Source organism: Megascapheus bottae, chromosome X (genome assembly GCF_031878675.1).
Source record: "Megascapheus bottae isolate mThoBot1 chromosome X, mThoBot2.hap1, whole genome shotgun sequence".
NCBI lineage: Eukaryota > Metazoa > Chordata > Mammalia > Rodentia > Geomyidae > Megascapheus > Megascapheus bottae.
In genome coordinates, this window is record NC_143547.1 from 47,609,267 (window position 1) to 47,738,627 (window position 129,361).

At 39.7% G+C, this 129,361-nt stretch overlaps 1 protein-coding gene across 2 annotated transcripts; it reads left to right on the plus strand.

The window, feature by feature from the left end:
- Positions 1 to 13,429: 13,429 nt before the first annotated feature.
- Positions 13,430 to 113,150, plus strand: Zdhhc15 (zDHHC palmitoyltransferase 15). Of its 2 annotated transcripts, XM_090327025.1 has the most exons (12): positions 13,430 to 13,565; positions 33,695 to 33,721; positions 51,717 to 51,811; positions 58,515 to 58,635; positions 66,925 to 66,994; positions 69,015 to 69,047; positions 69,726 to 69,846; positions 74,321 to 74,453; positions 77,252 to 77,378; positions 80,365 to 80,468; positions 100,114 to 100,192; positions 109,633 to 113,150. In XM_090327025.1, the coding sequence occupies exons 1-11, from the start codon at positions 13,430 to 13,432 to the stop codon at positions 100,158 to 100,160; spliced, it is 1,014 nt and encodes a 337-aa protein (XP_090183151.1). In that variant the 3' UTR covers positions 100,161 to 100,192; positions 109,633 to 113,150. The 2 variants fall into 2 exon arrangements, with proteins under 2 accessions (XP_090183151.1, XP_090183153.1); XM_090327027.1 differs by lacking the exon at positions 33,695 to 33,721.
- The last annotated feature ends 16,211 nt before the right edge of the window (positions 113,151 to 129,361 follow it).

Consider the following 129,361-nt stretch of genomic DNA (forward strand, 5'->3'; position numbering starts at 1 on the left):
GGCTGGGAACAAGCCACGAGACACTCAAATTATTACTCTAGCCCCTCCTAACCATTAAATTCTTCATGAAGAACCATTTCATTGGACTTCAGGAAAATCTTTTTAGTGGATCATTGTCCTTGCTAAGGGTATGCCATTCTATTGGAAGTGATAGAACCCCCATTAAAGGGCTGGGAGTTTGGCCTAGTGGTAGAGTGCTTGCCTAGCATGCATGAAGACCTAGGTTCAATTCCTCAGTACCACATACAAAGAAAAAAGCCAGAAATTGTGCTGTGGTTCAAGTGGTAGAGATCTAGTTTTGAGAAAACCCAAGGTCAGTGCTCAGGCCCTGAGCTCAAGCCCAGAAGTGGCAAAAAAAAGAACCCCCATTAAGATAAAATATTTAGGGCCAGGAGTATAGCTCAACAGTGGAACACTTGCCACTTTGCCTAGCTGTGAGTTCTATCCCCAGCAACACAAAAGAATATGTTTATCCTATTGTCTAGGCTGTCAATCAATTAGTACTGCCACTATTGTTTCCATGAAGTTCATAACTTGAAATAGATTACTGAAAATCCTGATTTTGTAAAGCACCATTGAGGGCCCTCTATTTTGTTGTTGTTGTTGTTGGTTGTGGGACTTGAACTCTGGGCCTGGGCGTTGTCCCTGAGCTCTTCTGCTCAAGGCTACCACCCTGCCCCTTGAGCCACAGTGCCACTTCTGGTTTTCTGGCAGTTAATTGGAGATGCGTCTCATTGACTTTAGTACCCAGGCTGGCTTTGAACTGTGATCCTCAGATCTCAGCCTCCTGAGTAGCTGGGATTACAGGCGTGAGCCACCGGCACCCGGCTAGGACCCTCTATTTTTACCTATATAGAGATCAACTCTATATAGTTTTTTTTTTTTGCCAGTCCTGGGCTTGAGCTCAGGGCCTGAGCACTGTCCTTGGACTTTCTCAAGACTAGAGCTCTACCACTTGAGCCTCAGCACCACTTCTGGCTTTTTTCTATGTATGTGGTACCGAGAAATCGAACCCGGGTCTTCGTGCATGCTAGGGAAGCACTTTAACCACTAGGCCAAACTCCCGGCCATCTCTATATAGTTTTATACATGTGGACTAACAGATAAAGGAACAAACATGTTTGATCCAAATGTATCTGTACTGTTATTTATTCTGAAAGAATATGGCTAGTTCTACCTTACCACACTGACTTCTTCAGAACAACTCACAACACTATTTACCCAAATACTCATTCACAGTAAGGGCTTTCACCTCCATATTTTCCCGCACACTACTGAGCAATACTACAATCCTGGCAGGCCTCATAATACTCAGAAAGACACATGCAAGTCAAGAAGATCTACAAGGTAGTGTGATGAATAGCTTCAGGGGAGATATAAAAGTGTGACATGCTGTCTTCCCTCTTTTAGATTCGTCACCATTATCCAACCCTGCCGTTAATGTCTGTGTCTACTGGAGACCATGACAAGCCTTTCAAGTTCCAATTGCTTCCCATTCAAACAGTTTTAATATCTCTTCCACCACTCGCTGCCATATCATATGCATTAAAGACACCCCATGCTTCTCAACTTGTCGGGAAAACTTCCTATGAGGAATGAGAATACAAAGTGAAGCAGTATTTGACTTACACTGATACAAATCAGTTATAATACTTGGTGTGACTGGATGAGTATTACTAGAAGGACATTTATTGTAGCTTTCCTGAGGCAACAAAACACTCTAGAATAGGCCAGAATTTTCCTCAGGTGACTCCAAGGACAGTGTGCCCCACCCCAGAAAAGGGTAATGTCTATTCTGCCACTGTTGCATTGATGAATCTGACCTTTCTAAGTGTGATACATTGGCTTCCTTATCAAACCAAGGTACAAACACTAACAAGGGGCTGGGAATGTGGCTTAGTGGTAGAGTGCTTGGCTAGCATACATGAAGCCCTGAGTTTGATTTCTTAGTACCACATACACAGAAAAAGTCAGAAGTGGCATTGTGGCTCAAGTGGTAGAGCACTAGCCTTGAGGAAGGGAAACTTGGGGACAGTAATCAGGCCCTAAGTTCAAGCAACAGGAATGGTAAAAATAAACAACCCAAACACTAACAAGTATCACCTCAGACCTCCAACTCCTTCTGCAAGCACACTCATTCTCATATTGCTTTGCCACTACCCCTACTGACTATTCCAACTGCTGCTGACATTGATTCCAACTCATATGGGTTTCATCTTTCATCTTTTAGTTTCCTGGTATGGAGTGTCTACTTTTGTGTCTTAGGTACAAATTTCTGCACTTAACCTCCTTTGATTCTGAATAACCACTGCTAATTTCCCTTCCTTCTTAGCGATTATTTTTCCTACATTGCTTTCAGCTCAGCTTGTTCTCTAGTTTGGGTATCCTAAGGTACACTGGATAGAAAACTGCTTCTAGGGCCGGGAGTGTAGCTTAGTGGTAGAATACTCAACCGGCATGCACAAAGCTCTAGGTTCGATTCCTTGGTACCACATACACGGAAAAAGCTGGAAGTGGCACTGTGGCTCTAGTGGCAGAGCACTAGCCTTGGGCAAAACGTGTCCAAGGACAGTGGCCATGCCCTGAGTCCATGATTCAGACCTGATAAAAAAAGAAAGAAAGAAAGAAAAGAAAACTGCTTCTACCTTGGGCACAATGTAACCAAGTAGGATTTATCAGTGGATGAATAACTGGTTCAACATATCCACATCAATGAATATGGCACACAAAATTAACAGGATTAAGAGTAAAATTCATATGATATGCTGTGCACTGGTAGTTCATTTTTTTTTTTTTGCCAGTCCTGGGCTTGACGCCTAAGCACTGTCCTTGGATTTTCTCAAGGCTAGAGCTCTACCACTTGAGCCTCAGCACCACTTCTGGCTTTTTTTACATACTTGGTGCTGAAGAATCAAACCTGGGTCTTCGTGCATGCTAGGCAAAGCACTCTACCACTAGGCCAAACTCCCAGCCCCCCCTGGTGGTTCATTTCTTTCTGTCATCCTAGTTACTCAGAAGGCTAATATTGGAGGATTGCAGCTCTAAGACAGCCCAGGCAGGAAAATTCCTAACTCTTATCTACAATTTACCACTAAAAAGCCAAAAGTGGGGCTGTGGCTCAAGTGGTAGAGCATTAACCTTGAGCCAACACACACACACACACACACACACACACACACACACAATCATGGAAATCTTGATAGATGAAGAAAAGACATTTAAAGCATTCTACATTCATTCCTGATTTAAATGCCTTTACAAAGGACCTCAACATAAAGGCTGCACATGACTGAGCCCAGAGCTGAAATCACACCCAATGGTAAAAATCCTTTTTTTTGGGTGGGTCATGGGGCTTGAACTTGACCTGAACTCTTCAGCTCAAGGCTACTGCCCTACCCTTGAGCCAAGCCCCACTTCTTATTTTCTAGAGGTTAATTGCAGATAAGAGTCTCAGGTCCTTTTGTGCCCAGGCTGACTTTGAACCTTGATCCTCAGATCTCAGCCTCCTGAGTAGCTAGGGTTACAGGCATGAACCACCTTGCCTGGCAAAACAATAAAATCTTTACCATTAAAGCTAACAATAAGTGATAATTGCTTACTTTCATTATTGTTCACATGGTATCTGATGGACAAGGAAAAGAAGACACATCCGAAGTGCAAAGGAAGAAACAGAATTTTCTATATACACATGGCATGATTCCACATGTTAAAACCTCTAAAGAATGCACAAAAAACCCCTGTTGGAACTAGCAACTAAATTCAGTAAAATCACAGGATAGGAAATCAACATAAAGAATCACTTATGTTTATATATAATAATGAAGTATCTAAACAAATAGAATACTTAAAATAACCAAGCAAATGGGGGAGGGTATGAAAATATACAAAGAAATAAGAGATTATGTGTTCAAGAATTAGAATAATTGATATTATTAAGATGCCCATACTACCCTAAGGGATTTAAAGATTTATGTAATATCTATCTAATTGCCAATACATTTGTTTTCCAGATTAGGGATGTTCAACTAGCAAAGTTGTACAGATGTTCTAAAATGTGAAAACTCCAAAATCTGAAATACTTCTGATCCTAAGCATTTTGGACTAGGGATACTAAGCCTGTATAAAGGCATCAAACTGAAGATTTAGGGGATGGCTCAGGTGCCGAAGTCCTTGGTAGAAAGTGTAAGGCTGTGAATTCAAACCCTAGTACCTCCAAAAAATGACGTCAAATTGTACAACTGAATAACACACTATTTTCTTTTTTTTTTTTTTTGCCAGTCCTGGAGTTTGAGCTCAGGGCCTGACAACTGTCCTTGGACTTTCTCAAGGCTAGTGCTCTACCACTTGAGTCACAGCACCATTTCTGGCTTCTTTCTCTGTATATGGTACCAAGGAATCGAAACCCAGGGCTTTGTGCATGCTAGGCAAACCCTCTACCACTAGGCCACAATCTAGGCCCTGAATTCACTACTGTGCAACATTGTTTCCACCTACACAGTGATGTGCATTTTTTTAAAAGGTAACACATTGAACGTTTTATCAGAAAGATTTTAGAAGAATTATTCAAACCATCAGTATTCCTACAACTAAACATTATTATTAATCTTGGGGCAAATCTCTTCCTTGAACAGTAATTTTTCAGCATAGATTTAAAAATACACCGATGTTTTATTTTAGTGTTAATAACGAAATTATTTCCTAAGAGACAATTTCAAATGTTAGAAAAGAGTATTTTAGGTTTAAATATCTACAAAATTCCCTGTCGTAAGTAAACAGCATTTTATGCAATAAAGAAATGAACAGATTCAGTAAGCAGAAAATCAGTAAAGACATAGCTGAACTAAATATTATCACTCAGTTAGACATCAGTAGACTATCTTCAGTACTGGAGAATATACTTTTGTGTTAAACTGACATGGAACACTCACCAAGATAGAGGAAACGAGATATTTTTAGTTATCATTGTTGCTGTTTTATTTTTCCTTTTGTAACAAGAATATATTCTGGACCATAAAACACATCTTAAATTTTTTTTTTTTTGTCGGTTGTGGGTCTTTGAACTCTGGGCTTGAGCGCCGTCCCTGAGCTCTTCAGCTCAAGGATACTGCTCTACCACTTGATCCACAGTGCCATTTCTAGTTTTCTGGTAGTTAACTGGAGATAAGAGTCTCACAGACTTTAGTGCCCAGGCTGGCTTTGAATCATGATCCTTATATCTCAGCCTTCTGAGTACCTAGGATTATAGGCATGAACCATTGTTGCTTGGCTAACACCTTAAATTTTTTTTTTGCCAGTCCTGTGATTGAGCTCAGGGCCTAAGCACTGTTCTTGGACTTTCTCAAGGCTAGAGCTCTACCACTTGAGCCTCAGCACCACTTCCAGCTTTTTCCTATATATGTGGTACTGAGGAATCGAACCTGGGTCTTTGTGCATGCTAGGCAAGCACTCTACTATTAGGCCAAACTCCCGGCCCCTCACACCTTAAATTTTAAATGAGTAGAAGTAATAATTGTACCGCTTCTGCTCTGAGATCACAATAGAATTAAATTAAATTAAGAAATCAGGGGGCCGGGAGTTTGACCTAGTGGTAGAGCACTTGCTTCACATGCATGGAGACCTTGGTTTGATTCCCTGGTACCACATTCATAGAAAAAGCCAGAAGTGGTGCTATGGCTCAAGTGGTATACCTCTAGCCTTGAGAAAGTCCAAGGACAGTGCTCAGATCCTGAGTTCAAGCCCCAGGACTGGAAAAAATTTAAAAAAATCAGTAACAGAGTATATGGTTAGTGTGCATGCCTATAGTCCCAGCTCCTCAAGATACTTAGGCAGGAGGGTGACTTGAGCTCAAGGGCTCCGGGTCAATATAAACAACAAAGCACAATTTTGTCTCTTAATGAAAAAAATAAAACAGTGACAGAAAAGCAGAAAATTTCCATAGGTGTGTATAAAATAACTCATATATCAAAGAAGAAATCACAACAAAAAAATTAAATCTTGGTCTGGGAGTTTAGCCTAGTGTTAGAGTGCTTGCCTAGCATTTCACAAAGACTCGGGTTCGATTCCTTGGTACCATATACATAGCAAAAAGCCAAAAATGGTGCTGTGGCTCAAGTGGTAGAGCTCTAGCCTTGAGAAAGCCCAAGGACAGTGCTCAGGCCCTTAGTTCAAGGCCCAGGACTGGCAAAAAAAAATTAAATCTTTTGAACCAAATGGATCACAGACCCAAATGTTAAACATCAAACTATAAAATTCCTAGAAGATAACACATAAAAATGTAGATGACAGGGCCGGGAGTTTGGCCTAGTGGTAGAGTGCTTGCCTAGCATTCACGAAGACCTGGATTGGATTCCTCGGTACCACATACATAGAAAAAAGCTGGAAGTGGTGCTGAAGCTCAAGTGGTCAAGTTCTAGCCTTGAGAAAATCCAAGGACAGTGCTCAGGCCCTGAGCTCAAGCCGAGGACTTGCAAAAAAAATTTAGATGGCCTTTTCTTTGGTGATAGATTTTTTAAGATAGCACAACAAGACACAAACCATAAGAAAGACAAAAAATTAGAATGTTGTTGACATTAAAATTTTCTGTTTTACAACAAGGTAAGGATGAAAAAATAAGTAAGAAAATAAAGAGAAACCACAAAATATTACAATAAGATCATTTCATACAGCCGGTGCAGGTGGCTCATACCTGTAATTCTAGCTATTCAGAAAGCCGAGATCTGAGGATCATGATTTAAAGCCAGCATGGGCACAAAAAGTACAAGAGACACTTATCTACAATTCACTGCCAGAAAACTAGAAGTGGCACTGTGACTTAAGTGGTAGAGAGCTAGCCTTGAGCTGAAGAGCTTAGGGACAGTGCCCAGGCCCAGAGTTCAAGCCCCAGGATGGACCCCCAAAAATATATTTCATATAATTAATACATGTTCATTTTCTAAAAAGTGAGTTAACAAGGGAGCCAAAAAAATGGAATGGAAGAAAGACAGCCTCTTCAACAAGTGGTGCTGGCAGAACTGGTTAAGCACCTGCAGAAAACTTTGTTAATAAGGACCAAGAATCACAACAAATCAGAGAAAGGCTGGATAAGTGGGACTGAATTAAACTGCAGAGCTTCTTTATGGCAAAGGACATAGCTAGTAAATTAATTAGGAAGCCTACAGAATGGGAGAAGATCTTCACCAACCATACAACGGACAAAGGCCTCATATCTAAAATATATCAACAACTCAAAAAATTGAATCACTCCAAAACTAATCTCCAAAGTAACAACCATCCCATTAAAAGATGGGCCAAAGACTTAAAGAGAGTCTTCTCTGAAGAAGAAACAAAAATGGCCTATAGACATATGAAGAAATGCTCAACATCTCTGGCCATGAAAGAAATGCAAATCAAAACAACTCTAAGATTCCACCTCACTCCAGTTAGAATGGCCAGGATCAAGAAAACTAATAACAACAGATGCTGGAGGGGATGTGGCCAGGAGGGATCACTACTACACTGTTGGTGGGAGTGCAAACTCGTTCAACCACTATGGAAAGCAGTGTGGCAGTTCCTCAAAAGACTAAACATAGAGCTCCCCTATGACCCAGCAATTCTACTACTTGGCATTTACCCAATTGTCCAGAAACAAGGACATACTAAATCCACTAGCACAACAATGTTCATTGCAGCACTATTTACCATAGCAAAGATATGGAACCAACCCAGATGCCCCTCAGTTGATGAGTGGATCAACAAGATGTGGTATTTATACACAATGGAATTCTATGCTGCTGTCAGAAAGAATGACATCGCCCCATTTGTTAGGAAATGGAAAGACTTAGAAAAAATCATATTAAGTGAAGTAAGCCAGACTCAAAGGAACTTAGGCTCAATGGTTTCCCTCATTTGTCATAATCAGTAGAAACCTTGGGCTCTCCTAGCAGAGATCTGCAATAGAGCAAAACCTTGATACATAAGGCCATATAGCATGACGCTAAATGAAAGGACTTCCAGGATAGTGAAACAAAAGCCATATAATGAATGATTGTTGTCCTTAATGTACTATGTTATCTCTCATCTCTTTTGCTGTCCCTTGGTTATATCATATTATTACAGTATGTCACTTTGTTATCTGATATATCGGATATATTTGTATTTGGTTATTTGAAATTGGATAGGGAAGGGAGAAAACAAGATGAGGGGTGGGGATGGGGGGGAGGGAAATGGGTACCAAGACATGAGAAAGGGTATCAATGTATGTGAATTAATGCACCACCTATCTGGTGAACATAATGTAACCCTTCTATTAATTACAATAAAAAATATATGGAAAAAAGTGAGCTACTCAGGATATGAGATCCAAGGATTGTGGTTCAAGGCCAGCCCTGCCAGGAAAGCCCATGAGATTCTTATCTCCAATTAATCAACCAAAAAGCCAGAGGTGGAGCTGTGGCTCAAGTGGTAGAATGCTAGACTGAGCAGCATAGTTTAGGGATAGTGCCCAGACGCTAAGTTCAAGCCCAGGATTAACCCAAATAAAAGAAAATAAAAGAAAAGACAAACCAGAGACTATGGGAAAATACTTGCAAAGAACAAAGACACATGCTAGCTGGGTGCAATTGGCTCACTCTTGTAATTCTAGGTACTCAGGAGGCTGAGATCTGAGGACTGAAGTTTGAAGCCAGTTCAAACAGGAAAATCCATGAGAGTCTTATTTCAAATTAACCAGCAAAAGCCAAAAGTGGAACCAAGTGGTACAGTAGTACCCTTGACCAAAAAAAATATCTCAGAAACAGTTCCTAGATCCTGAGTTCAAGTCCTAAAACTGGCACACAAACACAAAGCAAGCCTGAGCAGAAAAACATAACAGACATCTTAGCAAAACAGATATGTACAGATCATATACATGATTATGAAAAATCCTATTATTATACTCCATCAGAAAAAAAGGAAATTAAAAAATAATGGCTTAATGGTTTACTACTGTAAACCTCACAAAATGGCCAAGAATCAGAAGGCTGACTATACCAAATGTTGGCAAGGATATGAAGCAGCAGGAACTCTCATTCATTACTGATGGCAATGTAAAATGGTTCAAAGTAAATGGCAGATACTTTGGGAAATATACAAAATGAAACATTCTTGCCATATGATCCAACAATCTGATTATTTGGCATTTATCCAGATGAACTGAAAATATATGTTCACACAATGAATGTTTAAAGAATCATTATTAATAACTTTCTAAACTTAGATGTAACCAAGATATCACTCAATATGTGAGTGGATCAAGTGAGGTGCATCAGGACAGTGGAAGAAAAGAAGTACCGGATGAATCATTTTAAATGCATAATATTCAATAAAGGAAGCCAATCTGCAGCCAGATGCCAGGGGCTCATACTTATAATCCTAACCTCATGAGGTTGAGATCTGAGTATTGGCAGATCAGGCAGGAAAGCCTGTGAGAGTCTTATCTTCAATAAACTATCAAAAATCTAAGAGTGGAGCTGTGGCTCAAAGTGGTAGAGCACTAGCCTTGAGCAAAAAAACCAGGGACAGTGGCCTGGCTCTAAGTTCGAGCCTCCGGACCAGCATTCGTGCACGCGTGCACACACACACCCCAATTTGAAAAAGTTACCTCCTATAATATGACAACAGTATGACATTCTGGAAAAGGTAAAACTACAGAGACAACAAAAGCATCAGTATTGCTGGGCAACTTGTGGCTCACACCTATAATCCTAGCTACTTGGAGCTTTTGAGTTGAGGATCACAGTTTGAAGCCAGTCTGGACAGAAAAGTCTGAGAGACTCTTATCTCCAATAAACTACACAGAAAAAGCCAGAAGTTGAGGGCTGTGGCTCACGTGGTAGAGGGCTAGCCTTAAGTACAAAAGGGCTCAGGGATAGTGCTCAGGCCATGAGTTCAAGTGCCAGGACCACCACTGCCCCCCTCGAAAGAAAAGCATCAGTAGGGCCAGGAGTTTGGCCTAGTGGTAGAGTACTTGCCTAGCATGTTTGAAGCCTGGGTTCGATTCCTCGTTACCACATACATAGAAAAAAGCTGGAAATGGTGCTGTGGCTCAAGTGGTAGAGCTCTAGCCTTGAGGAAAGTTCAAGGACAGTGCTCAGGCCCTGAGCTCAAGCCCCACGACTGGAAAAAAAAACATCAGTATTTCCTAGTGTTGGAGAAGGGGAGAAATGAGATGATGGAACATAAATGATTTTAAGGGCAGTGAATAAACTATGATACTGTATGATGTGATATATACATCGTACATTTATTTAAATCTATAGACTGCCCACCACCAAGCTTGGATGAAAATCTCCACACTGAGCTTTGGATGATTATGATGTATCAGTGTAGGCTCCTTAACTGTAACAAATGTAGCACTCTAATAGAAGATGTTGATAAATGAAGTTGTTACACATTTGTTGTGGCTGCAGAGACATGTGAAATCTCTGACCATTTTAGCTATCTATTTAAAACCACTGTAAAAGCCAGGTGTCAGTGGCTCACACCTGTAATCCTAGCTACTCATGAGGATGAGATCTCAGGATTGCCATTTGAAGCTGGGAGGGTGGGGGAGGTGAGGGCTGGGCAGAAAAGTCCCTGTGAGATACTCATCTACAATCATCCAGTCAAAAACCAGAAGTGTGCTGTGGTTCAAGTGGTAAAACGCTAACCTTGGGCACAAAGAGGCTAAGGAACAGTGCCCAGGCTCTGAGTTCAAGTCCTACAACCTACCCTCCCCCTCAAAAACATTGTGAAGAATAAAGTCTGAGAGTTTTTGAAGTCTAAGCTTTGCCTTATGTATGTCACGACCATTCAACTCAGCTACCATATTGAGAAACATCCACAGATTATAGACAATAGATGAAGAGGAATTTGCTCTTCTCTACAATTTCATTCAGAAAAAAAAAAATCAGTAGCTAGACAAAGCTCATGGATGCAGCTTGCTAAACTTTGTGTTTATCTCTCTACTTCTTGCCCTCCATGCTAGTCTCTCCCCACACCTCACTCCAGACTACCCAATTGGAGCCCAGTGTATCCTAGAAGAGAGAAATTTAGGCAAAATTCACCATGTCCAAAACATTTTATTTTCACCATATTTCCCCAAGGTGTTGATATATAAAATTTTTCCTGTATGCATCTAAGTTAGAAATTTGGTGATATATCTCACTCTTAGTCATTTGTTGTTTTTCTGCTTCAAATACCATTATACGTGCTCCCTCTCCTCCCCTCTCCTCCCCTGACTTGGGTCCAGAGCCTTGCTATCTCTTGACTACTGTAGCACCTTGCAGCAAGATCAGATTACTGCAGTCCTGAAATCCTCCAAATACCTTTGCCGTACAATTTTCCTTTTGTCAGGAATTCCTACTCCCTTAACTCCTACTCCCACTTCCTATCTTATTAGCCATTTCCAGGCATTATTTAAATCCAGCTCAGATGGTCTAGTCTACAATTAATCAGTGACTCCTCAAAGCTACTTGGTTTTAAACAGAATCCCCTTGAAAGAAGAGTGAAGATGGTCATAATGTGAAATGATACGTATGTGAAAATGAAACATGGAAACTTATTGAGATTGGCTTGGAAAGTAGTGAGATGAGGAAGAGTGACAGTGTGGTGAATGTGGTCAAGATTCTTTCTATGCACAAATGGACATGTCGAGTGAAATCTCCTTGTACAACTAATTGATACTAATGAAAATGTGGGGAGAAAAAGACCCCCCCCTTCAAATCTCATCATACCTTTCACAAAGCCAGAATTTCTGAGAGCCCCAAATTCATGACTAATGGGCAATTTAAGTGTCTACAATGGAATTTTAGAGCTCAAATAATTAGTTATTAAATATTGTAATTAAATTGAAATGTATTTAATTGCATTATTACTTCGGCAACTTAATGTGAGGATAAACTCTTCATATAATGTGCTTATCACTTTAGGAAAAGTGCATTACAGATATTATACATATTCTTCATGTATAGCCATAAAGAACAGAGAACAAAATAATAGAAATGGTCCCTCCCACCTAGCAGTCACAAAGAATGTGAATCAAACCTAGGTCCCAGCAAAATTGTACCTCTTCATGTAATAAACATTTAAAAATCGTTAAAACAGTAAGTGTTAAATCATGAAAGCCTGTGCCTGCTATACTTCTATAATTGCACTTATATAAAAAGTCCATGTATCATCCTGATAAGAACCATACTAGTCCTCTGTTTTGTCATTCTTTTTTTTTAATACCAAGTTTGACCTAAAGCAGCTAGTTTAAAAGAAAAAAAAACATTTTTTTGAATCAAGTTGGTCTGTAATGGATTTTTCTATTTCCAGATCATTTTCCTTTCCAAAATCCTGCCTGTAGGTTTACGGAAGTGTATCTGTGATGCCAAACTTTCCATGGCTGTTCTTTATCTGCTTTAAAGGATTATGGCCCCAGGCCCTGGCCTTCACAGCCTGACCTCGGTGTATATCTCCAGTATCTTTTCTAGCCTCTCCTTTTCACACATTGCTCTCTCCAAGGCACACTAGCTGTTCCTGGACTGTTGTTTTTGGACTTTCATTACTTCATGCATTTTGCATAGTGCTGTTTCCTCTACTGGGAAAGGTCCCCCCCCCACCTTCTATCCATTTGCCTGCAAAACTCATTAAGAAAAAGCTCAGCTTAAATATCACTACCTTTGTAGCTTTCCCAGAATCATTGGCTCCCTCATTTGTTTCTCCATACCATTGGGTTGTGTGGGAAAATGTAATCTAATTGTGGAGGGAGGGAATGGGGGGGGTACCCTGTCCAGCCTTCCGGAGGCAGAGTGACTGCGGCACTACGTGGGAAGCATATTGTATATGCAGCAGTGAAGGATGGGGATGGATGACCTTTAAGTTACGACACGTTACTGTGTGCATCTTTTGCACTGTGCCTACGAGTGCACTCCTGTGTGTGTGTGTGTGTGTGTGTGTGTGTGTGTGTGTGTGTGTGCGCGCGGGGTGAGAAAGAAATGAAATTGGAGAGGAGAAGGTGGACGCAGTGCAGTAGGAGCAAGCAGATGGGAGGACTCACGTTTCTTCCGTTTTTACAGTTTTGCAGATGTCCAGCCCTGCAGCGCAGGGGTGGGGGAGGTGAGGGGTAGGGGTTGGGGGGGGAAGGGGACCGGGCGGAAGGGGGAGGGGCTGAACTCCTTCACAGGGTGCCCAACCTCGATTGCCGGGAGCGATCACCTTCCTCTGCCACTGGGATTTGTTTGTCCATGCCGGTGACTCACGCCGATTGTGGCCTGCAGGGCGCGCTCGGCCACGTAGCCCCACAGGTGGCATTGGCTTCAGCTGGGCCAGTGGGTTCCCGCCAGGCTAGGCAGTGGAGCGCCGCACAGCGCGCCTTCCCGCCTCCCAGCCGCCGCCCCAGCAGCTCCTAGCCGGCGCCAGCAGGCCTGCTCGGTCGATCTTCGAGCCCAAGATGCGGCGGGGCTGGAAAATGGCTCTGTCTGGGGGGCTGCGGTGCTGCCGCCGGGTACTCTCCTGGGTACCAGTGCTGGTGATTGTCCTGGTCGTGCTCTGGTCCTACTATGCGTACGTCTTTGAACTCTGCCTGGGTAAGTGGAGGCTGGTCACATAAGGTGGGGGACGTTCTGCCAAGCAGAAATCATCCTGCCCTCCCCCTGTACACACGGGTGATCCCTGAGGTATCCCCCCACCCCCAACACTGCGGTTTCCTTTGGCTCCCACTAAAAACTCTGTCCCTGACTGCAACCTCTGGCTTTTCACCACGTCTCCCACACCCTCCCACGAGGGTCCCACCACGTCGCCATGGCCTCCCACCTAGGGCTTCAAAAATCCCATATCTTTTTGGCTCTTCTCACCAGGGCCCCCTTTTCTTCTACAGTAACCACTTGGTGCTTTCTTTCGGGGGAGGGGACCCCCTTTCCTCCCGAACGGACAAAACACTCTGTGTCCTTAAACTCTCCACTCCCACTGCGAACCCCACCAATGTACGCAGCCCCCACCATTTTTTCCTCCTGCTAGGATACCGTACTAGGAATTCCCTACTAGGAATCAAAAAATATTTCCTGGGTTCTCTTACTAGTTCTTGCTCCTACTCTGGGATTCATTTCTGTGTCCTGCTCCTCACACTAGCCTAAGTGCTTCATCGCCATCCACTTGTGACCGCCCTCCCCCCACTACACCCTATTTCAGCCCCCCCCCCACAGCTCCCCCTTCTCTTTTCCGTGCTTCTCTAACGGGATGGGGTTCTATGCAAAGCCCTCTCCTCTAACACCAGACCCCTGATTTCATCGCATTGGGGTTCCCTACAGCCTCCTGCCTTCCTACTTTTGGGAGCATTCACCTCCTTTCATTCATGGGCCCCGCATTTTTTTTTCTTCTTGTTCTGATACCTCCTAGTAGCTAATGACCCTGTTTTTGTCCTAAGAAGATCCTGCTTCCCCCCCACCCGGCCCCCAACATACACTCACCAATCTTCTCGCCCTGGCATGTTTTCTTTCCCCTTCCCAAAGAGTTCTCACAGTCTCGACTATGTCCTTCCTAAAGGGTCACTATTTTTCTTACCAGAATTCCTCCTTGTTCACTTTTCCGGGAAACTCTTACCCCACCTCCTGCCCATATCCGGTTCTCCCCTTCCTCTGGTATTTGCCATTGTTAGTTCATCTGGAATTACATTTATCTTTGTCTTTTCAGAGTGGGGAAGTCCTATCTCCTACTGGAATTTTCAGTATTTGCCACCCCTCCTAAAGACTTCTTTCTTGTTCCCTCTTGTTCTTCTCTGTCCCATTCCCTGCTTTGTGGTGTGTGTGCACCAGTACTGGAGTTTGAACTCAGGGCTTGGGTGTTGTCCTCAGTGAGCTTTTTTCCCTAGGGGTAGTATTCTACCACAGGAAGCACAGCTCCACTTCCAGTTTTTTGGTAGTTAATTGGTGATAAATGTCTCACAGACTTTTATGCCCTGGGCTAGTTTCGAACTGTAGCCCTTAGATATCAGTCTCCTGTGCAGCTCGGATTACAAAAATGAGCCACCAGCATATAGCCATTTCCTGCTTACTCAGAATATAGTTCCTACAGGATTTCTCATATTTTCAACTCCAAATTCCACAAGTCACTCCTTGTTTTGTTTTTTTCCTCTTAGATTCCCCTAATTGTCTAGCAACATTACAGATGGTTTTTAGTGGTCTCATAAATTCAAACTAGTTTTCATATTTTCCGCTGAAGAGCTCCACTTTCCTTTGACTGAACTCCTGTGAATCCTATCTTCTCACAAGGAATACATCCTTTTCTCAAAAAGGACTTCTTTGTTGTTTTGCCTGTTTTTCTCTCTCAAGGCTAGCACTTTACCACTTGAGCCATAGTTTTATGTCTTGCTCTTTTGGTAATTAATTAGACATGAGGATCTCAAAGACTTTCCTGCTTCACTTAGCTTCAAAACTGAATCCTCACATCTCAGCCTCCTGAGTAGCTGGAAGTACAGGTGTAAACCTCCTTCGTCCAGCTTTATTATTATTCTTTCTTCTATTTTTTAAAATCAGTTGTGGGGCTAGAACTCAGAGTCTACCACTTGAGCTACAGCACCACTTTCAATTTTTTTTCTTTTTTTTTCCAGTCCTGGGCTTGAGCTCAGGGCCTGAGCACTGTCCTTGGACACTCTCAAGGTTAGAGCTCTACCACTTCAGCCTCAGCACCACTTCCAGATTTTTTTCTGTGTATGTGGTACCGAGGAATCGAACCTGGGTCTTCATGCTAGGCAAACACTACCACTAGGCCAAACTCCCGGCCCCACTTTCAGTTTTTGAGTGGTTAATGGGAGATAGTCTCACTGGGACTTTTCTGCCTACCCTGACTTTGAACCACCATCCTCAGTTTTCAGTCTCTTGGCCCACTAGGATTCCATGTCTTGGGTAACTGGGATTACAGTCTTTGAAATTATTTTCTACCATCTCTTCAACACTAGAATCTCATGGCCAGCACTGGTAAACTCATGTCAATGCTTTCTACTTAGCGTGCAGTTTCCACTCCCACACTGCTACAATTCCTAACATCCTTTTAAACCTACATAGTATGGACTCCTTTATTCCTCATACCAGAACTTCTCATCTTACTGAGAAAAATTCCAGTAAGGTGAGAATTAGAATCATTAGGGTTGGGGTGCCACTTCTCAACCACAGGACCTGACCACTCATTACCCCTTTCTCTTACGTATTCAATAATACACCATTCTCTCTGGATGGATTGGGATAAACTGGGGAGGCAGAAGATAGCTCTCTTTTTCTGAGATACAACTCTGTACAACAGCCTTTGAATTTTCCTCACCTCCTTGGACACATTATGAAAAATACAGTGCCAGTCTTGCAGCTTGAGTGCCTTGTCACTGCCCCCTCACCCTTTTTTTTTTTTTTTTGCTCAAGTCTACCGCTATACCACCTGAGCCACAGCTCTACTTCTGGTGTTTTAGTGGCTAATTGGAGATAAGAATCTCAGCTACTTTCCTGCATGGGCTAGTTTCAAACCACAATCCTCAAATGTCAGTCTGCTATGTAACTAGGATTATAGGCGTGAGCCACTGGTGCCTGGCTAGGCTGTTTCTCTTTTTGATTTCCATCTGGTACTGAGGCACAGCATGCACACTATGCAGGAACTGGATGTTTTTCTATCCTCAGACCTTACCACTTTAGCTTTTTTTTGAATGATTGACTAAAAAAAAATCAAAACTTCAGCTCCATTATTATGGTATGGCTTGTTGCTCCCAGGATCAATGCCACATTGTAAGCACTATTAAACATACTTTGGAGCTGTTCAGTACTTATTTGCCAAGAAATCTCTTTCAAAAATTAGTAATAATGTCTAACTTATTTTGTGCCACAAAAATGTCTGAAGAATCATCCAGATACTAACTCATTATTATTGAGTCCATTATTAAGCCCATCATGCTGATGTATAAACTGAGGTACAGACCATGTTAGAATCTGTGCAAATAATTAGCTTTTTATAATTCTTTACTTATCCATATAGTATTAAAAAAGAAAAGCATTGTTTTGTTTACAGACGGTATGACACTTGCTACATATGCACTGTTTCTAAGTAACTACATGCACATGTGCATGTGCGCACACACACACACACACACAATTCTCTTAACCTTATAAAGTTCATACTCTCATTACGTGCAGTCTACAGATAAGTAAACTGAGGCAGGGACACATTGAAATAGCTTAAGATCACAAACTAGCAAATGGCAAAAATTGCAGGCAGATTTGTTCTACTATTCATGATTGTTTTTGGGTTTTTTTGGTGGTATTGTTCTTTTTTTTTTTTTAACTTAGGGCCTTGAGCTTGCTAGGCAGGCTCTACTAGTTGAGCCACACCCAAACTTTCTATTTTTGCTTCAGTTATGTTTTGTATAGGGTTTTGTGTTTTGCTTATGGACAACCTCAAACTGATCCTTTAACCTGTGTCACTAATGTACCTGGAAATACTGACACAAGTCACTATGCCAGACTGTTGGTAGAGATGAGGTCTTGTGAACTCCCCCTCCCCTGGGGCTGGCCTCAAACTGAGTAGCTGAAATTACATGTGTATGCCATCACACCCAGTCCATAGTCCATGCTTTTAACCCCAATACTGTCTTAACATCTTGTCTCACAGAGGTCAACTTGTGACTCACAGGCCAGGTACAGCCTGCAAGTGTATTTATTTTCTTTGGTTTATAGCATTTTCTTAATATTTGCATAAGTTAGTATATTTAAAAAATCAAGATATTATCCATATGTTGTCAAATACTTGTAGTCCAAGCACTTGGGAGGCTAAGGTGGGAGAATCTCTAGAGCCCAGTTGTTTAAGACCAGCTTGGACAACAGAGTGAGAATTGATTTAAAATAATATATAATATAGACCAGCCTTGACTTCAAATCTGGCTCCAATATACTTTCTTGTCACCTTCCTTTTAATGTCTATTTATAAATCAGTAGCATGGAATTCAGAACAGTTAGGGCAAATTTTCCTAAAGTCACAATATTTAGTAATGAGTACAGAATTGAAATCAAAGCTGCCTGATTAAAAGGTCGTACTTTCTCCAATGCAACCAAAATTAGTGACTCATACAAATCAAAAAGAAAAAAAATGTCACAAGTGCTAGTGGATCACACCTGTAAGCCCAGCTACAGGAGGTTGAGATCTGAGGATCTTAGTTCAAAGCCAGCCCAGGCAGGAAAGTCCATGAGACTCATCTCCAGTGAACCAGAAAACTGTGCGTGGCACTGTGACTCAAAGTGGTGGAACATTAGCTTGAGCAAAAGAATTTAGGGACAGTGCCCAGGTCCCAAGATCAAGCCCCATGACCCAAAAAGCAGAAACAAAACCAAAAACCTAACTTCTTTGATATGGTGGTATGGTTCAAATTGTAGAGTTCTTGCCTAATAAATACAAGACTTTGAATTTCAACTCCAGATCTGAAAAAAAAAGGAATTTGTTTCTAGGAATAGAACTTGGTCTCTTTCTCTTTAGTACAGGTTAGAATGGAAGTCAAAAGTGATATTTCTATACTATAGTATTCAGAATTTGAATTCCACTAGTTACTAGCCAGGAGGCCTGAGGCAAAGTAACTAAATTTCTCTCAATCTTAGTTGCGTGTCACCTTTCATTTATGTAGCTCAGGCTGGCTTTGAATTCATAATTCTGCCTTAGCCTCTCAAGTGCTAGATTTAAAGGCATGGGCCATCATGCCTGGCACCATAATACAGAAGGAAAAAGTGACAGTATCTATTTTATAGGGTGAAGTTTATATATTAAAGTAGCAATTTTAAAGTATTCAATTCTATGCTCTTTAGTACAATTCTTAGTGTTGTGCAGCTCTCACATTTATATAGTTATTGTCACCTCAAAAGCAAAGCTCAAATGGGGCAATTTGAGGCCAGCTGGGCAAAATGTTAACAAGACCCCATCTCAAACACTGGACATGGTAGGGCATGCTTATCATCTCAGCTAGATGGGAGTTTGAGATGGGGAGGCTCTTGATTCTAGGCTTGTGCAGGCCAAGAAAAATATTTACAAGACTCCTTCTTAGCCTAAAGAGCTGGGTGTAGTGATATGCCTCTATCATAAAAGAAGGAAGTATGAATGGAAAGATCACAGTCTAACCCAGCTGAAGCAAAAAAAAAGACCCTAATTTCAAAATAACCAAAACAGGAAAGGCTAGACAAGTAGCTTAAGTGATATGGTATACCTGCCTAGCAAGTACAAAGCCGTGGGTTTAAACTCAAACTGCTGAGAAAAAAAGGATACCTCATAGGCATTAAACAGTCCCTAGTTCTGCACTCTGCCCCCAAGCGCTGTCAATCATTAACCTAAATTCTATCTCTGTATCTTTGCCTATATGTTGTTTGGCTGGCATTTTTCTTTAGGACAAGGTTTTTCTGTATAGCTCAGACTGGATTCAAACCCACAATTCTCCTGCCTCAGCCTACAAAGTGCTGAAATTACAGGTGTGCTATCACCATGCCTTGTTTTGTGTATTTCTATTAGCATAATATTTCGAAGTTAGATCTATCTTGTAGCATTTAACACTAATTCATTCATTTTATGACTAAATAATATTCTGTGTGTGTGTGTGTGTGTGTGTATGTATAAGTTAATCCATTCTTTTATCTGTCTGTTGATGTAGTAGTTTTGGACTATTTGCCCTTTTATTTTCAATAGTGTTGTTATGAATATATGTGCACAAGTATTTGAATATCTGTTAATTCTTGAGTATATGCCAGGGAGGAAGAACAGTGGGATTTATTGGGTATATAATCATTTATGTTCAACAATTTGAGGATACCCTTACACTATTTTGAAAAGTGGCTGCGCATTTTATATTCCCACCCACAGTGCAGGGGGAGAGGGATCTACAGCCTTACTGACCCACCCACCCACCCACCATTTTCCATTTGTTAAAAGACATTTTAGTGAGTGCAGAGATTGAGCAGCTTTTTATGAAACCTCTTTCTTCCTTTCTGAAAAAAATATCTATTCAAGCTATTGATCATTTAAAAAATCTGAGATTTTTAGCTGGTCTAAAAAAAAAAGAAAAATAGTCTGTATCATCGAAATTTATTTTGCCTTTAATTTTTTTTTCTGGTTGTGGAGCTTGAACTCTGGGCCTGGGTGCTGTCCCTGAGCTCTTCAGATCAAGGCTACTGCCCTATCCTTGAGCCACAGTGCCACATCTGACTTTCTAGTGGTTAATTGGAGATAAGAGTCTCACGGACTTTAGTGCCAGGGCTGGCTTTGAACCACGATCCTCAGATTTCAGCATCTTGAGTAGCTAAGATTGCAGGCGTGAACCACCACACCCTGGCTGCAGGCTCCGATTGCAGAGGGAGGTACCATCAGGAGGATTTTTGGATTGCCAGAGGGTGAATGAGAGTGCACATGCCATAGTTTATTTGCATGTGTGAAACTAGAACAGTAAAACCTGCTCGATTTGTTTTCAGAAGGGGCAGAGGAATAGATAGGGTTACATCGTATGCTCATATGGAAATGCCACAATGATATTCCCCTTGTGCAACTAATACATGCCAATAAAAATGATAAAAGACTATCTGGGCCGGGGATTTGGCCTAGTGGTTAAAGTGCTTGCCTAGCATGCACGAAGACCCGGGTTCAATTCCTTGGTACCACATACATAGAAAAACCCGGAAGTGGTGCTGAGGCTCAAGTGGTAGAGATCTAGCCTTGAGAAAGTCCAAGGACAGTGCTCAGGCCCTGAGCTCAAGCCCACGACTGGCCAAAAAAAATAAATAAATAAAAAATAAAAAGTGTAAAGTTTAAAAAAAAAAGACTATCTGGAGCTAAAGAAAAAAATTGTATTTGGAGCTGGAGCATGGGGTAGAACACAAGGCCCTGAATTCAAACCCTAGTGCCACCAAAAAGTTAGGATTGTTTTGGCTATTCAGAGTTACCTGTTCTTTCATTTGAATTGTAGGTTCAGTTTGTCCATTGACACAAATATGATAAACAAGGTTTTGTGAAGAATGACATTTAACCTATATATTGCTTTGGAGACTCCCAGTCTTAATCTCAGGTCTTCCAATCCACATACATGTGACCTTTTTCTTTCCATTTACTTAGGTTCTTCCGTTACTTTTCAGTGTTTTGTAATTTTTTTTGTGGGTCATGGGACTTGAACTCGGCCTGGGCGCTGTCCTTGAGCTCTCTCAAGGCTTCCACTCTACCCCTGGACCGGGGTGTTGTCCCTGAGCTCTACAGCGCAAGGGTAGGGCAGTAGCCTTCAGCCAAACCTCACTTCCCATTTTCTAGAGGTTAGAGTCTCAGGTTCTTTTGTGCCCCGGTTGGCTTTGAACCTTGATCCTCAGATCTCAGCCTCCTGAGTAGCTAGGATTACAGGATGAGCTACTGCGCCCTTCTTGTAATTGTTTTTAATTATCTTTAAGCAGCTGCATAAATGAGTTACCATTTAACAAAGCAGTTGATCTTCATCAATGTCATCCCTTCCAACATTCTCACCCATCCCTTCTCTACTTACCCTTCCCACACTTTTAATTTTGAGGGATATACCTTGGATTCGATCTACAGCCTTCTTAAAATTATTCTTTTTTAAATTTATGGTAAATGGAAGTGATTTCTTCATTTTCTTTTCTAATTGTTCCTAGAGAATAGAAATTGAACTGATTTGGAGTTCTGATATTATGTTCTGCAACTTTGCTGAATTTGTTAATTAGTTCTAAAGGTAATTGCAATTATGGATACATAGGATCATGCTATTTGCTAGTAAATATAATTTTCCTTCTTCATCCAATTTGGATGCCTTGTATTTATTTTTCTTGACTAATTGCACTGGCTTCAACTTCTGGTACAATTTTACAAAATAGAAATGATGAAAGCCGGGACCTTAGCCTGGCTCCTGATCCATTCTAAGGAGAAATTGTTAAGATCTTCCACTATTAAGTATACTGTCAGATGTGACTCTTCCATATATGCCTTTTATTAAGCTGAGAAAGTTTCCTTCTTTTAGTGATATCTTGATCATTTTTTATTAATGTGTGCAGTATGTTGTTACATATATCACTTGAGATGACCATGTGAAGTTTTTCTTAAATTCTACTGATACAGTGTATTACACATTTGGTCGTGTGTGTGTGTGTTAGTGTGTGTGTGTGTGTGTGTGTGTCACTATTAGGGTTTGAACTCAGGGTCAGGGCATTTGGTTTTTATATTTTGGGCTCAAGGCTGACATTCTAGAGCCACAGCTTCACTGCCAGCTTTTTGGTGGCTAATTGGAGGTAAGTCTCACAGACTTTTCTGCCCAGATTGGCTTTGAACTATGATCCTTAAATCTTAGCCTCCTGAGTAGTTTGCATTCCAGATGTGAGTCACTGGCATCTTTTTTATGTTGAACAACCTTATAGTTCTTGAATATATTCTATTAAAATCTCACTTTTTCCTTGTCATGGAATTATGTTAAGGAATTTTACATCTCTGATTTAATATCTATGTTTATAGTATATATTTGTTCATGGTTTCTCTCTCTCTCTCTTCTCTCTCTCTCTCTCTCACTCTCTCTCTCATCCTAGGGTGTGAACTCAGGGCCTGAGCACTGTCCTTGGGCTTTCTCAAGGCTATAGTACTACCACTTGAGCCACAGTACCACTTCTGGCTTTTTTCTATGTATGTGGTACCAAGGAATCGAACCCAGGTCTTCATGCATGCTAGGCAAGAGCTCTACCACTAGGCCAAACTCCCAGCCCCACACGGTTCTCTTTCTGTGCTTTTATCTAGCTTGGGTTATCAGATGATACTGGCCTCCAAGAGTGTGTTAGGAAGTGTTGTGCTATCTTCTTTTGAATGTATTCCAAGAGCTTGAGAATCTCTCTCTCTCTCTCTCTCTCTCTCTCTCTCTCTCTCTCTCTCTCTCTCTCTCTCTCTCTTTTCTTTCTTTCACTAGTCCTAGGGCATGAACTCAGAGCCTGAGTGCTCTACCACTTGAGCCACAGCATCACTTCTAGCTTTTTCTATGTATGTGATACTGAGGAATAGAACCCAGGGCTTTGTGCATGCTAGGTAAGCACTCTACCACTATAGGCCATGATCTTGACCTGATATTCTTTTTTTAATGTTATGGTAGATTTTGTCATTGAAAGCTATGTGGTTCTGGGATTTTATTTCTTTTTTTTTATTCTGGAGGTTGAGCTCAGGGCCTGGGCACTGTCCCTCTGCTTTTTCACTCAAGGCCAGTGGTCTACTGCTTGGAGCCACAGCACCATTTCCAGTTTTCTGGTGTTTAATTGATGATATGAGTCTCATGGACTTTCTTGCCAGGGCTAGCTTCAAACCATGATCCTCAGATGCCAGCCTCCTGAGTAGTTAAATTACAGGTTTGAGATACTTGAGCCCTACTTTGCTGGAAAGTTTTGATCATACATTTCACCTTTGTTATTTATCTATTCAGATTTTTTTTTGTTTCTTCTTAATTCTGTGTTGGTATGTTGTGTCTTGAAACAAGTATTTCTTCAAGATTATCCAATTGTTAGGTGTATTTTTTTCACAGTTGTTATTAATGACACTTTCGTATTTTTGTGGAAAAAAAGTGACAGCTCAAAAGTTGACATAGATCTACCCTCTTAGCAAATGTAAAATATACCATATATTACTATTGACCTTTATCATAGATGCAATGTTTATAGCAGATCGGCATAGTTCATTCTTGTTTAAGTTTCATGCCCATTAATTGGTAATTTCCTGTGTCCCTCCTTCTATCCCTTGGCAATATTCCTGAGTCAGTTTGGATAGTTTCTTTTTTTTTTTTTTGCTTGCCAGTCCTGGGCTTGAGCTCAGGGCCTGAGCCCTGTCCTTGGGATTTCTCAAGGCTAGAGCTCTACCACTTGAGCCACAACACCACTTCCAGCTTTTTTCTATGCATGTGGTACCGAGGAATCGAATCCGGGTCTTCGTGCATGCTAGGCAGGCACTCTACCACTAGGCCAACTCCTGGCCCTGGATAGTTTATTTTTAAGAATGTTTATTTCATCTAGGTTATCTTATTTTATGGTATACAATTGTTCCTAGAATTCTATATTTTATTTTATTTTGTTTGTGACAGAATATTGCTATATAGTTGAGCTTGAGCTAGAACTCATAATTCTCCCATCCCTACTTCCCAACTGCTGAGATTACAGCAGCTGTGTACCACCAGGTCTAGGTCTAAAATTCCATTATAGTCCATTCTACTCCTGTAGATTGTCATCTTTCATTTATGGTTTAAATCATGCATCACTATTTCTTGTACAGTCTAGTTAAAAGTCTGTGAATTTTGTTGATCTCTTCAAATTCCTCCAATGTTTGGGTTCATTAACTGTGTTTTGTGTTTACTATTTCATTGTTCTCCATTACAATCTTTAAAAGATGCTTTCTTTCTTAGTTTTGAGTTTAGTTTGTTATTCTCTCTTAGTTTCTCGGAATGTATTTAGAGGCTCAATTTGAGATATTTGTTCTTTTTTTAGTGTAGGCATTTACAGCCATAAACATCATGCTTTCGTTACATCCCATACTATGATTTGGTATATTGTTTTTGCTTTCATTTGTCTCTAGGTGCTTTCTTTGCTTCTACATAATTTCACATGATTTATTCTTTAGCTAGTTATTCATCTATAACATATTTGACTATCAGTTTAGTTAGTCAAACTCCTCTGTAGAGTTTCTTATACTTGAATTATTTTCCTTTTCTTTACTGTCAATTTTAGAAGTATCCAGAAATTATAATCTTTTAAATAATCTTTCTGATTTCATTATCCTTCCAACCCCTTGAGCCAAGCCCCACTTACCGCTTTCTAGAGGTTAATTGGAAATAGTCTCAGGTCCTTTTGTGCTCCAGCTGGCTTTGAACCTTGAACCTCAGATCTCAGCCTCCTGAGTAGCTAGGATTACAGGTGTGAGACACTGTGCCAGCCTATATGAATTATTTGCTTCTTTAGTGTGTGTGTGTGTGTGTGTGTGTGTGTGTGTGTGTGTGTGTGTGTGTGTGTGTTTGCGTGGCGGGGGGTTTTGGTGCTTGAACTCAGGGCCTGGGTACTGTCCCTAAGCTCTTGTGTTCAAGGCTAGTGCTCTACCACTTTGAGCCATAGCACCATTTCAGGCTTTTTGGTAGTTAATTGGACGTAAGATTTTAATGGACTTCTCTGCCCGGGTTGCCTTTGAACCATGATCTTCAGACCCCAGCCTCCTGAGCAGGATTACTGGGATTACAGGTGTGAGCCACTGATACCAAGTAGCTTTTTTTTGTGGTCAGTCATGGAGCTTGAACTTTGTGCTTGGGCACTGTTCCTGAGCTCAAGGCTTATGCTCTACCGCTTGAACCATGGCACCGCTTCTGGTTTTCTGGCAGTTAATTGGAGATAAGTATCTCTCAGACTTTTTGTGCCTGTGCTGGCTTTGAACTGCAATCCTCAGATCTCAGCTTTCTGAGTAGCTAAGATTACAGGCATGAGCCACCGGTGCCCTGCTATCCAGTGACTTTTCAAACACACACACACACGCACTCAAATGAGTGACAGTGACATGGGTTGAACTCAGGGCCTGGCACTAGCTCAGCTTCCTTGCTTATGTCTGGTGCTCTGCTACTTGAGAGGCTCCATATCTCCAGCCTGACTCTTTACTAGTTACTTTGGAAATAGAGTCACATAGACCTTCCTGCTTTGGCTAGTTTAGAGTGTTCATTTCCTACTGTGCATTATCTTCAGTCCAAATAGAGATGAAAGCTTGTGTCTTCTCAGCCCTTTCCTGAGCATGTAGTCCACTGTAGGTGTCATGTACCTTAGCAGTAGTTAAATACCTTTATTTCTACACTTGTCAATCTCTTTGCAATCTCTTTGCCAGATTTTGTGGTCAGGCATCTATTGATGGGTGATGTCCCTTACCCAAAGCTACTGCACTTAGTACTTATGCCTTTAAATGCTCCTGGAAGAAGCCACCTAGGAGCTGGCTCAACCTGGGGAATATACTATGTAGACAAAACACGAGGCAGACTTTATATTGGCTTTAAAGGAATCACAAGATGGCCAGGAGTTTGGCCTAGTGGGAGAGTGCTTGCCTAGCATGCATGAAGACCCGGGTTCGATTCCTCGGTACCACATACATAGAAAAAAGCCAGAAATGGTGCTGAGGCTCAAGTGGTAGAGCTCTAACCTTGAGAAAGTCCAAGGACAGTGCTCAGGCCCTGAACTCAAGCCCACGACTGGCAAAAAAAAAAAAAGGAATTACAAGACAATGGAGGTTTACTGCAACTACAATTTTTGCGAATAAGAACCCTGTCATTTTCTCCGGCATTAGAAATGCACCAGTGAGCCTCTGTCCACATGGGATATAGATAATGGTATGCAGCCCATTTAAAGAGCATTTGCTTACTATAAAGCAACAGTAAGTTTTCCTTCTGAGGGGTTTAGGTATTTTACTAAACTCCAAAATTCTACACAAGTAGATTATGATGGTGTGACCTCCCTATTTGTTTTGGGGGCAAGGTAAATTATGGAATTGCCTACATTTCTATTTTTGGTGACAATACTATTCATTTAGGGGTTAAAAAATTAAAACTGTTGATTGTCAAGTGAGAATGTTGAAAGAGGTATCATTGATCAAGAGATATTGTATTCACAAACTGCTTTGTTAAATGGCAATTCCTTTGTACAACTATTTAAAAATAACAAAAATGAAATAAATAAAATTATTTTAGGAACTAATTCTACCCAAAAAGTCGAAATTTTAAGCTGGATACCGGTGGCTCACGCCCGTAATCTTAGCAACTCAGGAGGCTGAGATCTGGATCGCAGTTCAAAGCCAGCCTGGGCACTCCAGTCTGTCTGTGAGTCTCTTATCTCCAATGAACCACCAGAAAACCAGAAGTAGCGCTGTGGCCCAAGTGGTATAGTGCTACCCTTAATAGCTCAGAGACAGCATTCAGGCCCAGAGTTCAAGCCCTACGACCGACCGAAAAAATAAAATAAAAATGTAAAAATTTTGGGCTGGGTGTGTGGGTACACACCTGGGTGGAGATAGTAGGATCATGCCCCAAGATTGGCCCTGAGGGAAAAAAATCCCAAAGTCAATCTGAAAAATATACTAAAAAAGGGCTGCGCAGTATGGCTCAAGTGGTAAGAGTACTTGCTTAGCAAATAAGTTCTGCTTTCCGAACCTCAATACTACCAAAAAAAAAAAAAAGATAAAATCTCTTGAGAGTCAAGAGAAATGAAAAGTGGTAAGATGAAAGCTACACAATTTTCTAGAACCAAAGTTTCTCCTTCCTTCCTTCCTTCCTTCCTTCCTTCCTTCCTTCCTTCCTTCCTTCCTTCCTTCCTCCTTCTCCTCCTCCTCATCCTTCTTCTCTCAGTCTTCAATGAACTACCTCCCCAAAAGCCGAAATTGGAGCTGTGGCTCAAGTGATAGAGCTCCAGCTTTAGCAAAAGTGTTCATGGGTAGCCCCAGGCTCTGAATTCAAGTTCCAGAACCATATCAAAACAAAACCAAATAAAAAAAAACCACTGATATGTATCATACCTAACTAGTAAGATAAACCAACTGGTAAAACAACTTTAGTAGTTCTTAAACCAGTTGATAATTAGGATCATGTGGTGAAACTTTTAAATATAAATTCTGACTCCTACACCTAGACATTTGTGTGAAGGAGGCCCTGGAATCTGTATGTTTATACTGTGTCCTGTGTAATTATTAAAATCCTACAGACTTGTGAATAGTTGCCTCACAAAGTCAACGAGTAGCTAGCATGATTAACTTTTTCACAGGGATAATTGAAATCTGGCATGATTAGCTTGCTTTCTACAAGCAGAAAAGTAAAAATGTATCTCAATATCCTATTTCAAATTCTATGCCTCTCCTAACCTAGTATCTAAGAAACATCTCAAAGAAAAAGTGGGAATAAAAGATATTAATTTTGACATTGCATAAATTAAAACCATCACAACTTTGAGTGTCTATAGTTTTTTTTTGTAAATCACACTTATTTTATCTTGAACTTACAGTAAACCCAATCTCATTTTATCAATTCACTTTTCTCAGAAAGATGATAATGAGTAGCTAACAGTAATTAAATACTGATTGTTTGACGAGCGCCAAAGTACTTTATATTTATTTTTATTATTTAATCCTTATAACAACCTGCTAATATAAAGAATTTTATGGTATTTTATAGATGAAAAAACTGAAGCACAAAATGATTAAAACTTATTATGTAACAGACCCAGAATATAAATAAATACCAAAGCATATTCTGAACTCTAGTAAACTCTCTCCCTAAATGTGTCATCAGTTCAAAGAAAACTTCATGTTGGAAATGAGGACTCTTTAGTTACCTCAGTGAATTCCAAATTCTTTCCAACTTCAGGCTCTCCATTCATAGGTCCATTTGGTGTGCGTGTGTGTATGTGTGTGTGTGTGTGCGAGTGTGTGTGTGTGTGTGTGTGTGTGTGTGCAAGCGTGCCACACGGGACCTAAGGCTTGAACTCAGGGCTTGGACACTGGCCCTGAGCTCTTTAGCTCAAGGCTAGGGCTTTACCAATTGAGCCATAGTTCCATTGCTGGTTATTTTGCTGATTGATTGTAGATAAAGGGTCTCATGGAAGATCCTTCCTGACTTCGAAGGGCAATCTTCAGATCTCAGCTTCTAGAATAACTAGGATTATAGGCGTGAGTCACTGATGCCTAGCTATAGGTCCTTTTAAACTGCTCTCATTAAGCCACAGGTATCTAGCAAATGTTTCAGATGTGGCATTTGAATTGAAATGTTCAGGCAGCATGAAATATACTTTCTTTCTACTTCATACAAAAAAGAACAAAGAACCAAAACCATGTCATCAATTTTCTGGAGGTGACAAGTTGAAATGAAAATAATGACATCTATTGCATTAAATAAATTATAGTATTGAAATTAATTTCACCAATTTTGAAGCTTTTTAGACTGTTCTGCCTAAAAAACTTTAAACCACATGGCTCATGTTATGTGTCAACTTGACAGAATTTTCATGGAGTTTCTTCATGTTCTTTTTATTATTGTTGTTGTTGTTGTACTGGTACTGGGATATTTGAACATAGGGTCTCATATTCTTGCTTGATTGTTTTTTTTTTGCTCGTTTGTTTTGCTAGTCCTGGGGCTTGAACTCAGGGCCTGAGAACTGACCTTGGACTTTCTCAAGGCTAGAGCTCTACCACTTGAGCCACAGCACCACTTCCAGCTTTTTCTATGTATGTGATACCAAGGAATCAAACCCCTGTCTTTGTGCGTGCTAAGCCAGTACTCTACCATTAGGCCACACTCCTGGCCCAATTTTTTTTTCTCAAGGATGGCCCTCTACCACTTGAAGCACAGCTCCACTTCCTCCCATGTTAGGCTTATGTTTCTCATACCCTTCTGTGATCTTGCACTGTGCATCTATTTTTAAAAAATCTTGAGATATGCTCAAGTTTTAGTGTCAGTTCTATGATGAGAAGCCATGTCATGTTCTCCACCTCGGCAAAGTTGTGTCCATACCATATTGCAAAAGAAATCTGAATAAATGGAAAAAAGAAGAAAGTCTGTACAAAAAAGCCATTTGGTGATAACTCCAGTAATTGAACTCTCCAGTGGTGAACTAAACTTTAAAGAAACAGCAGAGCCATAATTACCAATATAACCACATTATCCTATAATCATGTGTGACAAGATACCTGTGGCATTGGCTAAATGTCCCCTTACCCAAATGATTTGTGGGAAGCAACTTACATCATAAAAGTTTAGTGTGACTCGTGATATTTTCATTTTAAATATGATTGAATACGTTTCCCTCTTTAACAGTGTAAAAGGCAGTATTAGAAATATGAGAGTGGGGCTGGGAGTTTGGCCAGTGGTAGAGTGCTTGCCTAGCATGAATGAAGACCTGGGTTCGATCCCTTGGTATCACATACATAGAAAAAGCTGGAAGTGTGCTATGGCTCAAGTGGTAGAGCTCTAGCCTAGAAGAAAGCCCAAGTACAGTGCTCAGGCCCTGAGTTCAAGCCCCAGGACTGGCAAAAAAAAAGAAATATGAGAGAAAAGCAGAACTACTGAGATAACTTCCATGATTTAGAATAAAGCTCTTTGTCATCTCAGAAATATGTAACTTCCATTGGGAAATTTTACAAGAAAATATTAGACTTATTGACAACTTGCTGAATTTCAGGAGTGAAAGATTTTGAAAGTCAAGTGCACTGCCAGATTAATAATGTCTGAATGGCATCTAACAACATTTCCAAATGTTTGTTCGTGCCTTTCAAAGGCTTATGGTCATTGAAACACTTTTTAATTTAGGTAGGTAGTTAAATTTATTCATTGAATACCATTTTGATTTTCATCTTATATTTCTGGTGTATTGGAAAAGTTTTTATTTTTTATTATTATAAAGGTGTTATACAGAGGGGTTATAGTTTCTTCACAAGTCAGGTAATTAGTACATTTCTTCTGGGATAATGTCATTCCTTTCTTCACGATGACAGTCATTATCTTCCTCTTTCACCTTCTCCCCTTCACTTTTTTTTCCTATTTTTCTAGTTATCCTTGAGATAGGACCTAACTTCCTGCCCAGGAGTACACCTGGACCAAAATCCACCTATTTTAGGTTTTCTATTGTAGCTGGGACGACAGGAACATGCCACTATATCCATCTTTCTTTCATTGAGATGGAATCTCAAAGAGGATTTTCCTCTGGCTTGCCTGGAACTGTGATCTTGATATCAGCCTCTCACATAGATGTACTGAATGACAGATGTGCACTACAGTGCCCAGCTATGTGTTCCATATGGGGCCTTAGGAACTTTTGTGCCCAGGCTGTCCGCAGACCACAATCCATCTATTCTTAGCCTCCTAGGCAGCTATAATTATAGGTGTGAACCTGCATATTTTTTATTCTGTGCTAAATATGTTATCCTACAGTTTATACACATTCATTCTAGTCTTCCCTCTGCTCTTGGATTATATAAGTCAATCTCAGTCATAAGGGTTTTGTAACTACTTAAAGATAGCTGTCCACTATATAGAGAACATACTGGTTCTCTTGTTTTCTTCCATACACACATTGTCTCATTCTAATATCTGCAAGTACAAGGTGATCTTTCTTCACCCACAGAGCTGGAGCAAGTGACCAAGCAAATAGAAAGTCAGAGCCCCACTTGTTTCAAAGCAGGTATTTAGAATGAATACAAAAGAAGCATTGTCCAAAGAGACAATACGAATACCTTCAGCCTAATTTAAATATTATGCAATATTTGCACACATCAGACATTTTATAGTCCCCCATTACTCTGTATAGCTTTTATGTTTTTGTATTATCAGTTAGAAATGTTCAGCCTGAGGTAGAAGAGAGAGTCTATTGGTCTCTAAGAAAATCTATTTTCTCCCACTCCATTTTAAAGAGATGTAATTAGCTCAATTCAAGGTCTGGTGGAACTAGTGCAGCCATGCATGTGCAAAATCACAAAGTCTCAGGTTGACCCATCAGGGCTTCTTGTTCACACTTCCATATGCATAGTCACAGTATGTACCTCTTTCATACATTCTTAATCAAGATTCTTTAATTGGCAAATAAAAGAACTTGTTATCAGTCTCCAGGCTGTTGTGTTAGAAAAAAAATCATTTTGTCATATTTTTAGCACAGGCAAAATTAATAGTTTAATGGAAAAATTAATAGTTTAATGATCCTTTAAAAGATAATGTTTATTAGCATAAATTAATTGTGTAAAAGGGTTTCGTTGTGATAGTTTCATAGATGTATTTAATGTACTCTGATCAAATTCACCTCTCCACTACTCTTTCATAATCTTCCACCTCTGTCGCCCCCAAATGAGACTTGTTTTTAAAGGTCACTAGACCTGTATATCAAGGGAAATGGTATGACAATAAAGAAGTAGCACCCAGATCATTGTCTTATTCTGTTTGAATCTCCCCATTTCTCTGTCCCTTATTTGTTATTATCATTATGTATAATAAATGTCTTAATTTGACAGCTTCTCAGCATTGAGGGCTGTGTCATGTAATCTGTTTACCTTAGCATTTAGTATAGGAACACACAGCTGGGAGTGGTGAGTAAAGAGGGATAGGCCTCATTTTGAACAAATAGCATTCTAAACAGAAGTGATATATGAAAGACCAGCAAGAAATAATTGAGGAGGGTGGACACAGTGTGTGGAAAAAGCTAAGTTTAGAATCTGGTCCTGATTGTACTTGCTCTGTGCTTAGGCAAATCATCTGGTAACTACAGCATATTTTTCTCCATTTGTGAAAGGAGAGAGATAAACCAGATAGTCACTAAAGTTTCTCTACTTCTAAAATCCTGTGAACTCTTGATTCGCAGATAATCATCATAAATATTCATTCGGCACTTACCTTTTGTTAAATACTATGCTAAGCAGCATTGCATTAACACAATTCATTCTCAAGTAACATTAAGAGGCAGGTAATTGTAGAGAAGCAAAGAAATTGTCTAGGATAACCTAATAGTACAAGAGAATTTCTGCCCTAGTCTGATAATACCTATATTGTAATACTTCCAAATAGACAAAAGAAGTTGGTTTTTAAAGATAATCATACAGTGACCACTTTGGGAAACTAAATACAGATGGATCGACATAAGATTTTTCAACATTATAATACTGTGAACATAGAATCATACACCCATTGTTATCCACTCAGTGTAGTATTCAAGAAATCACAGGAGATATTCAGCATTTGATTATAAATAGGCTATTTATAGATGGTTTTATACAATAGCAGGCTGATGTAAGTGGTCTGAGCTTAAACCACTTACATTATGCTTATGCTAGGATGTTCAATAAGGTAGGTGAGTTTTTGATTTAATATTGTTTTTTTTGTTACTTAAATAATGTGTTCATTGAGACATAATGCCATCATCATTCAGGGGACATCTGTAATTACATTTTTTGTTGTTGTTCTCAGTTGTGGGGCTTGAACGCAGGGCCTGGACACTGTCCCTGAACTCTTCGGCTCAAGGCTAGCACTCTACCACTTTGAGCCACAGCTACACTTCTGTTTTTGAGTGGTTAATTGGAGATAAGAGTCTCATGGGGACTTTTCTTCCTGGATTGGGTTCGAACCACAATACTCAGACCTCAGGCTCCTAAGTAGCTAGGATTACAGGTGTGAACCACTGGCATCCGGCTCTGTAATCTTCTTTTAATTTATCATTTTTAATGCCATGTTACAAGCTTACATGCTTCTATTTACATTTTTAATATTATATTATGCCTGTATATACTGAATAAGTGGTAATTCTTAATTACTGATGTTTTAAGGTGAGGATGATAGCATAGGATGGAATTTAATCATCTTTGCCTTCCTTCATTTTAGCTGGTGGATTTCTAAAGTATTATTGTATAAATTGCTCAAAAAATAATGATCTAGAAAAAGGAATTTGAAAATATATTTTGAATTTTTCTTATGTTTTCATCTTCAAGCAGTTGTAAAAAGGAGTTTCAATTCAATGTGTTAATTTATGAGTACAATGCATATTGGTCAATGTCACCATTTTTGTAATTCTCTTCCGTCCCACCCCCGTCTATTCCAAGCCCACCAGTCCCCTCAAGTTACCTGGTATAAATGCTATTAATTCTGATTCTCTCTCTCTCTCTCTCTCTCTCTCTCTCTCTCTCTCTCTCTCTCTCTCTCTCTCTCTCTGTCTTTTCACAGTGACTGTTATGAGCCCAGCAGAGAAAGGTAAGTAGATGTTGTGAACTGTTTTGGTCAACACATAACATACTTAGGAGAACATATTATTTTTGACAGACATATTAACATATTTTCTTTGGGCTATTGGACAAGGCATAGAATGGGAGTAATAGTAACTGAGTAACTGTCATGTCTGCCATAGTGGCTCTGGGCTGTCTTGTTTCATCACTGTTGTCCTTAGGCACCTGGCCTTTTCCCCCAATCCATCTCCCTAACTAAAGGGATAGAGTAAGATCCCACAGAAGGCCACATAGGCTAAATCCTTCACCATCCCATTTTCCATATACCTACCATACTCTTCTTTAACATGACTTGACGGACTTGACTGCAATTTAACGACCTTTCTAAAGATACCATGTTATCTTCCATTTTCAAAAATGTCAGCATAAGCCTGGGGTCATGGCTCATTGCCTTAATCCTAGCTACTCAGGAGGCTGAGATCTGAGGATCGTTGTTCAAAGCCAGCCTGGGCACTCAAAAATGGGTGACTCTTATCTCCAATTAACCACCAGAAAACTGGAAGTGGTGGTGTTGCTCAAGGGGTAGGGCGGTAGTCTTGAGCTGAAGAGCTCGGGGACAGTGCCCAGGCCCAGAGTCCAAACCCCATGACTGACAAAAAAAAGTCAGCATGAACCTTAAACTCATTACTGTCATATGATTCTTATCAGTTATAGCTGAAATATTTATATAGTCACTTTCTATGGTCACTTTAAATTCTTATTTCATGGGAATTGAATGTTAAAACATATTAATCCATTGAGCATTTGTATTGTACTGCTTTAAAGTTTTACTTTGTGATGTCTCATTTAAAACAGGCCTTTGCTACAGAGGTAACAGTGGTATGATGGGGAGACTATAGGACCATAGAAGCTAGTTGGACTGATTTTGAATCCAGGCTCTGCTACTTCCTAACAAACTATTTTACCCCTGTTTTCACATTATTGTATATAGGAAAAAATAATGCTACCTAATTCATAGAACTGTTATGAAAAACTGAGTTGATTACATCAGGCACACAGAACCAAGGTAGAAATAGCATGTTATGGTGACTCAGTGAACATTTTCTATTGTTGTAGCATTATAGCAAGTTTTTGTTGTTTGGGGGATCGTGGTTAGTAGAGGGGTTTGAACTCTGGGTGTACTCTCCCTGAGCATTTCATCTCAAGGCTAGCTCTCTACCACGTTGAGCCACAGCACCACTTCTGGCTTTTTGGTGGTTAATTGGAGATAAGAGTCTCACAAACCTTTGTGCCCAGAGTGGCTTTGAACAGCGATCCTGAGATCTCAGCCTCCTAAGTAGCTAGGATTACAGGTGTGAGCCACTGGCGCCCAGCTCATTATGGCAAGTTTCACATTGCCTCTTATTCTATGAATGGCTTCTTCAGGTCAGAAACTATTTTCTGTATACAGATATGAAATAATTAGAAATAATTATTTTCCACAATAAGCATTCAAGACAAATTGGATGAGGATTAAGATAGTATTTGAATCTAAAAGGAATAATGACAATAATATTCTTTTTTATTGAAAACTACAATTTTTATGCTGGGGTATGTTTCTAATTATGTGTGTATGTATTTCATTCTTCAAAATGTAGATCAATATAACATTGCACATGTCCTTATAGCGAAGGAAACAAATTTAAAGAGACAGAATCATCTGTCCCATTTAGTGTTAGCGTCAGTATTTAAACCCTCAAAGCCCATAATCTCAACCAAATCTACATTTGTATTTTCCCCTTCAGTCTGTGACTTGTATGTTTGCTTAGATGAATCTATACTCAGGAACTGAAAACTAAGTTGTTTCCCCCCAGTGTCCATAGTACCATGAACTTCATTTCTCCCTATTACCAATGAACTTGGCTTTCCCAGTGTGAAGAGTGATTTGTAAACCCAACTCAGTTCAATACCTCCCTGGTAATATTAATCTGGGATTTGAGTTCCCTAAGCAATCATTACAAAAAATATGATTGTTGTCTTTAGGATTCTAGGATTTCAAACTACTTCTTTCTCCAATAGTTCTTAAGTTCATCAACATGGTGAAGAACAAGAGCAGATTTTGCCTATTCATTTTGTAATGATGTCTAATGGGGATAGGATTTAGGAGGCAGAGTTAGATTTATAGCTCAGTCATTTGCTAGCTCTTTGACTTTGGAAAGCATCGCAACTTCTCTAGATCTCAATTTTTATCAAATGAAGCTAGTTTAATAAAATCATGTAAACCAGTCCAGATACGCTGTAGTTTTCTTTATAAGTGTTAAGAAGGAACAACCTTAGTTACTGATTTTCACCCTCTTTTTTTTTCTTTTTTCTTTTGTTGGTCATGGGGCTTGAACTTTGGACCTGGGCACTGTCCCTGAGCTCTTAAGCTCAAGACTCTCGCCCTACCCCTGAGCCACCACCCCACTTCCCATTTTCTAGTGATTAATTGGAGATAAGAGTCTCTGGTTCTTTAGGACCCCTGCTGGCTTTGAACTGCAATCCTCAGATCTCAGCCTCCTGAGTAGCTATCATCCTCTTATTTTTTTTTGCCAGTCCTGGGCTTGAGCTCAGGGCCTGAGCACTGTCCTTGGACTTTCTCAAGGCTAGAGCACCACCACTTGAGCCTCAGCACCACTTCTGGCTTTTTTTCTATGCATGTGGTACTGAGGAATTGAACCCGGGTCAAAATTCTCAAAGAGGGCTGGAAATTTGGCCTAATGGTAGAATGTTTGCCTAGCATTCATGAAGACCTTGTTACTATATTTGACTTTGTTACCTGGTATATTCTATATTCGTTTATTTGTTTATTTGAACTAGGAAAGGGAAAGGGGGAGAACAAGATGATTGGGCCGGGGTTGGGGGGAGAGAAATGGGGACAAAACGTGAGAAGGGGTATCACTGTGTGAGAAGTAATGCACCTACTACCTGACCAATGTAACTGTAACCCCTATATACATTATCCCGACCCCCCCCAAAAAAAAGATTCTCAAAGAGAATGTAATCCATGAAATAAAATAGAATTCGATGATAACTCAGGAGTCAAAGGTTCACTTGTAAAGAACTTCTGAACACTGAGACATGTTTCTAAGGAATGCTGTGAAAAATATCCTTTTTGTAAGTTCCAGGCACCCAACTATCAGTCATAAGTCATTGAGCTTTGCTTCAAAACAAGCCAACAGACGAATGAATATCTTATCTCCCTACTAACCCTTTGAATCTCTGACTTGTTTCATATTTACTACACGGAACTACTAAAGTACAAGTAATTACATAACTCGTAGCGGGAATATTGTTTGCCATTGGCAAAGAAAACATATCAAAGAAATGGAAACCTAAAATCCCATTCATCTCAAAAAATTAAGAAAAACATAGTGAAACATACTGCAAAAATGTCTATGTAGTGGCTCCTGTGCTGGGTTGAATATTTCTCTACCAACATAAACATTCATCTGGAAGTAGAATATGACCTTACTTGGAAATAAATCTTTTCTGATATATTCAAATTACTATGATGTCATATTAGATTAGACTGAGCCCTAATGCAGTAATTGATATTCCTATATAAAAAAGGATAGAAATTTGAATATGTGGATGCAGAGAGAAGACAGCAAGATGAAGATGGAGGCAGAGATACATTCTCACAAAGAAAGGAACACTAAGGGTTGCCAGCAACCACTAGAAGCTAGGAAGAGGCAAGAAAGTATCCAACTCTGGAGTTTTCAATGAGAGCATATCCCTGCTTCCAACTCATGTCAGTCTTCTAGCCAATGAAACTGTCTACGAGGGTAGTACATTGCCTTACAGATTTTGCTCTCTGCACTGTTCAGAAAATTATAACTACCAAATGAGCAAATACGTTTTTGACAGTCCTGGGGCTTGAACTCAGGACCTGGGCACTGTCCTTGGACACTTTTTGCTCAAGGCTAGCACTCTGCCACTTGAGCCACAGCACCACTTCCAGTTTTGTCTGTGTATGTGGTACCGAGGAATTGACCTCAAGGCTTTGTGCAAGCTGGGTGAACACTCTACTATTAGGCTATACTCCCAGCCCAGGCAAATACTTTTTGGTGTCAGATCTATATGGGAACAAGTCGACTTGCTATTTACCATGTATAATCTAAATTTTGCTGTCCACTCTGTCCTCTTTCATAGAAATGAGGGTTCCATTCCATTGTTATTGAACGTGAATAAGATGATTTGTGTAAGTATCATAGTAAAGTGTCTGGTACCCAAGTATAAAATACTGAATTTTATCACTGTGTTATTATTTACTACTATCAGTGATATAAATATTGGCTGGGACTTGAAAGACATATCTTCTATGAAGCATAATGTAGTTTAGGACTGTAATTCCTTATTACTGCCCTTGTCAAATTTCATGCATTCATACTCTTGGTACTGGACTTAGTCTGTGGTCCACACATCTGTATCTTCTATCTCTCCATTTCCCAACTTATTTCCACCTTAGTGCAATGTTTTGGGTTGTGCATTTTGTTACAAGATTAAAGAATTTAGCTGGGTGTCGGTGGCTCATGCCTGTAATTTCAGCTACTCAGGAGGCCGAGAGCTGAAGATCATGGTTTGAAGCCAGCTGAGGCAGAAAAGTTGCCATGAGATTCTTATCTTTAGTAAACTACTCAAAAGATCTGGAAATGGCACCATGGCGCAAGTGGTAGAGTGCTAGCCTTGAGCACAGAGAGGCTCAGGGACAGTACCCAGTCCTGAGTTCAAGCCCCAGAATGGGCCAAAAAATAATTAAAGAATTTATGAGTTGGCTTCAACAAGTTTAACTTCATTTTTAAATGTCTTAGAATAAATATATGAATCTAAAAATTTCTGTGCATTCATATTACGAAGGGAGAACAGTGTGATCTAAAAATGTAAAATAGATTGATCCAGTTATACTGATGCTTTTTTTCATATATTTTTAAATGTAATTAATAGAAGGGTTACATTATATTCACCAGAGGGTACATTACTTCACATACATTGATACCCTTTCTCATGTCTTAGACCCCATTTCCCTCCCACCACCCCCCATCTTGTTTTCCCCCTTCCCTATCTGATTACAAATAACCAAATAAGCATATATGCAATATATCAGATAACAAGGTGAAATACTGTAACAATATGAGATAACCAAGGGACAGCAAAAGAGATGAGAGACAACATAGTACATTAAGGACAACAATCATTCATTATATGGCTTTTGTTTCACTATCCTGGAGGTCCTTTCAATTAGCTTCACATTATATGGCCTTATGTATCTAGGTTTTGCTCTATTGCAGATCTCTGCTAGTAGAGCCCAAGGTTTCTACTGATAATGACAAATGAGGGAAACCATTAAGCCTAAGTTCCTTTGAGTCTGGCTTACTTCACTTAATATGATTTTTTCTGTCTTTCCATTTCCTTACAAATGAGGCAATGTCATTCTTCCTGACTGCAGCATAGAATTCCATTGTGTACAAATACCACATATTGTTGATCCACTCATCAACTGAGTGGCATCTAGGTTGGTTCCATATCTTTGCTATGGTAAATAGTGCTGCAATGAACATCGTTGTGCTAGTGGATTTAGTATGTCTTTGTTTCTGGATGGTTGGGTAAATGCCAAGTAGTGGAATTACTGGGTCATAGGGGAGTTCTATGTTTAGTCTTTTGAGAAACTGCCATACTGCTTTCCATAGTGGTTGAACGAGTTTGCACTCCCACCAACAGTGTAGTAGTGATCCCTCCTGGCCACATCCCCTCCAGCATCTGTTGTTATTCGTTTTCCTGATCCTGGCCATTCTAACTGGAGTGAGGTGGAATCTTAGAGTTGTTTTGTTTTGCATTTCTTTTATGGCCAGAAATGTCGAGCATTTCTTCATGTGTCCATAGGATATTCTTATTTCTTCTTCAGAGAAGACTCTAAGTCTTGGGCCCATCTTTTAATGGCATGGTTGTTTCTTTGGAGATTAGTTTTGGAGTGATTCAATTTTTTGAGCTGTTGATATATTTTAGATATGAGGCCTTTGTCTGTTGTATGGTTAGTGAAGATCTTCTCCCACTCTGTAGGCTTTCTAGTTAATTTGCTACAGTTATGCTGATACTTATGCAGAAAAAGGAACTAAAGCCCAGGCCATCGTGAATCACAGCATTGCTTATATTGGTATTATTAAAGATATAACTCCCTATTTTCTTTTATAGGTCATATTAAAGCATGATCATGTTCGTAAATGTATTGCAAAGATGAGTTCTTTAGCATAGTTCTGTCCATACTTTTAAGATCTTGACCAGAAAAAAATTTTCCTTCCTCTACCCCTGAAATGAGTTTCTATGATAAAATTGAGATTATAAATTTAGTATGGACCCAAGATGGAGTGAGAGATGAACTTAAGAATGAGATGGATATTAGGCACCATCTATCACGTCTTTCAAATATAATTAACAGTAATGTATTACTCACCTTCAAAGAGGCCATTAATCATTTTAAACAAAAGTTCAACTCATTCTTTGTGAATTCATTTGCATTGTATGGCTTGCATACTAAACGTTTTGGTTTCTCTTCTAAAGCTTCATGTCTATAATTATTTACCCTCTCACATACTGATATATTTACTCTTTAATAAAACTGTCTTGAGCCTATTAAATACTCCCAGAATTCACATGTGAAGTCTTATCTCCTAGTACTTCAGAATGTGGCCTTATTTTGATATAGTGTCTTTAAAGAGACATATTGGGTTAAAATGAGATCACTGAGGGCAGAGACTAACCCAGTATGATGGATGCCCTTGCAAGAGAAGAAAATTTGGACACATATACGGAAGGAATACCATATAAAGACAGAGGAACAATTGGCATGCCAATGAGAGGCCTCAGAAGGAAGGAATGCTGCTGACCCCTCCATCTTGAATTTTTGGGGGGATGTTTACTGTCTCACTGTTACATGTTCACATCCCACCCCCTCTATCATTCTTTGTTTTTTTTTTTTAATTTACTTTACCATTGTTTTAGAGGTGATATACAGTAGAGTTACCTTCACATACATCAGGTCATAAGTACATATTCTTTCTCATAGCGTCATCTGTTCACTCATTCTCTCCCATTCCCTCCTTTCTATCTCCACCCCACCAGTTACATAGTTCATTCTTGATCTTGGAGCTTCCAACTTCCAGAATTGTGAGAAAATACATTTCTGTCATTAAGGTACCCAGTCTATGGTAGTTTATTGGGGCCTAAACTAGTTGAAGAGCTTAGTCAGATTTTCATTTGAATATCCAGATCATAATAATATCTGCTTCGTGTCTGCTTTTTACTACTAATCTTAATTTTGGGGTGATACATTAAGCACCAAAAGGTTGAGAGAGCACTTGGAGGAAAAACTTGGGGCCACAGTGGGGGGGAGGGAAACGGGTACCAAGACATGTGAAAGGGTATCAATGTATGTGAATTAATGCACCTTCTATCTGGCAAATATCATGTAATCCTTTTACTAATTACAATAAAAAAAAGAATTCCATTGTGTATATACAGCACATTTTATTTTATCTATTTGACCAATGATAGGCATATAAGCTATTTCCATAGCTTTTGGTGGTGACGGGGGCTACAGTGAACATAGGGGAGCAAGTGGCCACTGTCTCCTGATTGTTCATTGCTTTACTAGGGATGGTAAGAATATACAAAACAGCAGTGAATGCCTGCAATCCATGCTCACACTCCTGGTAGAGGCCTAGAGTTTATACAAAATATGAATATTTTATGCAGATGATAGAAATGATATTAAAGAGAAACAAGAGCATTTAGTCACCATAGCTGTTTTTCTTATTACATTGCATGTGTGCTGAAACTTAAGTCATTCTTAATGTTCATCTCTATTTTTATATCAATTAGAAAAGGATGAAGAGATTGTATTTGATGTTTTCATATGATATGAAAAAGAGTTTGAAAGCTTTTTGGATGTTTCCCAAATAAGTTATTTTCAACAGGGTGTAACAATTTTTTATTTTGTTTGTAACATAGATAAAAGTTATATAGCCAGAACTGATGAGTCAAGGGTAAAATTTAGCTTAATAAGGCCAGTTGTTTCCATTAATATAAAGGTTATATTTCTATATTTATTCTAAGGATATCTTTTTTACAAGGCAGGCTCATAAATTAGTATTAATTTTAAGGAAATCATCAACCTTTGAAAATATGTTTTAAGTGATGGGTACCAAGACATGTGAAAGGGTATCAATGTATGTGAATTAATGCACCTTCTATCTGGCAAATATCATGTAACCTTTTTATTAATTACAATTAAAAAAAAACTCATGATAATGTATGCTAAAAAAAAGAAAATATGTTTTAATAATATAACTTACCCTTATTTTTGAGATAGTTTCTAAATTTCCAAATTGTTATTCTAATTTAACAGTCTTCTCAATAAAACCTCAATGAATATGCAAAATTCTCTAATTGTAACATATAATGATTAATATGATATATTGCATATTACATATGTTACATATGATACATGGTATAAAAGAGAAGGAAAAGCGATAACTCATGAACAAATAATTTGTAACAATGTCAATCATTGTTTTCTTAATAATAAAATTGCTTTTTTTTATAAAAAAAAAAAAAACTTGGGGCCACAATGTGGTATTATATACCTTTATTGTTTAGGAAATCTTCAGTTCCATTTTCTGTTGTTATCTCAGTGTTCTTAATAATACCCTATTTTTTGTCAGTTATGGGAGTTGAACTCTTGGCCTGGGTGTTGTCCCTGAGCTCTTCAGCCTGTAGATACTGCCCTACCCCTTGAGCCACAGCACCACTTCCAGTTTTCTGGTGGTTAATTGGAGGTAAGAGTCTTACAGACTTAGAGTACCCAGGCTGGCTTTGAACTGAGATCCTTAGATCTCATCCTTCTGAGTAGCTAGGATTACAGGGGTGAGCCACAGTGCACAGCTAATAATATCCTATTTTTGACAACACAAACTACGAAGTCCAAGCTGTGCATTTGACAAAGGCTGATATTGAGGAGCTCTAAAAATTCACTTGCAAAAATCAAAGAACCCAGTTAAGAAATGGGGAACAGATCTAAGTAAACACATTGAAGGAGAAAGCATACAAGTGGCTAACAACACAACAAGGCTCTGCACTACTAGTTATCAGGGAAATGTTCAACTACAATGAGATATTAGTTTACTGTAATGAGAATGGCTGTTTGCAATAAAAAGTTAAACAAATGTTGGTGAATATGTGGATAAAGGGAAACCCTTGTAGTGTTATGGTGACAATGTAAAGTAGTATAGCCAATATAGCAGCCAGAAAGGAGATTTCTCAAAAGTCAAAAATGGAATCATTGCACGATCTAGCAATCCTATTTGTGTGGCTAAATAGCCAAAAGAAATTCAGTCTCTGTGTTAAGACATCTATACCGACATCCTCATGTTTACTGCAGCATTGTTCTCCACAATGAGAAAATAGAAATAGCCTAAGGGATCCTCAGCTGATGAATGAATAAGAAAAATGTATGTTAACAATGGGACACCATTCACTCATGCACTCATTTAAAAAAAATGGACTAAGCTGGGTACAGTGGCTCACACCTGTAATCCTAGTTCCTTGAGGCTGAGATCAGAGGATCAAGGTTCAAAGCCAGCCCAGGCACAAAAGGACCTGAGATTCTTATCTCCAATTAACCTCTAGAAAATGGGAAGTGAGGCTTGACTCAAGGGTAGGGTGGTAGCCTTGAGCTGAAGAGCTCAGGGACAGCGCCCAGGCCCAGTTCAAGCCCCATGACCCACAAAAATAATGGACTAGTGTCATTTTCAACAACATGTGTGAAACTGCAGGTCAATATGTTAGATTAAATAATCCAGGCAGAAAAAGACAGATATCACAAATTTCCACCATATGCCTGGCTGTTCCCTTACTCTTTTTTTTTTTTTGCCAATCCTGGGCTTGAGCTGAGGGCCTGAGCACTGTCCTTGGACTTTTTTTTTTCTCAAGGCTAGAGCTCTACCACTTGAGCCTCAGCACCACTTCCAGCTTTTTTCTATGTATGTGGTACCAAGGAATCGAACCTGGGTCTTCGTACATGCTAAGCAAGCATTGTACCACTAGGCCAAACTCCCAGTCCCAGTACATACTCTTTTGTATTTGGCTTCTTTCTCCAGCATTTGTCTACATTGCTGTAACTATGCATAGTTTGTTCTATACATTTCTGAGTAGTATTCCATATTATAGACATGACACAATTTTTCATTTATTAGTTTAGAAACATTTAGGTTGTCATTTCCAGTTTGGAGCTATTTTGAATGAAGCTAATTAGAACATGCATGTATTATCTTTATAGGAATCTTCTCATTTCTCTTGAGTAAATACTTAGGAGTGGGAGTTTTGGTTCATATGGTGTGTTTAATTTGGTAAGTAACTTTCAAAGGATTTTCCAATGTAGCTCTACCATAGTATATCCCCAGCAGTGATATGTGGCTATTCAACTTGCTCAGATCTTTTCTCTTACCTAATTTTTAAAACCAATTTGTTGTTTGATGTTTTTAAAGCATTCTTTTGACCATGATGGCATCTCCTCATGGTTTTCATTTACACTTCTATGACTAATGATGTCAAATATCTTCACAAGCTTCTTTGGCATCTAAATCTTCTCTTGTGAACTCTGTGGCTAAGTCTTTGGATTTTATTTATTTTTTGGTGCCAGTCCTTTGGTTGAACTCAGGGCTTGGGTGTTGTCCTTGAGCTTTTGTGCTCAAGGCTTTTGAGCTCTACCACTCCAGCCACTGCTTTTTGGTGGTTAATTAGAGATAAGAGTTTTTCAGACTTTTCCTGCTCAGGCTGGCTTTGAACTGTAATCCTCAATCTTTGGCCTCTTGAGTAGGTAGGATTACAGGCATGAGGCTCAGGCTCCCATCTTCTTTTGCCTATTTTTTTAATTGAGTTGTTTCTGTTATTGAGTTGTAAGATATCTTTAAATGTCTGGCACAAGTCTCTGTCTTTAAGCAAATCTGATTTCCTCCCTGAAGATAAAATTAGGATGAATGGGTGGAAGTTACTGGGAGGCGACCATAATATAAGGAAAAAAATATGTCTAATCGAGTTTTCCAACTATAATTGAATGGGCTGCCCCAGGAGTTGGTAACTTCCTCATTACTCAAACAAAGGCTGGGTGACTAGTTGTTAGCGTTAATAATGTAAAACAGACTTATGCTTCTTTAGACCATTGTACCAAATAACATCTAAAGTCTGTTAAACTCTGAAATGTTATAATGTTAAAATAAATAAAGTCAACATCATGCTAATGATATAGATTTATTAGTTGCATCAACAAAAGATAATATATTTTAAGAGAACCAACCTGTAGTTGGTAGAATTCCTACCACTTTTCCAGCCAATAAATCCTGGTTCATAAATCCCATGCAGATAACACAGAATCTCTATTCCCCTTTAGAATCTGCTGTGAATATTTCTGACATGGTCAAAATAATGGATCTACTTAATCTAAATTACACGTACAAATAATTATTCTGAGCTAGGGAAGAAGCCAAAGATTATTCCCCAGGGGTCGGGAGTGTAGCCTAGTGGTGGGAAGAGTGCTCGCCTAGCATGCAAAAGCCATGGGTTCAATTCCTGGGTACCACATACACAGAAAATGCTGTAAGTGGTGCTATGGCTCAAATGGCAGAGTGCTAACTTTGAGCAAAATTGTCTAAGGACAATGCTCAGGCCCTGAGTTCAAGCCCCAGGACTGGCAAAAAGAAAGATTATTCCCCAAAAGATTAGCTCTACATACTTTTTTAGATACCCCCCAAAAGGCCAGAAACAAACCAGTGCTCTCCTTTTATGAAGCCATGAAATGCATGCCCCATAAGTCTGTGTAAATTTTATTACTATAATAAAAATAAACCAGAAAATCAAAAAATAGGCCAGTAAGTGTTAAGAAGAATGAGAAAGGGAAAAACATTCCTGGTGTTTAACTCCTGGGAAAGTGTGTCTCATATATTCACACATTGTAATCTATTAGTTCCCACAAAAACCCTTCTCAGTCATGTGTTTTAATTTTACATACACAAAAGCTTAAGTATATACTTCATATATGTGTTATTTAGAAATATACTTAAGCATATATATTTTATATATTCACACATGCATAAATATATGATTGTATGTATGTATACATGTACGTATGTACGTATGTATTTGCACACATGTATGCAGGCACACCCATGTTTGTTTGGGGTTTTTTTGCCAGTCCTGGGCTTGAGCTCAGGGCCTGAGCACTGTCCTTGGACTTTCTCAAGGCTAGAGCTCTACCACTTGAGCCTCAGCACCACTCCGGCTTTTTTCTATGTATGTGGGGTACCGAGGAATTGAACCCGGGTCTTTGTGCATGTTAGTCAAGCACTCTACCACTAGGCTAAACTCCCGGCCCTCACACCCATGCTTTTGACAAGTTTTACCAGTTTCTCTAGATTTGTTTTTGTTTGTTTGTTTTGTTATTGTTGTAGTGGGGAGGAGTGGGTGGTGCTAAAGATCTAACCCAGGATTAATAACATCCTAGGTAAATGCCTATAGGATCAGCCCAATGACATATAATTACTAAGTAGCAAATCCAGAGTCAAAACCCAGTCATCTGAATACAAATGTGTGTTTCATTCAATGCCCATAGCACAACAAAAGGGGAGTCTTCCTTAACATTCTTTAACATTCATAAACATTCATAAACATGGAAAATCTGTGTCTTGTTCACTTGGTATTGTTCACCAAATCCTAATACATACTGACCTAGAATCTCTTAGAAACTTAAAAAAATATTAAGTTTTGTTTAATCTGGGTAGGTAAAGTACTTGCATAGCATATACTAGGGTCTGGGTTTGATCTCCAACACTGCAAAAAGAAAATAAAAACCTAGGGGCCGGGAGTTTGGCCTAGTGGTAGAGTGCTTGCCTAGCATGCACGAGGACCCGGGTTCAATTCCTCGGTACCACATACATAGAAAAAAGCCGGAAGTGGTGCTGAGGCTCAAGTGGTAGAGCTCTAGCCTTGAGAAAGTCCAAGGACAGTGCTCAGGCCCTGAGCTCAAGCCCAGGACTGGCAAAAAAAAAAGAAAGAAAATAAAAACCTAAATAGAATTTGCTTTGCATAGTGACTGACAGAGGTATGAGACTCATTCCTGCCCCCTCTAAAAGAATTGGTATAGATTAACCACTAACCTTTACGAAATAAAATGTAAAATATGAATTGATGAGTGGTAAATGACTAATGGATGATTAAGAGAAATTTGTATACTTTAGATAAAGCCCTAACTTATTTGTTTGTTAGATATTTATTTTTCACACATTTTTATTAGCATGGATTAGTGGTACAAGGTTTCATTTAGATATGTCCCTATATCTGTACAATGCATCTTGATTAGACACCACCTCCATCGCTCTCCCTCATTTCCACTCCCACATCTCCAACCAAGCTCAGTAAGTTTCTTTGTTCTATTTTCACACATATGCATCAAGTACTTTGACCATATGCAGTTCATTTACACTCTCTATTCACCCCCTTTTCTACCACTGGTACCCCACACTCCAAGACAGTATCAGTTTTATATTCCTGACATTCATTTTATGCTAATTATTTAAAGAGGTTTCATGGTAGTCCACACTTGAATCAAATCAATCCCCTCATTTACTCTTACTTTTCCCATCCCCATTACCTTGTTACTCAACAGCTTTCCGTGAATTTCATTTTTCATCTGTGAGTTTCATTCAGAGATGTGAATTCTGGGCTGTGAAAGCCTCAGCCCAGAAGCCCATGCAGACACCAAGTCACTCACAGAAAGTTTATTGTCAGTAATCTCACAGGCTGACCCTCTCGGGTGGGCGGGGACAGCACTTGTCCTTGAGCAAGGGGCTTTATGTGGCTAGGGGGATGGGGATGGAGAATTTCACTAGGGGCAGGGAGTACTCCACAGTCTGGTTTGTGTGAGACATGGAGTTTGTGAGGTGTGTGAGAACAGGGGATTTTGTTGTGGCTGGACTAAGTTTTATGGTTGCAGTTTTCTGTGTCACCTGATAAGATAAGGCCTGAGTCAGCTAATTTCAGGGAAGTGCCTGTGACACCAGATTTGGGTAAAGGGCATGCTTTACAGCAGGGCCTAAGATAGTGGGGTGGCTCCTAAGGTAGAGGAGGCTAGGTTAACATTTTGTATATTCGGTATTTAATACCCTGACCTTTGAAGTTAATATCAGTAAGTTATACCCTTTCAAAACATAGTACTTTGTGTTGGTGCCAGAATTTGATCCCACCATCAGAGTGACCGCTAGGGTTTATCTGGCTAAAGTCTAGAAATAATGAGAAAATTTCAAATACTACCAGTAGGTAAATCATGAAGTGCTCTTACATCCCTATCTTGTCCTCTTCATTTTGTCAAATAACCGATACACTAGGCATAGCTCTCTGTTAGAGTTTAGAAAGCTGAGTAAGTAAAGTAAGGCAGTGAATTCACCATTAAGATGAACACCTCAGAGCTGGATGCCTGTAACCCTAACTACATGGGAGCCTGAGATCTGAGGATCACCGTTTGAAGCCAGCTTGGGCAGGAAGTCTGTGAGACTTCAGTTAACCACCCCCGAGAAAAACTAGAAGTGGAGCCGTGACTCACGTGGTAGAGTAGTAGCCTTGAGGGGAAAAAAGCTCAGGGACAGCACCCATCATCCCTCAAGTTCAACCTCAACCCCATCCCTCGAGTTCAAATCCAAGGACTGGCGTATAGGCATGAGAACACATATGTGTGTGCGCGTGTGCACTCACGCACGCACACCCCATACACACACAGATCAACACTTCATTGTTAAGTCTTCTGCTCAAAGGGAGATGTGTCTGTCTAGCTGCCAAATTTCCCTTTATCATGATCTGGGGATTTCTATCCTGAGCCAAATTGGGGGATTTTAGTGAGGCCTCTTAATTACTAAAGCTAGGACTAAAGATCCCATTTGAATTACAGATATAATTGCAAGGTGCTCCTCTCTACCTGTTTTCCCCCATCTACCGATATAATTGCTTTTAGTCATCAACTGATATGAAAGACATTACAGGAAATACTTTTTTTAAAAACCCAACTGTTTCCAACAATAGCTTTTAAAGAAAAAAGTATGTTAGATAATTGCCACAACAACAGCCTTTCGTATTTATGTGTCAGAAAATATGTAGTAAAGATGATTTCCATTTCTTTTCCTCCACTTAGGTGCTTGTCTTGTTGCATGCAGAGTATTCTATATGACACACACACACACACACACACACACACACACACACACACACACACACACGCACCACATCGAAAATCACTCATTTTCCAGTAGTCGCTGGGAACATCACCTAAAAAAGGGATTCTGCGTCCAAAAATGTTGCTAATGACAATCTCATGCTCTTTATACCAACCAGTCTGATTCTGTAATTTTCTTTATCAAGGTGTTGATGAATTATTTTATTGGAAAAGAGCTGAAGTCGTTAGTGTAGAAATTATTATGAAAAGGGGCTGTTCCCATTACAACACAGTGACTAAACACAGAACAACTGCATGCATGGTTGGAGTTTTTCATTGGTATTTGATTTTGTTCCTTATGAATGATTTCTGTTCCTCTTGCAAGCCTTTGCACCTGGTAGAAGGAAAAGGGGAAAAAGACACTTGAAAGGTGTGTGGCTTATCATGTGGTAACACTTCTTCAGAGGCTTCTGATGTCCCATGACTGTGATTGTACCATGTAAGTGAAATGTTCTACCTGTTTACCATTTCATTCCAATATCAATGAGTAGTAACTGTTTAGAGGAAGAATTCACTTGCTGTTGGGTTTTTCTAGGGAGTTGAAACCTCATTGAAGCATCATACTTAAAAAGAAAGGTATCAGGTGAACAAATGCAGTCATGGTATGCAGTATTCACTATATGGGAAGTGAACTATGTAACTTGTGGGCAGGGATGGAAGGGGAAATGGTGGGGAAAGCAAAGGGAGAGGTGATATTGTCCAAAAAGAAATGTACTCACTACCTAACTTATGAAATGATAACTGCTCTATATAACACCTTAGTAATAGTAATAACATTATATTAAAATATAATAATAAAGCATTGCAAATAAAAATGTTTCCTTCCCTATAGTTTATAATGATAATTGTAGGCGTAGAGCACTAGCCTTGAGCTGAAGAGCTCAAGGACAGTGCCCAGGCCCAGAGTTCAAACCCCACGAGTGACAAAAAAAGAAAATACAATTGTAGGTACCTGAGTTAATTATAAAGACATATGTTGCATAGGTTAAAAGCAGAGAAAGAATGGAGTTGTATGTATTTGAGACCATAGCTTAGGGAGGCAGGAAGAGAGTGGGGAGGAAAAGAGGGAGAGAGAAAGTGGCTCAAGGGACCACTACTCCTAGCTACTCAAGAGGCTGAGATGGGAGGCTTGTGGTTCAAAGCCAGCCGGGGCACTAAAGTTCGAGAGACTCCTATCTCCAATTAACCACTAGAAAACAAGAAGTGAGGCTGTGGCTCAAGGGACAGGGCAGTAGCCTTGAGCTGAAGAGCTCGAGGGACAGCACTCAGGCCCAAAGTTCAAGTCCCATGACCCACAAAAAAAGAAAGAAAGAAAGAAAGAAATGAGAGAGAGAAAAAGAAAGAAAGAAAGAAAGAAAGAAAAGAAAGAAAGAAAGGAAAAAAGAAAGAAAGGAAAAAAAGAGAGAAAGAGCCAGGTACAGTGGATCATGCCTGTAATCCTAGCTACTCAGAAGGCTGAGATCTGAGGATCGAGGTTCAAAACCAGCCCTGGCACAAAAGGACCAAAGACTCTTATCTCCAATTAACCTCTAGAAAATGGAAATGGGGCTTGGCTCAAGGTTCGGGCAGTAGCCTTGAGCTGTAGAGTTCAGGGACAATGTCCAGTTCAGGGGTTGGGCTACTGCCTTGAACTGAAGGGCACAGGGATGGCACCCAGGCCTTGTTCAAGCCACATGACCCCCTCCCCCAAAAAAAAGAAAGAAAAGAGGGAGAGAGAAAGACAGAGGAAATATAAACAATGAGACTCGCCTATAAAGAATAGTCAGTTTGGTCATTGGCAGAAATAGACTAATTGCCTACTTATAATGTTGAAGAGCTTCCTTCTTGTGATGGGAGACTAGGCAAATGGCCTGCCTGTGAGGCCCCGATTCCTCATAGTACTACTTCAGAGTGACCCAGGAGAAGTGTGAACTAGATTCTTGGGCTCTATTTCAGATTATGGCTTCAGAATCTTTGGTAAAACGATTGGCAATGTGCATTCTAATAGCCTCTCTGGGTGATGCTGAGGCAAGCTGAAATTGCAGTTATTATTGTAAGGAAGAGTGTTCTGGACAAATAATGAAGAACTCTGAGTTCTGTTTCTACTGTTTCTATAACTTTGCTGGGTAGCTGTTACCAAATCACTCAATCTCTCTGTGTGTTTGTTACTTCTCTGTAAAATGAGAAGATTGAACTAGCTGAGCTCTATACCCCTCCCAACTCTGATTTTTATGTAATCTGAAGTCTAGTCCCTTTTCTAGCAATCTGTTGAATGCCCATGATTTATTTAGTATCAAGATTCCTCATTTTCCCCTCATCTTAAAAAAAAAAGCAGACGAAGTTTATACGAATCTTTGGAGTACAGGAATGAGACACAACTGTTTCCTGTTGAATAGTTACAATGGACCAAGCAAAAGCCACCCATATCCCATCTCTAGTGTCCTTATAGCACAATCAATTGGAGCTGGGCACTAGTGGCTCATGCTTGTAATCCTAGAACTGAGCATTGTGGTTTGAAACCAACCTGAACAGGAAAGTCTCTGAAACTTCTATTAACCACTAAAAGACAGAATTGTGGAGTTGTGGCTCAAGTGGTAGAACACACACCTTAAGTGAAAAACCCAAGGGACAGGCCCAGACCCTGAGTTCAGTTCCTACGACTGGCAAAAAAAAAAAAAGGATGAAAAGCTTAGGTACTATTTTTTTTTAATTTCAGTTATCTACCTCATACTCTACCATACTATCTTCGTGTTCTTTGCGTGGACCTACTGGAAGTCTATCTTTACACTCCCACAGCAGCCCAACCAGAAGGTAAGACTATTGCTTACTTCACAAAGGCTAAGGACAGAGAAAAGGAGAGATGCCAATGAAGTCAGAAGAGAACAAAAAGAGGAACAATTACGGCCGGGAGTTTGGCCTAGTGGTTAAAGTGCTTGCCTAGCATGCATGAAGATCCGGGTTCGATTCCTCGGTACCACATACATAGAAAAAAGCCGGAAGTGGTGCTGAGGCTCAAGTGGTAGAGCTCTAGCCTTGAGAAAGTCCAAGGACAGTGCTCAGGCCCTGAGCTCAAGCCCAAGACTGGCCAAAAAAAAAAGAGGAACAATTAACCTTCTATTACAAAAGAAAGTCAAAGTGATCTCTTTTTTTTTTCTTGAGATCTTACTGTGTTGCCCAAGCTGGCTTCAGATTCTGAGGGTCACCTGATTCTGTGACCATAATCATTGTCATGCCTGGCACAGGATAGATAGAGGTGATAAAAAGTGTTTATTTTATCACAATAAAAATATATTGAAAACATAAATGTAAGACCTAAACCTATAAAATTCTTGGAATGAAACGTAGGGGGAAATCTTCATGACCTTAGATTTGGCAGTGAATTCTTAGCTATGATAACAGATGCATAAACAACAAAGGGAAATACTAAATAAATCTGACATTACCAAAATTAATTTCTTTTAAACATCAAACAACACTATCAACTGCTGGGTGTCACTGGCTGAAGCATGGAATCCTAGCAATTTAGGAGCTGAGACCTAGAGGATTGAGGTTTGAAAGCAGTACAGGAAGAAAAGTCTTCAAGGCTCCAGCTTCAGAATAACCACTTTAAAGCCAGCTAGGAGGCATAACTCTAGTAGTAGAATGGCGGGTGAGCAAGCAAGCTGAGCAAGTATAAGGCCTTGGGTACCTCCCCCCAAAACCACCAAAAAACCTTGCCATAATAGAAAAAAAAACCACTATCAAAGTGAAAAGGCTATTGAAAGAATAGGAAAAAATATTTTCAGTGACTACACTTGATATGTCAAGTGTTCACATGTAGAAACATGCCTTACAAGTCAACAATGAAAAGAAACCAGCTTAAAAACAGAAAAAAGACTTGACTAGACATCTCTCCTCCAAAGAATCCATACAAATGTTCAATAGTACATGAGAAGTTGCCTATTGGTCATTTAAAGAGATGCTATTAAGACCATGACCACAAGGAAAGCCAAAACTGAGTGAATGAATGAAAGAACAAATGAATACTAACAAGTGTTGGTGGGGATGTAATGAAATCAGAATCTTCCTAAGTTGATCCTTAGGAATATTAACTGTTACGCCTGGTAAGAAAAACCACCTGTACAGTTTCTCATAAACTTAAATGTAGATTGCCATGTGATGTATTTTCTCAAAATAATTGAAATCACGTTCTCAAGTAATTATACCCAACTATTCATACCTGAAAGATAGAAGCAATACAAGTGTCCATCAATGAGGGAAAGCGGAGGAAGAAACAGAAGTCTGGGCCTAGTGGTAGAGTGCTTGCCTAGCATGCACAAAGACCCAGGTTCGATTCCTTGGTACCACATATGGAGAAAAAAGACAGAAGTGGTGTTGTGGCTTAAGTGGTAGAGTTCTAGCCTTGAAAAAGCCCAAGGACAGTGCTCAGGACCTGAGTTCTAGCCCCAGGACTGGCAAAAAAAAAGAAAAGAAATAGAATATTATTTGGCTATGAAAAGGAAGAATACAGTGTTCATATGTGCTATACCATGGATGATTATTGAAGACATTATTCTAATTGAAAGACATCAAACACTAAATGCCACACCATTTTGATTGTGCTGACATGAGCTGTTTAGAAAGGCAAATCCATAGTTAGAATGTAGATTCCTGCTTGGCAGGGTGTGAGCCTCGGGAGCAATGGAGATTGCTTAATGAATAGACTTTCCTCCTGGGGTGATGAAATATTCTAGAACTAGATAGTGGTGATATTTGTACCACATGTCACTCACTGAATTGTACACTATAAAATGTACCCTTTAAAAAGCAATGTGCCAAGCTATGTGAATTTTAGCTCATTAAAAACACTTATTTCCTTCATGTGATTTATGAATAAAGTAGAATGGCTGAGTGATTGGGAATTTTACTGGCTTAACCTGAATGAGATAATGACAGGACTTAGCCAAGTTCTGCAAATCTCTACAATTGAGACTACGCCTTTTTTCACTTATACTTTGTAAAATGCAAAGGCAAGTATGTTGGGTTTATTTAAGATAGCCGCATTATTAATTTCTCTAGAATCAAGAAGATTCTAACCTATTGCCAATTGTTGCAGCCAAAATACATTTTATTGGCTCCCTATGTTCTATTGCTCAATAAGGCTTGGTTACTGCCAGAAATACTGAATCCATGATAAGGTTGTATTTCACACCAACGACAACTTGTTGAATGATATTCATTCATCATAACATATTCATCAGACACAAGGAGAAACAGTTCTGCCTGCACCCTTCGAAAATAGGTACAGTGTGCCATAAAGAAATTACATTCACAAAGATATCTCAAAAGTGAAAGTGCTACCACATGGTGCTACATTTAATTATCACAATTAAAAATTAATTTAAAACTGGTTTTGTGTTATTCCATAGAATTGTTCTTCTAAGAAAAAAACCAAAAGGTTTTTTTAAATATGTTTTGTATTATAATTAATAGAAGTGTTACATTATATTCACCAGATAGAAGGTACATTACTTCACAAACATTGAAACCCTTTCTCATGTCTTGGTCCTCATTTCCCTCCCCCCACCCCCACCCTTCATCTTGTTTTCCCCCTTCCCTATCTGATTTCAAATATCCAAATAAGCATATATACAATATATCAGATAACAAGGTAAAATACTGTAACAATATGAGATGACCAAGGGACAGCAAAAGAGATGAGAGATAACATAGTACATTAAGAAAAATAATCACTCATTACATGGCTTTTGTTTTAATAACCTGGAGGTCCTTTCATTTAGCATCATACTATATGGCCTTATGTGTCTATGTTTTGCTCTATTGTAAATCTCTGCTAGGAGAGCCCAAGGTTTCTACTGATTATGACGAATGAGGGAAACCATTGAGCCTAAGTTCCTTTGAGTCTGGCTTACTTCACTTAATATGATTTTTTTCTAAGTCTTTCCATTTCCTTACAAATGGGGCAATGTCATTCTTTCTGACAGCAGCATAGAATTCCATTGTGTATAAATACCACATCTTGTTGATCCACTCATCAACTGAGGGGCATCTGGGTTGGTTCCATTTCTTTGCTATGGTGAATAGTGCTGCAATGAACATCGTTGTGCTAGTGGATTTAGTATGTCCTTGTTTCTGGATGATTGGGTAAATGCCAAGTAGTGGAATTGCTGGGTCATAGGGGAGTTCTATGTTTAGTCTTTTGAAAAACTGCCATACTGTTTTCCATAGTGGTTGAACAAGTTTGCACTCCCACCAACAGTGTAGTAGTGATCCCTCCTGGCTACATCCCTGGCATCATCTTTTATTAGATTTCTTGATCATGGCCATTCTAACTGGAGAGAGGTGGAATCTAAAACCCAAGGTTTTTATATTAACTTACACTTAGTTACTGTTTTTTTTTGTGTGTGTGCCAATAATGTGGCTTGAAGTCGGGGCCTGAACATTGTCCTGAACAGTAGCATTTTTAAAACAATTTTTTTGCCAGTCCTGGAGCTTGAACTCTGTGCCTGAGCACTGTCCTTGGGCTTTCTCAAAGCTAGATCTCTACCACTTGAGCCACAGCACCATTTCTGGCTTTTTCAACGCATGTAGTACCCAGAAATCGAACCTGGATCTTCATGCATGCTAGGCACTCTACCATTAGGCCACACTCCCACCCTGAACACTTGCTTTTTTTTTTGCTCAAGGTTAGCAATCTACCACTTGAACCAAGCTCCACTTCCAGCTTTTTGGTGGTTAGTTGGAGATAAGTGTCTGCAGTCTTTCCTAGTCAGTCTGACTTGGAACCACAATCCTCAGAATTCGCCCTCCTGAGTAGCTAGGATTATAGGCATGAGCTACTAGTGCCTGACTTCTTTTTCTTTATAAAGGAGAAGACTTGTATAGAGAATATCCAAAGAGAATAGCCAAAGAGGAACGACAAGGTGTTCACTGTCATTAGAAGTCAGGAAAATTCTAAATAACATCACAGTAAGATTCTACTACATACTAATAATTAAAATCATTAAAGTTAGAAAGATTGGCAATAGCAAATATTTTATAGTAACCCCCAAAATGGAACTATAAAATACAATTTTAAATTACCTACTATTACCCAGCATGTTGACACGAATGTTGTGAGGTATTCATTATTTTCTTTGTTTTATAAGTGAAGCTTAACAAGTGTCAGAAACTTTTCAAAGAGTTTTTTTTTCTAACTACTAAGTAGCAGGGATAAGATTTAAGTACAGGAATTCTGAACAGACTCTTGTTTTCTCCTTTGTCACTCTTTGCCATACACTAAACAAAGTTTTCCAATTTGTATTACTTTGGTAAATCATTGGCCTATCTTTGGCAAGATTAATGAATGATAGCAGTTACACAGCAACAAGCTAAATGCTAAACACTTCTAATCACACTGTGAGGATATCTAAATTTCTACTCATTTGCAAGGTGAAGATATTCAGTCAGTATCACAAGCAAGTTCCATGCAGCTTCTCCAAGACTTTATCATGAGCATTCCCTGGGAAAAGCACTTGAAAGCCAACAAGCATGGCAGCAAGATCTGTATGCAACATCATCGTATGGTATAGAGGATTCGAAAGAGTACAAATCTTGGAATCAGGTGAACGAGTTTGAGGACTATCATTACTATTTACTGATTGAGTATAACTTTGGATAAGATGCATAGTCTCTTTCTCTTCTTTATATAGGAAACAATACCACTTAACGCACCTAATTATGAAGATTGAGATAAAAATCAGATAATAACACCGTGATAAATTAACCAGATCAACTTAGAAGCTAAACCAGTACCTAAATTTCAAGGAAGAATAACACCTATATTTTTCTAATTCTTTATAAGTATCTTTAAATTATTTAATTTTAGGGACTGGGAGTTTGGCCTAGTGATAGAGTGCTTGCCTAGCGTGCATGAAGACTCGGGTTCAATTCCTCGGTACCACATAACATAGAAAAAGTCAGAAGTGGTGCTGTGGCTCAAGTGGTAGAACCTTAGCCTTGAGAAATCTCAAAGACAGTGCTCAGGCCTTGAGTTGAAGTTCCAGGACTGGGAACAAATTTTAATTTTAATTATTTAAGTAAACAAAGTAAGCCAGAGCCAAGCATGATTTCCCTCATTTGTAATAATTAGAATGTGCCTATAAATCTACAAGTAAACCCAGTGGATAGTAAAATACAAAAAATTATACTGAGATGATAAATTAAACAGGACTCTAAACATTTACACAATGAGACCAAAGGAGGATATTCTTAGGAGAAAATCAGAAGGGCACAATAGCTATGTGCATATGAACATATAAAATGATGCTTATCACTTAGAACAAAATCCTATTAAGTGAAGTAAGCCAGACTCAAAGGGACATAGGCTCAATTGTTTCCCTCATTTGTCATCATCAGTAGAAACCTTGAGCTCTCCTAGCAGAGATTTACAATAGAACAAAACCTAGATACATAAGGCCATATAGTATGACACTAAATGAAAGGACCTCCAGGATATAGAAACACAATCCATATAATGAGTGATTGTTGTCCTTAATGTACTATGTTATCTCTCATCTCTTTTGCTGTCCCTTGGCTATCTCATATTGTTACAGTATTTTACCTTGTTATCTGATATATTGTTTATATGCTTATTTGGATATTTGAAATCAGATAGGGAAGGGGGAAAACAAGATGAGAGGCGGGGGTGGGGGAGGGAAATGAGGACCAAGACATGAGAAAGAGTAATGTATGTGAAGTAATGTACCTTCTATCTGGTAAATATAATGTAACCCTTCTATTAATCACAATAAAAATATGAAGAAAAAAATGATGCTTATCAAAATGAACTCCAAGAAATGGAAAAAAGAGGGGTAGTTTTTTTTTGTTATTTTGCTTTTACTTTTATTTTGTTTTGCGCCTTTGTTGCTGTTTGTGATTTCTGTACTTTTTGTCTTGTATATAAGTTTATTTGTTTTGGTGAAGGTGATGATAACACAAAGGGTGAACCAAGGTGGCAATGATACTAGACACTGATGAAAATGAACTATATAACTTGTGGGTGGAGACAGGAAAGAAAACTAGGAGAGAGCAAGGGAAGCGGTGACACTGTTCAAAAAGAAATATACTGATTACCTGACTTATGTTGCTATTACTCCTCTGTACACCTTTACAATAACAATAAATACATTTGAAAAAAATATCTTTAAGTAGTTGTACAAAGGAGTGTCGATGCAACATATCAGTTTGTGAATACAATGCATCATGATCAATGTCACCCCTTCATCATTCTTCATCTCTCCTAACCCTACCCATCCTTTCAACTTACCTGGTTCCAGTTTTGCATGTGTGCATTGAGTATTATGATTATATTCTCTCATCCTTTCCTTCTTCCTTCATCTGAACTTCCTTCCCTTGACCTCATCCCTCCACTGACAACACATATTCCAACTTCCTGGTATTTGTTATGTAGTTGTTTTCAATCATTTCTGTGAATCTTGAAAAATCAAGTGTTGACTATCATTTCTGCTTCCAGTTCCACTTGTCCTATACAGATAAGGAACGCTATGAAAATGAAGAGAGACCAGAGGTCCAGAAGCAGATGCTTATTGATATGGCCAAGAAGCTCCCAGTGTACACAAGAACCGGAAGTGGAGGTCAGTTTTTCTTAAGTCACCTAAAGAAAGCAACTACAGGAGCCGGGAGTTTGGCTTAGTGGTAGAGTGCTTGCCTAGCATGCATGAAGACCCGGGTTTGATTCCTCGGTACTACATACATAGAAAAAGCTGAAAGTGATAGTGTGGCTCAAGTGGTAGAGCTCTAGCCTTGAGAAAGCCCAAGGACAGTGCTCAGTCACTGAGTTCAAGCCCCAGGACTGATTAAAAAAATAACAAAAAGAAAGCAACTCAGAAAAGATTTCCGAAAGAAACCATCTATTTTGTCAGGCAGGTCCTCTTTTTGTCTTGTCTTCTGAAAACTTCTATGGAATTCTTTCCTCAATATTTTATTAAAAGTTTTCAAACACTCATAAAATTAAAGAGAACTGTAAATAACTATAATATCTACACTGGATTCTACCATTCACATTTCAGCATATTATTTTATTATCTATCTGTTCACAAATCCATCCTTCCTCTTTCCTCAAGCCAACTTATTTTTTAATATATTTTTATTGTAATTAATAGAAGGGTTACATTATAATCACAAACACTCATTATATAAACCAACTTATTTTTCTGATACATTTAAAAGCAAATAGCAGGAGTTTGGCCTAGTGGTAGAGTGCTCACCTAGCATGCACAAAGCCCTGGCTTCAATTCCTCACTAACCACATACACAGAAAAGGCCAGAGGTGGTGCTGTGGCTCAAGTGGAAGAGCGCTAGCCTTGAGCACAGTGTTCAAGGATAGGGTCCAGACCCTGAGTTCAAGCCCCAGGACTGGTGCGCACACACACAAAAGCAAATAGCAGACTTAAGTACACATCCACCAAAATACCTTTCTCTCATTTGCACTCAAAACACAGATTTGTGTGTGTGTGTGTGTGTGTGTGTGTGTACAGGTTATGGAGCTTGAACTCTGCCTTAGAGCTGTCCTTGAGCTCTTCAGCTCAAAGCTATTTCCCTACCCCTGGGCCTGGGTGCTGTCCCTGAGCTCTTCAGTTCAAGGCTACCACCCTACCCTTGAGCCAAGCCCCACTTCCCATTTTCTAGCTAGGATTACAGACGGGAGCCACCGCGCCCAGCTTCAAAACATACACAAATTTTAAATGCACAACTCAATTTTTCAAAAAATAAATGAATCTGTATAATCAAATACTTCTATAACCACTATAAACATTATCACCACCCCATAAATTACCACCATATCCCTTCCCCTTCCTCATGAGCATGGACAACCATTATTTTGATTAGCTTTTCCACTGTGGGATAGTTTTGTTTGTTCTAGAATTCTATGAACTAAAAAGCATGTTCTTTGACTTCTTGTATTCAGTATAATGATTTGAGATTTATTCAGATTTTTGCATATTTAATTGCTTGTGTTGATGACTAGTGTTACATCATATCCATGTATCAAAACTGGCTCAGTTCACAGGGAAATGGATAGTTCTGTTGTTTCTAGTGCTTAACTAATGAAAACAATTTGCTATGAATGTCCTCATACAAGTATTTAAAACAACAATATGCTTTCAGTTTTCTTGGGGAAATACCCACTACAGAATATTAACTTCAGGGGGCCAGGAGTTTGGCCTAGTGGTAGAGTGCTTGCCTAGCATGCACGAAGACCCGGGTTCAATTCCTCAGTACCACATGCGTAGAAAAAAGCTGGAAGTGGTACTGAGGCTCAAGTGGTAGAGCTCTAGCCTTGAGAAAATCCAAGGACAGTGCTCAGGCCCTGAGCTCAGGCCCAGGACTGGCAAAAAAAATAAAATAGTATATTAACTTCAGAATTTATCTATTCCCATAATCAGTTCTCCACTGTATAAATCTGAAAACCAAGGCTGTTCTGTGAGATCATATTCAGAAGAGTGTGTTTCAAGGCTTTTGAAAGTATACTGTCAGACACTTATGTTCCATTATTGTAACAAGTATTTAATATTTTATTATTAAATATTTTATTAATTATTTCTATAAACATTATGAATAATATAATACAATATTATATAATAAATACTATTAATTGTTGTATTTGATATATTTATAAATAATTACAAATAATATTTATTATTAGGTATTCTGATATTAAATATTTATTATTAAATATTACAACGGTGCCAAATGACAAGTGGAGGCTTTTCAGTGTAGTGTAGGTATTAGATTATATTAATTATTGCACTGGGTGCTGATGGCTCACGCCTCTAATCTTAGCTACCCAAAAGGCTGAGACCGAGAATTGAGGTACAAGGCCAGCCCAGGCACAAAAGTTCGTGATACTCATCTCCAATTAACCACCAGAAAACAGAAGTAGAGCTTTCACTCAAATGGTAGAGAGCTAGCCTTGAGCTGAAGAGCTCAGGAACATTGCCCAGGTCCAGAATTCAAGCCCCACAACTGACAAAAAAAAAGAACTTATTGTTACGGCAGTGATATCAGAGCAACTATGAAAATTACAAAAGCAATAAATCTCAAGGAAAAAATTTAAAGTCTTTATGCATATTCTCATATTTGTGGTTGGTTGGAAGTTACACAATGTCTGGGATACATTTTAAATGTTCAAATAAAAAGCCAAAGGAAAAGCAGATGAAATTATAAATGATACTGTTGACAGTTGTTGAAGCTAGTTAATGATATATGAGGCTTATGTACCTCTACTTTTTGTGGATGCTTAAAAACTTCCCTAAAACAGTTTATAAGTGATTAATGCAATTGAGGCATTTTGAAGATTGAAAATATTTAATTTGATAGAAATACCCATATAAGTTATTTCATTTCAGGCAGTAGTAAACAAAACAATGTGATAGAGCAGAGGCTATGAGCTAGAAAATTTGGCTTGCTTAGAGATGTTTTTTGTTTAATGTCTAATGTGTGTTTGTCTTTTTGTTATTGACATTATTTTATGTTATATGTATGGGATGTAGCATGATATTCAAGACAAACTGTGTACAATATCAAATCAAGGAAATTAACCTTTCTGCCCCTTTAAACATTTATCTTTTTTGTGCTAGGTACATTCTAATTCCTTACTTATAGTTTTTTATAAAATAGATAAGTTGGGACCAGGAGTGTGGCCTAGTGGTAGAGTGCTTGCCCAAAGCTCTGGATTTGATTCCTTGGTACCACATACAAAGAAAAAGCTAGAAGTGGTGCTGTGGCTCAAGTGGTAGAGTGCTAGCCTTGGGAAAGCTCAAGGACAGTGCCCAAGCCCTGAGATCAAGCCCCAGTACTAGCTAAAAATAAAAATGAAAAAAGGTAAGTTGTGAGAATGAATGCCCACCAGACTGTATTGTAGAACATCAAAATTTATCCCTCTGATGTGACTGTATTTTGCTCCCTGACTTTCAGTAAAAATTGTTTTCCCTACTTCTATGCAATTGACCTTTATAAATCTTCATCATTTGAACAGGAACATGAAGCATTTATCTTTCTGTGTCTATCATATATGCATATTCATATATATATCCCTTAACATAATAACCTCCTTTTCCATCCATATTCCTACAAATGATGGAATTTCACTCTTTTTATGGCTCAATAATTATCTAGCATGCATATACACCATGTTTTTATTATCAGCTCTTAAGTCCATGTGCACCTGGGATGATTCCATAGCTTAGTTATAAATAGTGATGCTATAAACATAGATGTGTAGATATCTTGACTATATGCTGACTTACACTATTTTGATTATGTACCCAAAAACAGATCATATGGTATTTTTGTTGTTCTTTTGCCAGGCCTGGGGCTTGAACTTGGGGCCTAGACCCTATCCCTGAGCCTCTTTTGCTCAAGATTAGCACTCCACCAGTTGAGCAACAGCTCCACTTCCAGCTTTTTGGTAATTTATTGGAGATGCAAGTCTCATGGGCTTTCCTGCCTGGGCTGGCTTCGAACCACAATCTTAAGATCTTAGCCTCCTGAGTAGCTAGGTTTAGTTTCTTGAGGATTTCAATCGTGGCTGCACTAATTTATTTTCCTATCAGCAGTATAAAAGAGTTACATTTCTTCTTGTATCCTCACCAGAATTTTTGTTTTTCTTGCTTGCCATTATGATTGGAATGAGATATAATAGAATCTAAGTATTGATTTGACTTGTGTTTCCTTTAAGGCTAAGGATGTTGAACATGAACATTTCTCCATGTATTTAATAGTCATTTGTATTTCTTATTTTGAAAAGTATCAGTTTAATTCACTTATCCCTTTATTAATTAAAGTATATATTCTTTTGTTGTTTGTTATTTTTTCCCGGTCTTGGAGCCCGGTCAGGGCCTGAATAATCTCCTTGGACTTTCTCAAGGCTAGAGTTCTACCACTTGAGCCACAGCACCACTTCCAGCTTTTTTGTATGTATGTGGTACCAAGGAATCGAAGCCTGGTCTTTGTGCATGCTAGGCGAGTACTCTACCACTAGGCTAAACTCCTGGCCCTGGCGTTTAATTTGATTTTTTTTGCTAGTCCTGAGGCTTGAACTCAGGGCCTGAGCACTGTCCTTGGGCTTTCTTAAGGCTAGAGCTCTACCACTTAAGCCACAGCGCCGCTTCCAGCTTTTTTCTATGTATGTGGTACCGAGGAATCGAACCTGGGTCTTTGTGCATGCTAGGCAAGCACTCTACCACTAGGCAAAACTCCCAGTCCCCTGGTGTTTAATTTTTTGAACTCCTTATATATACATAGTCTTATTTACTGCTTCAATCCCATTGCCTGTTAAAAATCTCTTTGAGTTGGTTTATATTCTCTTGGCTCAATTCTTGTAGTTCATATGCATCTAACATTTTACCCATTTCTTCTTGATTTTCTTTTCCTTTATTTTGTGGATTGATAGTGGAGCTTGAACTCAGGGCTTCATATGCTTTTGCTTGGCTTTTTTGCTTCAGGCTGGCATTCTACCACTTGAGCTACACCTCTACCTCCTCTTCTTGATTTTCCAGTATTAAAATACAGATTTTGAGAGTATTCCTTAGTGATCCTTTGAATTTTATTGGCATTTCTTGTGATATCCCCTTTCTCATCTCTAATTTATTGAACTGTGTCTCCTCCCTCTTTCTTTTGGATAGTTTGACCAAAGGTTTGTCTTGTTTCATTGACTCTTTATTGCATTCTTTCAGTCTCCATTTCAGTAAGATCAGTCTCTGCCCCAATCTCTTATTAGTTTGAGGTTTGGCTTGTTCAATTTTTTTCTAGGATCCTGAAGTACATCATTAGATTATTTATTTGATATCTGATTTTTTAAATTTATGTCATCATAGCTATAGACTTTCATCTTAGCACTGCCTTTGCTGTGCCCCAAAGCTCTGGTAAGTACTATTTTCATTTTCATTTGATTTTAGGACTTTAGAAAAGAGCTCCCTGTATTTTTTTTGATAACCCACTGGACATTCAGCTGTATATTGTTTAGTCTCCGTGTGTTTCAGTGTTTTCTGTAGTTTCCCTTACTGTTAATTTCTAGTTTTTATTCTTCAGTAGAATGATATCATACAGGAAGTTATTCCAACTTCTTCTAATTGTTAAGACTTGAAGTATGCCATAAAGCATGATCTCTTTCAGAGAAAGTTCCATGGGCTGCTGAGAAGAATGTATATTCTGTGACTGTTGAATGGAATACCCTGTGGGTGCCTATGAGTCCATTTTCTCTATTATATCATTGGAATCTGAATTTCCTAGTTTGATTTTTTTGGTCTGGATTTTGTTTGGATAGACTGGGATAGCAAAGTGACCCACTATCATTTTGTCCTATTTCTTATGTTTCTGTTTTGGAATTTGTACATTTGAAACCAATTCACTGTTGGAAATTTTAACCACCCATAGTCTTTTTTTTTTTTGCCATTCCTGGGCCTTGAACTCAGGGCTTGAGTTTTCTTAAGGCTAGCAACTCTACCACTTGAGCCACAGCACCACTTCTGGCTTTTTCTATGTATGTGGTATCAGGAAATCAAACCCAGGGTTTCATGCATGCTAGGCAAGCACTCTACCAGTAGGTCACGCTCCTGGCCCTCGCCTATAGTCTTTTACTTGAAATATTGTTGATATTTAGACAGGATAGCACAGGGCCACAAATTAGGTGTTGTTGTTGACCCTGGATTAGGAATGTAGCCCAGTAACCAGACATGCTGTTTAGAATGGTCACCCACTAATCATAAAGAAAAATTCGCTTCAGTCATTTTTATGGTTCCTAGTGTTCAGGTTGCTGCTGTCTGTGAGCCAAGAGTGGGGCTGGTCAAGGGTCAGTCATTTTATTTTGACCATCTTGGGGGTTGGCCTCAGGGCCTGGGTGCTGTCCCTGAGCTTTTTCACTCAATGCTAGTGTTCCACCACTTGGAGCTACAATTCCCTCAGGGGTTCCTTGTCTGCTTCTGGACTGCTTTCAAGTTTAGAAGCTTCCCTTCTTTTTGCACAAAGAACTGTTGCAGGCTGCAAGAAGCTTTACATCTTGTGGGCTCAGCAGGTTGCACCTTGCTCTACAAACATGTTTTTGTCCCTAGGTATATCCCTCACATTTGTAAGAAAATGTGGAGCAGGAAGCAAAGAGAGCTCTGAGTTTTACAGTGGTAGAGGAACACTAGGAGTGGGAGGAGAGAAGACTCAGGCATTTCTGCCTGCTGATCTCTGCCCACCAGGTCACCTCCCTGCAGGAGTGTGGTGGCTGGGGAGAATCATCCTTGGATCAGAAATGTAAGTCTCTTTCCTGGAAGCAAATGAATAGGCAAAAAGCAGCTCCCAGTCTCGTCTCCATGCTTTTAGACCTTGCTCAACAGGTCATCACGGTGTCTAAGAGGGGAGGCTAGGACAGTGCTATTACAGGACTCAGGTGCAGTACTTTCCAATCAGCAAACATTCATAGCCAGGAGACACAATGCTTGGTCTCTGAGCACTCCGCTAGTCATGGGATTGATGCTGTGTCCTGAGGGAATGGGACTCACACCTTACCAGGGAAGATGAGGCCACTCGTCATGGTGTTCAGTCTCCCTTCTACCGTGTCAGACTTTCTCCCTCTCTATGACAACCTTTCATGGTCAGCCCGTACCCAGCTATCATGGCAGACACTCCAAGCCATGAATGTTTCTTGTTTTCATGTCTCAGAATAGCTCAGTATCAAGCAAGAAGTCCCCTCTCAAGATGGTGCCTTACTATCATTTTCTCAAGCTAAGAGGAGTGGTAAAAAGTCTTTGTCTTCTCCTAGACTAGGTTTTACCATACAGGAGCAGTCCCTGTCACACCTAATCCTCATCAAGTTTAATCTTTACGAGAACTGAAGGCTTCTCTTCAGTGTAGAATTGAAAATTCTTTTGTCAGGAACATCTGGTTTACCTTTTGGCTATGTCTTCAGCTTCCCTTTTCCCTTGGGGAACTGCAGTTGGAGCTGCAACTCTTTTCCAGTTTTCTCTGACTTTCTCTTTCTCCATGCTTTTTAGCTGTCCGTTCCTTCTTTCATGATTCCTAATGCTTCTTTCCTCTTTTCAGAATATAGTCTGTCTTTTGCTACTCCTCAAAGGAGTCAAAAGGAGGACACTTAGGCTGGGAATGTGACCTACTGGTACAGTGCTAGCATGCATGAAGCCCTGGGTTCAGTTCCTCAGTACCACATACACAGAAAAGGTGAGAAGTGGAACTGTGGCCCAAGTAGTAGAGTGCTAGCCTTGAGCAAAAGCAGCTCAGAGACAGTGCCCAGGCCCTGAGTTCAAGCCCCAGGACAAGCAAGAAAAAAAGACACATCTAATTCACTGTCTCACCTTGTCTTCTCTAAAAATTGTTATTATGAGAACTAGTGTCTTTGCCAGAAATTTTATTCATTTTGCACATTCTAACATCTGGAGATAGGAGATAAACAATGAATCCTTGTTTTCAGATAGGAAATTCAGAATAAAAATAAATGAAATGGTTTTGTCTGAAATCACTCAGGCAATTGCTCATAGTTTTGCAGATACAACATCTTTTTATTTTTTAATTTAATATTTTGTCGGTGTGATGTACAGGGGGTTACAGTTACATACATACATTTCTTGTTGAGCATTGTTACATTCTCCCTCATTTTTCCCACCTTCCCTCCCCTCCAATCCCGCCCACAAGTTGTAAAGTTCATATGAAATATTTCCTCTTTCCTTCATCCTCTTCTCAGTCCAGAGTACTTCCAAGACTCATCCAACAAGGGAAAAATATCTACTATTTTGTTTGTCAGCTTGATATGAGTTCAACTATACAGAGTCATTGTATTATAAGCCATTCAGTCAGATTAGTAAAATGTCAGATCTTGCATTGATCCCTAACAAATACTAACCATTTTATTTTTCCTGTAGCTGTACGATTCTGTGACCGGTGCCATCTGATCAAGCCAGATCGCTGCCACCACTGTTCAGTCTGTGCCATGTAAGTGACAGCTATATTTTCCCTAGGCTGAGCGTGGCCACTGATGGTTGCCTAGACAACAAAATGATGGATCCTAACATGTAACCATGCCCAGATAAGAGCATTTCTTTTCCATCGTAATGAGCACATGCCAAACACCCTCACTGAGCTGATGAGGATTCAAGCTATTCTAAAGATAGAAAGAGAAGTAAAAATCACATTTGAAAAATAACCTTTTTATTTCAGAATAGTTTTATGTACATAGATTTATTGTATAGATTGTTTTCATCTATCCTAGACTTACATTTACCTATGAACACATTTCATTACTATTGTCTGCTTGTTAACAATTAAACTAATATTGATATATTGTTTTCAACTGAAATCTAGATTTAAATATCCCTAGGGGGCAGAGGCAACATAGTAGAGTACCTACCTAGCAAGGACAAACCCCTGGATTCAAACTCCAGTACCCCCAAAACAACAATAACAAACCCCCCACATATCCTCAGTTTCCCTCAATGTCTTTGATCTGATCTAGGATTCTATGTAAAATAAATTATATTTAGTATTTGTGTCTCCTTAATTACTCTATGCTGTGACAGATTCTCCAGTTTTACTTGTTTTGAATGATCTTGACAGTTTCCAGGAGCCAGGGTTAAGGTGTTGTATAGAATTTTCCTAAATTGAAATTTCTTTGTTCGTTTCTCATTACACTGGGGTAATGTGATTATGAAAGGTAGACCATACATATAACGCTTCCATTCTCATTTAATCAAATCAAGAGTATTGATAAACATGAGTTTTCACTGCAATAGTAATTTTGATCATCTTGCTGAGCCATTGCTTTTCAGGTTTTTCCATTGTAAAATTATTCCACCCTTTCCTTTCTGTGCTATGTCTCTTGGAACGAAGCCACTATGTATAGCACATGTTGAAGGAATGGGAAGTTATAGTCCCTCACCTTGAAGGTGGAATATCTGTATACGTTGTTGGAAATTCTAGATGCTTCGCTCTTCTCTTCCATTTATTTATAGCAAAATAGAACCATAGATATTCATTTTCTGTTTTTGTTATGACCCAATACTACCTTCTTTATTTTGTGGATCTGGCTCCAGTTTTTTTTTCTTTTTGTGCTAGTTCTGGAGCTTGAACACGGGGCCCTGAGCTATCAGTTAGCATTTTTTGCCCAAGGATGGTGCTCAACTTCTTGAGCCACACCTCCACTCCTGGATTTTAGATGGTTAACTGGAGATACGAGTCTCATGGGCTTTTCTTCCCTGGCTGGCTTTGAACCATGGCTCTCAGATCTCAGCCTCCTCACTACCTCGATTACAGCCGTGATCCACCAAAACCTGACTATTCCTGTTTTCAAATAATACTTTTTATATTAATGTATCTAATCTTCATAGAAGTCTTTCTTCTAAAGTAGTAGTTCTAGCTATATTTCCCTTTGCCTTTAATTGAAACTCAGGCTATAACATATGGTTCCCCCCATCCCCACCCACACTGTAAGTAAACTGAGTACTGAACGAAACTAGAGAAGACATCTTGGACCTTTTCTCTGTAGAAATACCCTGAATTGGGCCAGGAGTTTGGCCTAGTGGTTAAAGTGCTTGCCTAGCATGCATGAAGACCCAGGTTCGATTCCTCGGTACCACATACATAGAAAAAAGCCGGAAGTGGTGCTGAGGCTCAAGTGGTAGAGCTCTAGCCTTGAGAAAGTCCAAGGACAGTGCTCAGGCCCTGAGCTCAAGCCCAGGACTGGCAAAAAAAAAAAAGAAATACCCTGAATTCCTTATCTTTCTTAAAGTTTGGACATCCAGGCATATAACTTGCTGCTAGCATAACCCTAAAATATGTCATGATTGGCTCATCCTAAGAGTAACAGAAGATAGTCATTTTGGAATTGCCATAGTAGAAGTCTGTGTAAAGGTGTACTGGAACTATGTAAAAGTATTGGTGAACCCTTGAGTGCCATTTTGAGGTGTCACTTTGTGTCCATGGCTTCACTTACCACTGTATTTTGTCCCCTTTGTAGGTGTGTTTTAAAAATGGACCATCACTGCCCTTGGTATGTCCTTTTGATTCATTTTTCTCCTCAAAAGGGTCAAAGTTGCTCAACAGGCCCACTTTCCTAAGCATAGTTGAAACACATCTATTTCTGCCACCATAATTCACTGGGCTTTGTATCTGTATGTAGGAGGGCAGAGGAGGTGTAACATTTTCAAGCTAGAACAAATAGACCACTCAAGGTATGCTAGTGAATTCCTGAGGTCACAAAACTAATGGTTTCCTGTCCATTAGCTTTAGCAGTAATGATATCCAGCATAAGTGTTTCTTCTGTTTGACATTCTACAAAGCAATTTTGTTTCTGGCTGGCTTGATTCTGAAATATTCTCCATTGCTACAATTTTGACATTTCTACAATTTTGATGTGTCAGACCTTGAGACCTAGTGCAAAATCAACCAATTCCAAAGAGAACATGCTACAACTACCCAAAGTTTAGTTGTAAGTATTTAGCAACTTAGAGCCAAGGTTTCTTGGGTTTGTTAGGGACCAGTTTGTACAAGTGAGATGTAAACTTGTTCTTCCAGTCTGTTCCTATTAAAGGACTTCTATCTTGGGTTAGGTTTCTATATGACACATAATGAAACAGCAGCTGTACTATGTTTCCATTGCGTAGTCTACTATGTATCAGATTGTTCTTAATCAGTACATTCTGATCTCAAATTCCTTTTTCTTTTTTAGGGTTAATAACTGTATTGGATTCTCCAACTACAAATTCTTCCTTCAGTTCTTAGCTTATTCTGTTCTCTACTGCCTGTACATTGCTACAACCGTCTTCAGCTATTTCATCAAATACTGGAGAGTAAGTTTTTGGTTTTTTAATCCTGAAGAGTCCTCCCCTAAAGCAAAGTCGCACCCACGGTAATGTGTAATGCTATTTGCCCGATAGCACATTTTGCCTCTTCACATTTCAAAATATAATAGCTAATATTCAAAGCCACCCAAAGAAAAGGAACTAAAAACAAGTTTCTCATGAATATGCTAAGACTTAAGAAATTTCTATTTACACGTTCTAGTTATATATTTCTGTTATCTATGACAGTCTTTCCAAGACCCTCAAGAACCTAATATATTTTTTTCCTAATATATTGACTCCTGTTGACTCTTTTAAATGTTACTTTTGTGGTTGAGATTTTGATGAATCCATTTATTGCTAATTACATATTTGAAAAATCTTGACATGAATTCTGAATTCCTATTTTTGAAGAAAAAGTGGCTAATCAAGTCGGGAGCGTAGCCTAGTGGTAGAGTGCTTGCCTAGCATCCAGAAGGACCTGGGTTCAATTCTTTGGTACCACATATGCAGAAAAAGCCAGAAGTGGTGTTGTGGCTCAAGTGGTAGAGCACAAGCCTTGAGCAAAAGTGCTCAAGACAGTGCCCAGGCCCTGAGTTCAAGCCCCAGGACTGACAAAAAAAAGTGGCTAACAAAGCACTCCTCTGTTAGAACATATTTCTCACATTCAGAGATTTACAAATTTTCTGTTAGAAAGATGTACTGGCTCATTTTCACATAAAAGGCAAAAATAAATGGAATGTTTTCTGAACTTTGTATGGCAAACAATGTGCTGAGAGTTGGTAGAACCAGAGTATAATACCGGCTCTGTTATTACTTTCATTTGCTCATTGCCAAGATCAAATGGAGATGATGTCGAAGATCCTTTACTTTTTTTTTTTTTTTTTGGTTGTGGGACTTGAAGTTTGAGCCTGGGTACTGTCCCTGAGCTCTAAAGCTCAAGGCTAGTGCTCTACCATTGATCACAGTGCTACTTATAGTTTTCTGGTGGTTAATTGGAGATAAGAGTCTCATGTACTTTCCTTCTAGCGCTGGCCTTTTTTTCCCACCAGTCCTGGAGCTTGAACCCAGGGCCTGGGCACTGCTTCTGAGCCTCTCTGTGCTCAAGGCTAGCACTCTCCCACATGAGCCACAGTACTACTTCCAACTTTTTGTGTATATGTGATACTACGGAATCAAACCCAGGGCTACATGCATGCTAGGCAAGCACTCTACTGCTAGACCACACTCCTGGCCCCGATGCTTTACTTTTTAAAAAGTGATTCTAATCGTTTTAATGATACCTCAGACAGTTTGTTTCCATCTTTCTCGGACTTGTGTGATATCAATCATCTCTCATCTGTTTCCAAAAAAAGTTAAAATAGATTTTTCCATTTATGTATATGTATAGTGTCAAGCATAAATGAAATGTGTTCCTTTTAAATGTTGTGCTAATGGTCTACAGAAGATCTCTTCCCAACAACTCCAATAAAATTCCTAACATATCCATGACGAGGGCTGTGTAAACAGAATCTAACCAACGAAAGACAGATGTGGGCAGAGCTATTAGCTAGTTCTTTACATATTAAACAAGAACCTGTGTAACAGGAATGTCTCATCTTAATGGAAAAGGTAAAGCAGTAGGGAAAGATCATGAGTCCTGTGGTCTAAATATAAATTATAAAACAGGAGAAAACTAGAAGCGATAAAGCAGTGAGAAACAAAATAGCTGAGAATATTTTATTCCTAATAGTGTAGACATTTCTATTTCTTAATTCAGATAGTCAATTTAAGAATTAGAAATAGAAATTAGCTAGACACTAGCTACTCAAGAGGTTGAGATCTGAGGATCGTGGTTCAGAGTCAGCTCAGGCATGAAAGTCTATGAGACTCATCTCCAATTAACCACCAGAAAACTAGAAGTGGAGCTATAGCTCAAAATGGTAGAATGCTAGCCTTGAGCTGAAATGCTCAGGAACAGAGCCCAGGCCTGAGTTCAAGCCCCGCGTCCAAAAACAACAAAAAAAAGATTTAGAAATTACATAATAGATATCAAAATCTTAAACTTAGAAACACAAAAGTAACTAAACACAAATGATAATGTTGGGAGTGTGGCCTGGTGGTAGATTGCTTGCCTAGCATACAAAAATCCCTGGGTTCAATTCCATATACACAGAAAAAGGCAGAAGTGGTGCTATGGCTCAAATGGTTGAGCACTGGCCTTGAGAAAAGCCCAAGGACAGTGTCCAGGCCCTGAGTTCAAGCCCCAGGACTGGTAAAAACAAATGATATTTTTTCTCAAATTTTCTTCACATAGGAAATATTCCACATTGTTATACATCATACCTCCTTTTTTTTTTTGGTTCCTTCCACAGCACAAGTTCTATTATCTATTGCTTCTGTTTCCATGACCTGCTTGGCTTTCTATCCACATGTGGAGCTACTGCTCTAAATGTGAAGAATATCTGCTACATCCAATCACAAAGGAAGTGCCAGCCTTGATCTTTACTACATGCTTGTCTCGATTCTTAACATAGTAGGCTATTGTTTAAAAGTCACCTTTCACCTTCATAACAAAGTCAACAATATTGCATTCCACACATTTTTCCTTTAGCCCACATAATCAACCAATAATCAGATACTACAATGTAAGCCAGGTACTGTGTTCATTTTGTCACTGCTGAAAGATGATGGTTGAATATGAATGAATCGACAGAAATGTACCAGTATTCACAAACGTGCCACAAGGAAACATAACCTTGTCCCTTTTCCTATTTCCTCATTGTTTTCTTTTTCTTTTTTAAAAATTTTTTGCAAGTCCTAGGGACTGAACTCGGGACCTGAACACTGTCTTTGGGCTTTCTCAAGGATAGAGCTCTAACACTTGAGTCTAAGCACCACTTCTGGCTTTTTTCTATGTATGTGGTACTAGGCAAGCACTCTACCACTAGGCCAAACTCCTGTCCCCTCCCTCATTGTTTTGCTTCCAAAATAGCTTTCTCATACATGACATATGGGAGATGCGGAAACCTGTCATGGATCATCTTCATAATGAAAAGGGCATTCAGAACAGTGTCTCCAGCCTGAGGGAATATTAGTGTAGTTTAGGGATGGCTTTCTCCATGTAAATGGAGTTTATCCTTAAAAGAAAAAGTAAACAAACTTGGGAGGGGGTGGGGGAAGGTAAAGTGGGAAGAAAACATGGGAAGGGGTACCAAGGTTCAAGAAGTAATATACTTACCACCTTACCAATATCACTGTAACCCCTCTGTACATCAACCTGACAATAAAAGAAAAAAGAAAAGAAGGGAAAAAAAGCCAGGAGCAGTTGCTCACACCTGTAATCCTAGCTACACAAGAGGCTGAGATCTGAGGATCAAGGTTCAAAGCCAGCCCGGGCACAAAAGGTCCTGAGACTCTTATCTCCAATTAACCTCTAGAACATGGGAAGTGGGATTTGACTCAAGGGTATGGTGGTAGCCTTGAGCTGAAGAGCTCAGGGACAGAGCCCAGGATGAGTTCAAGCCCCATGACACCCCCCCAAAAAAAAGAACAAGTAAACACTATCATGTATTTGAAATGTTATGTATGAAGGAGGTAAGCTGTGCTTCTGACAACAGAACCCCTTCTGGATAGTACCTTCAGATTCATTATTTCATCTGATCTCTTGAGAGGCTCATAGTAAAGTGACTTACCCCACACAACCTACTTTATACAATTTAAAGTGAGAATTTGAACATAAGATTAACCCAGGAGCCAGGAGTTTGGCCTGGTGTTAGAGTGCTTGCCTAGTATACACAAATACCCAGGTACAATTCCTCAGTACCACATACATAGAAAAAAGCCAGAAGTGGTGCTGTGGCTCAAGTGATAGAGCTATAGCATTGAGAAAGCCCAAGGACAGTGCTCAGGCTCTGAGTTCAAGGCCCAAGACTAGCAAAAAAAAAGATTAATCCAGTGATTTTTTTTACAAACTCTGCCAGTGTCTTAGTGCCCATTATGGTTCAGCTCTTCAAAAATTTTAGCTGTTTTAGAAGAAAGAACTCAGATCATTATATTATTTTGGTCCTCTCAATATTAAACAATAAGTACGTCAGTAGAAGATTGATCTTTGCCTTAAGCAAAAATAGTAATCCACACCTCCCACACTGGGTCATGTATCTCCTCACAATGATTATGAATTATTTTAGAAACACTCAAGAGGATTCTTCTACAAGTATTCCTTAAGACTGTCTCTAGATTATTCCTTTAAGTGATTTGTCTTGGTTGTCTCCTGAGAAGTGTTTGTTTTGTTTTAAAATGTAGGGCTAAGACATGAGAAAGGGTATCAATGTTTGTGAAGTAATGCATCTTCTATCTGATGAATATAATGTAACCCTTCTATTAATTATAATAAGAATTATATGGAAAAAAATAAATAAAATGTAGGGCTGTCACCCTCTGAACAACAACAACAACACCAGATAAACTTTCTCACTCTAATCTTTTGTTCTTTCTTTTCTAGGGAGAATTGCCCAGCCTTCGCTCTAAGTTCCATGTGCTTTTTCTTCTCTTTGTGGCCTGCATGTTTTTTGTCAGCCTTGTGATTCTCTTTGGTTACCATTGTTGGCTTGTCAGCAGAAACAAAACTACCTTAGGTAAGAATGACTATTATGATTAGGAAAAACTATATTAATGTGTATCAGAGTGACCTATGGACTGTTCCCAAGGAAGAGGAAAGCTCACAGTAAAGCATTTTCCCTGTAGTGACATCCCTTTGCCTCCAAACAGAGACAAATGAATATATACTTACCAAACTGGAGGACTATCGTAAATGAAGCTTACTGACTAAAGAGAGTATTCCTGAATGAAATCTTGCACAAAAGCTAAAATCTTCACAGTTCTTTATAGTGCATATTGGGTAATAGCTATTTACATTCACAGCTATGGAAATTTCCAAAGCTGTTACTATGAAGAAATGAAAGAGCAGCTGTCCAGGGCTGGGAGTTTGGCCTAGTGGTAGAGTGCTTGCCTAGCATGCACGAAGACCCGGGTTCGATTCCTTGGTACCACATACTTAGAAAAAGCCAGAAGTGGTGCTGAGACTCAAGGGGTAGAGCCTTGAGAAAAATCCAAGGACAGTGCTCAGGCCCTGAGCTTAAGCCCAGGACTGGCAAAAAAAAAAGAGCAGCTGTCCAGCAAGCACAAGGTTCAGAGTTCAAACCTCACTATCACTAAATAATCATTTTTTGCTAGTAGTGTGGCTCAAGTGATAGAGCAGTTGCCTGGCTGGGTATACGGCCCTGAGTTCAAACCCCAGCATCAGAAAAAGTAGAAATGAAAGAATCACTAGAGAAGGGAACATTAAAAGAAGGAGATGAAGATCAGAAAAAGAAGAAAGACTGATTTATCAAGCATGTTCTAACTGTCCTGAGAAAGAATCCAAACCAATAACCTGAATGTAAAACTTTGAAAACTAATCCAATTGTTCACTATTTACAATAATCAAGGAGCAATGTCAAGACAAAAGTGAGATTAATAGGGCTAGGAGTTTGGCCTAGTGGTAGAGTGCTTGCCTTAGCATGCACAAAGACCCAGGTTCGATTCCTTGGTACCACATACATAGAAAAAAAGCTAGAAATGGTGCTGAGGCTCAAGTGGTAGAGCTCTAGCCTTGAGAAAGTCCAAGGAGAGTGCTCAGGCCCTGAGCGCAAGCCCAGGACTGGCAAAAAACCAAAACAACAAAAAGTGAGATTAACATTGAACTAGTGAGTCTCCAGAAGCTGAGCATAACGATTGGACATCTTCTTGCTGTCAGTTGCTAGTACTTTAGATGTTTTCTCCTCCTCCTCCTCCTCCTCCTCCTCCTCCTCCTCCTCCTCCTCCTCCTTTTCTTCTTCTTCTTTCTTATTTTTTCTTCCTTCCTTCTCCTCCTCCTCCTTTATTCTTTCTTTTTTTGCATTGTAGGGCTTGAATTCAAGGCCTGAGTGATGTCCCTGAGCTCTTTTGCTCAAGGCTAGCCCTCTACCACTTTGAGCCATAGCTCCACCTCTGTTTTGTGTTTTTAGTGTTTAATTGCATACAATGTCTCATGAAGATTTTTCTTCACAGGCTAGCTTTGAACTGCCATCCTCGGATTTCAGCCTCCTGAGTAGGTAGGATTATAGGTGTGAGCCATCGATGCCTAGCTTAAGCCTATTATCCTATGGAAAACTGTATTCATTGTGGATTTTGTTGCAGTAATGTTTTTCATCTGAGATCAAACAAATCTTTACATGATCAAGGCATACAAGGAAGGAGGAAAAAGTGTTCAAATTTTAATGTGTAAGTAGGAGAGATTTGGGGACAGTTTAGTGCAAAAGCCATTGCACTGAAGAAATTTACTGGCTAATAATACTAACAGGAAAGTATGTTTGCACCCATTTTCTAAATCAAGTATAAATGCAGCACTTAGTTGTTAGGATGGTAAATGAGCACATTTGGCCAAAAGATCAGCTACAAAATAGACAAGTACTAAAAAGCTTCATGATAACAGGATCTGAAAACAAAGGACCAATGGGAATGGACCTATTCAGCCAGAATCCAACAGAGAATGTGTTTGCTTAATGGGATGAATGTGTGTCTAAAATTAATATGCACTAATACAGTCCACTTCCTTATAGTGTTTGAGGTGATTTTAGTCCACCCATTGACATCTTATCTGGAGCAAAGCTGGGTTTCTTACAATGCAGATTTCAGTGGGAACATCTTCATTTCTGCAATGTTTCAAAACCAAATCAATGTCATTACCATGTCTTTATGTGTCATTACTTTGGTCCAGGCTCTACAGATGGGGACCATTTGGCTGTTGTCACCACTTAGATTCAATTATGTTGCTATTAAATCTGTTCCTTCATTCATTAAATCCAGCAGCATGAATACATTTGACCCTATGACTGCTTATTTCTACCATCATGTGTTTTCCCTGCTATTTTAAAATTCCAAGTTCTTTATATTACATAACAAGATAACAAGTTTAGTATTTATTAAGTGAGGAGGGTAGTTTTCTTTTTTTTGCTATTCAGCAATATCTAAGAATAAGGAGCCTCTGCAAGCACAGTAAAAATATATAAAACCAAGTCATATTCATCAAGAAATGTAAAATCCAAAGTATAGTTGGGTGCCGGTGGCTCCCACGTGTAATCCTAGCTACTCAGGAGGCTGAGATCTGAGGATCCAGGTTCAAAGCCAGCCTGGACACAAAAAGTCCATGAGACTCTTATCTCCAATTAACTGCTAGAAAACGGGAAGTGATGCTGTAGCTCCAGTGGTAGAGCACTAGCTTTAAGCTGAAGAGCTCATTGACAGCGCCCAGTCCCAGAGTTCAAGCCCCATGACTGACAAAAAAAATCAAAAGTATAATGACTTAAAAAAATATCTTTCCTCCTCTTTCCTTAATTCCACTATCCTGTTCTAGAGGCCTTCTGCACTCCAGTGTTTACAAGTGGTCCAGAGAAAAATGGATTCAACCTCGGCTTCATCAAGAATATTCAGCAGGTTTTTGGAGATAATAAGAAATTCTGGCTAATACCTATTGGGTCCAGGTAGGTAATTATTACTATGATGAGATGCTGATTATGGACCATGCCTTAAAGTAGCATATTCAAGTTTTTATTACTGTATGTAGTATACATTACTGTATGATACTCTAGTCCCTAAGTTTTTCATTTCTAGATTTGTAAAGACAAGTCATGAGGCAAGGGTATGATAAGATAAATATTACCATTCTTTGTTTAAGGCAAAGTAAACTTTTTATAAATGTTCTTCCTGATATGGCGGTGAAAACAATCTACATGGCTCATGTCCCAATGACTATATTTCTGCCAATCTGACCCAAACATACAGTCAAAATACACAAACATGAAAGTCACAGGCTGGAAGTTTGGTCTAGTGGTAGAGTGCTTGCCTAACATGTACAAAGCTCTGGGTTCGACTCCTTGGTACCACATACATAGAAAAAAGCCAGAAGTGATACTGTGGATCAAATGGTAGAGCACTAGCCTTGAGAAAGTCCAAGGACAGTTCCCAAGCTCTGAGTTCAAAGAATTGAACCCAGGGCTTCATGCTTTCTATGAAAGCACTCTACCACTAGGTCACACTCCCAGCCCATTAGTGTTTTTATTGATATATCTTTTAAAAGACTCGTTATAGCCTAACCTGTCCTGAAACTTGCTACGTAACTCAGGCTGGCCTCAAACTCATAGCCCTCCTTCCTCAGCCTCCTGAGTGTTCAACTAAAGGTATATGCCACTATACAGTCTATGATGAACATTTTTTGTGTACTTTGACAATGCTTAGTTCAGATTGGCAGGAAAGTCCCCTGAGACCCTTATTTCCAATTAACTACCAAAAATCTGGAAGAGGAACTGTGGCTCAAGTGGTAGAGCTCTAGTTTTGAGGAAAAAAAGCAGAGAGAGACAGCGCACAGGCTCTGAGTTCAAGCTTCAGTTACAGGCACTTGCGCGCACGTGCACACGCATACACACACACACACACACACACACACACACACACACACACACACAGATGTAAAATCCCAAATGGCATGTAGCAAGTATATACAAAAGAAAAACCACAAAAGAGAAATGTACTAAAAAAATACTGAGTCACTAGAACCATTGTTTGAAAAACATATTGTTCTTTTCTCTATTTTCATATTCAGGCTGACATCTTAATATTGTTTGATAAAGGAACATGTTAAATCAGCAAGCAAGAGTTAGCGAATTGATTTCAAAATTGTAGGCATTTTTCAGATGGCAGCAAGAATATAGGGAAAAAGACTGAGAAACAAGTAGAGCTATACTTATGTCTGCTGAATGCCTTCTGGCTTAGCTACCAGCAACTGAACTTACACATGCTTTTCAGACAAGGCACAATTTGTATTCATCTATTTGAGGAAACTTTGCAGGAATCAGGTGGCAATTACAGACATTTCTCTCCTCCCCTTCGCTTATTGCCCTAATACTTCTGCTTCCTTTACTTAGTATTTTACAGGTTTATTTGTTCAACACGTGGTATATTCATGTCTCCAGGTATAAATCACAAGACAAAAATGTGTCATGGAGTAATGTAGATTAATAACTGTTGCCAGTAATTAGCCACACCCCATTCCCACACAAGTATACACAAATACTCAAACACCATCACCACATCAAAGGGAGTTTTAAAGTGAATCTTTGCTGGCATAGAAAACAAAAGCAAAAATCAAAGCCTATTCACTTTATAATCAGTATACTTACATTCTCTGAAGAGTACTGTAAATAAAACCTATAAACTTTTAATTAACCACATTCATGAACAGGAGAAAAGGCACCGATAATATCAAATGAATAATCTAAAAGTCAATAAGATTTAAATTTGGAATCCATTCAAATAAACACTCAAGTGTTTGAACTCTAACCCTGTCTAGCCAGGGCCATGACAATGCTTTTAATGCATACAATCTCTTAATGGCCAGAAATTAACAGAGGAAATGACCCTAGTTTACCATGAAGAGCCACAAAGTAAACCCACATGTGGATAGTTGTACCCCAGATCTGCAATCTAGAGACACCTGGCTCTGGCTCTTTCCTGCAGTTCCTAAAACCTTTCTACAATGCAAGCCAAATAAATAACAGGCACTAAAGCATCACAACAGCCTTTCTCCTCTGTGTTAAGTAATTCTTTTTTTTTTTGCCAGTCCTGGGCTTGAGCTCATGGCTTGAGCACTGTCCTTGGACTTTCTCAAGGCTAGCACTCTGCCACTTGAGCATCAGCACTACTTCCAGCTTTTTGCTATGTATGTGGGGTACCAAGTAATCGAACCCAGGTTTTCGTGCATGCTAGGCAAGCACTCTACCACTAGGCCAGTCCTGGGCTTGAGCTCAGGGCCTGAGCCCTGTCCTTCGACTTTCTCAAGGCTAGAGCTCTACCACTTGAGCCTCAGCACCACTTCCGGCTTTTTTCTGTATGTGGTACTGAGGAATCGAACCCGGGTCTTCATGCATGCTAGGCAAGCACTTTAACCACTAGGCCAAACTCCCGGCCCCTCGCAGCCCTAATTCTTAATCTATTCATCATCCTTGGAAATTTTGAATCAAAGCAATACAATAATGAGATGTAAAATGAGATCCTTATAATTAAATGACAGATATGAAGTTTTTGTGTGTGCGCACTGTGCATTGGGGGAAGCAAGTTAAAGATTTTCTTAGCAGTGGGAATAGTTAATACTGACACAGAGAAGCAAGATGTGGACATTGTGAACACTCTAGCAACTAGAAGATGCTAATGTAAGAGCTTATTTCACCATGGTTTAGCCTATAAGCCTAAGAATACCCAAGACAAAAAAAAGTCTCAAATCTTGAACTATATTCCATTTTTTAAAGTCTGTGTCAAACACTCAATGTGGCACATGTCTGTACTTCCAGATAAAGGAAGCTACTGGAGGAGGATTATGAGTCTGAGGCCAACCTGAGCTATGTAGTGAGCCCTTCTGTGAAAAACCAAGTCATTGTCAGGTGTAAAACTCTCCTTGCTCTCCTTTCCAACCAGCCCTGGTGATGGACACTCCTTCCCTATGAGGTCTATGAATGAATCTCAGAACCCACTACTAGCAAATGAAGAACCCTGGGAAGACAATGAAGATGACAATCGAGGTAAGTAGGCTTAAGTCTTTTCTCTGTTCAGCAGACCAGATCCATGTTCATATAACCGATGTAATATGCGGTGAGTAGATTAAATGCACAGATTGTATAAGAATGCTAGCTTCTTAAATGCTTTTGTAATGGAGGAGGGAACGGGGCCGGGAGTTTGGCCTAGTGGTGGAGTGTTGCCTAGCATGCACAAAGACCTAGGTTCAATTCTTTGATACCACATATACATAGAAAAAGCCAAAAATGGTGCTGTGGCTCAAGTGGTAGAGCTTTAGCCTTGAGTAAAGCCCAAGGACAACGCTCAGGTCCTGAGTTCAAGGCCCAGGACTGGCAAAAAAAATGGAGGAGGGAACATCTGGCCAGATTTGTTTAGCAAATATGGGGAGTTGAGGTAGCATGAGATGATAAGGTATCTTACAAGCTTTACAATACTGTGATTTATTACTAGTTAGATAAATCAGAAAATTTCAACAGCTTTAGTTCAATCATTCATTCATATTGGTTACATTTTCTTTAAAACCATATCTGTATTACCTTTTAGAACAGTTTAGAGCTGGGCGCCTGTGGCTCATGCCTGTAATCCTAGCTACTCAGGAGACTCAGATTAGAGAATTGTGATTCAAAACCATCCTAGGCAGGAAAGTCTGTGAGACTTATCTCTCCAATTAATTACCAGCAAACCAGAGCTGTGGCTCAAGTGGTAGCCTTGAGGGAAAAAAAAAAAACACAAGCAAGAGCATGAGGCCCTGAATTCAAATCCTAATACTGCTCCAAAAATAAAAATAAAGAAAATAGTTTAAATATACTTAAAAGTAAAAGTGTGGTGGAAAGCCTATACATGAAAGAAGTAGGAGCAAAGGAAAAAAATCAGGAAGCAGAAATTTGCATTTCCATGTTTCTCCAACCAGACCATTGGATTGTCTTGAGAGTTCCTATGGAGAGTCAAAAGTTAGATAGATAGTCATGTCATACATATATCCCTATTACCAGCCTTCATCTTTGTCCCCCCAAGTGTGGGGTCTGACATGGTGCTGTGGCTCAAGTGGTAGAACACAAAGAGCATTCAGGCACTGAATTCAAGCCCCAGGCCAGCAAAAAATAAAGGTACCTGGGGCAAATGTAGCTGAGTAAGGATATGGAGAAGCATTGAGGTGGGGAGCAGACAGGGAAAACAAATCCTTCTAAATGTTCATCTAAGTAGATTATCTAAACCCATTTTCCCTACCTGGAAGTTCAGCTTTCGAGGAAAGCACATTGCCAGGATGAAGGAAGACAAGACAGTGCACATTCATATTTATAAAGAAAAAAAGTTCTTACTCAATCCAAAGAATTTCCAACACAAGGAACACCATATAATCCTGATAAATATAGGAAAATTGAATAGTCTGACCTACCCTCCTTATGAATTCAGTCTTTTTTTTTGCCAGTCCTGGGCTTGAGTTCAGGGCCTGAGCATTGTCCTTGGACTTTCTCAAGGCTAGAGCTCTACCACTTGAGCCACAGCACCATTTCCAGCTTTTTTTTCTATGTATGTGGTACTGAGGAATTGAACCCGGGTCTTCATGCGTGCTAGGCAAGCACGCTACCACTAGGCCAAACTTCCGGCCCTGAATTCAGTCTTTCTAAACAGACTTTTACTTCCAGCTGTCTTGAGGGATAAGAACTCTTATTTGGCACTGAGAAAAGTAAACAACAGGATGCCATTGGTTTATGCCTAAAAAGCTTCTGGAGGCTAACACCTGAGGATCACAGTTCAAAATTAGCCCAAGTGGACAAGTCAGAGAGACTCTTATATCTGAGTAATTACCAAAAAGCCAGAAATGGAGCTGTGGCTTAAGAGGTAGAGTACCAACCTTGAGCCAGAAAGCTAAAGGACAGTGCTTAGGCTTTGAGTTCAAGCTCGAGTAGTAGCACCAAAGAAGAAACCTAACCTGTAATAGAAATACATGGAGGCTTGAGCTGGGAGCATAGCCTAGTGGTAGAGTGCTCACCTAGCATACATGAAGCCCTGGGTTCGATTCCTCCGTACCACATACACAGAAAAAGCCAGATGTGACACTGTGGTTCAGGTGGCAAAGCACTAACCTTGAGCAAAAAGTGTCCAAGGAGAGTGCTCAGGCCCTGAGTTCAAGCTCCAGGCTTTCCACAGTGGAGAAAGAATGATTCCTAGCCAGGTTTTATGTTAGCAAGTATAGAAATAGTGCCACATCATGATCAGGTCATTTTTCAGAAGGACTCTTCATTTAAGAATTGTATATAAATTTGTATTTTTATTGCAAAGATGATGTGCAGAGGGGTTACAGTTATATAATTAAGGTAATGAATACATTTCTTTTCTAAGTGTTACCCCCTCCTTTGTTTTCTCCTACTTTCCCTCCCCCTTTGACTCCCCTCTCCCCCAAATTATAAAGTCCATTTACAACATAGTGTCTAGTGAGTGTTGCTGTTGCATTCGTCCACATTTTGTCCCACCATTTCTGTGAATAAATTTATATTTTTATAATACATTTATATACTTTTTGACTTTCACAATGGTCATGTTAGGTAGGAATTATTATCCCATTTTATAACTGAAGAAATTGAGATTAGGATATATTAAGTAACTTATCCATGATTATATAATATAGCAAGAAAGGTATTATTTGAATTCAAATGAAGGTACCCCAAATCTAAAATCTTGAAATTTTCAATATAATGTGATGTCTCTCTTGACAAATCACAGCTCTGTGATTTGATACCATCTTGATAAATGAAGCATCCATCTGTTCATTAAGCCAAAGACATAAACTCTAAGCCACTTTTAGCTTTATCAAGACTACTCATCTCACATCAATATATTTTTAATTTCATTCCACCTAGTCTATTATCTAACAACTTTAATAGAAAGTGATACTTTTTTGGTGGTACTGGAGTTTGAACTCAGACTCTCATGTTTTCTAGGCATACTACCAACTCTTTTTGAGTTATTTTCAAGGTGGAGTCTAGCTTTATGCCTGGCTAGCCTCTACTTTTAGTTCCCTGTTTCAGTGGAGATGATAAGCATGTGACACTGCATCCAGCCATTGAGCTTCCCCAATAGTTGAGATTAATAGATGCATGCTACCATACCCTGTTGTTGATTGACATGGAGTCACATGAAATTATTTTTGCCTGACCTGGCTTGGAGCACATGATCCCTAATCTCTGCCTCTCAAGTAGCTAGGAGTACAGACTTCAGCCACTATCCACAGCTAAAAATGATACTTTTCATAGTCCATTTTCAAAGCCTAGTCATATGCCTTCGAATATCGGTTAGGGAATCTTGTTTTTCTACAAACACCAGGTATGCCAGAAAGACAAAGCATCCAGGACATTCTAGCTCAACTCAGAAGACTTAAGTGACTTTCTTCAAGTGCAAGAAGCCACTGAAAGTCCAAACAGTTGAGAGAGAAAGGTTTATAATCCAGTGCCCTCATTTTAGAAATGGAGAGGCTAAGGTTTTAGGGAGATTTTTCTCACATGATATAGCTAGAGGCTTAGGGCCTGAAAGCTGCTGCTATTTAGAAGATTGAGAGATAAAATTTAAATTAGGATGCATTGGGGCCGGGAGTTTGGCCTAGTGGTTAAAGTGCTTGCCTAGCATGCATGAAGACCCGGGTTCGATTCCTCGGTACCACATACATAGATAAAAGCCAGAAGTGGTGCTGAGGCTCAAGTGGTAGAGCTCTAGCCTTGAGAAAGTCCAAGGACAGTGCTCAGGCCCTAAGCTCAAGCCCAGGACTGGCAAAAAAAATAAATAAATAAATTAGGATGCATTGGTCCAATCAATTTTGTTATAGGTAAGAGAAAACTTTACATCAAGAAGGGTTAAGGAGCCAGACATGGTGGTTCATACCAATGCTAGCTGCTCAGGGTGCTGAGATCAGGAAATTTGGAGTTCAAGATTAACCCTGGCAAAAATTCATAAGACAAGCTAGGTATAGTGGCTCACACTGTAATCCTAGCTACTCAGGAGGCTGAGATCTGAGGATCACGGTTAAAAGCCAGCCCGGGCACTAAATACCATGAGACTCTTATCTCCAATTAACAACTAGAAAACCAGAAGTGGTGCTCTGGCTCCAGGAATAGGATGGTAGCCTTGAGCTGAAGAACTCAGGAACAGCGCCCAGGCCCACAGTTCAAGTCCCACAACCGACCAAAACAAAAAATCATGACAATTTTTTAGCCAATAGACAGTCATGGTGATGTGAACAGGTGATCCCAGCTATGTGGGCAACTGGGAACAGGATCCCAGTTCTAGGTACCCCGGGCAATAAAGGTTCAAGAGCCATCTCAATGGAAGAAAGTTGGACGAGAAGGTACATGTCTGTCATCCCAGCTACAATGAGAAGGACAAAATAGGAAGAATCTACTGTCCAGGTGTAGGCTGAGGCAAAAAAAAAAGCAAGACTCTATATCAAATTAATCAGTCAAAAAAAGGGCTTGAATGGGCTGGGAGTTTGGCCTAGTGGTAGAGTGCTTGCCTAGCATGCACAAAGACCTGGGTTCGATTCCCTGGTACCACATACACAGAAAAAGCCAGAAGTGGTGCTGAGGCTCAAGTGGTAGAGCACTGGCCTTGAGAAAGTCCAAGGACAGTGCTCAGGCCCTGAGCTCAAGCCCAGGACTGGCAAAAAAAAAGAAAAAGAAAAAAAAGGGCTGGAAGAAGAGGAAGGAAAAAGGAGAGGAAGGCTGGATTACAACTCAGTAGTAGAGGATTTGCATAGTACACACATGGGCCTGGGTTTGAGCTCCAGAACTGCAAACACATAAACAAACAAATAAATAAGTGAATGACTTACTAAGTACAAGTAACTTCCCAATGTCAGTGCTTCAGAATATCCTGTTTCCCTCCTCACACGAGGCACTGTGGGAGTTTATCATCACGTTCAACTTTGATGAGCCAGGACAGGTAAACTTCTCTTCTTGCTATTTTAGTCATTCTATTTTCTTCAGCTCAACATATTGTGCTGCATTGGGGACATGTTTGACAGATCATCAGATGCTTACACAACTAAATGCAACTCAAAGGGGGCGACAATATATGCATTTTCTCTTCCTGGGTTTGTGACTTTTCCTTCCCTGTTTGGGACCTAGAGAAGTGGTATGTGGTACAGATTTATTTTTATATATGTTCTAAGTTCTTTTCATCTTTCCTATAAAAAGGAAGGAAGGAAGGAAAGAAGGGAGGGAGGGAGGGAGAGGAAAAAAGAAGAGAAAGGAAAGAAAGTGGTACTTTCCACTAAACCATATTCTCATCTGCTCCCATTTTCTGGGTAGAACTGTTTGTATGCAAACATTTTTTTTTTTGGTTGGGACTTGAAATCTGGGCCTGAGCATTGCCCGAGCTCTTCAACTCAAGGCTATTGCCCTACCCCTGGGGCCACAGAGCCACTTCCAGTTTTCTGGTGGATAATTGGAGATAAAAGTCTCACAGACTTTTTAGTGCCCAGCTGGCTTTGAACCACGATCCTCAGATCTCAGCCTCCTGAGTAGCTAGGATTACAGGCGTGAGCCACTGCGTCCTGCCACCAATTTATTTATATATACATACATATATATATATATATATATATATATATATATAGTTTTTTTGCCAGTCCTGGGCTTGAGCTCAGGGCCTGAGCACTGTCCTTGGACTTTCTCAAGGTTAGAGCTCTACCACTTGAGCCTCAGCACCACTTCCAGCTTTTTTTTTTTGTATGTATGTGGTACCAAGGAATCGAACCTGGGCCTTTGTGCATGCTATGCAAGCACTCTACTGGCCAAACTCCCAGCCCCATGGTATCAATTTTTAAAAGAAACTATTTAGTTGTTACACAAGCGCACAGAAAATACACAAATAAAATATATATATAAATATGCATGTAATTTTCTGAAATTAAACAAGCATCTTTTAGAGATTTTAGAGAGACTTGAGGTTATAGTTTAGCTTATTTTGAGGAAGTGAGTCAGAAATGTCTGTTCTATTACTGCTTTATTCATTATAAATTTTCTTGTAGCTTTTATTAAAAATTAGAGATTATAATGTAAGACTTTATACTAATGTATTCAAAATTGGCATCTATTTCCTACAAACTGAATGAGTAACCTCTACAGGTCTATCAGTTGTGTCATGAATAATAAAACGGGCATGAGTGTCAGGGAGATATTTAAATGCAACCGTCTATGAGTCAGTACTTACCTCTGTGTAAAACCACGCAGAATTCCTCAGCCTTCTCTAGGTGAGAAATTTTAGCCTCTTCATATTTTCTTGTAGACTGATTTCTCAATATTTTTATTTTATGGCTCTGGTGCCTATCTGAATATTCTGTGTCCTTTCAGTAGGTAAAGAAGCCTGGGCTGTTTCCCAACAATAACCTCTTTCAAATTAGTTGCTGAATTCTTTTGATCTTGCAAGCTTATTTGAGATGTAGCATCCCTGACAATCCAGACATGGCAACCACAGTCAAATTCCTTGGACTGTGAACTTAACGAAGACATTGCCAAGACTCCAGCCACAGAGCAGGAACTTTTTCCATGTATGAGTTGCAAGACTGGGATTCTATAATGCACTCTCCTTAGTGGCCTAAAGATCTCCCATTAGACTCCACCTCTTTAAGGTTCTACTCCCTGCCAATAGTGTCATGCTAGAGGCCAAGCCTTCAACACATTGGGTGATTGTTATACCTAAAGAAAAGATTATTGCAGGTAAACTGTTTAACATAGACATCATCTCCCAGTCTTCTTTTAATAATAAAATCATTTAAAATCATCTCACTTAAGAAAATGGTAGTGTACAGTATACTACAGTTATCTACAGTCCTGGTGCTTCCCTTTAGAGCTTTACAATTATTCATCTAACATAACTGCCAGTTTGTATACTTTGGCCCTTTGACCCTCAGCTTCTCATTCCTCTCCACACATCTGCCTGCCTAGATTAACTACTGTTCTATTCTGTTTCTGTGTATTTGACTCTTCTTTTATTTATTTCATTTTATTGTCAAGGTAATGTACAGAGAGGTTACAGTTATGTACATACATACGTAAGGTAGTGAGTACATTTCTTGTCGAACACTCTTTTAGAAATCATGCAAGTTATGTTTGGTTATCTGGCTTATTTTATTTGAAATAATATCTTCCAGTTTCATCCATTTTGTTGAAAATGGCAGAATTTCCTTTCTTCTTTAAAATTGAGTACTCCCACACTGTGTGTCTGTGTGAGTGTGTGTGCATATACCTCACACATTCTTTTTTATTGTAAAGGTGATATACAGAGGTGTTGCCGTTACATAAATAAGGAAATAAGTACAATTCTTATCATATGTTGTTACCCGTCTCCCGTGTTTTCTCCTGCTTTCCCTCCCCTGACTCCCCTCTCCCCCCACTCACAAATTTGTTTTACCTAAGTATCCATACACAGACACTTTGGTTGTTGCCATATCTTGACTTTTCCAAATAATGCTGCAATGGAACATGTACCTATATAACCTACCATGTCCTATTCTAGGAAAGCTCAGTGCTTTTTCTCTAGTGACTGTAGCAATTTGTATTGCCATCGGCAGTGTATGAGGAGTCCTTTTCCTCTACATGCTTGTGGGCATGCGCCTGCCTGCACATACCAGGGGTTAAATCTACATCCTCAAACATACTCAGCAAGGACTCTAGCACTAAGCTACAATCTGAGCTACATCTTTTGACTTGGCAGTAATAGCCATCCTGTGATATAAAATGATCTTTCCTGTGGTTTTGATGTGCATTTCCCTGCTGGTTTGGGTTTAGAGCACTTTTTCACTTATTTCTTGGCGGTTATTGTATTTGTCTTCTTTGAAAAAATTCTGTTTAGTTCTCTGCTTATGTGCCTGTATGTGTGTGCAGACACACCAATCCTAATACTTGTAGTCAGGGCCGAGGTGCTCCCTCTGAGTTTTTTCAGTCAAGACAAGTGTGCTCTAACAATTTAAATACACATCTACTTCCTGCTTTTTAGTGGTTAATTGGAGATAAGAGTCTAGTGGATTTATCTGCCCATGCTAGCTCCAAACTATGATTCTCTAATCTCAGCCTCCTGAGTGACTAGGACTATAGGTGCAGGTCACCAGCATTTGGTTTTCTTCAGTTTTTATTTCATGCTTTATAGCATTTAGCATACATATTTTCATCTCCTTGGATAAATTGATTCTTTTTCCTTGCTGAGCCATATTAGTTTATGAGATGAGTTGATGCAGGGAAAATGAACTGCCCTCATTATACCTTTTTTTTTTTTCATTGTAAAGGGGATGCTAATCCTGGGGCTTGAACTCAGTGCCTAGATGCTGTCTTTGAGCTTTTCTCTACCACTTGAGCCTCTGCTCATTTCCAGCTTTTTTGGTGGTTAACTGGAGATAAGAGTCTCATATAGTTTTCTGCCTAGGCTGGCTTTGAACCACAATTTTCAGATGTCACCATTCTAAGTAGGATTACAAGCATGAGCCACTGGCACTTGCCTTCTAAACTTTTTTATGTGATTGTTCTTGAGTTGTTTCCTCTTCTGAATGGTCACAGTTTGGGGTTTTTGTTTATTTGTTTGTTTGTTTTGTTTTGTTACCAGTCCTGGCCTTGAGCTCAGGGCCTGAGTGCTGTCCTTGGTCTTTCTCAAGGCTAGAGCTCTACCACTAGAGCCTCAGCACTACTTCTGGCTTTTTTTCTGTGTATGTGGTATGTAGGAATCGAACCTGGGTCTTTGTGCATGCTAGGCAAGCACTCTACCACTAGGCCAAACTCCCAGCCTTGGTCACAGTTTTTTTTTTTTTTTTTTTTTTTTTTTTGCCAGTCCTGGGCTTGAGCTCAGGGCCTGAGCACTGTCCTTGGGCATCCCTCAAGGCTAGTGTTCTACCCTGAGCCACTGCACCACTTCTGGCTTTTTCTATGTATATGTGGTACTGAGGAATCGAACCCGGGTCTTCATGCATGCTAGGCAGGCACTTTTACCACTAGGCCAAACTCCCAGCCCTAGGTCACAGTTTTTTAAATGGACTTCTGAGCTCTTCCTGAGTTTTTTTCATTCTCAGTTAGGTTTTAAATTATTACTTTTTGTGGGATCAAGGAAGGCCAGAGTCTCTTACTCTACTATCTGGTTAATGGCACCTAGAAGTATTTCTTTCATCTACATCTGTAATTGAATATTGATATTAACTGGCTCTAGAGATGTCCTTACTGAGAAATAATTTAGTATAAATAGGAATACGACCCACTTGTGAAGAAACTTTACTCTGAAGACCTTACCAAGAAGGCATAAGAGATTTGTTTTTACATTGACTGCAATAAGCTACTTCAAATAAGCTGCAGTCCTCATCTCAGGTCCTGCCACAGAGAAGTCTGAATTGAACTGTGTAACAAGGTATATTATGATTGGCCAGACAACATCTTCTTTAACACTTCCCCCTATGAGGTTGCTATCTTAGGTGTGGTTTTGCCTAGGCTCCCAGGAATCAAGTTACTTGAGCCTTTAGGGATGGTCTCATGAGACTTCTTAAGAGTATAGGGGCTGAGAATGTGACTTAGTGGTAGAGTGCTTGCCTAGCATGCATGAAGCCCTGGGTTCAATTCCTCAGTACCACATACACAGAAAAAGCCAGAAGTGGTGCTATAGCTCAAGTGGTAGAGTGCTACCTTGAGCAAAAAGCAGCTCAGAGACAGTGCCCAGGTCCTGAATTCAAGCCCCATGGCTGGCAAAAAAAATTAGTCTTGCTGGGTACTGGTGGTACACATCTGCAACCTAGCAATGCAAAAGATTGAGATCTGAGAATCATAACAGCTCAAAGCCAAGCCCAGTAGGAAAATCTGTGTGACTCTTATCTCTAATTACTCACAAAAAGCCAAAAGTGGAGCTGTGGCTCAAGTTGTAGAACACCAACCTTGAGCAAAAAAAAAAAATCCTAAGATGGGGCCAGGAGTTTGGCCTAGTGGTAGAGTGCTTGCCTAGCTTGAAGACCAGGGTTGGATTCCTTGGTACCACATACACAGAAAAAGCCAGAAGTGGTGCTATGGCTGAAGTGGTAGAACACTAGCCTTGAGAAAGCTCAAGGAAAGTGCTCAGGCCCTGAGTTTAGTCCCCAGGACTAAAAAAAAAAATGCTAGGAGACAGCATTCAGGCCCCATGTTCTAACCCTGGTAACTTGCACAAAAAGGAAAAAAAAAAGAGTGTTGGCTTAACTCTAAAACAGAACTTTCTAGATAAAAGTTTTCCCAGAGTTTACAGGAACTTCTCCAACTCTTTTATTTTCTAGGATAAACCTAAACTCACAATAATTACCTTTTAAATCATTCCTTTACCTTTACCTGGACACACAAATTCAAGTTTTCATAAAAGATTATTAAAAATAGTTGGGAAGCTGAACTCAAATGTGGTTTTGACATTAATATCAAAGTTAAAATTATTCTATTAAATAATTATAGGACCTCCAGCCACTAGATTTAGCTCCTATATTTTCTAGAAAAGAAGTTGAAGCCAGATCATTTTCTCTTTTGTTCACATAGCTCTTCTATCAGCCTCATTTGAGGATCCAATTGAGAGCTCCAGGTCAGGAACAAACCCTCGGGTACCTGATAATTATGCACAGCCTACTCTAGATGTTCTGTGTAATGTACTAAGTATGACAAGAAAAATATTTCAAAAGAATCTGGTGATAAAAGAACTGAGATTCTCTTAACTAGCACAAACTACTTTTAACTCCAACTGAGACTTGAAATGAACTCTGGAATTTCTTTTGATAATTTTTAATAGAGGATATCCCAGAGGGGAGGTATTTTTAACAAGTTAAAAAAAAACAGTATGCATGCATGAGAATATCACAATGAAACCCCTCCATATTACAAATATATCTTACCTCAAAAAACTGTTAAAAACATCTCTATAATAAAAAATAAAATGTGCTTGAAATTTTTTAATAGAACATTCTGGTGTTAATAATCTCTAGCACTTCAAGTACTTAATGTCCTTCATGTCAAATGCTGAATAATTATCTTTTTAAAAATATTGATTTATTTGTCCCCTAGTATGTGATATTTTATACTTAGGCCAGTTTCTTATTCCTTTATTTGGACAAAATGTTCTTTATATGATACTTATTACTATTCAAGTTTATAGGAGGTTTCTTTTCTTTTCTTCTTTCTTTTTCTTTTTTGCTGGTACCAGGGCCTCAACTCAGAGCCTAGGTGCTACCCTTAGTTCTTTTGCTCAAAATTAGCACTCTACCACTTGAGACACACTTCTACTTCTGGCTTTTTCATGATTAATTGGAGATAACAATCTCACTGAATTTTTCTTCCAGGGCTTACTTTGAACCTCCATCCTCAGGTCTCAGCCTCCTGAATAGCGAGTATTACAGGTGTGATCCACCATTGCTCAACTCTGATTTATTTTTAATCTGGTAGTTTCTGTTGCCATGATAATTTTGCTGTTAGAAAGATTAATAGAAGAAATTAGCTAGTATTTATGGAGAGCATACTATAGTTTGGACACTTGGCCCATAATGGGAATTGAAACAGTACAGTCTTAGAACTAATAGAGGCTTACATGAAAAACATACATGGAAAGTTGTCCAACTTAACATGATACAAGCTATGTGTAATTAGGCTAATTCAGTGGGTAAACTGGTATCACGTAGTGTGACCTTTGATATAAGACTGAACTTTATTTGGTGGATGGTCAAAAGCTAGTGGAGGGTTTTTTTCAGCACAGAAAAGAATAGAAAAATGTTGTTTTGGGATGATGATGAAACGATATATTTATCAAGGCACATTTTTGCCATATGGCAGAGGTGGCTGTAATCCTTGGACCTTGAAAGGAAATTGATAAAAGCCCTTGTCTTCATCACAACTCATACTCTCCAAGTACATCCTGTGTACGAGAGCTGTGGTTCTGAGATAAGAGGCCTTTCACATCAAGAGCTTCATTGTTAGAAGATACTTCTCTGTGTGAAGTTCTGTGCAATCATCTTCCAGTCAAAGAAAGCCATTGAATCTGGCTTGAAGCAAACATTACTTTATCACTCAGTGCTTCAGACTTAGCCAAACCTGAATGAGTATGTCTGAGGAGCATTCAACACTGCCACAGGATTTTGACCAGGTCTTACATTAAATTCATGATTTCTACCCAAAATAATACTTCTTTAGGGGCACAGAATTGTCCTTGTTTTCCCACTGGATAGTGTTAATGGGTGGAGACAATTTAGTTTTTTGTTTGTTTGTTTGTTTTGCTAGTCCCGGGGTTTGAGCTCAGGGCCTGGGCACTTTATCTGAGCTGCTTTTGCTCAAGGCTAGAGGTCTACCCCTTGAGCCACAGCACCACTTCTGGCTTTTTCTGTGTATGTGGTACTGAGGAATTGAACCCAGGGCTTCATGCATGCTAGGCAAGCACTATACCACTAAGCCACACTCCAGGCCTTTGTCAGTCAATTCTTTACCAGCTTTCCACAAAGGAATTCAAGATGCATTGCCCTATTCTAGAGCCTTCCAAACTGGTCTTCCCATGAGCCATATCTTTATGATTAGACATTTGTGGATCGTTTCAGTAGGTTATTGTCTGTCTGATAAGACATACACGTGAAGAGGTGTGCAACAAAACACAATGCAGGATATGTTACTTACCACATAAATACAACTATGAAGTTGTTGCAATGTGATCACAAAGAAAAGAGTCCTGTAGACGGAGCTACTCAGAAGAGGCTTCAGAGAGTAGGTAGGATTTGGACTTCAAAGATTAGATAGAACTTGGATGGGTGGCAAGAGGAAGAAGACATGAGGTATAAAGGAAGTCACAGGCATCATTTGTGAGACCCTGAGCTGAGGGGGGAAGACAGGAAGAATGTTCCCTAGCTCCAATAAAGAGTTTGGGCAATGGAGGACTGCATGTGAAAAATCTATGAAATCAGAACATATGGATTTTCTTATTCTATTCAACCCTAGTAAAATACAGTTGTACAGCTGAATGCTTGTGGCTCACTTAGGAGGCTGAGATCTGAAGGTCATGGTTTGAAGCCAATCTGGGAAAGAAAGTCCATGAAATTCTTATCTTCAATTAACCAGCAAAAAGCTGGAAGTGGAGATGTAGCTCAAGTGGTCAAGTGGTAGAGTGCTAGCTGTGAGAGAAAAAAAAAAAGCTCAGAGACAACACCCAGACCCTGAGCTCAAGCCCAGGGACCAGCACAAGAAAACAAAAAGAAAGTCGCATGTGGAAAGAGATGATTCCAAGGGCACAGCTAACATTTGTTGAATACCTGTTATGTGCCTGGCTATTTACAGACTTTGTTACCCTCAGTATTCAGACTGACTACATCTGCCCTGGCACAAAAGTCCGTGAAACACTTATCTCCAATTAACCACCAGGAAACCAGAAGTGGTGCTGTGGCTCAATGTGGTAGAACACTAGCCTTGAGCTCAAGAGCTCAGGGATAGCACCCAGGCCCAGAGTTCAAGACCCCCAACTGAGAGAGAGAGAGAGAGAGAGAGAGAGAGAGAGAGAGAGAGAGAGAGAGAGAGAGAGAGAGAGAGAGAGAGAGAGAGAGAGAGAGAGAGAGAGAGATTCAGAGAACCTGACAGTTACACAGCTGTGTAAGTCATAGATCCTGGCTCCAAAGTCCAAACCCTGGACTACTGCGTACCCAGGTTCTCTCCTTTTCTCTTTCCTATCTGGTGTGTATACCTCCTTAAGGTCTCATTTGAAAGAGCATCAATCCAGGGTCTGTGCTTTGTTCACCAAAAAGAAGGGAGGGAAAATCTGGAGAGCTCCTACATGGCATGGGAAGCACTTCTCAAGTCTGCCACTAGTTACTACATGTGACTCTCTGACATCTTCTTTTCTCTAAACCTCAGGTTCAATTCCATGATGTCTAGCCTAACTTTACCTCCATGTGTGAGGTTAGCCCATCTGGCACTGAGGAGTGAGAAGTCAAATGGTTTAACCACAACCAAGCCCCCACACACACGTTTAAATGCTACAAAATGTACAAAAATTTACTATAAACATAGGTTTAGTGAATTGCCACATTTTGAAACAAATTTATTTATTCATGAATTCTCTCTATCACCTGGACCTAGCATTTTGGCCACTGCCATTTGCTTTTGTTCAAAAGTAAAACCTCAAGATCATCCTTGAAAATATCAAACATGGGGCTGGGAAGGTGGCTTAGTGGTAGGGTTCTTATCTAGCATGCATGAAGCCCTGGGTTCAATTCCTTATTACCACATACACAGAAAAAGCTAGAAGTGGCACTGTGGCTCAGGTGGTAGAGTGATAGCCTTTAGCAAAAAGCAACTCAGGGACAGTACTCAGGCCCTGGGTTCAAGCTCAGGACTGGCAAAAAAAAGAAAGAAATAAAACATCAAATAGTAGGTTAGGGGAATGACTACTTCTTTGAGTAGCTAGACATTGACAAGTGACTTTCTGCCCATATTTCCATAGACTTAGCACAGTAATATCCTGCTTTTCCTATGTTATCCAACCCTGAACTCCAAATTAGTTTAATTCAGACAGCGCTTCCTGAGAGAATTCTTCAAACACAATATTGTGGAGGTATATAAGGATAAATGAAAGGCCTCTATCCTTAAGGAATTTACAATTGCAGGGGAAAATGGGAAGAGTACAGAATTCTAGCACATTGTCATACCTGATGGAGGCTTACTTTTGTGCTGAGCACTATGTCATATCCATAGTAAATGCATATCCTAACCTTCACACTGAGTATATGAACAAATGAGGGGAAAGTGTAAATATTACACTAGGGAGGGTGTGAGAAAGAGTCAGATGCTGTTAAGATGAGAAGCCTCAGGATAGGTTCTAGAAAAAAAGAAATAGCATCTAATGTGTATATTATTTTATATACATAGGAAGAGGCACTTAGGAAGTGTACCTTTGTGTTTCTCTTCTGAGTATCTTCTTTTAGTCTCACTGTGTGTGAGAGAAACAAGAGGCCTCATCCCCTCTCTCTAAGTTTTTTGATGATTCTGTCTTCTTTACCTATGTATGGAGTATTCACATGTATATGTTCTGGAGGGTTGGGGGAAAGATACAGAACTTGAGGGGAAAAGAGTGAAAAGGTGCAGCGGTGGAGTGCAATGGACACTGATGAATGTGAACGATACCACTCGTGGGTAGAGATGGGAGAAAGGGACTGGAAGAGAGTGAGGGAACTGAAGACATTGTGATAAAGCCAATGTCCTCATTACCCGACTCATATAATTATAATCCTTCTGTATATCACCTTTATAATAACAATAAAGTAAATCAATTTAAAAAAGAATGAAATAGTATCCAGACAAGAGGTACAATATGAATGCTGAAAGAGAACTAAAGCAGGTCATCCATTCTGTAGTACTTTTTTTTCTTTTTTCTTTCTTTCTTTCTTTCTTTCTTTCTTTCTTTCTTTCTTTTTTTTTTTTTTGGTGGGTCATGGGGCTTAAACTCTGGACCTAGGTGCTGTCTCCGAGCTCAAAGCTCAAAGCTCTTGCTCTACCACTTGAACCACAGCACCATTTCCAGGCCATCCATTCTGAAGCACAGAATAAAAGGTAAAATATGACCAGATGATAGAGGGCTTTATTGACATGATATAGTAGGAAATAACTATTAATATCATGCTCTTGAGATGATGTTTATCTGCCAAAAGATAAATTTTAGGAAGATTAATTGTGTACTGATATGTAGGAATGAATTAAAGTTTGGAGACACAAGAACTCAGAACAGCAGCAAGCAAGCTGGACATGTGTCACGTTGGCTTCATGGGTGATGGTAACGTGAGACATTTTTTATTAATTGGATATAATCCTCACTACAGAGATAGAGTCCATTTGCATAGATAAGACAGCTAAAAATGCAAGAAAAAGGGAGGAAATAGTCAAAGGAGAGAGCCAAACTATGTAAAGGAAATAAAATATAAAATCTGAAATGCTCTATTATATAGATCGATATGTATCTATGACATACAAACTCTCAGCTTAACTTTAATTTTGTTCTTCAATTTATGTGCCAGTGATTGCATATAGAGATTCCATTCTTGAATCCTTGTGTGTCAAACTTGACATTTGAAATATGTAAAAAAAATCAGTGTTAATAAAATCTTTTAATAAAAGAATCTGAAATGATGTAGTGTTGAAATTCATTCATGTGGACCAAGAAATGAATGGTGAAAGAGGAAGTCAGAGGCCAAGGACAGAATCTTAGAAAACATCTTAGAAAACATCAGGGGAGAATATTCAAAAATCCTGTGTATGAGAAAGTATCGCCCTATTATACAGAGGGGAAAGCTGAGGCTGGGTGACTTGCATAAGATCATAAAGCATTCACAACTCAAACTCGAACCCAGGACTTTGTGCATCTTAGGCAAGCACTCTACCACTAGGCTAAACTCCCAGCCCCTGCCAGTCACTTCTTATAGTATCAAGGATTTATGTGGGAACCTAGAATTTTATTTTATTTTTTTTCTTTTTTTTTCTGCCAGTCCTGGGCTTGAGCTCAGGGCCTAAGCACTGTCCTTGGACTTTCTCAAGGCTAGAGCTCTAGCTCTTGAGCCTCAGCACCACTTCTGGCTTTTTTTATATATATATATATATATATATGGTGCCAAGGAATCGAACCCGGGTCTTCGTGCATGCTAGGCAAACACTCTACCACTAGGCCAAACTCCCGGCCCGGAACCTAGAATTTTAAAGGAAAGGAGATCTTGGACAAGAAAACCAGAGCTGAACCAGTACAAACTAGGACTAAAATGATACTACTTTTTATTCAAGTACACGTCTATTGAATAATGATTTTATTGCCTGCGCCTACTACATGGGCAGGAAGAGCAGGTGGCTGGTGGATGGCAGGGGGGTGTGAGGGGAGTTGGTATAGGTACAGATGGTAGAATTGATTGCCTACATTCTGCATTTATCTGCTATGCAGAGCTTGCTATTTTGGAACTGTTTGCATTTTCCAGGTCTTCCTCATCAGGCGAGCTACGTGTATACTTTACCTTCCTCTCACTCAGAAAGTGAGAATATGAAGGAAGTGGATAATCAAGTGTTTCATCTCAGGCATCATGTCTGCAAGAGAATTATTTTACTTGGTTGGTGAAGGAGTTCTGTGCCACAAAAAGCAGATGAATCACAGCGAGAAAAAGTAAAAGCAATCCACTTAACAGCATCCTAACTATCAGCTTCTAGAAAGGTTTGCTGTCAAACCACACCTAGAAAATTTTGACAGAGCTCACTCCAGCAAGGAGTGAGCATCCAAAAGATTTAGCATTACTTCTCTGGAGCAACAAGGCAAGAAATCTGTTGCATTTTCAGACTTATCTTTCCCTTGGCTCATGCCTTCTTGGAAGGATTGCTAGATAGGTGAGATAGATATGCTATGTCCTTAAGCACCTGCTGTCTTTTTCTCTTTGTATGACCAACATGAGTTATTCTCTGTTCCTCCCCTGCTGAGAGCTGATTTTTCTATTGTCTCTCCCCCCTCGTTATGACTGATTTCATTTCAAAGTTAATGGCAAGAATACCCTAAGGCTGGAATTCTGTAGAAAACAAAAAATGTGGTGTCTGTCAGAGGGTCATAATTCCAAAAGACATGTTCAAAACCACTTCTGCTCTTCCACTATTCCTGGAAGAGTGCAGCTGTGTGTCTGAAACTTGCCTGATTAATTAACTCAGTGACATGAGGATTTGGTACCCTGGTGTGGTGAAGGTCACCTACTCTGGCTGGTTGACTTCAGGCTTTAGAGACGCACATCTAGGAGTACTCTGAATAGCACCGTAACTTCATAGAAGAAAGTGACAGAAACTGGAGGAAATGACCACTGTCAATTTTCTTATCTCAAAGTGCCAAGTACATCATTGTGCTGACAGAATAATGGGAGTAGTTATTTGTACATTATGCAAGCTCATTTGCAGTGCACTTTGTTCTTCCAAAAACCTGGAGGTTAGAAACAAAAAACATTTGTACCAGAAATGATGCTGCTTGTTAATTCCGAAGTCTCTTATTTTCTAATCTCCTCATTCCTTTTTAGAAACATAGCAACATCAAAAGTACTGTAATAGCTTTCAATTATGTCCCGTGAAATAATAGCAAGACAAGGTAATTTTTGTGAGTAGCAAGACCCAAAGCATTCCATTAAAGTCAGAAGATGTTGAGTTGTCATCACAGCTATTTAAGTCAAATACTAGCCAATAGTATGGACCACAAAGTGTTGATAAATAGAATCATCTTGGTTCATACTATAGAAGGCATATTGTTCTTGAAATGTAAATGGCTGGGCTGTTTCTAAATGCTTCTACGTACACACCAGTTCTAGAGTTGTATAGATAGCTGAGGCTTGGAAGCATTAGATGAGAAAGAGAAATCCCATTGAATAAACAGTCACCCACTTAAGGTACAGGAACTTCTGAGCACCATCTTAATATGTCTTGTATTACTGTAACAAATGACCGGAGGTAGGCACTTTATAAAGCCAATAGGTTGATTTGACGCACAGTTCTAATGGCTATCAGGCCAAAATGGCATGGTGCCAGTGTCATAACAAAAGCCCCCTGGCATGGAAAGGATATAGAAAGACAAATGGTCACATTATAAGGGGTCAATCACATAGAATTGCCTTGCTTTGTAATAGTGTGCTTGTAGAACCAGTATTAACCTGTACTCATGGTACATACCTATAATCCTAACTACTCAGGAGGCTGAGATCTGAGGGTTGTGATTCAAAGCCAGTAGGAAATGTTAGACTCTTTTTTTTTTGCCAGTCCTGGGCTTGAGCTCAGGGCCTGAGCACTGTCCTTGGACTTTCTCAAGGCTAGAGCTCTACCACTTGAGCCTCAGCACCACTTCCAGCTTTTTTCTATGCATGTGGTACCGAGGAATCGAACCCGGGTCTTCATGCATGTGAGGCAAGCACTTTAACCACTAGGCCAAACTCCCGGCCCCTGTTATGAGACTCTTATCTCCAATTAACCAACAAAAAGTCAAAAAAAGGAGCTGTGGCTCAAGTAATAGAGTGGTGAAACCCGTGAGCAAATAAGCTCAGAGACAGTGCTCAAGCCCTGACTTTAAGCCCCAGTACTGGCAAGAAAGGAAGGAGGGGGGGGAGGGAAGGAGGAAGAAAGAAAGAAAAGAAAGAAGAAAGAAAAGAAAGGTGGGATGAAGGGAGGAAAAGAGGGAGGAAGGAGGGAGGGAAGGAAGAGAGGGGGAGGGAGAGAAAGAAAGAAAAGAAAGGAGGGATGAAGGGAGGAAAAGAAGGAAGGGAGGGAGGGAGGGAGGAAAAAGAGAGCATCAAGCTAACCAGCATTTCACAAGAATCACTTTATTGGAAGTGGAGCCTGTGGCTCAAGCGGAGAGATCTAGCCTTGAGCACAAAAGCTCAGGGGTCGTGCCCAGGCCCAGAGGTCAAGCTTCAGGACTAGCAGAAAAAAAGTAAAAGATAAAAGAACCAAAAATAAAAATAAAAAAGAACTACATTATACCTTTTTGAGGGCAAAACCCTCAGTGATCTAACTACCTTCCCCCTAGGCCCCACCTCTTAAAGTTTCTGCCACCTCAAATACCATCACATAAAGGACCAACCTTTCAGCATATGAACCTTCAAGCAACACATTCAAACCATACCCAAGCCATAGCAATCACCTTCATTGCTCAATCTTACAGATTATCCAGAAGTCTCCTCATCGCTGGCTGTGGAAACAGAAACGTAGCAGTTTTCATATTCCCTGCATCTCTCAGACAGGTCAGTATTCTGAAGGTTTGTTCAGTGCCTTGTAGACTGCTAAGAAGAAGCATGGGGGAAGGGGATGACCATAACAATGTATTAAATTCTTCACTGTTATTGCACACATAAGCAGAAGTTCTATACATAATTTTTGTGTGCAACGTGCTGAAAAAGATGCCTTTATTCCTTACAAATTCACACTTACATCATTTGTGCTGAAGGATCTCAGGGAAGCCCCAAAGAGCCAAACATTCCGTTCAGGTTATTTACTTTCATATTGTGAATTATAAACCTTGTCATGGTGCATTCCAGGTCTCAGAAATGATCTAGATTACGAATAATTCTTTTCGCCTGACTCCATTATATCTGTAATAGCCTACTTTTAGCCACTAACAGGCAAAAAGCACCCTTCCTACACTCCAACCTTCCTGAATTGCTAATTTATAATCAGTGGCAAGTAATTCTACACATAGATTCTCTCTGACCTAGTGAGCAGCCAAACTGCCTTCTCTTTTCAATATACAGAAGTAAACAAACTCAGTGACATTCTATATTAAAAGAAATTTTTGTTGTTGTTATAGAAATAGCATGGGGCTCAAAGCTCTGATCTGAAAAGGCTTCTAATTCTTTTCCAGTGACAATAATAACAATTATCAGGCAGCCTTTGAATCTGTTTGTGGGTTCTCAGGTCTTCAATTCTTTCCTTTACTGCTCTGCACTGTATACAAGTATAAATAATGCGTAAGTCTGCGTGTGTATGGCAGCCATCTTGTACTATGCTTCATGTGTGGTATATCATGACTCCTTTCAGCAACTCTGTGAAATGTATTTTTCTATTCCCATTTTACTTATGAGAAAATTAAAGTACAGAGAGGTGTCATGCCACTTACCCATGGTTTCACAGCTGGTTACTGTCAACCCAGAACTGTCTGACTTCAAAATCATGGAATTTCCACTGAGGAATTACTTTGAAAAAAAAACTGTCTTGGCCAGGTGCTAGTGTCTCATGCCTGTAATCCTAGCTACTCAATAGGCTGAGATCTGAGAATTGTGGTTTGAAGCCATCCCAGGCAGAAAAGTCTGTGAGACAATTAACCACCAAAAACTTTGGGAGTGGAGCTGTGGCTCAAGTGGTAGACTATAGCCTTCAGAAGAAAAAGCTATGGGAGCCAGGCGCACTGGCTCATGCCTGTAATCCTAGCTACTCAAGGGGCTGAGATCTGAAGATCAAGGTTCAAAGTCAGCCCAGACACAAAAGGACCTGAGACTCTTATCTCCACTTAACCTCTAGAAAAAGGGAAGTGGGGCTTGGCTCAAGGGTAGGGTGGTAGCCTAGAGTTGAAGAGCTCAGGGACAACGTACAGGCTGAGTTCAAGCCCCATGACCCACAAAAAAAAGCTATGGGACAATGCTCAGGCCTCAAGTAATGGTACTAGTGCGTGTGTGCGCGCGCACACACACACACACACACACACACACACACACACACACACCCTTATCTTAAGCTAAATCTCTATAGCTTCCTGTAATCATTGGTCTAAAGGAAAGAAAAACAAAGTCTCATTTCTTATCTAAAATCTTGATGAATGTTTAATATGTAGGTAAGCAAACAACATGTATGCTAGTGATATGTAGAATTCAATCATTTATGGTGCTCACCTTTCTTATTTATTTTTTAGCATCTTGCTAAGGGTATTCCACAAAACACTAGTATTTTGACATGCTAACAGATATTAAAGGGAAAAAAAAACGTCTGGTGAATAAAATTGAAAGGAAAACCTTTACAAAGAATTGGAACATTGTCCTTTATGTAGGAATTATGAAGGCTTTCAATGTGCTACTGAGTTTTGTGGCTCATCAAGTGTAGATTGTAATAGCCCTTTGACAGGATCTGACATTAGATTCTTCAAACACATCACAGGGCTTTGCCCTTTACTACAGTACTTCTTAGAATTGCTCTTAATATGCTAAGGAATACTATGAACCCTCCAAAGCAGAAATTATTTCCAAAATTTGTATGACCATGAGCCCCCCCCACCTTTTTAAAAAAACTTGAAGGTTGAAGCATGAAATACATTTTATATACTCTCTGGATGAGCCAAAATGCCTTTATAGAATGTCTTTTTCAGGACACACTGTCCAAATAAATTAGCTGATTAGTTTTGTGGGAACAATGAAGTCATGCCTGGAAACACAAGAGGGAAGAATAGGAGAAATATTTTAAGACATATCAAGACATAAAGACTTTTAATGTATATCACTACAGTGATAAATATAAAATCTCCAAAGTGAAAGCAACTTGAATATATATCGATAGACTACTTGCATACATTATACATGTCTAAACTATTTGATATTTTATACATATTTTCCCTTGAAAGTGTTTTTTTAATTAAAAAGGATGGAGGATAAAATGAATACCCATATAGATTTTTTTGTTCTTACATTATTCTTGCTTTCAGACATGTAGTTTTGGAATCCTTGTATGTTTATAACTTATAATTAGCAAATGCTAACTTTTTTCATTTTGACTCAAATTTTTGTATATAAAAAGAAATTATTTCCATAATTTTTACACAAAATGCTGATTCTAAATGATATTTTCTTCAAAATGAAAAAGCAAAGTTGTAAAATAAAATAAAAACATTTGCAAGATATACAGCATGCAAAATTTAACATCCTTAATTTAGGAAGCCCTTGCAAATCAGTGAGCCAAAGAAAAACACAGCAGCTAGAAAATGGGCAAAAGATGTGGAAACACAAGAGATAAAATTAAATTAAAATGAAGAGTAAACATGAAATTGTTCAACTTCACTGAAAAGAAATACAAATTAAAATAATGTAAAATAGCAACTTTTGTTTATTAAATCAGCCAATTTTTATAAATTACAGTAGTTAGTGTTGGCAACGGCATATTGAAATATTTTTATGCATTGCTGATAAAAGTTTAAATTCATGCATCATTTTTAGAGCAATTTGTAACATGTAAAAACCTTAAAATGTTCCTACAAGATTACCTGGTAACTAATTCCACTTGAGGAATGTATTGTTATGAAACAGAGAACTATAGAACCATTCTATCAGTTTATTAGACTATCATAAAATCTAAACCCAAACTAAATATCTAGCAACAAGAGATTGGGGAAGTAGATTACTATATAATTGTGATTAAATATTGCATAACCATGAAATTTATGTTGAAGAATAATAATATGTGAAAAGACTATGAATGCAATTTGATTTCTTTGTGGTGCCAGAGATTGAACCCAGAATCCCTTACATTCCATCCGTTCAACTATATTCTGCTCAATAACCAATCCACCCCAGCCCTAAATTTGAAAGTACATTTATTGAGATACAATTCACACATTCTCTCATTTGATCACAATGTGGGTTTTTATTTTAGTATATTCACAGATCTGTGCAGCTAAAGCTAAAATCAATTATAGAACTTTTTTATCCTCCACAAAAGAATCTTCATATATGTATATATATATATATATATATTTATAGACAGACAGACAGATGGATAATTTCCAGCCACTCCCCATTAGTCCCATTCCTTTCCCTAGGCAATCACTAATCATTTTTTGGATTGCTTGCAGATCTATTGCTTTCTTTCTTTTTTTTCTTTTTCAGTCCTGGGCTTGAGCTCAGGGCCTGAGCCCTGTCCTTGGACTTTCTCAAGGCTAGAGCTCTACCACTTGTGCCTCAGCACCACTTCCGGCTTTTTTCTATATATGTGGTACTGAGGAATCGAACCCCGGTCTTCGTGCATGCTAGGCAAGCACTCTACCACTAGGCCAAACTCCCGGCCCATTTTGGCTTTTTTTTTTTTCTATGCCCTTGAGCTTTCTTAAGGCTAGCAATCTACCACTTGAGCCACAGTATCACTTCAGGCTTTTTCTGTGTATGTGGTACGGAGGAATCAAACCCAGGGATTTGTGGATGAAAGGCAAGCACTGTACCAATAGGCCCCATTCCTGACCCAATTGCTTTCTTTTCTTTTGGTGTTGTTTCTTTGAAACAGAGTTTCACTGTGTAGCTCAGGCTGGCCTCAAACTTGTTATCCTCCAGCCTCTACCTCCCAAGTGCCAGCATGCCCAGCTCATTAATCTATCACTGTATTTACCTATTCTTGACATTCCATGTAAATGGAATCATACATTCTATGGTCCTTGGGGAGAAAATATCTGTAAGTCAAATATCTGATGAAAGACTTGTATCCAGGATATGGAAACAATTAAAGGTGTGAATGCATATGTAGTCAAAGAAGCTATGCAAATAGTAAACGAGCACAGAAATGTTGCTAAAAATCACTGCCTATCAGGAAAATGTAAATTAAAATGATAAGTAGATTCCATTACACCCATATAAGTATGGGTAACAATTAAGAAAATCAGTTTGGCAGTTTCTTACAACGTTAAACACCTACTGATCATGAAATCCCATTATTGAATATTTCCTATAGAGAACTAAAAACCCAGGACGGGGAGTTTAGCCTAGTGGTAGAGTGCTTGCCTAGCATGCACAAAGACCCGGGCTCAATTCCTCAGTACCACATACATAGAAAAAATCCAAAAATGGTTCTGTGGCTCACGTAGTAGAGCTCTAGCCTTGAGAAAGCTCAAGGACAGTGCCCAGCCCTGAGAGAGAGACAGAGACAGAGACAGAACTAAAAACCCATGTTCATGCAAAAAATTATGTATGAATGTTCATAGCAGCTCTATGCATAACAGCCAAATTCTCGAAAACAATGGCCTTCAATCCTTCAATGAGTGAATGGATATTGCATGGCTTTCTTGGTAGGACATAAAGGAATACTATGCCTCCAGACTGAAATAGTACCAGTAGCCCAAAGCATGAGTCATACAAGGTCAGCTTGAGGAGGAAAATGAGTTTAGTAAGGTTTGCTTACAGAGCAGTGGAATACAAAGGAATACATATAGCCAGACACTCAACTTGCCATGGCTCCACCCACTGGGAGGCTGGGGGGAGGGGTCCCATTTTATATGTGTTTCTCAATTTAGAATGCCACCTAGTGTCAAAACAGTGGAACTGCTAGGTGCCTCTCACACCAGTAATCCTAGCTACTCCGGAAGCTGAGATTTGAAGATCTGTTTTGAAGATAGCCTGGGCAGGAAAGTCTATGAGACTCTTATCTCCAATTAATCACCAAACAAAAGTCAGAACTGGAACTGTGGCTCAAGTGGTAGAGTGCCAACTTTGAGCACAAAAGCTCGGGGACAGCATCCAGGACCATGAATTCAAGCCTCAGGACTGACTGGCACCAGTATATATAAATATTTATTTATATACTATATATATTGTATATAAGCATAAATAGGAGGTTCATGGTCCAGGTAAGCAGAGCAAAAACGCAAGACTATATCTCAAAAATAATAAATATATATGCATGTGATGTATGTGTGTAATAAATATTATATATATATATATCAGCAGAAGTGACTACAAATACCAGAAGGCAACTTTTAGAAAGTTCTATGTTTATTCTTACTCTGTCCTTGTCCTCAGAGATTCTGCTGGTCCTGGCAAATACTATCTAACTGTGGGAAGAATGGCTTGCTTTGCTTGGTCTAGCACATGCAATAGCTAAGTGGTGACTTCTTATACAAAAGAATTACTCTGGCTGGGATTTGAAGGACTTAGTCTCACTATACTCCAACAAATTGTACTGCTCAGCAAGAAGAAAGAATGAACTATCAATACTTAAAACAACATAGATGAATATCAGACACATTACACCAAGTTAAAAAGTATGGGCTTCGTAGTGTATGATTCCATTTGTATGACATTTTGGAAAAGTCAGAACTTGAGGGAAAAGAAGCATTGCTAGTTGCCAGAGTTACTGCGTGAGGGAAAGCTCTGCATCTTATCTGTGATGACAATTACAAGATTCGATGCAACTGTGAAGACTCGTAGAACTGTGCACCAAATCAGATTTAATTTTTACTGCATTTAAACTGTAATTAAAAAGTTAGCCCAGGAGTGGTGGCTTACACCTGTAATCTTAGCTACTCAGAAGGCTAAGACCTGAGGATTGCGGGTCAAAGCCAGCCCAGGCACTAAAGTCCCTGAGGTTCTTATCTCTAATTAACCACCAGAAAACCAGAAGTGGCACTGTTGCTCAAGGATCAGGGCGGTAGCCTTGAGCTGAAGAGCTTAGGGACAACACCCAGGCCTAGAGTTCAAGCCCCACAACTGACAAAAAAAAATAGCCCAGGGCTGGGAATGTGGCTTAGTGGTAGAATGATTGTCTAGCATGCATGAAGCCCTGGGTTCAATTCCTCAGCATCACATAAACAGAAAAGGCCAGAAGTGGCACTGTGGCACAAGTAGTAGAGCCTTGAACGCAGAGAGGCTCAGGGGCAGTCCCCCAGGCCCTGAGTTCAAGCCCCAGAACTGGCAACAACAACAACAAAATATTAACCCAGTGTGGATAGCTCACACTTATAATCCTGGCTACTCCAAAGGCTGAGATCTGACGATCAAAGTTCCAAACAGCTCAGGAAGAAAAGTCTGTGAGAGTGGCTCAAGTGGTAGAGTACCAGCCTTGATTGAAAAAATGAAGGGACAGTGCACAGGACCTGAGTTCAAGCTCCAGTACTATACAAAGGTATTAAAAAGAAAAGAATATCTCTGTCATGAGTCTCTCAATTTTTGTGTGTGCCATTACTAGGGTTTGATCTCAGGGTCTTGGATTGGTGAGGCAAACATTCTTGCCTAACCAAACCAAGTACAACCTACTTGCCTCCCTCCACCACCCAAAAAATCTCTTTGAAACAGTAATTTCCCAAACTTTATTAGAATTTTACATGAAAATGATCACCACATAAATCTATTTCTAAAGGAATCTATCTGTGTGTATATAAGTGTACATATGTGTATGTCTATATATATGCTGATAACTAGAATGTATGCATCTTCAGCCCCTAACTATCTCCTAAGGCCTAAACCTGAATGAGCTATCCAATGCCTTTTCATTTTTTTCTCTCATAAAATATCCATTTAGGGGCCGGGAGTTTGGCCTGGTGGTTAAAGTGCTTGCCTAGCATGCATGAAGACCCGGGTTCGATTCCTCGGTACCACATACATAGAAAAAAGCCAGAAGTGGTGCTGAGGCTCAAGTGGTAGAGCTCTAGCCTTGAGAAAATCCAAGGACAGTGCTCAGGCCCTGAGCTCAAGCCCAGGACTGGCAAAAAAAAATAAAAATCCATTTAATAATAGCCAGGCATAGTGGCTTGTGCTTCTAATCCTATATATTTGGGACAAGGAGATTGGGAGGATTACAGTTCAAGACCAGCCTAGACAAAAAGTACGTGAGACCCCATCTTCCTATCTTGACTAATAAAAAGCTGGGAATGGTGACATGTGACTTTCATCTCAGCTATGTGGCAAAAATAGGAGGTTCATGGTCCAGATCAGCAAAACAAAAACGTAAGACTATCTCAAAAATAACAACAAAAAAGCATAGGCCCAGAGTTCAGTCCCTGGTGCTATCCATCTATCTGTCTGTCTGTCTGTCTGTCTGTCTGTCTGTAGATTGATTCATCAATTGATATATTGATACATATGTTCTGTTTTGCTTTCCATCCATATTCCATCTAATTAATTGCCAACCTATGTACTTCATTCTAGTTACCATGACTCTATAATCATGTGTCAATTGTTATTACTTCAAGAGCCTCCTGGCCGGGCACTGTGGCTCACTCCTGTAATCCTAGCTACTCAGGAGGCTGAGTTCTGAGGATCAAGGTTCAAAGCCATGAGACTCTTCTCTCCAATTAATCACTAGAAAACAGGAAGTGGGGCTGTGGCTCAAGGGTAGGGCAGTAGCCTTGAGCTGAAGAGCTCAGGGACAGCACCGAGGCCAGAGTTCAAGTCCCATGACCCACCCACCCACCCCAAAAGCCTCTTAACTGGTCTTCCTGCCTCCAATTTTGCCCTCTTTTTCCAACTCTTTCTCCATTTTGTAACTAAAATTAACAATGTAATATTTGTTGGAATAATGCAAACTCCTTACCATGGTTTGCAAGTTATTTCACCATCTAACCCCTACTCATCTCTCCAACCTTATCATAATTATTCTCAACTCTGAAGTTTTCTACCAGTCCTATCCCCATTCTAAGTTTGAACCACACTCTTACTTTTTAGCCTCTGAAACATGCCTCTCTTTTCCATACTGGGATACTTCCTCAACAACCTCCCATTCACTGACCCCAGCCCCCTTCAGCCTGCTGGATATTTATACCTCATGTATTTGGGTATCACTGATTAATCTTCACAACTGAGTGCGAAGTCCCTCTGGGTACTATCATAATACTATTACAAATATTTTCATTCTGTGCTGTAATTGTATATTTCCTTGTCTCTCTACACTGGACTGTAAGCTCCTTAAGGGTGGCAATTATTCTTGTTCACATTTGAGTACCAGACCCTAGCAATGGGCCTGGTACTTGTAAGTAGTCTATGCATATTTCTTGGATGAATGAACAAGGAAGGAAAATGGAAAACAGTGTGTGAGATATTCCATCATTATTCTTTATCTCTTTTCATATTCTATGGTAATGTCTGTCAGAACTTATTTAACAAGCTTGTCATCTCAGTGCTGGGGAAGTTGAGAGAAAGGAAGACTGTTCAAGGCCAGCCTTGACTGTGATACAAAAGAAAATATAATCAGACTCACTAGTATCCAACTTCTTATGAGTTTTTTGAAGACTCCATGTATAGGTCTGAATTGATTTTCAGACAGTTCATGCCAATAATAGCTAACTATTCCTTTTACATATACTTTTATTTCACCTGTTTAACAGATAAGAAAACTAAGGTCTATTGACATGATTTGCCTAGAACCATTCATATAACAAATAGAAAAGCTAAAATTCAAATTCAGAAAGACTCAATTTCATAGCTTCATATTTCCATGTAGATTTCAAAAGTAAATATTTTAATTATCTAATTATATATTTACTAAAGAAAATGCAGGAAATACATGTTGAAAGTAGAAAAAATAAGAAAATTACCCAAGTCCATCATTCTAAACAGTTTAGTGAATTTTTCTGTCTTTTGTTTGATTCAGCTTTGAAATTAAAAATAACAGTGGGGTGGAGGTGTGGCCTAGTGGTAGAGTGCTTGCCTGACATGCACAAAGTCCTGGGTTCAATTCCTTGGTACCACATACACAGAAAAAGATGGATTTAGGTTGAGGACTAGCCTTGAGAAAGCTCAAGGACAGTGCTCAGGCCCTGAGTTCAAGCCCCAGGACTGGCAAAAAAATAATAACTGTCATATTGCATATGTGGTTGCATTCTTCTCTTTGCACATTCTCAGTACTATTCTGTAATTGTCATAGACATCATTTTAATAATTGCATATTATTGTAAAATTAGTGTTAAAGCTCTTCACCTCACCTGCAAATCTCCTCTTTTCATTCCCAGGACCCACCATCTCCCATGAGGCTTTCAGAGTTCGGTGTTGGGAACCATTCATAATCCTCAAAATCAGTCACCATGTTGGAGTGATTGCTTCACACTTTGAAAGCATTCCATCTAATAATTGCTGTGCAGATATTTCAGGACTTTACAAGTTATTTTACTGACTGAACTCCAGATTGGTATTAATTACTTCAAGCTAGTTTTTTTTATTATTATTATTATTATTGTTCTTTCCTTGCCTTCTCCAATCCAAGAAAAGCCTAAATGTAAAATGTGTATCTTTACATTCATCCTATCATCAGGTAAAAGGGAATTCAGAGGATTACTTTGGGGCTCATTAGTTCCCCTAAAAAGACTATTAATCATATCTGCAGGGTCTTTGGGGGTATTGAGGAGAATCAGCATATGTTTGCTGCTTGTGCGCATGTGCATTCATAAACATGTATATGCACAGCATTGCTACCCAACATTCGGCTGGAATATCATGAAAATTAAGGTTGAAACACAGGGCAGCTTTTATTTCATCATGCTTTTCCAAATAGCAATTTAGATATTTGTCGAGCTTTGAACTCTCCTTGTACCAAGTATCCAAAAGTTGAGAAGTAGATTCTAATCACTATGATCAAAGTTACCCAACTGAGAAGTGAACAGCAATTATGGAAACCCTGTTCTCTGTCATCAACATTCCTGAACACATCATAGCGAATAGAGAAGACCCGATTAGAACAGACTTCTTCCTTACTCATCATGATGATTATTAATGTTTTAAAAGACTTCTAATGCCAGGCTATGGTTTTAAAAAAAAACCTCTCCAATTATTATGATTTATTTCTGAATTATCTAGTTTTATTTTGGGCTTTATAAATTACTTTCAGGATGAAAGAGATACTATAAACCTGTTATTGGACCATCACTTTTTGTAAAGGCATTTTAAGGTGATTTTCAAGTTTAATTACAATACTGTTAAAAAGGGTAAAGTTTCACAACTGACATTAGCCAGAGGATCAGCTAATGATCTCTGTTTTCACAGCAGGGGTTAATGTGCAGACAGTGAAAAGTGAACAATAATATACCAGTCCTTTTTTTTTAAGCTTCAGTGGTAACTCAGCCATTAAGATAGTTTACATCCATTTCCCCATTTATTTATAATCAGCCTTTCTTTCGGTCCTAGTGCCTGAATCAATGCGTATGGACACTAATGCTGCTTCTTTATAGTAATAATACCCGACAGTATTGATGTTTTTCATTTTCAACCAGGGCTCTAGTGCCCAGCTGCTGGCAATAAAAGCCCCAACTCTTGACAGAGATCAGTGGGAGTTACAGATATTTTACAGATATCAAGGAGTTAAGCTGCTAGGGAGGGGATGGTTAGGTTTGCTTAATTATTCTGCCCCAGATCTCTTGGAGCAAAAATGAGTTGCCTGCCACAAATAAATCGGTGTTGGGGCTTCAGTACAATGGAGATGGTTAAGAGATCCAGGTACTGAAAACGACAGCGAAACCTGTTCATTTAGATCCCTAGGTAATTTTCACCACTGTGCGGTATTTAACATAAAGTAATGTATTATGGTCAGCATGTTTCTCATGAGAGAATACTAGACATGACTAAATCTAATAAGGACAGGGGACAGGGACTGTTTCTTAAAGGCAAACGCTAAGGAACAGCCCAGAAGACTATGCACATTGGATTTCATGATGAAATCTTACTTGTACAGATGGGAAGGTGCTTTTCCTCTTCCATTTAACTTTTAACATATTTCTCTTGCTTAGGTTTCCCTTGAAAGTTTATTTGGCCATCCACATGGTTTTATGAGGGACAAGTATTGCCATCTATTCCTATTCCAATGTATCTTATTCTAAATGGGGTACATTTCTTCCTCCACAGCCAGTGAGCCTCAGATCTTTCCCTTTCCCACCCATCATCTGCCAAGTGTTCAAGCAGAACAGCTGCTACAGTCAGGAAGGCATCAGGAATGTTTCTGATGCACACAGTGTACCAGCATTCAGTTCTGATGGAAATCAGGTCACAAAGGACAGTGTCAGGACTACAGGGAGACCTGGGAAGGCGGCTCAGTGGTAGAGTGCTTTCCTAGGATGCATGAAGCCCTGGGTTCAATTCCTCAGTACCACATAAAGAGAAAAGGTCAAGAGCAGTGCTGTGGCTCACGTGACAGAGTGCTAGCCTTGAGCACAGAGAGGCTCAGAGACAGTGCCCAGGCTCTGAGTTCAAGTCCCAGGACTGGCAAAAAAAAAAAGGAAAGAAAAACAAATTACAGGGAACCCATAGGAGAGGCTCAGGGGAGCTGTATTGTGTACAAATGACTAAGTGAATCACTCTTGCACCCAGGAACTTAGAGACAAAGAAACTTGTTTTTCTCTCTATTAGTACTTTGAATTCACATGTTTCCAGACTTCTGATATCCCTACCCGCTAGATCTTTTCAGTCTTGACTATTGTTCCTGATTATAGGTCAAGAAGACAGTGAGGCTTGCACACCCTCCCCTGGCTCCTTTGCTTCCTTTTCCCTGGAGCCCTGCCTAACAACCCCTGTGGGATCTCAGTCCCCAAATTTTGGTACTCTTCTTCCTAAGTGCAAAACAGAGATAGATACTCATTGTTAAGATCCTACAGCTGAAAGGTGCTATGTAACTCCTAGTGCTCTTATATGTCTTTAATTGCAGAACTGGAATGAAAAGTTTAACCATAGCAGTATTTCTAAGCAAACCACTATGCTCCATTTGTTCTTCCATATTCTCACTGCTGGTCTGTTGTTGTTATTGTTGTTACCAAGTCTAGAATATTTTGTTAAATGTTCTTCTGTTTGTTCCAATAATACCCTCGAGGAAAGAGAGAAATTATTTTTTCCCCATGGTAAAGGTAAAAGAAATGAAAGTGCCCTCCAAAAATCACATATAGTTCGGTCGTTGCATCTAGTAAACCAATAAAGCAACTTGGCTTCCTAGTACTAGAATTACCGTGGTGTACCTTAGAGTACCTTAGAGCAATTGGGACAGGATCACATCTCCGAAGTTACTCTTTGTCCAAAATCTTGAAGTATGCAATTTATACAATTCTTACTTTCTATTACTATAGGTGCCGCTTTTCTCCACACTCGCCCCAGGTGATACAAATATTCCACTGGCATTGGCCACTGTTATCATTTCTTATGGCATGAAGACAGCCCCATCTCGGGGCACTTTTTCACCAAGGAAAAGAATGTGTTTCCCTGTGTTCATGCCAGGTTACCCCAAATAAAGACGTTGAGGTGGAAGGGAGTTTAAGCACAAGCCTAGCAGGTATGTTTTAAGAGTATTGACTATACATTCCTGTGATGTGCACCTCATATTGAATAAGGCCTCAATTCACAGGAATATAACAAAGTCCAGCCCTTTGACTCTTCACCATGTACACACAGACACACACACACACACACACACACACACACACACACACACACACACACACACACCACACCTCCCCAAAGCTGGCTGCCAGGTCATCACACCAAATATAGAAATATGATTCTCACAGTAAGCAGAGAACATCCATTTATACATGCTAAAAATTTCTGCTGTCAGAGTGGCTAAGAGACTCAGTTAATACACAAGACATATTCTGTGTAGAGGGACAGAGGCCATGAAGAAGATTGTCAGACCCTTCCACAAGTCTCGTGTTTTTCAGAAAATGCCTGGGTTCCATCCAATCAGTAGGAAAAGACTGACAATGTATGTTCCATCTGCCTTTCGTTAATCTTATCTGTCAGGTACCATATTGCAGCCTTTTGCATGTGGGTGTTGTGTAAAATAATGAATGGGTGGTTCATGATAGCATGCAACCCATGATTTACTTTCCCAAAAGGGCTTGGGCTGGGTCCTGCACAGTGTTCAGAATCATTAAATATGTATTCTTTGGCTTAGCCTCATAGACAGCCATCAGCAAAATGAGTTAAAACAGACAAGGAATTCAACATATCAGGGAAAAGATTCTTAGTAGGCAATAGTGTTAAAGTAAAAAAAATTTTTTTAAAGTAAGATAAGACGCATTCAAGGAATAATTGCTTTCACCCTGCTGGCTAAATCAGCAAAGGAACGCAGCAGGAAAGCTGGGACTGGGTGCTGGTAATGTATGAAATGTGTTGGAGAGCCAGAAAAAGAAAGACATTGGGGACCTCAGCAAAGCTCAAGTTGCCAATTTGCTACAAATCCTTTTTCCATCAATCTGCTCAAAGTGATCATATGTAGTGTTCTTAAAACTATGTGTCTTGCTGCAGAAATACTGACAAATGCTGACCAGCTTTATCTTCCAATGTCCCTTATTAAAAGTATATGCATACAATTGTGGTTTCTTTTTTTTTTTTATTGGTCATGGTACTTGAACTTTTGGGCCTGGGCATTGTCCTTGAGCCCTTCAACTCAAGGCTACCGCCCTATCCCTTGAGCCTTGAGCCACAGTGTCACTTCCGCTTTTCTGGTGGTTAATTGGAGATAAGAGTCTTAGGGACTTTAGTGCCTGGGCCAGCTTTAAACCGTGATCCTCAGATCTCAGCCTTCAGAGTAGCTAGGATTCCAGGTGTGAGCCACCACACCTGGCCAATTGTGGTTTCTTTGCTCAGTTGTGATCTTGTGAAACAACATTGATGCAGTCTAAAGTTTCAGACCACTCTGAAGGAAGTTTCTATACATGTCATTTTCCTGAGGATAGAGTGGAGTCTCCACTCCAACAATGACTGGTATGTGTGGTATGTGGGATCCCCTGAAATATCTCCGGAATATTTCCTCCCACATGTGCAGGATTCCTCTCCGAAGGTCCTTATAAATATGTGAGTTGGGAAATTAACAGCAATTGCTTACAGACAGAGAGCAGTGTAGTAGCAGTGAATCATGTGCAGTCTCTTCTCGGCCACACATGTCTTTTTTTACTCTCACTGTGATAAGGAAAAAGAAAAAGAAACTTGCTTTATGTGTGACAGGAAATCTAGTTTCTTTCTCTTGCACTGAAAACTGTGTGCATTAGTCTCTCCAGAAGCATGGCACCTGACCCAAAAAGAATACAATGGTCCTCAGAAAAGAACATAGGTAAGCTGGGAGTGTGGCCCAGTAGTACAGCACCTGCCTAGCAAGTACAAGGCCCTGAGTTCAAAACCCAGTATTTCAAAGGACAAAAGAGGCGGAGCCCAGGGGCCACTGGTGGCTTATACCTGCAACCCTAGTTACTCAGAATGTTGAAATCTAAGGATCAAGGTTCAAATCCAGCCTGAGCAGAAAAGATCTTGTAATTTTTATCTCCAATTAATTCACTACAAGAAATAAATGGAGGTGTGACTCAAGTGTTGAGCATTAGCCTTGAGCAAAAAACCCAAGTGAGAGCGCAAGGCCCTGATTTCAAGTCCTAGTGTTGGCACAGAGAAGGGGGGAGATAAAATATAGCCGCCCACATAGTCCTAAATCATATATAACCTCCTGAAAAAATATTTAAAGAAACTTGCAAATAAGGTTTCTTTCAGTTAGTAGATGGTATGTACAAAAAGTCATTTACAGAAAGAATACCAAAAGCGCATTCCCATTGACCAATCAAGAAGGAAAGTCTTGAAAATGCACAGTATTGAAAGGTGAGGTTTGAAACAATCTCTAACCACTGACTAAATAATAATGGAAAGAAGATTTGTATCATTGGACGAGGCCCTTAAGTACTTATTCCATTGAATCAGCTAGACATGCCTTGCATTGTATCACAAGAAATGTAAAAGCAATCCTATCATACTAAAAACAAAGGATACCCAATTGCTTTCTTGTTTTGTTTTGTTTTGTTTTGTTTTTTGCCAGTCCTGGGCTTGAGCTCAGGGCCTGAGCACTGTCCTTGGACTTTCTCAAGGCTAGAGCTCTACCACTTGAGCTTCAGCACCACTTCCGGCTTTTTTTCTATGTATGTGGTACCGAGGAATCGAACCCAGGTATTCATGCATGCTAGGCAAGCACTTTAACCACTAGGCCAAACTCCCAGCCCCGCTTTCTTGGTTTTTTTCTATTGCCAGCCCTAGGCTTGACCTCAGGGCCTGGGCACTGTTCTTGGACACTTTTTGCTCAAGGCTAACATTCTTCCACTTGAGCTACAGCTTTTTCTGAGTATATGGTACCGAGGAATCGAACCCAGGGCTTCGTGCATGCTAGGCAAGCATTCTGCCACTAGGCTGTGCTCACAGCCCCTAAATTTCAGGGGTTCTTTTGTTTTCACTTTTTGTGTCTTTTGTTTTTTGTTTTGTTTTGCCAATCTTGGGGCTGGAACTCAGGGCTTGAACACTGTCCTTGGGTTTTCTCAAGGCTAGAGCTCTTGAGCCACTGCATCACTTCTGTCTTTCTTATATGTATGTGGTAGTGAGGAAGCAAACCTGGGCCTTCGTGCATACCGCAGGACTGGCAAAAAAAATTTAAAAAAGGATATGTTTATGCAAGAAAAATCTTATTTGAGTTAATATTACAAAGTAAATTTAAAGCACAAGCATGTAAAGAAACTTTATAGATATAAAGATATCTAATGCTTTATATAGGAACATGTAAACATATTGACATCCATTTTCTTCATGTTATAAGCAACACAACTTTTCAAATTTAATTTTCTCACCATATGCAGTGACATTGAAAAACGAGTCAGTTTTTCTTTGAATATTAAAATATTCCTTCTCACAGAGTAGCATGTCTCGCTGTTTAGACTACCAACTCTAGAGAAGTGGAAATTTTATTATAGAAAAAAAGTGCATTTGGAGCAAACTTTTTTAAAGAAAATATTTTAAGATGCTTACTGATTTTAAAGAAATTCTCCTCATAAATCTTAATTGAAGTACTCAAATTAATTTCAAAAATTTGCAGAGTATCAGACCCAGATCCTGACATATTGATAAAGTCTACAACTTATGTATTCTGGCTACTCAGGAGAGACTGAGATCTGAGGATCATGGTTTGAAGCCAGCCTGGGCAAGAGAATCTGTGATACTCTTATCTCCAATTAACCACTAAAATGCCAGAAGTGAAGTCATGGCTCGAGTGGTTGAGTGCCAGCATTGAGTGAAAAAAGCTAAGTGAACGTGAGGATTTGGGTTCAAGCCCCAGTACTGGCACACACACACACACACACAGTAGCGGATTTTTAAAAAATCAGTGAAAATAAAACAATTTGTTGTGTAAGGAAAGCAAAAGTTTTGCTATTTGAATATTGAAGAATGTAAGTAATCAGCTAGTCAAAAACGTTGTTATTCTCCCTTCATCCATCCGAACTACCCTGGACAACTAGAATCACTTAATAGAATAGTGTGGTATAGAGACACCCAATACAAACCAAATGTAAACCAGAAGTGCCTTTCTATTAGTTTTTCTTTTTTCTTTTTTTTTTTTTGCCAGTCCTGGGCTTGGACTCAGGGCCTGAGCTTTGTCTTGGGGTTTTCTCAAGGCTAGAGCTCTACCATTATGTATCTGGTACCAAGGAATCGAACTTGGGTCATCGTGCATGCTAGGCAAGCACTCTACCACTAGGCCAAACTCCCGGCCCCTATTTCTTTTTTTTTTTCCTTCCAGTTCTGGAGCTTGAACTCAGGGCCTGGGCACTGTCCTTGGCAATTCTCAAGCCTAGTGCTCTACCACTTCAGCCACAGGATCACTTCTGTCTTTTCCTGTTGTATGTGGTACCGGGGAATCGAACCCGGATCTTAATGCATGCTAGGCAAGCACTCTACCACTAGGCCATGCTCCCGGCTTCTATTTTTTTTTTGCCAGACCTGGGGCTTGAACCCAGAGCTTGAGCCACTGTCCTTGGGCTTTCCTCAAGGCTAGCGCTCTACCACTTGAGTCACAGAACCACTTCCAGCTTTTCTATGTATGTGATACCAAGGAATCGAACCCAGGTCTTTGTGCACGCTAGGCAAGCACTCTTACCACTAGGCCAAGCCCCCAACCCCATAAGTTTCTTCTAAATCACAAAGGTACCAGGGCTACCTGGTTCTGAGAGTTGAGACCCCTTTGAGATAGGAAGATATCAGGAGGAAATACTGGGGAAACAGCCAAGATGATGTAAGAAACATCAATAGTGGAGCCGGGAGTTTGGCCTAGTGGTTGAGTGCTTGCCTAGCATGCACGAAGACCCGGGTTCGATTCCTCGGTACTACATACATAGAAAAAAGCTGGAAGTGGTACTGAGGCTCAAGTGGTAGAGCTCTAGCCTTGAGAAAGCCCAAGGACAGTGCTCAGGCCCTGAGCTCAAGTCCAGGACTGGCAAAAAAGAAAAAGAAACATCAATAGTTTAACCCCCTTTCCATCTGATTAGCATTTTCCCTCATTTTTGAGATATTCAGTTTTCTAGCTCAGTATTGTCAAGCTATAACAATTAGTTTAGCCAGACATGGTGTCACGTGCTATCCAGCCCTTGGGACACTGAGGCAGGAGGATGACTAGATGGCGCTCAGCCTGGAGTAAAAGTACTTGAGTTTTGTTGTGAGTGATCGAAAGATAATTTCAGATTTGTGATCACTCTATCATTGTTGCTGTCTATTATAGCAGAACCATTTAGAGTCCATTTCGGATGTTTGGTTTTTAAGATGGAGTCTCTGGTCTCACTGTGTTGCCAGATTGGTCTCCAACTCTTGAGCTCAAGTGTTCCTCCCACTCCAGACTGCCAAGTGCTGGGATTACAGATATGTGCTACCATGCCCAACTGAAGCACCTATTGCTAAACATTCATTTTAAATGGTTTTTTTTGGTTATGAATTCACAAAGCTTAGTCACACGAGCGTTCAACCAAGAGTCATCAGAATTTTCCTTTTGTATGATTGTATTTCAAAGAATACACACACTATTGTTCTACTCGATCAGATCCATTTTAAATGTACATACTATCACCTTTCTAGTTCTATCCAATGTAGCCTTTAAATCTATGTCTTCATAGTAATACTACCAAACATCATTTTTGAAAACATAATTAACAAGAAAGAAAAGGGGAGCAGGAAGGAAGAAGAGACAAACAAAATGATTTGATGTTGCCCTAAAACTTAGCTTGGTCATGCACCGCTTTCATAATGTGGAAAAGGCTATGAGTACCTTCCACACAGATGGACATGCAAACACACACACACACACACACACACACACACACACACACACACACACACACCTGTAAAATTCCCGAGGTTTAAAGTGTTCTGAAATATATTCACATACCCTCGTTGTGAATTTCTACTTTTGTACCCAGGGTAAAACTCAGTGGTAAAGCACATGGGGCGATATAAGAAATCCTGGGTTCAATTCCCAGCACTATAGGGAAGAAAAGAAGGGAGGGAGGGAGGGAAGGAGGAAGAGCAGAAATGCTACCATAAGTTTTTGGTCCCATATTTATAGAACTATGAAATCAAGTAAGTCTGCTTGGATGTGACCCTGTACTACATTATCAAACTAAGCTGCAAGTTATCAATTAATGAAAAGCCTTATTACTGAGTTTATTATATTTTCAGAATTTGCTATTTCTAGAATCCTCTACCCCTTACCTGAGGCTGTGGAGGAGTTGCATGTGAGCGTCAGCATGGTGGTTGCTAAGGATATTAGCGAGAGAGATGGGCTATGTACACAGCAGGTGCTATATAAAATCCTCTCTTCAGACAACAGGGGACCAAATGTTTCTCATCGAATTAAAGGAATCTTAAGATGACAGCTCTTGGAATACTTAGCTCATGTCAGTGTTATTTTAAGTGACAGTGACATTGGTTTTAAATGTCAGAATTTTTTTAAAGAATTTCTATTATAGGCATTGTATGTACATCTATACATATTGTTTTATTTGATAACCCCTTGTCATTTATTGGATCTTGAAACTTCTGTGCATATCTAATAGGGTTTTTATTAAAGAATTTATTAACATTGATTTTACATCATATATCAAATGACGTATTAAACAAGCATTCAAGAAGGGAATCTCTATAAACAATCACTGGCACTTAGATTTTAGAACATAATTAAAATTAGGCTGAGGGTTTGTATGTCATAGTGCATATCTAATGTTTTAATAGAACTTTAAAAAAATTGGGCTGGGAGTTTGGCCTAGTGGTTAAGGTGCTTGCCTAGTATGCATGAAGACCCGGGTTCGATTCCTCGGTACCACATATATAGAAAAAAGCTGGAAGTGGTGCTGAGGCTCAAGTGGTAGAGCTCTAGCCTTGAGAAAGTCCAAGGACAGTGCTCAGGCCCTGAGCTCAAGCCCAGGACTGGCACAAAAAAAAAAGAACTTTAAAAAAATTGTTTGTGAATTAATGCTACATGGCAATGATCCTCCAAGTGGGAGGCCGAAGGAACCATCCAAAATAAGAAGGGAAATTGGGGTCGGGAGTTTGGCCTAGTGGTAGAGTTGCTTGCATGAAGACCCAAGTTTGGTTCCTCAGTACCACATACATAGAAAAAGATGGAAGTGGTGCTGTGGCTCAAATGGTAGAGCTCTAGCCTTGAGAAAGTCCAAGGACAGTGCACAGACCCTGAGCCTAAGCCTGAGACTGGCAAGAAGAAGAAGAAGAAGAAGAAGAAGAAGAAGAAGAAGAAGAAGAAGAAGAAGAAGAAGAAGAAGAAGAAGAAGAAGAAGAAGAAGAAGAAGAAGAAGAGGAAGAAGAAGAGGAAGAAGAAGAAAGGAAACTGATCTTGGAGCTCATAGAGATTCAGGGATAGTTCATTTTGCATGCAGCCAGACTAGAAGCCAGGCCCGAAGACTCATGATGCTAGCTACAGGCTTCACAAAATATTACATAGTGAGCACCAGGGAAAATGATGCCCACACTACAGGATGATCTGGATCTTCCCAGCAAATCTGCAATCTAAATCATAAAATGATCAAATCAGAGGTGGAGAATGTGGCCTAGTGGTAGAGTGCTTGCCCATCATGCACAAAGCCCTGGGCTCGATTCCTTGGCACTACATACACACAAAAAGCCAGAAGTGCTGCTGTGGCTCAAGTGGTAGAATGCTAGCCTTGAACATTCTGTCCAAGGACAATGCCCAGGCTCTGAGTTCAAGCCTCAGGACTGGCAAAAAAAAAAAAAAAAGGATAAAATCATTCACAATAATAATAGATTAATAATAGGTTAAAACTTACTTAACCCTACAGAAAAAGGGGGGGGAAAGCAATAACAAAAATAACACCCAGGGAGATGTGTGACATCTTCAAGTCACTATGTCACTGCAGTCCTTCATGGGAGAAGGTAGGTAAATTTACTGAAGAAATAATAGTGACAATAGTGGTGTGCAGAGCTGCACAGTTACCCTCCCTATAACTAGTGAACATTATTTTGGTTTTCTTTTTTTTTTTTTTTTTTTTTTTTGCCAGTCCCGGGCTTGAGCTCAGGGCCCGAGCACTGTCCTTGAACTTTCTCAAGGCTAGAGCTCTACCACTTGAGTCTCAGCACCACTTCCGGCTTTTTTCTACGTATGTGGTACCAAGGAATCGAACCCTGGTCTTCGTGCATGCTAGGCAAGCACTTTAACCACTCGGCCAAACTCCCGGCCCATGGTTTTCTTTGTTTTTGGAGAAAAAGAAGTGATGTTTTATTCATTCTTGCTAGGCAAAGTGAAGATTGCTTGAAATATTATCTCTGAACGCAGTAGTCTTTAGAGAGAGAGTGGAGGGAGAGTCATGCTTTTTCTTTGGTTGGTTGGTTGGTTTGTTGCCAGTCGTGGGGCTTGAAGTCGGTATCTGAGTGCTGTCCCTAATTTTGTGCTCAAGGCTTATGCTCTACCACTTTAGCCACAGATCCACTTGTGGGGTTTGATGATTAATTGGTGATAAGAGTCTCATGGACTTTTCTGCCTGAGCTGGCTTTATACTGCAACGCTCAGATCTCAGCCTTCTGAGTACCTTGGATTACAGGTGCGAACCACTGGCTCCTGGCAAAAAGAGAAGTATGCTTTTTTATCTTAAAAAATAATGCTAATAATAACAATAGCAATAATAATAGTAATAAGCCTAGGAGCAGGGGTTTCTAGATGGAGGTACTATGGTATGACTTGCAGCTGGATGATGGTATTGGGCCTGCTTTTTCTCTTTTTTAGCATGTATTTATTACAAGAGGGAGCCTTCACTGTGACATTTCCAGGCATGCATACAAATAACCAATTTACCTCCTCTTTCATTCTACCTTAGTCCTTGCTTCATCCTAAAAGAATTTGAACAGGTTTCATTATTCTCTTTCCATACATACAATCTACTTTTGACCTCTGTTTTTTTTTAGCCCAATCTCTTCCCATTAGTACCCATTAAAATTAGCTTGAAAATAGCCATTTGACAATCAGAAAAAAAAACCAAACTTGAAGTTGGAAATTGTTCTAAGGGCAAATAGAGAAACAATAACTTCAGGAAAAAAATGATGAAATCTTACCATAAAAAAAAGAATATGGGCCTGGTATGGTGGCTCATACCTGCACACCTGTAATCCTAGCTAGTCAGAAGGCTGAGATCTGAGAATCGCAGTTCAAAGCTAGCCAGGGCACTAAAGTCCATGACACTCTTATCTCCAATTAACCACTAGAAAACTGGAAATGGCTCTGGCTCTAGGGATAGGGTGGTAGCCTTGAGCTGAAGAGCCCAGGGACAGCGCCCAGACCCAGAATTCAAGCCCCATGACCAACCAAAAAAATAAAAATAAAAAAAATAATATGAGGCCAGGAGTGTGGCCTAGTGGTAGAGTGCATGCCTAGCATGCATGAAGACCCAGGTTTGATTCCTCCGTATCACATACATGGAAAAGGCCAGAAGTGGTGTTTGGCTCAAGTGACAGACCACTAGCCTTGAGAAAGCCCAAGGACAGTGCTCAGGAGCTGAGTTCAAACCCCAGAACTGGAAAAAAAAAAACCGACACATGAATATTCATAGTACTTGGACCACACCCACCTTCTCCATTTGTACCACCAGTGCCAGCTTAGCATGATTCCTCCGCACTCTACCCTATGTGAGTGCAGCCAAGAACACACAAGGCTCCCTCTCTTTCCAGTTATGAGTGAAGACTCCAGGACCTGCCCTGGAGAGGTAGGCCACCAACATTGCTCTCCTTCAGGTCTCTGGTGCAAATGATCTCTCTTAGGCAAGAGTTTATCAGGAATTTTGGGGACTCTTCATCTATCAGCCCATAACTATGGAGACAATGACTCAATTGCCCCACTCATCTCCACACAAGCCTGCCCATGCAGCATAGGCTTCATGGCAGGAAGCGTAAGTTGAGAAGACCCAAGGCTCTCTCCTATAAGCTAGCTATTCAGGAAGCTGTGCTTTCACTCCTGAGCCATGGGCCACTTACCCTGTAGACAAATCTGAAGCAATAGTGCAGAGGCTTTGCCCAAGTAAGAGACACACCTCAGGCCATAAGTTTGGCCTAGAGGTAGAGTGCTTGCCTAGTATGCACAAAGACCCGGGTTCAATTCCTTGGTACCATATACGTAGGAAAAAGCCAGAAGTGGTGCTGTGGCTTAAGTGGTAGGGCACTAACCTTGAGAAAGCCCAAGGACAGTGCTCAGACCCTGAGTCCATGCCCTCTGGAAAAGAGAGAGAGAGAGAGAGAGAGAGAGAGAGAGAGAGAGAGAGAGAGAGAGAGAGAGAGAGAGAGAGAGAGAGACACGCACACACGCACACCTCTCAAGAACAATTTGCTCAACACTCTTCCCAAGGGAAGACAATTCGTTTGCAATACCAGCATGGAAAAATTCAAGCCTAAAAATTCCTCCCCTTCTTTTTCTTTCTCTTCTCCTCTCCTCTTCTTTCTCTTCACTTCTCTCTTTCTCTTCTCCCCTCCTTTCTTTTCTCTTCTCTTCTCTCTTTTCTCTTTTGTTTCTATTCTCCTCTCCTCCCTTTCTTTCTTTTCTCTTCTCCTCTCATCTTTCGCTTCATGTCTGTTCTGCTCTCCTCTCCTCCTCTTCTCCCCTAGTCCTCTTCTCCCTCTCCCACTCCCTCCCCTTACTCCCTTCCTCATTCCCTCTTTCTGACTCTCTCTCTCTCTCTCTCTCTCTCTCTCTCTCTCTCTCTCTCTCTCTCTCTCTCTCTCTCACACACACACACACACACACACACACACGGACAGACAGATGGACGCACTTGACCTCAGGGACTCATCCTTTTTAGAAAAGCACTTTATCATTTGAGATAGGCTCTGTCACTTTTGGTCTAGTTCTCTTTCAGATAGGGCCTCTCTTTTGCCTGGGATCAGCCATGAACTATGAACCTCTTACTTGAGTCTACTGTGTATCTGGGATAACTCATATGAGACACCACAACTGACTTGCTCTTTGAGATAAGGTTTTGCTGACCTCTTGCCTGGGCTGATGAAAAATCTAGCTCTTTCCACTTTTCAAATAGCTGGGATTACAGGGATGAGTCACTACCCCTTATTGTTAAGGACACTGGCCTATAATCCTACCTACTCTGGAGACTGATATCTGAAGGTAGCGGGTCAAAGCCAACCCAGGTAGGGAAGTCCATGAGTCTCCTATCTCCAATTAACCACCAGAGAACTAGAAGTAGAGCTTTGGCTCAAAGTGGTAGACTCTACCCTTGAGCAGAAAAGCTCAGGGACAGTTTCTACACCCTGAGCTCAAGCCCCATGACAGAGAAAAAAAAAAGCAGAGGTTATGAAATTGTAACCCCTTTGTACAATTCCTTAAAATGATAATTGAAAAAAAAAGAACGAGATGGGGGGGGCTTGGGACATTGTGGTAGACCACTTATTTAGCAAGTGTAAAGGCCCATGTTTCAATCCTTAACAGCGCACACACACACACACACACACACACACACACACCGAATTGAGCAACGGAGGTTTGGTTGGTAAGTGATTAAAAAGAGGTTATAGCTCTATTAGAGCAACCACAAACCCTGTAGAGCAGCAAGATGCTTAACAGAGCGAATCAGGCACAGAGAGTGAAGAAAAGCTTTCCTGTGGTAGAAGAAACACACTGCTTCAACGTTACTCCCAGGACTGTGGGTGTTACAGGCTGTTTATGACTCCCTGGATTCCATCCTTCCCCTACTCTCCTAATGTACCAAAAGAGCACTGCTATAAACATTCCCAAATTTTATAGGTTCAACTGTAGAACAATTTATGACCAAGGTCGCAGAATTTTAAACAGAGCAATCAGCTGGCAATCAGTAGAGGCTAATTGTTAGATATTACACCTACAGAGCCAGACAGCTTAACAGAGACTAGAAAAAGAGTCTTGCTAAAACCATGTTATCCCGTGGGGATTGTGTGCATGGCTCCAGGCTCTGTCTTCTGAAGAGTTGACATCATATACCTCACATTCAGTGGCAACAGACTTCACTAAGATAGTCTAGTTGAGTGTCTAAACAAAAATAAGTTAAAAAAAAACCCAAATGCTAGGAAATCAATTTTCAAAGTTACTGCAATGTAGCATCTGAGATGTCCAATTTTCAATTAAAAATTATTAAACATATAAACAGGAAAGTATGACACAGGAGGAAAGTTATATAACAAAATGTAAGAAACCTATGAAATATGATTTGCTGAAACAAACGCCAAGAAATGCAGACTTGGGTTTTGTTGTTGTTCTTGTTGTTGATGGTGGTAGTGGTGTTTGTTGTTGTTTTGTCTTTGGCTTTTTCTTTTCTTTCTTTCTTTCTTTCTTTCTTTCTTTCTTTCTTTCTTTCTTTCTTTCTCTTTTTTGCCAGTCCTGGGGTTTGGACTCAGGGCCTGTCCACTGTCCTTGGGCTTTCTCAAGGCTAGAGCTCTACCACTTGAGTCACAGCACCACTTGCAGCGTTTTCTCTGTATATGGTACCAAGGAATCGAACCCAGGATTTCATGCATGCTACGCAAGCACTAGGCCATACTCCCGCCTCCCATTTTTTTTCTTTTAGGGGGCAAGAGGGAGACAGAAAGGAAGGGAGTACAGGTGACCAAATGTAATCAAGCTATATTCAGTATACAGTATGTGGAAAATGACCTATGCAACAGGAATTAGAGGTAGAAACTGGGGGAAAGCAAAGGAAGGGGTGACATTGTCATACACATACAAAAAAAAAAAAGAACTGTACTCATTTACCTGATTTATAAAATGGTAAAACCTCTGTATATCACATTAATAATAACAATAAAATTACATTTAAAGAAAGAGAAGCCTATGAAGTCAGAGTGACTACCAGACAGACTTCCAAGCACCTATATAATAAATATATTCGGAGAACTAAAGGCAATCTTACTTTAAAACAATAAAAGTACAATGACAAATTCTTACCAAATGAACAAATTCAAAGCCCAGAGCTGATAGCTCATGCCACCTAGATACTCAGAAGGCTGAGATCTGAAGATCACAGTTCAAAGCCAGTCCAGGCCAGAAAGTCCATCACATTCTTATCTCCAATTAATTACCAAAAATCTGGAGATTGAGGTGTGATTCAAGCAGTCGAGAGCTAACCTTGAGCTAAAAAAAAAAAAAAGAAAGAGAAAGAAAATAAGAAAGCTCAGGGCCAACACAAACAGAAAAAAAAGAAAATCAGTAAAGAAACAAAAATGATTTTAAAAAAATGAAAATATGGGCTGGGAATGTGGCTTAGTGGTAGAGGGCTTGCCTAGCATGCATGAAGCCCTGGGTTCAATTCCCTGGTACCATATATACAGAAAAAGCTGGAGTGATGCTGTGGCTCAAGTTGTAGAGAGCTAGCCCTGGGAAAGCTCAAACATAGTGCCCAGACACTGAGTCTAAACCTTAACGCTGGCAAAAAAAAGGCAAATGTACATTCAAAAGTACAAAAATAAAATGTAGTATGGTGCCCCAAGCCTGTAATCCTAATTACTTGATAGGCAAGTCTCAGAGATTGGAGGTTTGACACGAGCCTGGGCATAAAAGTTCACAAGACTACCTAGGCACTGGTGACTCATGCCTGTAATCCTAGCTACTTTGAAGGCTGAGATCTGATAACTGTAGTTCAAAGCCAGCCTAGCACGAAAGATGGTGGGAGTCTTATCTCCAGTTTACCACCAGAAAACCAAAAGTGATGCTTTGACTCAAGTGGTAGGGTGCTTGCGTTGAGCTGAAGAGCTCAGGGATTGCATGTAGGCTGAGAGTTCAAGCCCCACAACTGACAAAAAAAAAAAAGTTCACAAGACTTCTCCACAGAGCAATGAAAGCCTGTCATCATACCAACAAAGGGAAACATAAATAAGATCACCATCTATACTGTGAACATGCTTGACCTAACCCAAAATTAAGCAACTCAAAAAAAAAAAAAAAGGATTGATGGAGGGCCGGGAGTTTGGCCTAGTGGTAGAGTGCCTGCCTAGCATGCACAAAGACCCAGGTTCGATTCCTGGGTACCAAATACATAGAAAAAGGCTGGAAGTGGTGCTGTGGCTCAAGTGGCAGAGTGCTAGCCTTGAGAAAAGCCCAAGAACACTGCTTAGGCCCTGAGCTCAAGCCCAGGACTGGCAAAAAAAAAATTGATGGAGGGGCTGGGAGTTTGGCCTAGTGGTTAAAGTGCTTGCCTAGCATGCATGAAGACCCGGGTTTGATTCCCCGGCACCACATACATAGAAAAAAGCCGGAAATGGTGCTGAGGCTCAAGTGGTAGAGCTCTAGCCTTGAGAAAGTCCAAGGACAGTGCTCAGGCCCTGAGCTCAAGCCCAGGACTGGCAAAAAAAAAAATTGATGGAGCTGTTCAAATGATAAAGTGCCTGCTCAGACAGTGCCAGGCCCAGATTTCAAAGTCAACGTACAAAAAACAAAATGAGCCAGGCATGGTGGCTCACACCTGTAATCCTAGCTACTTAGGAGGTTGAGATCTGAGGATCAAGGTTCAAAGCCAGCCCGGGCACAAAAGACTTGAGACTCTTATTCCCAATTAACTTCTAGAAAATGGAAGTGGGGCTTGGCTCAAGGTTAGGACTGTAGTCTTGAGCTGAAGAGCTCAAGGACAACACCCAGGCCAAGTTCAAGCTCCATGACCCACAAAATAATCATAATAATAGTAATAATAATAATAATAATAATAATAAATGAAGTTTCCTAGTTCCATACATTAAGTCTTCTGACTATACTTGCCCAGAATCACCCCTTTCATTCCTCCACAAACCCCTCCCATTCAACCTCCTAGTCAAGACATATTTCAACTCTTGATAATCACTTTAACTGTTCAGTGGGGTGACACTATAGAATGTTGCTCCTGGGTATACTATAGTCAGTTTGTTCATCCGTATGCATAGGATCCTGTATGTGTTTATATTTCAGGTATAAACCCACATATGAGAAAAAAGTACACAGTCTTTCTTTCCAGGCCTAGCTCACTTCACTTAATGTGATGTTTTCCAGATCCATCCATTTCTCTGAAAATGACATAGTTTCATTCTCCCTGAGTTATGAATAGAATTCTATGAGTTAAAGAAACAGTAACTTCACTGACCACACACAATGAGGAATATACTCTATAAGAAAACAAAAGGAGGCCGGGAGTTTGGCCTAGTGGTTAAAGTGCTTGCCTAGCATGCATGAAGACCCGGGTTCGATTCCTAGGTACCACATACGTAGAAAAAAGCCGGAAGTGGTGCTGAGGCTCAAGTGGTAGAGCTCTAGCCTTGAGAAAGTCCAAGGACAGTGCTCAGGCCCTGAGCTTAAGCACAGGATGGCAAAAAAAAAAAAAGGACTAGTATAGCCTTCATAACAAAATCCCTCGCAAACCTAAACTGCTACAGACTATTGTGCCTAAATTAATAAGTTGAAGCCCTAAATCTACAATGTTACTATCCTTGGAGATAAGGCTTTGAAGAACAATAATTAAGCCAGGTATTGGTGGCTCACATCTGTAGTTGTAGCTACTTGGGAGGCTGAGATTTGAGGTTCACAGTTCCAAGCAAGCCCAGATAATAAAGACCATGAGACTCTTATCTCTAATGAATAAACTGACAGAAATGGATTCATGGCTAGAGAACAGTGCCTAGGTCCTGAGTTCAAGTGCAAATATTCTCTGTCTCTGTCTCTGTCTCTGTCTCTGTCTCTCTGTCTCTCTGTCTCTCTGTCTCTGTCTCTGTCTCTGTCTCTGTCTCTGTCTCTCTCTCTCTCTCTCTCTCACACACACACACACACACACACACACACAGACTTGAGGGATTAAGGGACTGGGGGTATGAGTCAGTGGTAGAGCACTTACCTAGCATATATAAGGACCCAGGTTAAATCCCCAGCACCACAGAAAACAAAAGATAATTATGGTTAAATGGTATCATAAGAGTGGAGTTCTAATCTAATAAACTATTCCATTTATAAGAAGAGGAAGCCATGAAGTGAGAAGGTGGCTGTCTGAAAGTCAGGAAGATGGGCTTTACCAAAAAAACAATCCTGTCTCCACCTGCCTGTACTTGGCCATGGACTTCCAGCCTCTAGAATTGAGAGAGAACAAATACCTCTTGTTTAAGCCAATCAATTTACGGTATTGCCTAATGATTGTCCAAGGAGTGTAATGAGGACTACAAGGTAATAAAATGAGAAATAAGTAACGGGAAAAAAAGCTACAATTAAAAGAGATCTGTGATATGATGAGCGAAGTTAAACAATGCATTATTAAACAGCAGTAGGTCAAAGAAGAAATCATAAGGGTTATTAGATGCTGTTTTGATAACCATAGCAACTAGACAAAAAGACCTATCCAAATTGGAAAGGAAGGAATGAAAAAAAAAACTACCTTTATTCACAGATGAGATCTTATAGAGACAAAATTCTAAGGA

What these genes read in the sequence shown, in the direction of transcription:
- Zdhhc15 (XM_090327025.1), top strand. Translation starts at nt 13,430, where the DNA reads ATGCGGCGGGGCTGGAAAATGGCTCTGTCTGGGGGGCTGCGGTGCTGC. An exon ending in CACAAGAACCGGAAGTGGAG is followed by an intron (nt 58,636 to 66,924) that starts GTCAGTTTTTCT and finishes TTTTTCCTGTAG; the next exon opens with CTGTACGATTCTGTGACCGG. An exon ending in ATGGACCATCACTGCCCTTG is followed by an intron (nt 69,048 to 69,725) that starts GTATGTCCTTTT and finishes TTTCTTTTTTAG; the next exon opens with GGTTAATAACTGTATTGGAT.